The sequence below is a fragment of the Budorcas taxicolor genome, chromosome 10 (genome assembly GCF_023091745.1).
Source record: "Budorcas taxicolor isolate Tak-1 chromosome 10, Takin1.1, whole genome shotgun sequence".
NCBI lineage: Eukaryota > Metazoa > Chordata > Mammalia > Artiodactyla > Bovidae > Budorcas > Budorcas taxicolor.
The window spans coordinates 98554737-98698915 of NC_068919.1; the positions used below are offsets into that span (position 1 = coordinate 98554737).

The window sequence follows — 144179 nt, forward strand, 5'->3', positions numbered from 1 at the left end:
CTTTAGGATGGACTGGTTTGACCTCCTTGCAGTCCAAGGGACTCTCAAGAGTCTTCTCCAACACCACAGTTCAAAACCATCAATTCTTCAGCACAAGGCTTTCTTTATGGTCCACTCTCACATCCATACATGACCACTGGAAAAGCCATAGCTTTGACTAGACGGACCTTTGTGGGCAAAGTAATGTCTCTGCTTTTTAATATGCTGTCTAGGTTGGTCATAAGTTTTCTTCCAAGGAGCAAGCGTCTTTGAATTTCATGGCTGCAGTCACCATCTGCAGTGATTTTGGAGCCAAAAAAATAAAGTCTCTCACTATTTTCACAATTTCCCGATCTATTTGCCGTGAAGTGATGGGAGCAGATGCCATGATCTTAGTTTTTTGAGTGTTGAGTTTCAAGTCAGCTTTTTCACACTCCTCTTTCACTTTCATCAAGAGGCTCTTTAGTTCATTTTCTGCCATAAGGGTGGTGTTATCTGCATATCTGAGGTTATTGATATTTCTCCCGGCAATCTTGATTCCAGCTTGTACTTCATCCAGCCCAGCATTTCTCATGATGTACTCTGCATAGAAGTTAAATAAGCAGGATGACAATATACAGCCTTGATGTACTCCTTTTCCTATTCGGAACCAGTCTGTTGTTCCATGTCCAGTTCTAACTGTTGCTTCTTGACCTGCATATAGACTTCTCAGGAGGCAGGTCAGGTGGTCTGGTATTCCCATCTCTTTCAGACAGAGTTTATTGTGATCCACACAGTCAAAGGCTTTCGCATAGTCAGTAAAGTGGAAATAGATGTTTTTCTGAAACTCTCTTGCTTTCTCTATGATCCAACGGATGTTGGCAATTTGATCTCTGGTTCCTCTGCCTTTTCTAAAACCAGCTTGAATATCTGGAAGTTCATGGTTCATGTATTGCTGAAGCCTGGCTTGGAGAATTTTGAGCATTACTTTGCTAGCGTGTGAGATGAGTGTAATTGTTCGGTACTTTGAACATTCTTTGGCATTGCCTTTCTGTGGGATTGGAATGAAAACTGACCTTTTCCAGTCCTGTGGCCACTGCTGAGTTTTCCAAATTTACTGGCATATTGAGTGCAGCACTTTCACAGCATCATCTTTCAGGATTTGAAACAGCTTCACTGGAATTCCATCACCTCCACTAGCTTTGTTCGTAGTGATGCTTTCTAAGGCCCACTTGACTTCACATTCCAGGATGTCTGGCTCTAGATGAGTGATCAGACCATCATGATTATTTGAGTCGTGAAGATCTTTTTTGTACAGTTATTCTGTGTGTTCTTGCCACGTCTTCTTAATATCTTCTGCTTAGATCCATACCATTTCTGTCCTTTATCGAGCCCGTCTTTGCATGAAATATTCCCTTGGTATCTCTAATTTTCTTGAAGAGATCTCTAGTCTGTCCCATTCTATTGTTTGCCTCTATTTCTTTGCATTGATCACTGAGGAAGGCTTTCTTATGTCTCCTTGCTATTTAGAACTCTGCATTCAGATGGATATATCTTTCCTTTTCTCCTTTGCCTTTAGCGTCTCTTCTTTCCTCAGCTATTTGTAAGGCCTCCTCAGACAGCCATTAAGCCTTTTTGCATTTTTTTTCTTGGGGATGGCCTAGATTCCTGTCTCCTGTAGAATGTCACGAGCCTTGTCCCTAGTTCTTCAGGTACTCTGTCTGTCAGATCTAATCCCTTGAATTTGTCACTTCCATTATATAATGGTAAGGGATTTAATTTAGATCATACCGGAATGGTCGGGTGGTATTCCCTACTTTCTTCAATTTCAGTCTGAATTTGGCAATAAGGAGTTCATGATCTGAGCCACAGTCAGCTCCTGGTCTTGTTTTTGCTAACTGTATAGAGCTTCTCCATCTTTGGCTGCAAAGAATATAATCAATTTGATTTCAGTGTTGACCATCTGGTGATATCCATGTGTAGAGTCTTCTCTTGTGTTGTTAGAAGAGGGTGTATGCTATGACCAGAGCATTCTTTTAACCAGACTCTATTAGCCTTTGCCCTGCTTCATTCTGTACTCCAAGGCCAAATTTACCTGTTATTCCAGATATCTCTTGACTTCCTACTTTTGCATTCCCTTCCCCTATAATGAAAAGGACATCTTTTGGGGGTGTTAGTTCTAGAAGGTCTTCATAGAACCCTTCAACTTCAGCTTCTTCAGCATTACTGGTTGGGGCATAGCTGTGGATTACTGTGATATTGAATGGTTTGCCTTGGAATTGAACAGAGATCATTCTGTCGTTTTTGAGATTGCATCCAAGTACTGCATTTCGGACTCTTTTGTTGACTATGAGGACTACTCCACTTCTAAGGGATTCTTGCCCACAGTAGTAGATGTAATGGTCATCTGACTTAAATTCGTCCATTTCAGTCCATTTTAGTTCACATTTCTAAAATGTCAATGTTTAGTCTTGCCATCTCCTGTTTGATCACTTCCAATTTGCCTTGATTCATGGACCTAACATTCCAGGTTCCTATGCAGTATTGTTCTTTACACCATCGGACTTTAATTCCGTCACCAGTCAAGTCCACCGCTGGGCACTGTTCTCGCTTTGGCTTCATTCTTTCTGGAGCTATTTCTCCGCTCTTCTCCAGTCGCATATTGGGCACCTACTGACCCGGGGAGTTCATCTTCCAGTGTCCTATCTTTTCGTCTTTTCATACTGTTCATGGAGTTCTCAGGGCAAGAATACTGAAGTGTTTGCCATTCCCTTCCCCAGTGGAACTTATGGTTCAGAGGGTAAAGCATCTGCCTGCAATGCAGGAGACCTGAGTTTGATCCCTGGGTCAGGAAGATCCCCTGGAGAAGGAAATGGCAACCCACTCCAGTACTCTTGCTTGGAGAATCTCAAGAACAGAGGAGCCTGGTGGGCTACAGTCCATGGGGTCACAAAGAGTCAGACATGACTGAGCAACTTCACTTTCACTTTCTTTTCTCCAGTGGACCACATTTTGTCAGAACTCTCCACCATGATCCGTCCATCTTGGGTGGTCCTACATGGCATGGCTTATAGTTTCAATGAGTTAGACAAGGCTGTGGTCCATGTGATCAGTTTGATTAGTTTTCTGTGATTGTGGTTTTCATTCTTTCTGCCCTCTGACAGATAAGGATAAGAGGCTACTGGAAGCTTCCTGATGGGAGAGACCACTGTGGGAAAAACCGGGTCTTGTTCTGAAGGGCGGGGCCATGCTCAGTAAATCTTTAATCCAACTTTCTGTTGATGGGCGGGGCTGTGTTCCCTCCCCGTTGTTTGAACTGAGACCAAACTATGGTGGAGGCGATGAAGATAATGGAGACCTCCTTTAACAGGTCACGTGCACGCCCTGGCACACTCAGTGCCCTCAGCCCTGCAGCAGCCACCCCCGACCCCTGCCTCTGCCGGAGAATGCTGGACACTCCCGGGCAAGTCAGGGTCAGTCTCTGGTGGGGGCACTGCTCTCTTCTCCTGGGTCAGGTGGTGCTAGTGGTAGAGAATCTGCCTGCCAATGCAGGGGACGCAAGAGGCATGGGTTTGATCCCTGGGTCCAGAAGATCCCCTGGAGCAGGGAGTGGCATCCCACTCCAATACACTTGCCTGGAAATTCATCAGAGGAGTCTGATGGGCTATAGTCCATGGGGCCACAGAGACAACTGACCATGAACGCACGTTCCGGGGCCCCTTTATTCATATGGCCTCAGCTGCTAGAGACAAGCTAGTTTGTCCCGCTTTGGTGGCGGCACCTCAAGGTAGGCAGGACCTTCGTTCTCTGATCAGGGATCAAAACTGTGCTGGACCACCAGGGAAATCCTCCTAGAGTTTGTCAGGTCTGTGAATGCGTGGGTTTGGATGGAATTACTAAAAGCCGAGGATTCTGCAGTTTTCAGTACAGCAGTTGTATAGCTAGCTACCAGTAAGAAGTACGAAGCATATCTCGACATCAGTCTAACAAAAGAAAACACGTGAATTTTTTGTTTGATGAACTTTTAACAAAACAGTTTCAGGACGATAAATACTTCTATTCGGAGAGGTAATTGTAAATGCTTGCACAGATACTGAAGACCTTCGTACATACCGTACTAGCAATTACTCTGTAATTATTGTTGACTTGTCTCAAGTTGCTTCATGTTCCTAATGCCTTCTAATACATCACCAAAAATTCTACTATTCGAAAGCATGCCAAAGAAAGAAAAAGCTTAAGAACCACCACCACAATCATCTCAAACATAAATAGAGCACCCACGTGTGAATACCGGGCTTGGTTATATGAAGGAGTAATCAAGGAAAATGAACTCACAGTCTGTGCTTTGAACAACTTACGTTCAAGAGAAGAAAACAAGATAAAGCCATAAGGACCTTTAACAACAAGTAAAAAGTGGAACTTCCTTGGTAGTCCAGTGGTTAGGATTTTCTGCTTTTAATAAAAGAGGGTTTGATTCCTGCTTGGGGAGCTACCATGCCACACAACACAGCTAAAAAATGAAATATAAAATAGCGATAAGAATAACAAAATAATTTTTCAAAGAAATATTTTTAAAAATAAAAACAAGTGAATTATAGATACATATTTTAATATAATTAAGTGCCATATCTAAAAAATTACAAAAGAATTATAGGATAAACATACTCATCAAATGAGACTTTCTTAAATTCTACCCTTCATTAACAACTACTACATTTAACAGATGGATGTAGGGAAGATAAAGAAAAGCAGACTTATCATAGGTTGTTCAAAAAAGCAAACTTAGGTGCAAAGTATTAAGTCTTAAGCTAATTTTAATATAGGAGGACATTTCTTAGGTAAATACAGCCAGTTATAGATACATCAGTTTTAGAAACAGTAGATATGATCATGGAAGCTAAGAGAAGATAAAACTGGGACGTATAAAGGACAGGACAGTAATAAAATGGCGTATATATTTTAAAGTTAGAAACTTTACTGGGAAAAATATTTTGGTCAACAAATGCGACACCATGTATAAGTAAAATCTCAACATTGCACCTCCACTTCAAGGATTAGTGATCTTGAAACTGAAGCATTAGAAAGTGTCCGAAATGAAGCATGAAGAGAAAGAACAGTAGAGAAAAGAGAATGGAGCATGTAAGGGCTGTGAGGCAATATCAAATTGTCGGCACACATAAAATTGGAGTCTCATAAGGGAAAAGGGAGAAGGTGATGGCACCCCACTCCAGTACTCTTGCCTGGAAAATCCCATGGACGGAGGATTCTACTATTCAAATAGTAGAATAGTAGAATAGCTTTCGAATAGTAGGATCCCTGGTAGGCTGCAGTCCGTGGGGTCGCTAAGAGTCAGACACGACTGAGTGACTTCACTTTCACCTTTCGCTTTCATGCATTGGAGAAGGAAATGGCGACCCACTCCAGTGATCTTGCCTGGAGAATCCCAGGGACGGGGGAGCCTGGTGGGCTGCCGTCTATGGGGTCGCACAGAGTCGGACATGACTGAAGTGACTTAGCAGCAGCAGAGGGAAAAAAGAGCAAAAACAGGCATGAAGACTCATTTGAAGAAACAATTTTCATAATTAATGAAAAATTACAAACCGTCTACCCAAGAAACTCAGAGAATCTCAAGGGTATTAGAACTTACACACACGCACTCCCGGACACACCACAGACCAACGACTGAAGAGAGCAAAGACAGAGAAAATCTCTGGAAAAAAATGACCTTCAGAAGAACAAGATCCTAGAGTCCACCCCCCAAACCCACCAGAGCTAATAAGTGAATTTAGAAGAGTTCCATAAACAAGGTCAATACCTCAGCATTCTTTTCTGCTAATGGCTATTGTAATTCAATGGAGAAGGCGATGGCACCCCACTCCAGTACTCTTGCCTGGAAAATCCCATGGACGGAGGAGCCTGGTGGGCTGCAGTCCATGGGGTCGCGAAGAGTCGGACACGACTGAGCGACATCACTTTCACTTTTCACTTTCATGCATTGGAGAAGGAAATGGCAACCCACTCCAGTGCTCTTGCCTGGAGAATCCCAGGGACGGGGGAGCCTGGTGGGCTGCCGTCTATGGGGTCGCACAGAGTCGGACTCGACTGAAGTGGCTTAGCAGCAGCAGCAGCATTGCAATTCAGAAAGGGTTTGTTAAACTTCTTTGATGAAACATTAAAAGCAATGTGCAAGCAAATAGTCAACTTTGCAGAGGCATAATTCCTCTAAGACACTATAAAAGTTTTCAGTTCAGTTCAGTTCAGTTCAGTCGCTCAGTCGTGTCCGACTCTGCGACCCCATGAATCGCAGCACGCCAGGCCTCCCTGTCCATTATCAACTCCTGGAGTTCACTCAGATTCACGTCCATCGAGTCCGTGATGCCATCCAGCCATCTCATCCTCAGTCGTCCCCTTCTCCTCCTGCCCCCAATCCCTCCCAGCATCACAGTCTTTTCCAATGAGTCAACTCTTTGCATGAGGTGACCAAAGTACTGGAGTTTCAGCTTTAGCATCATTCCTTGCAAAGAAATCCCAGGGTTGATCTCCTTCAGAATGGACTGGTTGGATCTCCTTGCAGTCCAAGGGACTCTCAAGAGTCTTCTCCAACACCACAGTTCAAAACCATCAGTTCTTTGGTGCTCAGCCTTCTTCACAGTCCAACTCTCACATCCATACATGACCACTGGAAAAGCCATAGCCTTGACTAGATGGAACTTAGTCGGCAAAGTAATATCTCTGCTTTTGAATATGCTATCTAGGTTGGTCATAACTTTCTTCCAAGGAGTAAGCGTCTTTTAATTTCATGGCTGCAGTCACCATCTGCACTGATTTTGGAGCCCCCCAAAATAAAGTCTGACACTGTTTCCACTGTTTCCCCGTCTATTTCCCATGAAGTGATGGGACCAAATGCCATGATCTTCATTTTCTGAATGTTGAGCTTTAAGCCAACTGTTTCACTCTCTACTTTCACTTTCATCAAGAGGCTTTTTAATTCTTCTTCACTTTCTGCCATAAGGGTGGTGTCATCTACATATCTGAGGTGATTGATATTTCTCCCGGCAATCTTGATTCCAGCTTGTGTTTCTTCCAGTCCAGCGTTTCTCATGATGTACTCTGCAAGAAGTTAAATTAGCAGGGTGACAATATACAGCCTTGACGTACTCCTTTTCCTATTTGGAACCAGTCTGTTGTTCCATGTTCAGTTCCAACTGTTGCTTCCTGACCTGCATACAGATTTCTCAAGAGGCAGGTCAGGTGGTCTGGTATTCCCATCTCTTTCAGAATTTTCCACAGTTTATTGTGATCCACACAGTCAAAGGCTTTGGCATAGTTAATAAAGCAGAAATAGATGTTTTTCTGGAACTCTCTTGCTTTTTCCATGATCCAGTGGATGTTGGCAATTTGATCTCTGGTTCCTCTGCCTTTTCTAAAACCAACTTGAAATCTGGATGACAATAATGATGATTTAAAGCAGTATTTCTCATTCTGGGGCCTTTGGATCATGAGAAGCCTGTGAAACTAATACAATTTCAATTATAGAAAGGCAATTGTATACTTTCCAGCACAAGCTAAAATATCAACTCATTTTGAACTAAACCTCACCTTGGATACAATGGTCACTTAATTTCAATCTGAAGTTTTTGTGTCCTTCTGATTTTTAATTTTAACCTTAACATAATTTTAGACAGTTAGAAATGATGAAAGAATTTCTGTACATTTTAATCTTTATCCATATTCCTGATGCCCTGAATATTAGCACTTATATTTTTCCTTACCATTCTCTCTCCCCATATGTGTGTAAGGAAATATGTGTATACACACACAGGTATATATACATGCACATGTGTGTGTGTAAACTCTCTCAGAGTAATTTGCAGACATAATTCCCTTTTTTAGTGTGTATTGTTTTCCAAAATGACATTCTCTTCCATAATTATAGGATAATTATTAAAATCACCAAATAAACATTGATACAATACTATTGTTTAAACTATGAATCTTATTTGAATTTTGCTTGTACAATTAATAGCCTTTATAGGAAAATTTTTAGAATCTGACCCAGGATTCTATTTACATGCTGTATTAAATTTTCAAGTCTCTTTAAATCTGGAAAAAATTTCTGAATCTTTATTTTTGCATCATCTTGACACTGTGAAGAATACAGATCATTTATTTTGCTCCGTTGGTTTTATCTGATGTTTTCTCTTCACTAGATTCAGGTTATACATTTTGGGGAGTAAAACAAAAAACAATGTTGTATCCATCTCAGTACATAGTATGCAGAGGAAAAATGCTAACTATGTGTTCCATTACTGGTTAACTTTGATGGCTTGGTTAAGGTGGTGCCTGCTGGGTTTCTCCTCTTTAAAGTTACAATTAATTAATTCCCAAGATATTAGTATCTTGGGAATACTAAAGAAATTTTAACATAAAATGTTTATTCATAAGCATTGACAAATAAATAGAAAATTAATAACTATAGTTTGGTACATATAATTTCTCAAGGCATGCCTTTGATGAGGGGTGATTGGGGGGATATAAAAAGGTTACACACTATTGCCTTAGAATGTTATTTTAATCTTTGATTAACAAATGCTTGTGGCAATATCTTTAGTCTGTTTATGACGTTTATTAAATTCTGTAGAGCATTCTCTATGAATGCTCAGAATAAAAATCTCATTCATAGTAATCAACTTTGTTCAAAGGACAATCAGCTAATCTGTTACAGGTTGAAAATTATTTTAAAAGGTCACAATGAAGTATTTTGAATACTTGTACATCTTAAAAGACATTCATTCCTGCAAATTAATTTTTGTTGCTGAGAGGTTGGTTTTTTTATCCTTCTGTATTAATTTTTAAAAATCAGGCAACATGCAGGACTGTAAATAAAAATTTGGCTATAAAAAGTAACCATTAAGAATATCTGATCATTTCTGTTGACAAATATTTCAACAGGGTTCACACAGCGGAAGCTGTAGAGTCACAGGAGTTTTAGACGTCGACAGGGTAAACAGGCTCATTGAATTCATCATTCAGTGAGTCCTTTTTTGTTTTTCCCTTTCTTTCCTGAGCAGGCCTGTGAAGAGGAAACTTTTTTATGTTGTTGTTTTTTCTAATTGGAGGATGACAGCTTTACCATGCTGTGTTGGTTTCTGCCATACATCACCAGGAATCCGCGGTGAACGTATGCACACCCGCACCTCCCCGGGCCTCCGTCCCACCCTACACCTCTAGGTTGTCACAGAGCACGCGGCTGAGCTCCCTGCTACAAGGCTGTGAAGAAATTTCAAGTTACAACTTGAACAAGTTTAACAGTTACTCAGAGCATTAGCCTAAAAGCGGGGCTTCCCCAGGCGGCTCAGCTGTAAAGAACGCCACACACCAGCAGCAGCCGAAAGAAATGGGCCCAGACTGGAGCCCAGGGTGTGCAGCAGTGTTGAAGCTGTTGTTCAGTTGCTCAGTCGTGTCTATATTTTGACCCCATGGACTGAAGCCCGCCAAGCTGCTCTGCCCATGGGATTCTCCAGGCAAGAAGACTGCCATGCCCTTCTCCCGGGGATCTTCTGGACCCAGGGATCAAGCCGGTGTCTCGTGCATTGCAGGCGGATTCTTCATCACAGAGCCATCTGGGAAGCCCCGGGTTAAATTTGGGATATAAAAAATGTTGTGTAAGGTAGGACCACAAGTATCCTCTAAAGGAATGTTAAAATTTAGTGAGTAGAAACAGTTTAAGCTGGGCCTAAATTTTGGTAGGTAGATAACTCGTAAAGGAGGAGGAGGACATTCCTGGAACGAGTAAGGCTATTAAAAAGAATAGAGGTGCACATGGGGTGGAGACTGGAAGGGTGATACTAAATTTTTAAATTTATATTGTAAAAGTAGTACATTGATTTTCACTATAAAAATTGAAGATATATTAAGGGCGTGCTCTTTTTCTCCTTGAAAGCTAAGTTTCTAAAAGTGAGATTAAAAAAAATACCAAATAAGTAAAAGTGAGATCAAAGGTTTTTTTTGTATTTCAATCTTTAGATTATTTTCTAAAGAAATTGTCAGAATCCCCAATAAGCCTATAGGGCATGAAAGGGTTTCTTTGTATTCTAACCAACACAACTTTTTTTATCTTTCTAACTTTTCCTAATCTACTGAGTGAAAAATAAGTGCTGCTTTTCATTTTTATTTCTCTGATTAATAGGAGGTGGATTGACTCCAAATATGTTTATACTTTCTCTGCTACAGGTATTTAAAGAAAATGTTATTCTTAGTTTTTTTTTTGTTTTATAGGAGTTTAAAAGGGGTTTTATAGTCAAATAAGCCTATCTTTTCAATGGCAACTTTTGGGTTTGGGGGCATGTTTGGTAAAGATTCCTTCTACCCAAGATTAAAAAAAAGTCTTCCTAACTTTTTTTCTTTTACTTTCGGAGTTTGTTTTAACCAAGAGATCTTTATTTTTGTACACTGGTGAGTTGACTCATTTTTTTCCCCAAACGGAAAGCTAACTATCCCCTACACAATCTGCCGGAAAGGCTATCTTTTCCTTACTGTTTTGAAATACCATGTTGGTCATATGTTAAGCTGTCACATATCTGTAACCATATCTGGCTTCTCTATTCTATTCCATTGATCTCTTTGTGAACCTGTTCAGATACCTCCTTGCTGTGATTACTATAGCTTTACTGTAGGATTTTGATGTCTTGTAAGGCAAATCCCCCCTTACAATTATTCTTTCTCACTTTTAGGGGTGGGAAGATACTCTTCCTGATGATTGTCAGATTCAACTATTCTAGTTATTAAAAAAACACAGAATTTACGGGGTAATTTGAAGAGAACTGAAACATCAGTATCTGATCTTTCAATCTAGGACCAGGGTATTTATTTGTTTCTTTTTTATATGACTTTCAGTAACATTTAGTAGTGTCATTCATGTGGGAGTTAGCGACATCTTGCTAATTAGTATAAGTAGATGTCCAAAATCTAATTATGGGAGACAAAGAAATGATGGTGAAGGTATTAGTGTTTGTCAGCTTTGCTGCTGTAACAAATGATCAAACGTCTCAGTAACTTTCAGCAATCACCTTTCCTTCTGGTTCACGTTGCACGTTGGCAGTTGTGCAGAGCTGTGGCTTGGCTGCGCTTGGCTCAATCCGTCTTTTCATCCTAAAACTCAGGCTGAAGAAGCAGAGGAGAAAAAGCAAGAGACAACCATAAAGGCTCTAGAAGATTCTGTGGTTTTTTTCTGCTCATAATCCATTGACCACAGCAAGTTATGTGGCCAACTCCAATGTCAACGGGACCAGGGCAGTCACGTGGCAGTGGTGGGTAGATGTTTAACCTTCCTGTAGAGGAGCGGATAAATGGATAACCGGGACAGTAATACAGTCTGCCACAGTATCCTCAGGAAAAGGAATTATGTAAGGGAATTCAAAACTCTATAAATGCTTAAAACTTTGGAACGTCCAGAGTAAAGTGGAAAATTTTTTAGAATATGAGGGAGGGAAAAGGGGAACGCCAGGAAGTATAAATATGGGACTTTCACGAGAAGACAAAAATATGTTCCACCGTGCAGGGAAAAGTTAGCTCTCACTGTTCGACCTTCTCAGGTTCCAGCAGGGATTCAGGGATGGGCGGTCAGGCTGGGAATGAGAGTGGGTGTGCCAGGCACACGACTCCTCTGGATTCCCTTTCATTGCCTTTCTCTCCGAATTCCATCTGGGAAGGACGCCATAGGGTAGCACTCTGTTACTGACTCTAACAGGGCCAAGGCCAGGCATTGTGAAGAGATTGGAATAAAGGTACAGAAATTCTTGAGATGACTGTTTTATGTTTGGTTTGATGATAAGATATTATGTTCAGTTAAATAATCTATACTACCAAGACTTAACATTTATCAAGATGCTAATTAATAGTTAGATCTTAAAACTTAAATAGTAAACCAGAACTTGCATTACTCAGTGTAATATTATTGGAAGGAAAGCTATTTATTCAGAAATTTTTTTTTTTTTGAGCCCGTATTATGTCCAAACACTATTCTAGGCACTGAGGATGCAGTCAGCTTTCTACTTTTGGTGCTTGCTTTCTGGGGAAGAGTGGGTAAGGGTAGAGAGAGAGGTAAATATATGCATGCATACATGTAAAATATATCAGGTGGTTACAGACGCTGCAAAGGAAAAAGTGGCAGGGAAATGAGATGGGAATGGCTTTCAGGGAGGACCTCTTTAATAAAGTGATATATCCGTGGGGAATTTTATGAACGGACAGAGTGATGTAGGCGGCTACCTCGAGGCAGAGTGTGGCTCTCAGCAAACACTACCCTAAGCCCAGACAAGCACCAGCAAGGAGGCCCGTGAACCGAGTAAGCAAGTCAGAGGGGCTGAGGTATGGCCAGAGAAGCAGGCAGGAGCTAGGACCTGCAGGACCTTCAGATCTTGGTAGAGAGTTTGGGTGGTGGCGTTAGAGCCTTTCAGAACTTTTTTTTTTTTTTTTAAAGAGCAGTACTCTAGCCAAATCAAAGATACTGCCTTACTCACTGCCCTTCTGCCATGAGTGTGCGTAAGTGTCCTTGCGGCGGACCAAAGTAGCAAGCAGGGATGTAAGAATATAGAGCATATCACACTTTGAAAACCACTGCTTTCAGTTTGCATCTAAACTTTTTATACCAGGGTTCCTTGTATATAAATGCCATATGATAGGTAGATTTTGGTTTGATCAAAATGCCATTATTTTAGCTAAAAAAAGAGACTAGGTTTATTTTTCTTTTTAAAAATAATTTAAAAAGGATCCTCATGACCCCTTCCCAATGAGTAGAAATAAGGCACTCTTTCAGATCATGTTCAATGGAATGAGGATGAGATGGAGCCAGAAGTGGTTGTCACATAAATAGAATTTATACCAATAGAGTTCTAAGCTTACTTCAATTGTTGAAATTAATTTGTTTTCAGACTTCAGAATCTGATTTTCAGAGTACAAGAAGCTTGATGGAAAAAGCAATTGAATGCAATCAGCCTCTCTTTATGGGCTTAGTTTAAAACTGTTTAGGCTGTCGTGTGTGATATGAGTCAGAGACTCGATAAACGTTCCTAAGAACACCTAGAGGCTCTCCTTCAGGGATGTGTAATTGCCTGTGAAATTCAGGCTGAAACAAGCAAATTTAGAATAAAAGGGAACGTTGAACTATTGTATTTTCACATTTCTGAGTCTTTGGCCAAAATACCAGGTGACGACTTCATTGGAGAGTCACGAGAGAGAAGAAAATGGGTCTTGGCTGCTGGTCAGTTATTTGAGGTCAATGTAAGGTAGCTCATGTACAGAAATCGAGAGGCATTTTATTATTTTCAGGGAAGTCACTAGTTTTACAGCGTTTTTCAACTTGGACATTATAATGGTAGTAACAGAGTGTGAAGAGAATACATCCCATCAATTTAGGAAAAATTATTGTTCAAGTATTTGAAATGCCAGTAATATTTGATTGTGACTAACTTTATGGCATAAAATAGCTTTTCTGTGAATAAAGGCTTACATAGGCTTGAACACTTGAGAAAATGTGAAGATTTATAAAGAGAGCTATAGTAATTAAAGCTGTGATATACTTTCTTAAATATTGACCTTCATATCACTAGCCTTGAATAGACAATCCAGAAACAGCATTCATTCTATGCTATAATTTGCAATACAATTAAGGTAGCATTCAAAAATCACTGAATCAGTGTCTAGTAAACTATGGAATACAAAATACACATTTAAAAAAAAAAACACCAAGAGCTTTCCTGCATAACAAAATTTTCTAGAAAGACAGTTATCTGCATTTGGCAAATAATAACTTTGGCTCTGCCCTTCCAATAACCAAATGTATTATGATATTCATGGCATTGACTATAATTTTCTGCACAATCTTAAATAATAGTGGTGCTAGCCTGTCTTGTCCCATATTCTAATGGAGATGTGTCTAAGGGTGTACTGTGGAGTGTGGTTTAAGATAGGATACTCTAACAAGCCAAGGGGACTTCCTGGTGGCTCAGATGGTAAAGAATCTGCCTGTAATGCAGGAGACCTGGGATCTCTGAGTTGGGAAGATCCCCTGGAAAAGGGAACACCAACTCATTCCAGTATTCTTGCCCGGACAAGACCATGGACAGAGGAGCCTGGCAAGCTATAGTCTATGGGACTACAAAGAGTCGGCCACGACTGAGCAACTAACACTTCACTTTTACAACATGCTAAGGGAAAATCCTTATATTGCCAGTTTGTGGTGGTGGTTTGGTTGCTTAGTCATGTCGAACCTTGTCACCTTATGGTGGGTAGACCTCCAGGCTCCTCTATCCAAGTTTACCAAGAGCTATAACTTTCTCTCCCTTCCATGAGAGAGGAGAGTCTTTGCTACATTCCCATAGTTTAGAAAGTGTCTGGTACAGGTGGGCACTCAATAAATGCTTGGTGAGTAAATAAGAAGTTATTAAGAGGATTGAGTTAAGAAGACATGTGATGAGTCTATAAAATTATCTGGAAAAGTTTGAGATCTTAAGAATAATTTATATAACAAGATTGGAATTATACATATATTAAAGTTGTATTAGAAAAATGTAGGTTCCTTCTTTGTGTCATATGAGCCATCGGTTCAGTTTAGTCACTCAGCTGTGACTGACGCTTTGTGACCCCATGGACTGCAGCACACCAGGCTTCCCTGTCCATCACCAACTCCTGGAGCTTGCTCAAACTCGTGTCCATTGAGTCTGTGATGCTATCCAATCATTTCACCCTCTGTCGTCCCCTTCTCCTGCCTTCAATCTTTCCCAGCAACAGGGTCTTTTCCAATGAGTCAGTTCTTTGCATCAGGTGGCCAAAGTATTGGAGTTTCAGCTTCAGCATAAGTCCCTCCAATGAGTATTCAGGATTGATTTCTTTGAGGATTGACTGGTTTGATCTTGCAGTCCAAGGGATCTAGTTTCCTCACCAGCTATTGAACCAGGGTGCCCTGTATTAGTAGTATGGAATCTTAGCCACTGGACTGCCAGGGAAGTTCCCATATGAGCCATAGTAATGTCCTTAACAGCAGGGAAACCTGAGTGAAGGGGATACAGGAACTCTCTGTATTATCTTTGTAACTTTTCCATGAATCTGAATGTATCCTAAGGAAAAATTGAAGGTGGGAGGAGAAGGAGACAACAGAGGATGAGATGGCTGGATGGCATCACCGACTCAATGGACATGATTTTTGAGTAAACTCCAGGAGTTGGTGATGGACAGGGAGGCCTGGTGCACAGCAGTCCATGGGGTCGCAAAGAATCAGGCACGACTGAGTGACTGAACTGAACTGAGTGTTTAGAAAATCTGTCTAATATGAAACAGGGGTTGGGCATCAGTTATATAGAAACCACTTACATTGCACCAGAAAAGTGCCCCGTGAAATATTGAGTCCAACTGCCAATTCCAGCATGCACAGCCCTAAAAACCTGAACCCTAGAAGCAATGGGCTGCTGCTTTGGAACAGGTTACATTTCTAGAAGCACTTCCAGGGAAACAAAAATGGAGTAATTGCAATAAATAACTGGAATAATCACAGTTCTGATAATTAATTGCCTCTAAGATACAGAAATTCAAGAAAGACTGCTTAGTAAAGGAGAAAAAACTACTCACAACCCATTTCTGAGTTTAGAAAGGTGTCATTTTGATATATATGAAAGGTATATATATCTGGATTCAACATAATGTCATTGTGGTACCCTCGTGATTTGAGAAAATTATCATTTATCTTTGCTAAGAACTGTTGTCAGTTTGCTTTTGATCTCTAAAGGAGATTTAGACCTGATCAGAAAGTTCTTCAATATTGACTTACTATTTCTTCTCCTGCCTCACCCACTGTGGTAGGAAGAAGGCAAGGAAAAAAGATCCCCTGGCCCTACATAATGAAGCTAACCTGGATTTAGCTTGGTCTCACGTCTCTTTCCCTAATCATTAAAGATATTTGTCATCTGTGTAAATCTCCAGAGGAAAGTTAGAACTGTATAAAGAAATCACTGTGCACAAGTGAACATTTGACAAACAAGTGCTTGGAGACGGCGTTTCTAAAAGCTCCTTAAAAAAATTTATTTTTTGCTTACATTATTTTGTTTAGTAAAAATATCTGATTTATAAATCCAGAACCCCAAGGCATCTTCAAGTTAACAAATGGTATTAGCAGTTTGTAATGATCCAGATAACAATCCAGCTCCTTAACTCCATGTGACAGCACATTAATAATTTCTCTGAGCCTATCCCAGTTTCTCATCTGTAAAATGAAGAATTTGAGAATATACTGAGAATACATTTGAGAATAAGCAGTTCTCAATGTACCTTTTCATTGGGACACAAGGACTCGGCGAGAAGGACTTAAGAGAAACAGACTGGAGTGTTTGCGGATTTAGGGCTTGGAGTTCTGGTGGGCAGGATGCTGCTGAAGAAAGGTGTCCCCTGTGTTTCTGAAGTCGGAGGGGTAAGTGACAGGGGTATAGGAATGTCTGAAGTGGAAGAGCAGGACGGCTACTGCTGGAAGATCAGCTCCCGGGACTTCTCTGGCACTGGCGGAGGGCGCGCGTTCGGTTGCTAGGCAACCGGGGTCCTCGGGGCGGGCGGAGGACCCCAGTAGAGGTGTCTCAGTCAGTGCCTGCCCGCTTGGGCGCGGTACCGGCCTCGAAACTAACGAAGTAGGTCGCCTTTTCAAAGGTGCACAGTTTCTGGAGCCAAGGCTCGGCGAGCCCCAGAGCCGGGCTCCGCCCGCGGCGCGTTTCCCGGTCCCAGTCCTTGGGCGCGAGGCGGGGCGCCTCTCGGGCCAGGCCCCCGCCGCCGGGCGTTGCTGGGCGGAACCGGACGCCGACGCCCGCGCGCCCCGCCCGCCCCGAGCCCCCCGCGCCCCGCACGGCCGCTCCGGTCCCGGCGCCCCCAGCGCCTCCCGCCAGCCCGAGCGCTGCGCTCGCTGGCCCGCCCCCCCCCGGCCCCCAGCACCCCCCGCCCGCCGGGCCCGCGCCCCGCACCCGCCCTGGCCCCTGGCCCCGGCCCCGGGCCCGCGCCGCCGCCCGCGGGCGCGCCGGGCTCGGACGTGGGGCCGCTGCTCCTGGCCTGGAGCTACTTCAGGCGCAGGAGGTTCCAGCTCTGCGCCGATCTGTGCACGCAGATGCTGGAGAAGTCCCCTTGTGACCAGGTAGCGGCCGGACCCCGCCGGGACTGCGGGTCTTGGCAAGAGGGCTCCGGGGGCTCCCCGGGACCCCGCCGGGTGGGGGCAGCAGGGAGGAGGACGCAGGGCGAGGGTGACCCCGTGGTCAGCACGGACGCGTGGAGCCCAGGTCCTCCGGGACCGCGGCCTCTGGGTCCTGACTGCGGCGACCGCGCCCTCCGCTAACTTCAGCTGCTGAAAGATGCTGAAAAACAGCAGCTAGGAGACCACCCTCAGATGTCGCTGAAAAGATGATGAACTCCGTTAGGTCCTGTATTCTTGCGTATCAGTTCAGTCCAGTCGCTCAGTCGTGTCCGACTCTTTGCGACCCCATGGACTGCAGCACGTCAGGCCTCCCTTGTCCATCACCAACTCCCGGAGTTTACTCACACTCAGGTCCATCGAGTCGGTGATGCGTATATTCTTGCGTAGAGGTGGGCTTTTAAGCTCGCTGCCTGTTACCTCTTAATTTCCAAAACAGTTATGTATAAACTTAAAAATCTGTAACTCGCTGCCCCCCTCCCCAATGAAATAGCTGCCTTTTTTTCTTCTGGATCAAACGTATAATCCTTCCAGTTCCTCTTAAGATGGTTGTCCAGAAGTGGGGAGCTTTGGATTCTGGGCCTTGAGTGCAGCTTGAGGCAAACAATTCAAGTTAGGGGAATGAGAACCTAGGAAGGGAAAAGATACTTTTATTATTAGGAGGGTGGGGTGAGAAAAATAATCCCCCTAAAAGAAGGAAATGATGGCATTGATTGTAGTTTACTCTTAAATAAAGTACAGTGTTAAATAAGTGAGTGAAAACGGTTATATGCCGCTTGTGAGAGGGGCACCGCTGCGGTAGTCAGGTAGTTCTGGAGGAGTCCAAAAAAGGAGAAAAGTGCCTCTAGTAATTGCAAAATGTACGTATGGAGCTCGAGTTCCCCAGCTTTTCCTCTAGTGGTGTTGGCTTGGGGATGTTAGAGAAAAAAGGAAAATTGAAAAGAGTTACATTCACGGAGGTGTGACAGTTGTTGCTCCGCTCTGCCTTAGCTCCTAGCAAGTGGATAGTGGAGAGCCTGTCAGGGAGAATAGTTGGGCCTTCAGATAGACAGCACATCTCCCTTAGAACAATCTTCCTTAGTGGCGATGCTAAACTAGGTTCTGTTTGGGTTAGTTCCTATTGGTTAATAAGACTCTCATTTCCGTAGGCAAGCATTTTTCCGAGTGTGTTTGTTAGCACAGTCGTCCCAGAAATACTGCTAAAAAAAAAAAGATTCCACCCTCAGGTTTGTTTGAGAACCATGACAAAATATGGACCCCTTTACAGTTTGTACAACCAGAGTTTGTTACACACCAGTGATGTACCAGACATTGTTTTTCCGTTGAGTCAGGGTAGTTTCCATTCTGCAGAACAACAGTCCCTGGAGGAAGAAAATTTCCTCATTAAATGCATTTGGCAAACGTATATTCCCTACTTAGAGATTCATACTAAAGGCTCTGAGAATTTCTGCAAAAAGGAACTTAACTTTGCCTGATTTTGATGAATACAATAGTTATGAAACTTAATTGACCACCGATTCCTTTTGTGGCTGTGGGTGAGGGTCAGATCACCCTAGAGAGATGTCACATTGGGAAATGTGTTATAGGCAAAGCAGCAGTGTTTTCTATTAATAGTTAAGACATTGTAATCTTTATAAAAACCATTTTTGTGTTAGTTTTCAGGTGTTAGAGTGAAGTGATTCATATATATATTCATATATATATATATTTTCAGCTTCTTTCCTATTATATAAGTTGTTATAAGATATTGAATATAGTTTCCTGAGCTATATAGAAGGTCTTTGTGGGTTATTCATATATAGCAGTTGGGTATCTGTTACTGCCTAAATCCTAACTTATCCAACTCCCAGCCCACTTTCCCCTTTGGTAACCGTAGTTTGCTTTCTGTGTCTGTCGTCTTAATGGCATAGTCACAGTGACATTCAGTATTGCAATTCAGGCTTCGTTTACGAGTGCTGGGCACTGTGGTTAGGTCTCTAGTGTTGAGTGATCTTTTATAGAGTGCTTGCTACTTGCCAGGGATGAAGTCTATAAATTATGTGTATTTCTTTGCTGAGAATAGCCTTGCAAAGTAGGTAACAAATTGCTAACATTTATTGAGTATCCACTGAGCCTCTGTCGGGCTTGATTCGGAGGGTTTTCTGTTATCTCTAATCCTCAGCTAGTTTAGGAAGTTTTCGCTATTTGCACCATTTTGCCGGTTGAGCCCAGTGAAGCACCAGGTGAAACAATGGTCTGAGGTTACAGAGCCGGTAAGCCTGTTCCCTTTGTCTATACGATGCAGCTTCTTTGGTGCGTATGGAGCCTCATTTTTCAAAAATCTATGTCTCCAGACTTTTTCCTAGTACATTTTCTCATCTACTGTTCCTTTTTCAAGATTTCGGCTAAACGGTAAGGAACTCGACATACCTGGGTACTTGGGTTAAAGGCTCTGAGAAGTCCGGAAGGAAGGTAACCTGCCTAATTTTGATTAAGGCATCATTCCAAAACTTATTTGTCGCCTGGTTTCTTGTTTGGGGTTGAGGTACAAATTTTTCCCGGGGAGTTGTTGTCACTTTGGGAATGCATAGGCAAAATCTTGGCGTTGTTATTGGTGAAGACCCAGCTGTAGAGGAGACCGTGACTCCTTTCCTCGTACCTAGGGAGAACAGGATGAAGAAGTTAAGAACTTCATTTACAATCTCCTGAATTGAGAGCTAAACCAGTAATCACCGGAATCTCTTCACTTGGTCTCTTATGTGGGTCCCTTTAGGCTTTGCTGGCCCTCTTGGAAAATTAAGACTCGTTACCAGGAATGTTTAGTGGTTCTAATTTTGATAATGGCGACGAAGAACAGCAGACACAACCTCATACTGGAAAATACCACTGGTGTCGCCGGTTACCCGTCTGACGTGGTTTACATCATTATGGCAGAAGAGCTTGTTACTTCTTGTTGCTTCTTGCCACTGTCCTGTTTGTTGTAGATTTGAGATAATGCTTCAAAATGTGATGTAAGTGGAAGTGTTAGTCGCTCAGTGGTGTGTGACTCTTTGGGACCCGTGGACTGTAGCCCACCAGTCTCCTCTGCCCGTGGAGTTTCCCAGGCAAGAATACCGGTGTGGGTTGCCATGCCCTCCTTCAGGGGATCGTCCCGACCCAGGGGTCGGACCCAGATCTCCTGCCATTGCTGGCAGATTGTTTACCATCTGAGCCACCGAGAAAGCTTGGTGATACATGATTTTAATATCCTAGGAATGTTTTTTAAAATGTGATTCTTTGCTCCTGGTTTTTTGTTATGAGCAGGGGTTGATGTGTTCAGCTGCTATGAGTGTCGGAGGTGGCCTGGGAGAATCAGTACCAGATTTAGGAGAGATTGAGGACATGCTTTTCCTCTCGAATCCTTTTGTTAGGCCGAGGTGGTTTATTTCTTTATGTTGTCAGAACGGTGAGCAGCTCTTTGCCGGGAGCAGAAGTTTGAAGATGATGTTACCTTACCAACCTGGCCCTCGGATGCCCGGCTTGGGCCTTTGTAGAGTTGGCACGGCTCACTGCTACTGGTTATCCTTGAGCCGGCCTTTCAGTGCTGTGCTCTCTCTGGTGCGCTTTCCTTAGCACCGATTTGTGCGTGTTGTATCCAAATGTTACTTTGTTTTGGAAACATTTTCCAGTATGATTTTCCCCACGCTTAAAGAAGTCGTGCTTTTTTTCCTTAATTAAAAAGAATTTCAATATTTATGTTCGAGTGCTGATGGAATTAATGAAGAGCTTTAGGAAGCTTAAGGAGGTTTTCCTATGATTGAAAGCCCCCAAATTCTTTTTTCCTCTTAGCATGTGAGTCCAGGATGGCAGGTCTGTGTGGGATGGCAAGGCATCTGGCACACGGGTGCCCTCATTACTTATTAATATTTGCTGAATGAGTGCAGCAGTCACATTCACAGGTGCATGGGAGGGTGTTATTTATGTGTGCCAGCTTCCGCTCTGTTTACCAAGATCACCCTAGTTGCCTGATGGCCTCTGCCGCTCCCTGCCCCTATCTTAATTCTCAGCACCATAGGTTCTTTTTATTTTTTTTCCTTAATACTTATTTTTATTTCTTTAATTATTTGGCTGCACCAAGTCTCAGTTGTGGCACATGGGATCTAGTTTCCCGACCAGGGATCGAACCCAGGCCCCCTACATCAGGAGCTTGGAGCCTTAGCCACCAGACCACCAGGAAAGCCCCACTGTAGTTTTCTTTAAATGGATTCACCTTTTCAAATAAGTGTGATTGCATTATGGGGCATTCTTACTTCATTTCTTGTTTCAAGGATGAATTTTTTTTTTAAAAACCAGTTGAGCAGTTTCTTCCTGGATCCTTCCAGGAGGGTATTTCTGGTCGTAATTATCATCACTGGTATTTCTCACCAGTTGTTGTTCCTCTGGAGGAAGTTCAGAGACTGGCAGTCAATGAAGAGCTAACAGAAATACGTGATCAGAGCAGAAGCAGATGGTCCTCAGCCCGCAGTTAGCTGGTTCATCTTCGCATGTCTCTTTAGCCTCATGGGCTTTGTTTGGTTGTTTTTTGAGGTGTCTGTATTTTAGACTATTTTTCCCCTGCAGCTCCTTGAAGTACCGTTTCTATGCCACCCAGCTGATTTCAGTACGAACGAGTGACTCTGAGTGCCTGGACACATGGAAGAGAAAGGAAATGAAACTATTTCTCCTGAGTGCTGAATGGATTCATTTTTGCTCTTGCTTTTTTTTTTCCCCTCCCAGAACAGAAACAGCTTTTGTTTTTTATGTTAATTTTCGCTTTTTAGCCTTGCTTATTTTTCTCCCAGGTGAGGAAAAGCTCTCTAAACGGAATTGCTCTTTGCTAGTCTTCTTACAAGCTGGCCCAGGGAGCTTCATGAAGGTAGCGTCGCGGTCGTGGCACATTGTTGCCCTTGGGAAGTGAAGCCCGCCCCTCAGACTACTTCTACATTTAGTTTTCCTTTAAGAGATAAGGTTCTGGTGTCGTGTCAAAGCCAGTGAGTGCTTTGTACTTTTTATTAGGGCCTTCCAAGTACTCAGTGGTAAAGATTCCACCTGCCAATGCAGGGGACCCGGGCTCGATCCCTGGTTCGGGAAGATCCCCTGGAGGAGGAAATGGCAACCCACTCCAGTATTCCTGCCTGGGAAATCCCATGGACAGAGGCGCCTGGTGGGCTACAGTCCACGGGGTCACAACAAGTTGGACACGACTGAGCGGCTGAGCACGCACACATACTTTCTACTAGGATGTGTGAATTTTAGTTTGAGTCTTGCCAATGTCAGAGTAGCCAGGTTGGCTGGAGAGGTATGATGTGCTATGGACTAGCTTGTTTCCGTAGAGTGAAACGTTTGTGTTGGGGTACAGAAGGCCTGACGGGTAGGTTGAAGATGATAACGTGATGTTTGGCAGTGCGGAAGGGCTCCTGAAAAAGATGGATTCTGAACTGCTTTTCCAGATGCAGAGTGGTAAGGGACAGAGGATAGGGTCCGTAAGCATGAAGGACTAAGGTGCTGACCAGTTAACAAAGGACAACCGATGAATTCGTAAGGGTTTTCCCATTTGACAAAACACAGTAAGAACAATCAGTTCATAGAGAAGTGTTGTCTCTTTTCAGAGTTTTTCCTAAATCGTAACTGGGAAAGTGGTTAAAAGTTGTAAGATATAAAAAAGAGAAATGCAAAATGGCCTTCTGTGCAGCAATACGACCTAGAGGGAATGCTTGCATTTACAGCTCATGTCGGTCGTCCCGATTAGTTGCTTAATCTGATTATTGTTCTTTGTGTTCCATATGTCAGATTCACGGCTTTGAAAAAAAGCAGCCCCGATTTTAGCTCCAGTATCATTCAGCAGTTCATGAAACATACAGGGTTTTCAGGTAGTGTGTGTTTTTTAAAGATAGTATACTTTTCTTAATGGGGTAGATTTCCAGTAAATTTTTAAAGTGCTAGAATCAGTGGCTCTGGGAGTGGGAGGGTGAGCTGTGATTCAGAATGGGGGTAGTTCACACCTTCCTTCCCCACCACCAATCTCTGCTTATAACGAGAGACGTTGCAGCGGAGAGTTGTGACTGTAAATGGTCTGAGTGTGGAGAAAAGGCCGAAAGCCGCTGGCTTAGCTGAACGGTAGGGAAGCAGGGGTCCCCAGTGAGATGTATGATAGTAGTTGTTTGAGACAAGGATCTGGTGCTGCAAGCCAAATAAACATCTTTCTGTGTGATTACCTAATTTATTTCCTCACTGGGGCCATGGAGACTTACAGCCAGACAGTCTTTTGATTCGAGACACTGCAGAGCAGTTCACTTTGCTGAATTTTACAGATTACATTCCCACTTGGCTCCCTGGTCACTAAATCTCGCTAAACCTTCTGAAATCCGTTCATTTCTCTCTCACATTCTTTCCCTTTCTGTTATTGCTAAATTCTGAATGATGACCCTGTGGTTTATGAGCAGAGCTGGTTAGGCTCTTAGCCAGAGTAAGTATTGATGGCAATTAGGAAGTCACATTCAGAACTAGCTGGAGATTTTAATTCCCTAAAGTAATAGCAACAACCTAGGGAAAGCTGTTCCCTCGGGAGGAAGGAAGCCTGCTGCTGTGAACTGAGGTTTATGCTCATCAGTTTGTGCTGGTTCTAGGCAGTGGCCCTCTATTCTCCGTCGTCTTACTCACTCCGAAGGAGATTCAAGGGGAAGTTTTGATTTGACGCGCCATAAATTGGGAGTCAGTTCTGAGTTCTGAAGAAGGAATTAATAGCTGGGTGCGTTCCTGCTCATTAGATACATGTTTTTATAAGGAAATTCTGTGTGGTTGATACTTGTTGAAAGTGCTACCACCTTATACCTCATAAACTAAGACAGTATATGTAAAAGAACTCTGAAAACTATGGAATGGTCTTTAAGGTGCCGGGTTTTATTTTTAAAGCTCTCCTGTAAAGTAGGCACTAGGGCTCTTGAGTTGAGAGGGGGACGGGGTCATGGAAACCTGACTTGTTCAAGGTCCTGCAGCTGAGTGGCCCCCTGGGGGTCAAGCCCAGGTCTTCTGATGCTGACGCTGCTGCTTTCTGCTCATCTGTGCCGATGCCCCTGGGAATAATCCGCTAGACCAAGTGAACCTAACTTGTGGTTCCTCCTGTGCGTGGGTTAATTTAAATCATAAAACTATAATTGACAGAGACCCAAAGGTCCAGGTCTCAGTGATTTAAAAAGAGTTTTGCCCTATCTCTAGATTAAAATATCCTGACTCTTTGCCTGTGTTGTCCTGCCATTCCTGATGGGTCTGCAGACCAGCCTTGGTCGTCCACACCCTACAGCAGTCTGCCTTCCAGCCTTGCTAAGATCTCAGTACAAAGCTAAGTGCATGCTCTTGGCTGAGAGTGTCTAGGCTCAAATATCCCCTGTACACTTTGACCTCTGAGTTTCCTCATCCATCAAATGGCTATGTAAATATGCCTGTCTCAAAGGACTGTTGTGTGGGCTAAGTTCATCAACACGTGTAAGTGAGCTCTTTTTGTCTGTATAGCTAGAGATAGGCAGAAGGAGATGGCAACCCACTCCAGTATTCTTGCCTAGAGACTTCTATGGACAGAGGAGCCTGGTGGGCTGCTGTCCATGGGGTCGCAGAGAGTCGGATGCAACTGAAGCGACTTAGCATGCATGCATGCATTGGAGAAGGAAATGGCAACCCACTCCAGTTTCTTGCCTGGAGAATCCTAGGGATGGAGGAGCCTGGTGGGCTGCCGTCTATGGGGTCGCACAGAATCAGACACAACTGAAGCGACTTAGCAGCAGCAGCAGCAGCTAGAGGTATTTGCAGGCAGGATTCTGCCATTTTTATTTTTCTTAAAGGATTGTTGGTAACCTGGAAAACATCTATGCGGAAAGTGTTCAGTGAAATGGTGATAAAATTATGAATATAGTTCATAGAATATTGGCGCTCAGCGAACTTCCAGAATCATCTCTCTCTCCTCTGATCTCCTTGTCTCTCTCGTTGTGCTTTTCTCTCATCCCTCTAAGTCATCGATAATTGGTTCAGGCTTGAGTATAGCATTTGCCACATTGTACTCTAATCTATTTAATTATGTGCCTTCCCCCATAGAAAGTTTTCAGTGCCTGTCCAGGGAAGCCAGGAGAATGTGGTGGAATTAATGTTTTCTCTGCCTCCCTTGTGGTTCAGCCTCGTCTCCATCTTCAGCCACATCTCCTGGACCAGCTCTGTGCCTTTCCAGCCTCTGATTTTCTTCTCCTTTCGCGCCATTTCCCCAATGTCCTTTACTCGCATAGAAAATCGTCCTTGTGATCCCCAGAGACATAGAGACTGTGGAGGCCTTCATCAGTGAGCAGAGGGCACAGGCTGGGCTGCTGGTGCCAGTTTGGGCCGCTGGAGGAATCTTCGTGCCCTTGACCGAATAGCAGGCATCCCGCATCTATTTCCTCTCTGTGGCCCTTTTTCCTTTAACTTTTCTTTTCCTTGTCAGACGTTGTCTGCAATCACCTCTAGTGAACATTTTTACCCGTTTCTATATGGAACTTATCTTGTACCTCTCCTTCACTTTATCTTTCAATCCTGCCTTGTTATATCCAGCTCATTTTTTATCTCCAAGGTGGACTGGCAAGAACGAGCTCTGGCTTCTTTGTGAGACCTTGAGCAAATTACATGACATCTCTGAATTTGTATCCTTATCTGTAAAATGGATAATAACACTTACCCGCCTCCCTGAGATGGTTGTTGTGGGACTCAAATGAGATAATGGGTCATTTAGACATGTACACCAATAAATAAAAGAACAGAGGGGTTATTTCTTCTGTCATCTCACTGCCTGTATTGGTATCTTTCTCTAAATATGGACTGAGATCTCGGAGATCTGTTCTTTTTCCAGCTCTTTCTTATGCACATTGGCATTCAGTCGAGTTGCTCAGTCGTGTCCGACTCTTTGCGACCACGCCAGGCTTCCCTGTCCTTCACTGTTTCCCGGTGTCTGCTCAAACTCATGTCCATTGAGTCGGTGATGCCATCCAACCATCTCCTCTGTCGTCCCCTTCTCCTCCTGGCTTCAGTCTTCCCCAGCATCAGGGTCTGTTCCAGTGAGTCAGTTCTTCACATCAGGTGTCTAAAGTGTTGGAGTATGAAACAGTGTGAAAGGCTCTGGCGCTGAAAAACTGCAGTTGCTGTGTCTTATAAGCTGCCGTTTTGTGTTTGGTTCAGCTAATTGCCAGTGTTAGTTGCTCAGTCGTGCCGGACTCTGCGACCCCATGGGCTGTAGCCCACCAGGCTCCTCTGTCCATGGAATTCTCCAGGCAAGAATACTGGAGTGGGTTGTCATTTCCTTCTCCAGGGGATCTTCCTGACCCGAGGATCGCACCCAGGTCTCCTGCGTCGCAGGGAGATTCTTTAGCATCTGAACCACCAGGGCCTCACTGGACTCTCCCTTTCTGGCCTAGTCTATCGTTTTCCTTTCATGCTGCTATGGCGTGTCATGCTAAAGAAATTGCTTATCCTTGCCCGGTGACCAGATGGTTTACATATTGCTTCCACACATATTCTTAAATATTTTAGGATATTCTTGTTGGATTTTAGAGCTGTAGAAAGCAAGGATCTTTTTTTTTCCCCTTTCTTCCCTTTTTCTGTTTCTTGGTAACTTTCCTAGTAAAACATGCTGCAGATTGAGTGTTCAGAGGTTGCTGACTATAAACATGTGAGTGTAGACCTTTTATAAATAAATTTGTTATGAATCTGTTTGTTTTTTTTAAACCAGTGGACTTCCATTTAATTTGGGATAGGAAAAAACCCGAGTTTATCAGCACCTAGCACCGATATATATTACATAGTCTATTTACAAACATTTCTCAGAGGACATTACAGTCAGAATTAATTTTTTATCTTCAGCCACTAATCCCATTATGTTTATGCAGAGCAGAAGGGTTTATAGTATGTGGATTTTCCTCCTCCCCAAGTGATTAAAGTCTGAATGTTTTAACCACCACCAACTTATTTTTGAATATAAAAAAAAATTTCCTTGGTATAGTTGTAAAATTATTTTTAATTCCTGAGATGCTGCAATTTCATAAATACATAGATTTCTTCTCTGTGCTCTAAGTGAGGTTAGAGTAATTAGAATTTTCTGATAATAGAAAATTTAGCACTCTTCCCTGAATACTAGTCATACAGAAGTCTTGAGTGCACTTTTGGGGAAGGATTAGAGTTAATGTTTGGGTTTTTATTGAATGATTTTTAGTCTACCTACAAATACTCGGTTAATCATTAAGACTTTTTATTTTAGAAACTGTATTATCCTAAAGATGTTCACTACCTTCTTAATGCTTTCCAGGAACCAGATCCTGCATTGCCAATGTCTCAGGTAAAGGTTTAGCTGCAATCTTTAGTTTAGAGAATAGTTTAATTACTGTTACTTAGTAGTTGCTATAGATTAGTAAATTTGCTACCTATCTAATGTACTGTTATAAATAGCTAAATCTACCAGGCATTCTGTACCTTTGTACATAAATATAAACTATTATATTTCCAATACTTTTGTGTCTATAGGTGTAAAACTAGGGCACTCTACTCGTGAAGACTTGGAGCTTAAATAGAAATAACCAATACTGACCCAGAGGATGAGATACCAAAGAGGGGGCAAGGGGAGCCAGGGGCTTAGAAAGGGAGTCAGAACATCCGCAGAGCCAGGAGTGTGCGGAAAGACTGTGATGGATGGGATTGTCGGTCCTGAGGAAGGAGGAGGCTGACTCTGCTTGGAAAGATCTTGTCTTTAGAGAGAGGTGCCTGCCACCCTGAGGAGGAAAGGAAGACTTGGCCAGATAGCCACATCTCCCGAATCAGCTTTGTTAGAAGGGGAGAGGCAGCCAGAAAGAGCTGCCGACTGGGTGAGATGGTGGGTGGGTTGGAAGGGAACCAAGGAAGAAGAAGTCTGGGTCGGGGGGCGGGGGGGCTCCTGGCCAGTGAAGTTTTTAGCTTAAGGGTTTCTAGTAAGTGGGAATAAGGAGAGGGGATGAGAGAGCTGTAAATCAGAGAACTTAAATATTTCCAGGTGTTTGCCCTGCCAAGCCAGAGAAAACTCTTGTCTTTTAGGCAAATAAACAGGTTGAATCTCATGGGGTTCAAATGTGTAGTCATCAGGCCTTTCTAGAAGAAAGTGGTATACAAAGCACCCTGAAGGAGGCCTGTGTGGTATCAAAGATGGTGAATAGGGTGGTATACAAAGCACCCTGAAGGAGGCCTGTGTGGTATCAAAGATGGTGAATAGGGTGGTATACAGAGCACCCTGAAGGAGGCCTGTGTGGTATGAAAGATGGTGAATAGGGTGGTATACAAAGCACCCTGAAGGAGGCCTGTGTGGTATCAAAGATGGTGAATAGGGTGGTATACAAAGCACCCTGAAGGAGGCCTGTGTGGTATCAAAGATGGTGAATAGGGTGGTATACAGAGCACCCTGAAGGAGGCCTGTGTGGTATGAAAGATGGTGAATAGGGTGGTATACAGAGCACCCTGAAGGAGGCCTGTGTGGTATGAAAGATGGTGAATAGGGTGGTATACAAAGCACCCTGAAGGAGGCCTGTGTGGTATCAAAGATGGTGAATAGGTTAAAATGTAGTACTCTCTTCTTTAGAAGGATGACATTTGTCATTAGAATATTCATTATAGTTTCTGTATTGATAGATGTGCAAAACTATTTTTTTTGCATACTATATGTACAAGTCATAAGAAGGACCTAAAGTGTGATAAGCAGAGTAAGTAACGTGCCTTTTGTTTTCAGTAATTTTGCAAGATTTTGATTAAGATTAAATTAAAACATCAACCATTTGCATTGTTGGTCTGGTTTTAAAACTTGATATGGAATTTGAAAGTTTCAAAGCCAGCACAAGGACTTCGTGAAGGACCTGCATTTGGTATGTCCTGTCCTGTTCCTGTTGACTTAATTGGACCGTGATCTAAAAGAATCAGAAGGGAGCAGGGCTGACTGGATTCTTTTGAGCTCACTATTCAGACTTTGCGCCTTTGCGCTCTCTCAGGTATTAACCACTTCAAAGTAAATGAGGCTTTACAATAACAACTCAACATTTTGTGCCTGAATTTTCATTCTCATGGAGTAGGCAGAGTGTCAATTGTTACTGATTCTCATGATGTCTAAGTGAGGTTAGACAGACCATTCTTTTGGTGCCTTTACTCTAAGAACTGAAAGTGAAAGTGAAGTTGCTCAGTCGTGTCCGACTCTTTGCGACCCCATGGACTGTAGCCTATCAGGCTCCTCCATCCATGGGATTTTCCAGGCAAGAGTGCTGGAGTGGATTACCATTTCCTTCTCCAGGGGATCTTCCCGACCCAGGAATCGAACCCAGGTCTCCCGCATTGCAGGCAGACGCTTTACCATCTGAGCCACCAGGGAAGCCCCCTTTTTCTAAGAATAACTTGGGAGAATTGTTTGTCACCAGCCTTAGGCCTCACATGGCTTTGCGTTCTGTATGAAGAGGAACAGAACAATTTAAACATGTTTTACTCACTCAGTAGAGTTTTACCCTTTCCATTTGTCTATTTTTATCACTAAAATTGGGTTAACCTCCCAGAAGGTAGTACAAGTAAGTCAGTATTTTCCTAATGTTAGCAGGCAGATATTTGCCTCTAGAGTAATGTCCCATAGACTAACTCAGTAGGTGAATGAGTTGGGATTGTGTTTCACAGATAAAAAAGGAAATAATTGATGTGATAATTACTCATTTATCAAGGAGAATCTCTGTTATTCTATGAAAAAACTCCTAAGCATCTATTATTTTATCAGTTTCACAGTACTTCCAATTTATCATCAGTATTCAAAATTCTTTGCATAAACCACATGACCCTGTCATTTATTAACAAGTGTATCTGATACAAACAATTTGCAATTTTATTTAGATTCTAGTGGCAGTGTAGGATTACCAATTTGCTTTGTTATGCATTTTATTTCACTAATTAGTTTTGAACTTAAAAATTTAAACAGGCAGAGGAATTTAGGGTTGTAACGAGGCTTTCCTCCAAAATAAGATGCTTTCATTAAAATTCCAAGAATTGTTCCTGTTGCCCAGAGCAGTTCCTTGAATACAATTTGATGTTTAATCAAGCAGTGATATATATTTTTTTCAAGGGCATTTTTGTCAGGATAGAAATAAAGTTAGGACTATTATATTCTCAAATACTGATAAAATTTAAAATTAAATAATTGTGTAGGATTTTATTGCAGATATTTAAATATCAAGAATTCACATGATTATTTCTACTTAAGAGTGAGATTTTAGAAATTGAAACAAGTATAAGTCTATTTACTTTTTTGAAAAAATGAATTCTTACGGAATTTTAAAAAACAAATCTTCCTTTTTGGCTTCTGAAGCATATATTCATTTGGTGAGGGAGGGAATAGTGGATTTACTTTCCTATCCTGATATAAAAAAAGCTGCCCTTCCTTGGTATTTGAGAGTTTAGTAGGAGGATGGAAGTCAAGAAGCCTGATGGATTGGACTCTGAGCTGACAGGATGGGTATGAAAATGGTTTTACAAAATATGTGCATTGATAATTAATTTATATCCAGCTGTCTAAATGATAACTATACTAATAAAAGCTTGAGTTTTAGAAAGTTAATTTAACTAGGGTTCCAAATCATGTAAGTCCCCTACACACGAGCCTTTGGGTTGTGAACCTGCAGACATGCCATCGGACTCATGTGTTCGGTCGCGTCAGTGTGAGTGACGCTGCGTGAGCGTGAGTGAGGCTGCGTGAGCGTGAGTGACGCCAGCGTGAGTGACGCCAGCGTGAGTGAGGCTGCTCTGCCGTGGCTTCCGCCCGGACGGGCCTCCAGCTCCGCCCTCTCCCACCTGGTCTCCGCCGGCGGTAACCCCGCTTGCCTGTTTACTCGATGCCGGCCGCTGAGTGCCGGCTGCTGTACTACCGTCCTTTCCAAGGTCCTGTACTGTAAGATTAAAGCTGTTTTGCGTTTTTGTGTTTGTTTTTTTACGTGTTATTTGTGTGAAAAGCATCATAAAGCTACATAACAGCACAGTATTCTATAGCCGGTTATGTTAGCTGGGTACCTAGGCCGACTTTGTTGGACGTAGGAACAAATTGGACCTCTGTGCTCTTGGGACTAAACTCGCTCCTACGTAGGGGACTCCCTGTTCTCCTGAAACTTGACTAGCTCCTCCTCCTCAGGGGGGAAGTCCACACCCCTCTCCGGGGCAGACAGGGTCCCGCGTTTGCCCCTGACTCTCCCTCCAGAGAAGGTGATGGCACCCCACTCCAGCACTCTTGCCTGGAAAATCCCGTGGACATAGGAGCCTGGTAGGCTGCAGTCCATGGGGTCGCGAAGAGTCGGACACGACTGAGCGACTTCCCTTTGCCTTCCCTCCCTCCAGCTTCTTCCCAAGCAGCTTCTCCTCAGCCGAGCCCCGCCCTTTAGTTTCTCCAGATTAGCTCCAGAGTGGGGCTTCCTCCTCCTCATATCACCTGGCACTCGCTCTCCTGTCTTCGCCTGGGTGCTGAACTCCTCACCTTTCCCTCCACCCCAAGGCATCCGGTCCCATCACTTCATGGCAAATAGATGGGGAAACAGTGGAAACAGTGGCAGACTTCGTTTTGGGGGCTCCAGAGTCACTGCAGATGGTGACTGTAGCCATGACATTAAAAGATGCTTGCTCCTTGGAATAGAAGTTATGACCAACCTAGACAGCATGTTAAAAAGCAGAGATGTTACTTTGCTAGCAAAGGCCCGTCTAGTCAATGCTGTGGTTTTTCCAGTGGTCATGTATGGATGTGAGAGTTGGACTATAAAGAAAGCTGAGCGTCAAAAGAATTGATGCTTTTGAACTGTGCTGCTGGAGAAGACTCTTGCGAATCCCTTGGACTGCAAGGAGATCCAACCAGTACATCCTAAAGGAAATCAAGCCTGGGTGTTCATTGGAAGGACTGATGTTGAAGCTGAAGCTCCAATATTTTGGCTACCTGATGTGAAGAACAAACTCATTGGAAAAGACCCTGATGCTGGGAAAGACTGAAGGCAGGAGGAGAGGGTGACAACAGAGGATGAGATGGTTGGATGGCATCACTGACTCAATGGACATGAGTTTGAATGAACTCTGGGAGTTGGTGATGGACAGGGAAGCCTGGTGGAGCGATTCATGGGGTCGCGAAGAGTCCGACGTGACTGAACTGAACTGGCAAGGCATTTGGATGCCTTTCTCTGCTATGTTCCAGATTTTTGTTTTTACACCCTCCCTGTAACACTGATGTCAATATCCTCAGATATGCAGATGACACCACCCTTATGGCAGAAAGTGAAGAGGAACTAAAAAGCCTCTTGATGAAAGTGAAAGAGGAGAGTGAAAATGTTGGCTTAAAGCTCAACATTCAGAAAACGAAGATCATGGCATCTGGTCCCATCACTTCATGGCAAATAGATGGGGATACAGTGGAAAGAGTGTCAGACTTTATTGTTTTGGGCTCCAGAGTCACTGCAGATGGTGACTGCAGCCATGAAATTAAAAGATGCTTACTCCTTGGAAGAAAAGTTACGACCAACCTTGCTGGGGTCCAGCCCCGGTGGATCCAGGGTGATTCGAAGGGGAGACGGATAGGCGGGGAAAACTTATGTATTTAGAGATATAAGATTCGATTAGGAAGAAATAGTGTAGTAGGAAAATTAAGTGGAGAAAAGAGGCTGAATAATGTGGTTTACGTGGAAAGCCAATGACGTTCCAGACAAGGAGCTTACACCATCTCCGTTAGGCCACCGGTGTCCGTTTGAATATCGGAGAGTGCCCCGCCTTGGGCTCGCTCTCTTACGGATCTTAGAAGCCAGGACAAGTAAGCAGACATGGCGAGCCTCCACGCCCCAGATGGGAATTCAGCCGAAAAAGGGAGAAAGGAACGACGTGGGGAAGCCCAGCATCGGTGCAAGACTCCAAAAACTATTTTTCAAAATCAGCTTATATACCCCAAGTTGTACATAAAGAAATAATGGAATATGCAGAGTGATGTAGGGGCAGCAGTCCTGACCCTCATTGAGATAAACAAGGCTTTCTTTTTGCATACCCTCCCGTATACAAAAGGTCTCAGGTGGTTTACATTATCTTCTGGCCAAGAGGCCTGTTAACATTTTTATGGATCTCTTCCTGGATAACTGTCTATCAACCAGAAAACTCCTTTTCCCTAGAAGAGTTTTTTCTTTACTCTGCATCACCCTCAAAGTACTAAATAAAGTTCCATTCCTGTAGAACAAAGGTGCAGTGGGTTATAACAAAGAAAGTACTTAACTCAAAGATCTAATGTTGCTAATACCAGGTCTACAACCTGTTTTTCTATATACCAACTATCTCTACAAATAAAAGATGAAAATTTGGCAGCAAGTATTGGCTCAACAAATGAAACCTTTAATCAGTCCTATTCTAATGATTTTGACTTCTCGGAAGCCCCTACATTCCTAGGATGTTTTAAGCTTCCTGCGCCTCCGGTGGTTGGGAGGCCTCAAACAATCACGTGCGCAGCTGTATGAGTCCTTCAGGCAGGCTGAAAAGCCATCAGAGGGGTTTTCAGATTGAAACACCCTTTCAAATGCAGAAGACTAAAGCCTTGAGATGACTTTTTCCAGAGTGTGTCAGGAGAGTGGAAAAGTAAAATACAATAAGGCAGGCATATTCTTATTTTTGGGGGTACATGCTCAGGAAATACCAGGGGGAAAACCTGAGATCTGACTCGACCTTGCCCATCAGATCTCTGCCGCATGACCTTGTCACAGGTGGGATTCCTCATGCTGGCTCCCGGCACAACCTAGATAGCATATTAAAAAGCAGCATATTACTTTGCAGCTATAACAAGATAGCATATTACTTTGCCAACAAAGGTCCGTCTAGTCAAGGCTATGGTTTTTCCAGTGGTCATGTATGGATGTGAGAGTTGAACTATAAAAAAAGCTGAGCACAGAAGAATTGATGCTTTTGAACTGTGGTGTTGGAGAAGACTCTTGAGAGTCCCTTGGACTGCAAGGAGATCAACCCTGGGTGTTCATTGGAAGGACTGATGATGAAGCTGAAACTCCAATACTTTGGCCACCTCATGTGAAGAGTTGACTCATTGGAAAAGACCTTGATGCTGGGAGGGATTGGGGGCAGGAGGTGAAGGGAACAACAGAGGATGAGATGGCTGGGTGGCATCATCGACTCGATGGACATGAGTTTGGGTGTACTCTGGGAGCTGGTGATGGACAGGGAGGCCTGGCATGCTGTGATTCATGGGGTCGCAAAGAGTCGGACATGACTGAGTGACTGACCTGAACTGAACTGTGACACTGAAATTCTTAGAAGCTAGAACTTGGGCTGGGGCTTACCCAGCTCTGTTCTCAGGACCTGGGGTGCAGTGTATGCCCCCTGGGAATGTGAGAAGGAACCAGAGAGGCCCGTGTCTTGCTTTCCTATGTGAACAAAAAGTGCCGCAGTCCTTCCCATCCACCAGAGGGAGTGGAGCAAAGAATACCCTTTTGAAAAAAAGCCTTCAAAAATGCTCAACATCACTCATTATTAGAGAAATGCAAATCAAGACCACAATGAGGTACCACTTCACACCAGTCAGAATGGCTGTGATCCAAAAGTCTGCAAGCAATAAATGCTGGAGAGGGTGTGGAGAAAAGGGAACCCTCCTACACTGTTGATGGGAATGCAAACTAGTACAGCCACTTTGGAGAACAGTGTGGAGATTCCTTAAAAAATTGCAAATAGAACTGCCTTAGGACCCAGCAATCCCACTGCTGGGCATACACACCGAGGAAACCAGAATTGAAAGAGACACGTGTACCCCAATGTTCATCGCAGCACTGTTTATAATAGCCAGGACATGGAAACAACCTAGATGTCCATCAGCAGATGAATGGATAAGAAATCTGTGGTACATATACACAATGGAGTATTACTCAGTCATTAAAAAGCATACATTTGAATCAGTTCTAATGAGATGGATGAAACTGGAGCCTATTATACAGAGTGAAGTAAGCCAGAAAGAAGACCACCAATACAGTATACTAACACATATATATGGAATTTAGAAAGATGGCAATGATGACCCTGTATGCGAGATAGCAAAAGAGACACAGATGTGTAGAGCGGACTTTTGGCCTCTGAGGGAGAGGGAGAGGGTGGGATGATTTGGGAGAATGGCACTGAAACGTGTATACTATCATGTAAGAAACGAATCGCCAGTCTATGTCCGATGCAGGATACAGCATGCTTGGGGCTGGTGCACGGGGATGACCCAGAGAGATGTTACAGGGAGGGAGGTGGGAGGGGGGTTCATGTTTGGGAACGCATGTACACCCGTGGTGGATTCATGTCAATGTATGGCAAAACCAATACAGTATTGTAAAGTAAAATAAAGTAAAAATAAAAACTAAAAGAAAAAAGAAAAAAAGCCTTTTGATACTTGCAGGGCAGCATGAACTGTGAGGACTTAAAGATAAATCAGGATTACTTACTTTCATCCTCAAAGTTAAACTGTAAGTCCAAGCCATTGACAACTTCTGTGACCCCTGCAGACAGCTGTATAGATCTGGCAATTTTTCCTCATCTTTTTTGTGAGTGAAGATCTCAGGTTTCTACCCTTTGGTGACTCTCACAGTTAGATGCAGCTCCAACTGAAACTGACTTTTTCTAACAAACAAATCAGTTCTTTGGACCCATGTTCTGCCCATTCAATTGTGCTGAATTTACACATAACATTTGAAATATTTTATTTTAAGTTATCTGATAAGAATCCAGTAAACCTCAGCCAGAGAAGTACAAGCCCCACATTCCACAATCTAGTCAGATGTAATTTCCCTCGAGGAGCCTAAATATGTTGTGAAATCAGCCTTCTTTGTTTCCATTAAAACGAACGCCTGAGGACTTTCTTTTATTCTTTAAAAATAAAAAAAAAAAGACATTCTAGTTACTTCAGCCCACAAGAGGAGCTCTGCTTTCTAATTCTTGTAAAACTATTTTCCATGTCGCACATTCATCATGTGCCACACGCTCCTTGGCCCTGTCGTTTAATCCAGTAGGTGATACATTCAAGGAAATGAGGATCCATGTTTTAATGTGCTTGTGATTCCTTCTCAGAACCTCTAGCGCAGTGCTATGTGATGAGGTCCTCCATCAGTACAGGCTGGTGACTGAGCTCACCTCGAGACCCTGATAAGCCCTCGGACGCCTTACTGCCTCCGTCTGTGCCTGTCTCTGTCCCTCTGTCCGCCTGCTGCGTGCTTCGCAGCCCGGGTCCTGGGGCGATGAGGACTCACCTCTCTCCTTGCTGCTACCTCCTCTCCACTTTATTTACGTATTTTTTCCTTAAAAAATTGTTCCTCTCCACTTGAGAGTGGGTCCTGTACTGCTGCTTCAAGGGTGCCCTTCTCCCCACGGGCACCAGGCTTTACTGCTCTCTGCTGCTATTGGGGCAGAAAGGCAAACTTTTCTGTTGAAGCAGTTTTAAATGTTTAATTAACGTTTGGGCTTATCCTGGTGGCTCAGACGGGAAAGAATCTGCTCGCAATGCAGGAGACCTGGGTTCGATCCCTGGGTCAGGAAGATCCCCTGGAAGAGGGCACGGCAACCCACTCGAGTATTCTTGCCTGGAGAATCCCATGGACAGAGGAGCCTGGTGGGCTACAGTCCATGGGGGTACCAAAGAGTCGGACACGACTGAGCAACTTTCACTTTTCTATTGAAGCAGAAAGATAAACTTTTCTGTTCAAGACGTTTTAAATGTTTAATAAGGTATTCAGTTGTGCACAGCTTTACATCTAATTTCTCAAGGTAAAGCAAAGCTGGTAAGATATTTTCTAGACTCCTTAATTATCTTTTCCATTTTTTTTTTCTTCCACTCTCTAGCAGGGTTTCTACTGACTAGATCACAAAGCAACTGAGATTGTGTTGATTAGTTACTAAAAAGTGGCAAAAATTGATCTTAGTTCAAGTCAACAGTTTTGAAACAGCTATTGTGTACAAAAACCATAGGTGTTATGGAAAATTCAAAGTGAACAAGGTAAAAAAGCTTGTGTTCTGGGGGAAGGGAGGGCAAACAGATGCCCAGGGAATTACAGTGCTTGTCAAATATGGTACATACATAATAATATAAGTATAAAGAGACTGCTTTATGAGAAAGGTAAGAGGGAAGTAGGTTTAGAGTTCAACCATCAGGAAAGTTTTCGTGAAGGACCTGGCTCTGGAGGAGGAAGACAACACTGTGGTTGTAGCTTTATTCATTTGTTCTGAAGGTACTATTCTAGTAAAACTTTCTATAAAGCTCTTCTTTCACTTATAAAAAGGCGTGTTAGAAGAGCGCTAGGCAGTCACCACACTGTTGTGTCCTAGGTGGTTGATACATATAGGTTGTTTCTTGGTTAATAATGACTCTGTCTTCTTGTATTAGTTTCTAGACATAGCCCTTTAAATCAGTATTATGCACTGTGGTAAATATGCTTGATAAAAATTAGATAATGATAAAGGATGGTTAGCTTTTCAGGCTTTGCAACTCCAGTGTGAGTTGATATGCTTTATCTTATCCACGCTTATTAGGCAGCCTGGATTTTGAAGGCACGAGCACTGACTGAAATGGTGTACGTGGATGAAATTGACGTTGATCAGGAAGGAATCGCAGAAATGACACTGGATGAGAATGCTATTGCTCAGGTTCCCCGTAAGTATTGATTTTTCAGTTAAGTAAATGAAATGCCATTAGGCGGCGGAAAATGCTCTCTCTCTATTTTTTGGGGGGGTAATAAAAATAAGACATTATATACATGAAACATGTATATATGAAAAAATACTACCTCAAGTAAATGGCCTCTATTCTGCCTAAATAGTACAGAAGCACAATTCAGTTATATTATCTCAAAGTATGAGATTGATGTATAACTGTTTTTCAATAGAAATTATACATCTTAAACATGTTTTATAAAAATGCATTCAGTCTGATCTAATATAACAGAAGATTGTTTATCCGAGTCTATAAACACAGGAAAGCATCCGAACAACAGAAGTGTTCTAAGAGGACTTTTAAAAGTTGACCATTTGAAAGCATCACTGTAGTAGCTGAAGATGCTTTGCTGTGATGCATGATGTGAGGTGGTGGAGTGAGTGAGTGGCTTGGCAGAGGACGCCCACCACGACTGTCACAGTGGCCTAGTCCAAGCCTGCAGGTGTGCTGCTGTGAATGGCATTGGGTGATCACCATGACATATGGTGGTCTTGCTGGTAACTTCTTAGTTGTGACAGTGGTCAGTCATTTATACATGTTTGGAAGGTAATAGCTGTTTTAAAGTGTCTCTTTTCCCTATCATTTGGTCTTTTGGAGTTAAAATATCTAAATTCTAGATATTGGGGATAAATGATCTTTTCCTGGGAGAAGAAGTTTGTATGAAAAATAAACTATGAGTATGCTGCTGCTGAGTCGCTTCAGTCGTGTCCGGCTCCATGCGGCCCTGTGGACTTCAGCCCACTAGGCTTCTCTGTCCATGGGCTTCTCCAGGCAAGAATATTGGAGTAGGTTGCTATTTCCTTCTCCGGGGGATCTTCCCAACCCAGGGATGGAAGCTGGGTCTGTTATGGCTTACCTTCTTTGGCAGGTGGGATCTTTACCACGAGCGCCACCTGGGAGTATAGAACTCTGATTTTGATGCGTCAGAGCTTTGGAGCCTGTCTTGTCTTGAGTGTGAATGCTGGCTCTGCTAACAGGTTGACCTGTTTACCTAAGTCTCTAAGCCTTTGCTAAATGGGTTAGTACTATCTACCGTACAGAATTAGTGTGAAGATTAAATGTGATAACAAAAGTAACTTAGGTACTCAATAAATATTAATCAAACACATTTTACTAGGTTCAGTTCTTGTTATTAAGGTCTTTTCCATCAGGCCAGCGCACTTGTGAAAATTGCGTTAGTGGACAGTTTTTACAGATTAATAAATAATATATGAATTGAACTTGCCATCTGATCTCCTAGGCCCTGGAACATCTCTGAAACTCCCTGGGACAAATCAGACAGGAGGGCCCAGCCCCGCTGTCAGGTATGTTAGTACACTCCTGTTTCATTCCCCACCCCCTCCACCGCTGCTGCTAAATACCGACCAGACTGTATGAGAGCCTTCCTTTCTTGATCTTCGTTGGACACGAACGGTTTACAATCTTCGCAGGCCGGTCACTCAAGCTGGAAGACCCATTACGGGTTTCCTGAGGCCCAGCACGCAAAGCGGAAGGCCAGGCACTATGGAGCAGGCCATCAGAACGCCGAGGACCGCCTACACCGCCCGCCCCATCTCCAGCTCGTCCGGGAGATTTGTCAGGCTGGGAACGGTAAGTTCCAGCAGCTGCACCGTAGCCTGGGATGACCAAAGTAATTTATGTAATATTACATCATTTCCCACTCTTTTTATAGTAGGGAATTATATGGAGGATTTTTGAAGGTGATTCTTTTTTACCCGTGTGGGCTTTATGATTTTATGCAGGTTAAATTAAATTCTTGTTTCAGGAGAAAGTTTCAGTTTTTCTTGTTCTGTCGTTTCTCCCCACAGGCCTCCATGCTTACAAGTCCTGATGGACCTTTTATAAATTTATCTAGACTGAATTTAGCAAAATATGCCCAGAAACCTAAATTGGCAAAGGTATGTACTTAAAGTTATTTTATGTTATGAAGTGATGTTCAAAGTGAAAGTGAAAGTTGCTTCGCTCAGTCGTGTCCGACTCTTGGCAACCCCATGGACTATACAGTCCGTAATTCTCCAGGCCAGAATACTGGAGTGGGTAACCTTTCCCTTCTCCAAGGGATCTTCCTAACCCAGAGATTGAACCCAGGTCTCCTGCATTGCGGGTGGATTCTTTATCAGTTGAGCCACAAGGACACCCCAAGAATACCGGAGTGGGTATAGCCTATCCCTTCTCCAGCGGATCTTCCTGGCCCAGGAATCGAACCAGGGTCTCCTGCACTGCAGGTGGATTCTTTACCAACTGAGCTATGAGGGACTTATCATAATAGCATTGCAGGAAATGGATAAAAATTTGTGAAGTAAAAAAGACTCTGACTTGATTGAAATGGAAATGTTTAATTACTCTAATATCTAAACTTTCTTTTAGTATTAAGGAAAGTCAGAAATAAAGCATATATACTATCATAATAGGAAGTTCGTTTTCTCTTAATAAAGAATAGCAACTCATAACAAAGGAAGCAGATACACAGCACCATCTTTGGGTAATGACGTTTAGGGTGTCATCTGTATGTGTGTGTATTTTTCTTTTTTAGCTTGGACTATTCTCAGAAAAATAATTTTCTGTCCTGTAGGATTTTAGAACTGTCAAAAAGAAGATAGAAAAATGTTCTCTTTCTAATTAGTAATTAATCCAGCAACTAAATAAAGATTACTTAAGCCAGACAATGGCAAGCCAACTGACTATTAAATTCTTTTCTAAATTAAAGAGAAAGAATGATAGAAAGAGAGAGAGAAGAGGGAGGGGGAGGAAAAGAAAGAAGGATGTTCCTGACCTTTCCAGTAGAAAAGAATTTGAAGGTGAGCATAGAATAATTCAGAGCCAGGAGCAGTTAGCTTCCAGAAACTGATATAAGCCTAGCTCAGGTTTTTAGCTGTAATTCCATGAATTCTGTGCATGAGTGCTGAGCTTGTTCCTATTATCAGTTCTACTGGTGTTTAACATTTACTAAATGTTAAACATTCACTAAATGTTAAACATTCTAGGGACTTTCCTTGTGGCTCAGCTGGTAAAGAATCCGCCTGAAAAGCGGGAGACCTGGGTTCGATCCCTGGGTTGGGAAGATCCCCTGGAGAAGGGAAAGGCTACCCACTCCAGTGTTCTGCCCTGGAGAATTCCATAGACTGAATAGTCCATGGGGTTGCAAAGAGTTTGACACGACTGAGCGACTTTCACACACAAACATTCTAGGGAAGGCAAAAAAGAACTCTAGTCATACAGACTTGAAACTTAAGTCAGAAAAAGGAATGCTAGCTGGTAAACAGGAAATCAGACGGTGACAATGCCGATGACGTTTTCCTTCGTTCCTTATTTGATAGTGGCCTAGTCAGCTTGATTTAGCAGAGTCATAAAGTTTTGCTTATTTCTTTTACCTTTATGAGGAATATCTGATTGCTTATCTTTTCAGGCCATTTATTAGAGGTGGCTCATTGGCTACTTGATACCATTGCTGTTCTCTAACGAGGGATTGTAATCAACGGAGGCATTTCCCTCAATTAAATTTGGATGCTTCCAGGACAGACCTGGTTTATGTTTTTCAAACTGAACTAGATTTTGCACTTATTTAATGTGCTGCAGAAATAATGCCAAGTTTCTCTGTCTTTGGTCTCCAACTTGCCTCGAGTTAACTTCTCAGGACATGAGCTGTACTCATAACTTTTAAAAAAAATAACTGAACAAATGGAGAATTAGGAATAGATTTTTTAAAAGAGGGCTTTATGTTGATTGATTTATTCTTTTTTTGGTTGCTTCCAAGTGATCTCTGTTAATAACCTTGATATCTTCCGGGGGTAGAAGTGTACACTTTGCAAGTGTAAAATAATGGTGTTTATGGATAAATGTAGTACCACCAAGAGGCAGTCCGGTAGATGCTTATTTATCCAGATGAGTTGGGGGCAGTATTAGAATAATGGTTCTCAGCCTTGCTGCACACAGACATCTGCATATTAGGAAAAACATCTTACCTTGCAGTCAAACTCTACTTTGTTTCAGAAAGAGCTTCCAGATTTTCCCATGTCTGAAGTGTCATTATTAATATCATAATCACTGTATAATACATGCAATTTTATGGCAGTCCTAAGGTTGGTCTTTTCATTTGTTTCTTTCTGATAAAATAGCATGTGTAATATGGAAAAAAAAACCATTGAGCTTTCTAGTTCGTATTCTTGAATTTCGCAGTTCATATTTTTAAAAACAGGCATCAGTTATAAGTAGCCTTGTTTTAAAATGAGTGATTGTAACAAATGTATGGATATACCCTTTACTCATAAATTCCAGGCACTTTAGAGGACTTCGTTATTTTGGTTCAATCCAGCTGCTGTCAAAATAGCCTTTGGGTTTTGCTGTAACAATAGAGCACCTTCATTAAAATAAAATGTAATATATTTTTTGTATTTTTGCTTCACAGGCTCTGTTTGAGTATATCTTTCATCATGAAAATGATGTTAAGACTGTAAGTTTTGAATTTGCACTATTTTTTAATGTAATTTTTCTGATTTGGGGGATTTTGATTTGGAAATGTCCTATTTATTACCTTATAAACAGCTGGAATTATTAAAAATTGGAGAATTACTCATACTTTCAAATCCACTGTTTGTTTCAGTAGGAAAGTTTGTATAACTGTAGAAGTAGTAAGACTTGTGCCTGATCCGTGGAGTAATCGATCTCCATTAAAGGGCAAGGTATGGGTAATTGAGAACGCTGCATAATATGTGTTCGTTAAAGTTTATTTTTTATACTAATAGCATATGGTGGATCCATTTTCTTCTTTGGTTTGTATAGTGATTATAAGTTTACTGACACCTGTATTGGACTTCCCTGGTGGCGTAGTGGTAAAGAATCTGCTTATTAATGCAGTATTTCTGGTTTTTTTTGGTAAAGTTCCCATCTCTCCCCTTCAACATTTTGTGATAGAAAATTTCAAACGTGCAGATAGAATGTATAATGAGAGTATAATGAACCTGCTTCAATCATCACCCAAATTCAACAGTAATCAATAATCAATCATCTTGGTAGCTTTTTAGCAGAGAATTTTAAGGTTACGTGCATATGACTTCTCCGTTTGTGGTAATTTTTACATGCTAATATGCAAGCGAGTAGTAACTTCACAGATTTTGTCAGATCAAATGTAGTTAATTCTACAGTGTCTGATGATAGTATTTTCTGTCATTCTTTTATTCACAGAAAAAGCTTTATACCTATGTATTAAGTATGCAGGGAGACAAAAGCATTTTTCTCAGTTGTGTTTTCTATGTGTCAACCATTATGCCATATAAAAATACATTTTTTTCTGCCTCTGTAAGCCGTGTAATCTAGCTGAGGAAATAAAATTGACACAATGAAACAGTTAGAAAGGTAACTGCCAGGTTGTGATACTATTACCAGATATCAAGGGGAAAAATCAGGGGATGATATTAGTAAAAATCCAGTAAGAATTTTTTTGGAAAGGGAGGGAGAAAATGTAAAAGAAGGGTAAAAACATGAAGAGGATATGGAATGAGAAATAAATAAGCCATATCCTAAACAGTGGGAGCATTTTGAGGCATTGTCAGAAAGAAGTGACAAAATGTGATACTGGATTTGGTGTGGCAGACAAAGGAGAGAGCCAGGTCAGACCTGCCTCCTGAAGATGCTGTAAGAGCGACTGTTTTACTAACAGACAAACATGGGATTGTTAGGGAAGGAGGTTAGATTGTAAAGAAGCTGAATAACTCACTGGAAGGCATTTTCAGTTTGAAATTGTGAAAGCCGATCCAAGTGGAGATGCCACTGCATGTATCAGAAGCTGTTCCCCTAAAATGTAGAGCCCGGGCCAGATATACTGAGTATGGTAGTTATCTGTAAGGAAGTGATGGTGGATGTGGTCACATAGAGAAAAGAGAAACTAAGGCTGGAATGACTGAGAAACCAGGCTGCTGCTGCTGCTGCTAAGTCGCTTCAGTCACGTCCGATTCTGTGCGACCCCATAGACAGCCCACCAGGCTCCCCTGTCCCTGCGATTCTCCAGGAAAGAACACTGGAGTGGGTTACCATTTCCTTCTCCAATGCATGAGAGTGAAAAGTGAAAGTGAAGTCGCTTAGTCGTATCTGATTCCTAGCAACCCCATGGACAGCAGCCTACCAGGCTCCTCTGTCCATGGGATTTGCCAGGCAAGAGTACTGGAGTGGGTTGCCATTGCCTTCACGTTGCTGTAAATAAAAGTAAGTACAGTACATCTCATTTTCACTTAATATAAGGCTGGTCAGAGCATTAAAAGGTGATATATGAAATCACATAGTTATATTGTCATTAAAAAGAAACATTCAAATACCATCCCCTTTTATAAATGAGTAAATGTTTGTAATTACTAGATCATAGATTTCTTGACTTGTTGAAGATTGATTGATTGATTGCAGAGATGTTTATTCTTTCTTCCTACACATTCTGAGCTACCACAGTGTGCCAGGCACTGTTCCAGGCCCTGAGACTACAGGGTGAAGCAAAATCTCTCCTCTTTCGGAAATTACGTTCTGGTTGGGCAAGGAATGGAAACGGGTAGCAAATTTTAAAAATATATAAAATGTCATGGGATAAATAGTATAAAAATAAAGCAGGGAAACCAGGGAAGGGAATAGATAATGACATGGAGGATGATATTATTTTAGATGAGGTAGAAGGCAGCTGCTTCCCTGGTGGCTCAGAGGGTAAAGCATCTGCCTGCAATGTGGGAGACCCAGGTTCGATCCCTGGGTTGGGAAGACCCTCCTGGAGAAGGAAATGGCAACCCACTCCAGTATTATTGCCTGGAAAATCCCATGGATGGAGGAGCCTGCTGCGCTACAGTCCATGGGGTCACAGAGTCGGACATAGCTGAGCGACTTCACTTTCACTTAGAAGGCGGTTGATAAAGTTCACTTCGAAAAGACATTTAAACAGAGGCCTGAAGGAAGGAAGACAAACCAGATGGTTCGGTGGAAGAAGAGCACGTTAAGTCAGAAAGACTGACTGCAGAGGCCCTGGGTATCAGCATTCTTGGATCGTTTAAGGAACATTGAGGAGGCCAGTGTGGCTGGAGTGAAGTGTGAGGGGGGGATTGTAGGCGATGGGTTCAGAAAACTGATAGATCATACGCTGGTTATGGGTCATGATGATGATATCCTTATTAATAGCTTCATCTTGAAGAGGCTCTACATCTTGGCATTTACATAATAGTGAGAAAAGGAGCTACATTGAAAAAACCAATATGTTTTATGGAAAAATATATTTCTGCTTTTGGGTTCTTAATAAGTCTCTCCCTTTCTCTCCCTTTTTGGGGCAATGTTGGCAATATTGACAGAACTGAAGTGGCGTGTGGATTGGTGATTCTGGGATCTTTATTTCCATAAGCTGTTTAATTTCATCATGCTGACGTCGTCACAGCTCTCACAGTAGTGAATGAAAGACTGTTTAAACTTTGGTCGTTGGGGGCACTGTTTCCAACTGTTACTTAGCAGAGTCTCTGGGACACCGAGTTGGACGTATTCACAGGTGTTTTGCTGTCTGGATCTACCACGCTCCCTGTTCATAGGGACTTTTATAAACGTATTTATAACCTTGTAGGTCTTTATTAAAAGCTAGATATTAGATTGATTAGTTTATTCAAAGATCCTAAAATATAAGTATCTAGTCATTTATTTTAAAAAGCTGGCAAAGACTTCAAGGAAATACAGCTCTTCTGTCACCTCTTTAAAATTTAAAAATGTTAATAGCTTTTGATTGTGCATCTTATTACGATGACAGTTTTGTTTGATTCCTAAGCTATTTTCAGCATAAATCAGAAGTAAAGAATGAAATTAATTCCTGAAGGTCTCAACAGCATGGCACCCTTCGAGAACAGCAAAGATGTGTAAGAAGTCGGCACCTGTTCTCAGGGGATGCAGGGTCCATTTGAAATCATAATGGTGGTTTTGTCTAGTGCAGCCTCAGTCATCGAATGAAGAGCGATCATTAACATGTAATTTTTGCCATTTTTATTCTATATCTGTAACTCATATTAATTTCCTTGATTGGCTTAGACAAATATGTGGGCATGTGAGTCCTATATGGGAACCATATCTGAAAGCAAAATCAACAGCCTGTAGTCAGCACTAAATCTAATCTTGGAAAATTAGAATATATAAAAAAATTCAGAATGACATATTTTTATGAAAAATAGAATGTTATATTAAGTCTGAAAGTGAATCTGATCTGTTTGCTTTAACAGGTCTAAAAGATTAAGTTAAAAGGAATATGATTCAGATATTTACAATGTACTCCTGAACTGAGCTGATTGAAACATGGTTTTCTGGTATTTCTAGAGATAATGATAATTGAAATGATGCCTTTTTTCCCCTCATTTTTCACTTCCACTTTTATCTCTGGATTCTTTTTAATTTCCATAGCTTTCAAGTAGAAATGTTGATTTTTCAAGTCCATTAGAACCTCAGCATGTGACACCATTCCTTTATAAATAGTTTGCATATTTAGAAGTCTCCCCTGGAGTGAGGGAAGATGGGGAACACAAGGAAAGTTATTAATTTTGCAGCAGGAGCTTCAAGGAACTCTTTTGGCGTTCATTTCAGATAAGAGTTAATATGAAGAAATGAACAATAATATGGGATACATTCTGAGATTATGGGCGTCCCTGGTGGCTCAGATGGTAAAGAATCTGCCTGCAATGCGGGAAACCTGGGTTCGATTCCTGGGTTGGGAAGACCCCCTGGAGAAGGGAACAGCTATACTCCAGTATTCTGGCCTGGAGAATTCCATGGACAGAGGAGCCTGGCGGGCTACAGTCCATGGGGTCACAAAGAGTCGGATATGACTGAGGGACTTTGATTTCCCTTCTGAGATTATAGAACTGAAAATATAAGAGTTACTGTAACTGAGCTATTGGATATTGTGATGATGTTAACACTGACTAAAGAATAAAAGGTTTTCAATCTTAATAGAAAGGATAGTAAAAAATCAGAATTCTTTTAAAACTAATAACCAAATCTTTACATAAGCTTCAGATTCCTGTGAACTATACATTTGTATAAAGATTGATTTGCTTCCTCTCTGTACAAATGGTTTCTGCTTTTTGGGTATGGAATCCTAATTCTTAATTAGGTATTTTTGTCTGATCTTGAATAATCACTAGAAGGGACAAACTAGCAGACGTTAGAGAGAAAGGGGTAAGCACACATAAAATACGGAAGCAGTTAGCTCTTTCTCAGTCCATTGCAGGCAAAGCCTGACCTTTAGGATTCCCGGAACATAAGGTGATGTCAGAATAATGGAACAATGGTTGTTAAAAGATGGTAGTCACCAATCCAGCTCTTCTTCATGACCCTGTTTTTAAACCTTTTTCTATCTCCATACTTGATCTTTCCCTGTTTCTGGACCTCTGTCTTTAAAGTGGGGCCTGCACTTGGGCCGACTTTACACAGTAAAGGCTTGACTGCCACTAAGTTTGGAAGCATTTTGGTGGGGTAAAAACTTACAATTTTTTAATACCAGTTTTGTACTTTGTATATTAAAGCTGTATTCAGATAGACTGTACATCTGCTTCCCTTTGATCAGTGTTTCCTTCTCATCTGCTGTCAGCCCTCTGGTCTGGAACTGATTATTTAGGGAAAATTGGTGGGGCCATCTGGAGACATGAGCAACTCGAGTTTCTGTCTGATTTCTAATGCATGTTTTGATTGATGCTAATTATATGGTTTATTTCATTATTTATTGTTTCTGCTTATTGTCAGAAGAGAAAATCCTAATTGAAAATGAATTGTTTTTCAAAGGCTTTGGATTTGGCTGCCCTTTCCACGGAACATTCTCAGTACAAGGACTGGTGGTGGAAAGTGCAGATTGGAAAATGTTACTACAGGTAAAATTCAGATTCTTTTCAAAGGCTGAGAAATGGCAACATATTTTAGGGCCTCCAATCCAGTAACTTTTCCTCATGAAGAAGTGAGCAAGGTGTTGCTGGCTTACTTGAGAGAGCATTTGCTTAGCAATCGCGTGATGGCTTCCCGCGAGTGGTAAAGAATCCACCTGCCAGTGCAGGAGACTCGAGAGACATGTGTTCGATACCTGGGTTGGGAAGATCCCCTGGAGTAGGAAATGGCAACTCATTCCAGTATTCTTGCCTGGAAAATTCCATAGACTGAGGAGCCTGGAGGGCTACAGTCCATGGGGCCACAGAAAGTTGGACACGACTGAGTGACTGGCTACACACATATGTGAAGGCACTAAGACACCGTTAGAATAGTGAAATTTTAGATCTGGGAAGGGGAAGCTTTGAGACCATCACACCCTTTTCAGATGAGGAAGCCGAGGCCGGAGAAACTGATTTGTATCAGGAACCAGTTAGTAACAGACCTGGGATTAGGATCGACCTGGTTCTCTGCTCCTCTTAACTCACGTCTTCATTTCTTCTTCGGCCTCACGTCTGTAAAGTGCTTTACAGTGAAGAGAGAACTGGTCCATACATCACCTTATCTCAGTTAAGTCTTACGGCATTTTGGAGGTAGTTGCTATTGGTAGCCCTTTGTGCAGATGAGAAAACGTGAGCCTCAGAAGGACAGAGTGACCTTCCCAACTCCACGTAGCCTGTGAGCAGCAGAACTGGACCTGGAGCTCAGCTTTCTGATGCCAGTTCCTTCACCGTCTGCACAATCTCATAGTGTTTCCCTAGGATCTGACATTCTTACACCAGTTCGCTTAACCTTCAAATACATTTTTAAGCCGGTTGAGAGATCAAAAAAGTTACGATGAGTATTATGTACATTACACAACAGCTGGTAAGCAGGATCTGAAATGATTGCTTAACACTGAAATGCACTTGGAGCATTTGAAAAATAGAAACAAATGAATAGTTATATTTTATAAGGATAAATGTATTTTATTATTCAGAAACAAGGTAGACCAGTGACTGTGAACATCATTCAGTCGTTACCGACTTTTGTTACTGAGCCCTGAGGAAAAGGAAATATAAATAGAATTAAAAGGATGCTTATTTTTCTACTGTTGAACTTAAGACTGTTTTCCACTTAGATATTTCACATAGAACTCTGAAGTATTTTTTCCTACTGTTAGATTGAGGAAGTATTTTCTGCTAAAAGGTAGTTCTGGATCATTATAACGTTAAGCTCTTATGAATATAATTTCTGAGGACAAGCTTGGAATCTTGAGGTTCTAAGCAAAACTCTCAGAAATCTGTAATAATGAAAGAAAAGCAGAACTTGATTCCTTCTTTCCTTCACGTCAGATGGTATTTAAATGAATGTATTTTGTTATGTTAATTATTATTCTCCTCTGTTTCCTTGATTGCTTCTCATCTTTTATGTATTGAGCATTCATTCGTTTGTTCATTCACTCACAGTACCATGTTTAATGAGAAGCTCCTTTAAACGGTTTACAGCTGAATGGAGGAGAGAGAACAGGAATCATTTGCAAATGTGGTTCCCGTTCTGATAGAAGCAAGTGCAGGGCACAGGGCGAGCCCAGAGGAAGAGCCCCTTCCTCTCGGCGACAGCCAGGGAAGGTGCTGGCGGGAGCACCCACGCTCTCTCCGCTCCTGACGGCTGAGTGCTCCTGGCTCTTTCCTGACCAGCTGAGTGCTCCTGGCTCTTCCCGAGCAGTGGCTTTCACAGTTGCCCCCTTACTAGCCACGCCCACTCCAGTGCCCTGCTCCTGGCTTTTCCGGTCATTTGTTTGACTCGCTATGTTAGTTTCTTACCTAGGTTTTCTGCCTCCGTTTTCTTGTCCGGTCAGTCCTTGCTAGTACTGCTGTCAGAGTGACTGCTGCAGATACTCTGTGGCTGATCTCCATTGCCTCCAAAATGAAATCTGTGTTTCACCTGTGGCATCCGCGAGCCTGTCCAAGTCTATAGCTTTGCCCACGTTTCTCAGTTCTCCCATTCTGTCTCGTGTCTTGCTTTTTGGTTAAACCTAACGACTCAGCATTCCCCTAACATGCTGGGGACTTCCCTTCTTGTGTGCTTGTGCCGATAGTTTGCATCCGTCAGAGATGTCCCTTCACCCCACCCCACCCCACCCCACCTCAGTGTCGAAATCCTGCCCGTTCCTTCCTCGCGGCGGGAACTTAGTTTGTCCCTCCTTTGTGCTCTCAGAGTACTTTTTTTCCTCATTGGCCGTAATACAATCAGGTCTCTTTTAAAATATGCTTTGTTTCAATCTTAATTGGTGCCTTCAGTACACGGTTGCTATCTTCATTTTTGCAACTCCTTAACATCATTAAATGCACATGCAGTTGGTCCTTGACAATGTTTATTGAATTAAATTGGAGGAAAAAACCTGGCAGTTGGTGGAGATTATCTTTGGACTCTGACTCTTTGATATTGTCCTATGTTTATGAACTTGACTGATGTTTTCATTATTCCTAGACGTTCTTTATACATGGCGCCCATTCCATTTCCTTTGCACAAGAACCCATGTGGTGGATTCCTTTTTGATAGGATCAGAGGAAATGGTCTCTTAAGGGTAGAGTAATAAAACACATATGACTCATCCTTCTTTCCTTTCTTTGGTTTCCAGGTACTTCAGTAGCTCTGATGGCTTGTTGGTTTTTAAATTTCTTTATTCTTCATTGTTTTTTCTAAAATCTAGTTCTGTTTTCATATTTCTTTATATGTATTTTTATTGTAATCCCTATAAAATTATTTTTTGCAAGAGACAACTTATTAGTTAAAAATATACAAACTAAATAGGTGTTCGTGGAATTCAGTGATTCAACTTCAGCCGTGAGTTTAAGACTTAAATGTCCAGTTGAAACTCTGTATAAGCATGCTGTTCTTTCAGAACCTCAGTGTTCTCTGATAACACTTTATGAACATTCCTTGTAAAAGTTGCAGGGCTTTTGAAGCAGTAGGGGCTTCTACCACATCACACATCTGCTAACTTTAGGCCAGATTGTGGGGTCATTTTAACTTCTTTGTCCCACATTGTCCAGCATCTCTTTGGGTATAGTTATACCAGTGCTTGAGGTTTATGTTAGGAAAAAAGGACACAGCTATTCTTTCAAGTCTTTAAATGAAGATAGCATAATGGACTATATTGTATGCTGTTTTGTCTTTGTTTCATAAATAAAAGCATTATGATAAAGTGCCTAAGTAGCTCTCACATGTCTGGGATGAGTAGTTACGAGAAAGCCCCACAGATCTATTAAGGACAGGCTGAAGTGTGCTTTAGCAGTTGATTTCATGGCTAATCAAATGTTCCCTGGGCAGAAGTGGGTGTTGACATCAGGACAGTTGTATTTAAGCAAGGAACAAATCTCAGATTCATAGACGAGGACAATCAGTATCAGATACAAAAATGGGGAAAGAAAATGTTGTGGAATAATAAAATGGTATAGCTATATTACTCAAGTGGTAGTTAACTGTTTACCTTAAAATTGTTTAGAGTTTAAAAATGGGCTTATGCAGAGTCAAAACAGGTAACTTGAAACAAGTGAAAACTGGAATTAGAACACGTCAAAACTTACGGAGTGCAGCCAAAGCTCATCCTAAGAGAAAAGTTCTGAGCAATAAATGCCTGTTCAAGAAACAAGAAAATTCTCAAATAAGCAACCTAACTTCACACCTCAAGTAACTAGAAAAAGAAGAACAGATAAAGCTCAAAGTTAGTGGAAGGAAGGAAATAACAAAGATCAGAATAGAAATAAATGAAATAGGAACATGAGAAGGATCATGACTATGAGTAAGTGGGATTTATTCCAGGAATGTAAGGATAGTTCAGTATATGCAAATCAGCGTAATATATCACATTAACAAAGTGAAGTATAAAAATCATCTGATTATCTCAATAGATGCAGAGAGAGCATTTGGCAAAGTCCAGCATCCATTTATGATAAAAACTCCTAACAAAGTGGGTGTAGAAGGAATGTACCTCCACACAGTAAAGGCCGTGAATGACAAGCCTGCTGCTGAAGTCACACTCACTGGTGTTGAAAGCTTTTGCTCTGTAAGATGAAGGCTAAGATAAGGATGCCCACTGGCTCCGTTTTTACTCAGCATACTGTTGGAAGTCTTAGCCAGAGGAGTTAGGCAAGAAGAAGAAATAAAAGGCATCCACATCAGAAAAGAAGTAAAACTGTTTCTGTTTATAGTGGATGTGATGCTATATATAGAATATCCTGAAGACTCCACCAAAAAACTGTTGGAAATAGTAAGTGAATTCAGTAAACTTGCAGGATACAAAATCTGTTGCTTTCTATACATTAATAACGAGAGCAGTTCTCCTGGGTTTCCTTACCTTACTGCTCTCCACCCGGGTGCCCTTTCCCAATAAAATCTCTTGCTTTGTCAGCACATGTGTCTCCTTGGACAATTCATTTCTGAGTGTTAGACAAGAGCCCAGTTCGGGCCCTGGAAGGGGTCCGCCTTCCTGCAACAAATGGCGACTCTGGCGGGGACTCTTCTTCGCTGAGACTGACATCCTGACCACTCGGGGTACTCAGGGGCCAGCTTGCCTGCCAATGGACCAGACCCAGCAGCCGCAACTGGGACCCTTTTGTCCCTGGTCTTCTCCTGACGTGGACAACTGGCCAGAGTGCCCCGACTGGTAAGGAACAAGAGACTTTATTGACCTCTCTCCTTAACCCTTCCTATTCCCCGTTTTTCTAGTCCCCCAGTCCTGGATGCAGGAATCTGGTCTAAGGGCCCTTAGCCTGAGCTGAGGATTGGAGACTGATCACCTCCTCGAATTCTGGTTCTGGTCTGGTCTGATTTCTGGTAGGGCCGAGTTCCAGTCCTCCCTTCTCTGGAGGCCCAGGGAAAAGTCTCATAACGCCTGGGTATCTGTAGGTGGCAGGAGACGTCTGTAAGGCCACCCCTTTCGCCCCCCTCTCCCGCCCTCCTTCCCCTTTGAACCTGGCTTCCTTTCCTCCCTTGAAATCTTTGATGTTAGTACTTGGATCTGAAGTTCTGTGTCCCTATAGGAGGTTTTCTGACAGACTGTATTCTTGTATTTAACGGCTTCCCTGGTGGTGCACAGGTTAAAGCGTCTGCCTGCAATGTGAGACCTGGGTTCGATCCCTGGGTTGAGAAGATCCCCTGGAGAAGGAAATGGCAACCCACTCCAGTATTCTTGCCTGGAGAATCCCGTGGATGGAGGAGCTTGGTGGGCTATACAGTCCACGGGTCACAAAGAGTCGGACACGACTGAGCGACTTCACTGTCACTTACATTAATAACGAAAAAGTTAAGAAAACAGGCCCATTTACAATTCCATCAAAAAAAATAAAACACCTAGGAATAAATTTAACCAAAGAGATGAAAATAACCTGTACACCAAAAACTGTAAGATATTAATGAAAGAAACTGATGAAGGCACAAGTAAATTGGAAGATGTTTCACATTCTTGGATTAGAAGAATTATTATTATTAAAATGCCCCTGGTGCCTGAAGCATCTACAGATTCAGTGTGACCACTATCAAAGTTATAGGGGCATTTTTCACAGAAGTGGAGTAAGCAGTTCTAAACCTTGTGTGGAACCACAGCAGACCCCACAGAGCCAAAACAATCCTGAGAAAGAAAAACAAGCTAGAGGCATTACATTCCCTGATTTCAAACCAAATTACAGAGCTATAGGGACCAAAGCATCACTACGAACAAAGCTACTGGAGGTGATGGAATTCCAGCTGAGCTGTTTCAAATCCTGGAAGATGATGCTGTGAAAGTGCTGCACTCAATATGCCAGCAGATTTGGAAAACTCAGCAGTGGCCACAGGACTGGAAAAGGTCAGTTTTCATTCCAGTCCCAAAGAAAGGCAATGCCAAAGAATGCTCAAACTACCGCACAATTGCACTCATCTCACATGCTAGTAAAGTAATGCTCAAAATTCTCCAAGCCAGGCTTCAGCAATACGTGAACCATGAACTTCCTGATGTTCAAGCTGGTTCTAGAAAAGGCAGAGGAACCAGAGATCAAATTGCCAGCATCCACTGGATCATAGAAAAATCAAGAGAAATCCAGAAAAACATCTGCTTTATTGACTATGCCAAAGCCTTTGACTGTGTAGATCACAATAAACTGTGGAAAATTCTGAAGGAGATGGGAATACCAGACCACCTGACCTGCCTTTTGAGAAACCTGCATGCAGGTCAGGAAGCAACAGTTAGAACTGGACATGGAACAACAGACTGGTTCCAAACAGAACAAGGAGTCCGTCAAGGCTGTATATTGTCACCCTGCTTATTTAACTTCTATGCAGAGTACATCATGAGAAACGTTGGGCTAGAAGAAGCACAAGCTGGAATCAAGATTGCTGGGAGAAATATCAATAACCTCAGATACGCAGATGACACCACCCTTATGGGAGAAAGTGAAGAGGAGCTAAAAAGCCTCTTGATGAAAGTAAAACTTCAGTTCAGTAGCTCAGTCGTGTCCGACTCTGCGACCCCATGAATCGCAGCACCCCAGGCCTCCCTGTCCATCACCAACTCCCAGAGTTCACTCAGACTCACGTCCATCAAGTCCATGATGTCATCCAGCCATCTCATCCTCGGTCGTCCCCTTCTACTCCTGCCCCCAATCCCTCCTAGCATCAGTTTTTTCCAATGAGTCAACTCTTTGCATGAGGTGGCCTAAATACTGGAGCTTCACCTTTAGCATCATTCCTTCCAAAGAAATCCCAGGGTTGATCTCCTTCAGAATGGACTGGTTAGATCTCCTTGCAGTCCAAGGGACTCTCAGGAGTCTTCTCCAACACCACAGTTCAAAAGCATCAATTCTTCGGTGCTCAGCCTCCTTCACAGTCCAACTCTCACATCCATACATGACCACTGGGAAAACCATAGCCTTGACTAGGTGGACCTTAGTCAGCAAAGTAATGTCTCTGCTTTTGAATATGCTATCTAGGTTGGTCATAACTTTTCTTCCAAGGAGTAAGCGTCTTTTAATTTCATGGCTGCAGTCACCATCTGCAGTGATTTTGGAGCCAAAAAAAAATAAAGCCTGACACTGTTTCCACTGTTTCCCCATCTATTTCCCATGAAGTGATGGGACCGGATGCCATGATCTTCGTTTTCTGAATGTTGCATTTTAAGCCAACTTTTTCACTCTCCTCTTTCACTTTCATCAAGAGGCTTTTTCGTTCCTCTTCACTTTCTGCCCTAAGGGTGGTGTCATCTGCATATCTGAGGTTATTGGTATTTCTCCCGGCAATCTTGATTCCAGCTTGTGTTTCTTCCAGTCCAGCGTTTCTCATGATGTACTCTGCATAGGAGTTAAATAAGCAGGGTGACAATATACAGCCTTGACGTACTCCTTGTTCTATTTGGAACCAGTCTGTTGTTCCATGTCCAGTTCTAACTGTTGCTTCGTGACCTGCATACAGATTTCTCAAGAGGCAGGTTAAAAGCTCAACATTCAGAAAACGAAGGTCATGGCAACTGGTCCCATCACTTCATGGGAAATGGATGGGGAAACAGTGGAGGCAGTGTCAGACTTTATTTTCTGGGGCTCCAAAGTCACTGCAGATGGTGGCTGCAGCCATGAAATTAAAAGACACTCACTCCTTGGAAGGAAAGTTATGACAGACCTAAACAGTGTATTAAAATGCAGAGACATTACTTTGTCAACAAAGGTCCGTCTAGTCAAGGCTATGGTTTTCCCAGTGGTCATGTATGGATGTGAGAGTTGGACTGTGAAGAAAGCTGAGCGCTGAAGAATTGATGCTTTTGAACTGTGGTGTTGGAGAAGACTCCTGAGAGTCCCTTGGACTGCAAGGAGATCCAACCAGTCCATCTTAAAGGAGATCAGTCCTGGGTGTTCATTGGAAGGACTGATGTTGAAGCTGAAACTCTAATACTTTGGTACTTCATGTGAAGATTTAACCCACGGGAGAAGACCCTGATGCTGGGAGGGATTGAGGGCAGGAGGAGAAGGGGACGACAGAGGATGAAATGGCTGGATGGCATCACTGACTCGATGGACATGAGTTTGGGTAAACTCCGGGAGTTGGTGATGGACATGGAGGCCTGGTATGCTGCAATTCATGGGGTCGCAAAGAGCCGGACACGCCTGAGCAACTGATTAAAACATATATCAAGAACTCATGAAACTTAATAGAAAATAAAATGAGCAGAGGCTCTGAAAAGACCTTTTTCTAAAAAAGACATACAGAGGCCCAACATGAAAAGGTGCTCAACATCACTAATCCTCAGGGAAACGCAAGTCAAAACCACAGTGAGATTATCATCTTACATCTGTTAGAATGACTATTATTGAGAAGATTAGAAATCACAAGTGTTGGTAGGATGTGAGGGAAAGAGAACCCTCGTGAACTGTTGATGAAAATGTAAATTAGTGTAGCCATAGGGAAAACAGTATGGAGGTTCCTGAAAACATTAAAAATGTGCATTAAATTAAAATGTTAAATTAATTAAATTTTAAAATTAGTTTTAAGTTAATTAAAATTTGCTGTACCATGTGCTTCAGCAATCCTTGTTCTGGATATCTGTGTGAATAAATGAAAACACTGACTTGAATAAAAGATATCCTCATCACCGTGTTCACTGCAGCATTCATAGCCAAGATATGGAGACAGTCTAATGCCCGTGAAATCTTGCTGTTTGAGATGGCATGGATGGGCTTGGAGGGCATTATGCTAAGTAAACTAAGTCTCATAGAGAAAGACAAATATCCTATGATCTCCCTTATATGAGGAATCTAAAAAAAAAACGTTAAGAAAGTTCATAGATACAGAGAACAGATTGGTAGTTGCCTGAGGTTGAGACTAGAGGTGGGCAGATTGTGAGAGGGAGTCCAAAGGTTCAGATGCCAGTCATAAAATAAATAAGCTGTGGGGATGTCACCTAGAGCATGGCAGCCACGGTTAATAATGCCGTATTGTGTGTGCGAAATTTTCTAACAAAGTAAGACTTAAAGGTTCTTATCACAAGGAAAAAATTCTGTAACTGTGTATGGTGATGGATGGTAATTAGACTGATTGTGGTGATCATCTGGCAATACATACAAATATCAGATTATTATGTTACATGCCTGAAGTTGATATAATGTTGTATGGCAATTATATTGAGTTGGCCGAAAAGTTCCTTCTGTTTTTTAAATTAAAAATAAAAGACACATTTTTCATTTTCACCAAGAACTTTATTCACCATTTCTGTTCGACTACCTTCTGCCAGTTTTCAGGCATAATTCCATCTTCCCAAAGCTTTTTATCTTTTTGAGCAAAGAACTATTTCAGGTGTCTGTTACAATCTCCCAGGGGACTGAAATTTTTTTCCATTAAGAGCATTTTGTAAAGACCAAAATAAATGGGAATCTGAAGGTGGAATGTCTGGTGAATATGGCAGAGAAATGAGAACTACTCAGCCACGCTGTAACAATTTTTGCCTGGTCATCAAACGTGGTCTTGCACGATCCTGATGGAAGACTGTGTTTTCTGTTGACCAATTGCAGACGCTTTTTGTCGAGTGCTGCTTTTAGTTGGTCTAATTGGGAGCAGTACTTGTTGGAATTAATCATTAGGTTTTCCAGAAACAGCTCATAATAGAGGACTCCTTTCCAATCCCAGCATATCCCAACATACCCACAACATCAGCTTCTGTGGATGAAGACCGGCCTTTGGTGTGGTTGGTGGTGGTGCGTTTCACTTGCCCCACAATCTCTATCATTCCACACAATTGTACAGTATCCACTTTTCATCACCTGCCACAATTTGTCTTAAAAATGGAGCATTTCCCTTATGTGTAAGCAGAGAAACACATCAGAAATCCAGTCAAGAAGATTTTTTTCTGCTCAACTTATGTGGAACCCAAACACCAAAATGGTTAGCATACCACACTGGTATAAATGATTATCAGCACTTGGTTTAGATATTTTGAGCATGTCGGCTATCTCCTGCATGGCATAACATAGATTGTTCTCAATGGATGTCTCAGTTTGATCGCTGTCAACTTCAACAGGTCTATGTGACTGTGGAGCGTGGTCCAGTGAGAAATCTCCAGCACGTAACTTCGCAAACCACTTTCGACTCATTTGATCAGTCACAGTACCTTCTCCATATGCTGCTTTATTTTTTTTTGCATTTCAGTTGCATTTTTTTTAACTCTTTCTTGAGATAATAAAGCATAGTATTCTGAAAATGTTGCTTTTTTCCCCTTCTATCTTCAGTGTTAAAATGACTACACAAAAATTCACCAGTTTTGATGTTTTTTTTAAAATGCACACTGATATGACAGCTGTCACCATACAACCTAACAAAATTGTTTTGAATGAAGTTGGAGACAATTAAGCACTACTAGAGCCATCTTAATGGAAAAAAAACCAAATGAACCTTTTGGCCAACCCAGTACCTCAGTTTTTAAAAACGGGCTTTTATCTCTAAGTAGAAGATGTTTTTCAAGGCAATGTCATCTTCAGCTCTTCCAATAAAATGGAGGCTCTGAGCTTTTCTTGAGGTCATGTGACATGTCAGCTGACACAAGCAATGTGGTTGGTGAGTCACTGACATCCTGCCGTGATTAGGCTTCAGACAGACTCTACACCCCATTTAAGTGTTCAGACAGTGAATAGGGGAAGGCCGGCATCTTTTTCCTAACCTGTATAAATATGCATGTGTGCATACAACATCGCCTTCTTGGTACATGCTTACTCTTAACAGATATAATTTGTCTCTAATTCATATCCTCAGGGTATGAATGAATGCTGGTCGTATTTGTTTTAAATCGAATGTCTAATTTTTAAAATGGTTGTTCTTAGGTTAGGATTGTATCGGGAAGCAGAGAAACAGTTTAAATCAGCCCTGAAGCAGCAGGAAATGGTAGATACATTTCTCTACTTGGCAAAAGTAAGTATTCTTAGATTGAGTGGAATTTGTCTTCTCTGGATAAATGTTTAAATTCCAACCAGCGCATGGGGAGAGTTGCCAGTTTCTTTAAGAACAGTTGGCAAGTTAATGTGTTCGGACTTAACTTTTTTTTTTTTTAATGGTAAGGGAAAAGGTGAGAACATTCGGAGGATAACCATCTCAGGAAAAATCGGTTGCCAGGAAAGTAAGACAGCCTCTTTGAAATATTGCCCTAGATCGGAAGAACATGCTACAGGCTTACTGTCCCCAGGGGTCACAAGCCCCAGAGAGGTGTTTTTCTACAACACATTTGTTTCTCGTGTCAGCAGACTGTAGAGAACAGGATTGTTTTTATGTAGGTCCTTCACTTTTGGGCTCTGCCATTGTAACAAAAACAGTATTTCCCCTTTATTGAGCACCTACTCAGTGTAAGGCATTTTATCAACTCTTTTCCACATATAATTTAATTAAACTTTCTTAGCAACACCGCAAAGCGGATTTTAACATTTCCTTTGTGCTGTTGAGGAAAAGGGGACGTAAGAGGGTAAGAGCAGATTCTCAGCCTCACTTTCCTGTTAAGGGCCAGGATTCAGACCTGGGGACTTCCCCGGTGGCCCAGCAGTGAAGAGTCCACCTGTCATCGCCAGAGACTCAGGAGATGGGGGTTCAGTCCCTGAGTTGGGAAGATCCCCTGGAGATGGAAATGGCAACCCACTCCAGTATTCTTGCCAGGAAAATCCCATGGACAGGGGAGCCTGATGGGCTACAGTCCACGGAGTCACAGAGAGTCAGACACGACTGAGAGACTGAATGACAACAATTCAGCCCAGGACTTTCTGATTCTAGAGCCGCCTGAGTGCCACCCCCAGCCACGACAGAGTGAAGGGCCACCTGGAATTTCCAGTGTTAAATTAGTGACTTCTTTACCCTCACCAAGGCTACTTTAAAAGAAGCATTTGATGACGTGGTGTTTAGGATATCATCTTGTATTAATATATCTTTAAGAATTTCTTAAATTTAAAAAGTGTTGTAAAGGAGGCTGAAAAGAAGAGAAGACAGAAAAGGAAGTGCGTCTGCTGCTGCTCCTGCTAAGTCGCTTCAGTCGTGTCCGACTCTGTGCGGCCCCGTAGATGGCAGCCCACCAGGCTCCCTGTCCCTGGGATTCTCCAGGCAAGAACACTGGAGTGGGTTGCCATTTCCTTCTCCAATACATGAAAGTGGAAAGTAAAAGTGAAGTCGCTCAGTCGTGTCCAACCCCTAGCAACCCCACGGACTGCAGCCCACCAGGCTCCTCGGTCCATGGGATTTTCCAGGCAAGAGCGCTGGAGTGGGTGCCATTGCCTTCTCCAAAGGAAGTGCTACTACTTTCTATATATGGTATTAATGTTAGCATACTAACAGAATCAAAGGGAAGTTCTGCCATATAAACTTACTGTGCTAACTTAGTATGTTTATAGTAGTTTTTAAAAAATGTTTGAAAGTCTAATATCTAAGTGTCTTTATACACTATATGTTAAATTCTAAAAAGGTTTCTAAACATCACAGTAAAGTTTTCTAACAGCTTGAAATTATAATTCAGGTTACAGTATTTGACTATTATCTTCTTAATTGATAATTACTTGCCATGTGGTTAAAAATGTACTTTTTATTTTAACTATTGTTAAATACATGGTTTGATTATTTTTTCATAAATTGATTTGCTTAACTCTGTTGTTGCCTATGTGACTATAGGGTTACAATTTACTTTTCTTTTTTAATATGTGAAGGATTTACTGCTAAGTAGAGACCAAGCAGATTTTAGGAACCACATTATCTCTTATAATTTAAGCTTGTTAATTTAAGAATTATTAAATATTTTATATTACTTCACATATGGAATTATTTATTATATTTTTAAAAGCAATTCAGAAGCATGTAAGGTAGAAATTGAAAAGTTTTCATCCATACCCTTTCCTCTAGTCTCATTGTTTATCAGTAAACACTGCAGGCAGTTTTGTGTGTCTCCATTTGGGCTTCTTCAAAGCACAGTCTAAATGTTAGGAAGAAACGGAGGATCCAAGATCATGAAGGAAAAAAAAATGTCTTAATTTTATGTTTCTGTACATAGAACTGTAGTTATCCTTTTAGAAATCCCTAATAGGTTATGGTTTATCCACGCCGAATGTTCTCATTGCTAATTAAGTGGTGGAAACTGTTAAATGGGAGTGTCGAGTGCTAACCCTCTCAACTGCGTGACCCTCTACCCTACACACGTGTTTCCTTCTACTTCTCAGGGTCCTTCTCCCCACCCACCCCTCCAGAGGCTTCCCCAGCTGCTCCTTCTCAGACTTTCCCATGGGGCATGCCCTCTTTCTCCAGCATCTTCGAAAGCACCCTCACAATTGGTCCTTCATGCCTGCCTGTAGACACACTTATATCTGTTCCATCCTAAAAAAAGATTTTCCCTTGATTCTCTCTTTTTTTTAAAATCAATTTATTTTAATTGGAGGATAATTATTTTACAGCATGTGATAGTTTTTGGCGTACGTCAGCATCCTTTTCTAGTTACTGTCTAGTCTGTGTGACAGTAGTAAGCCCACAATAAGTGTTTGCTGAAGGAATAAATGAATAAATGTGTCACATACAGCATGAGGAGATAAAACTATAGCATCATTATTGGAAATTAATCCTACACATTTCTGAAAAATGTTTACTGTAATATCTAGGAGATAATTTGTTACTAAGCAATAATTTTAAATTTGTCATAACAAATACTGTTATTTTAAGAAGCAGTACTTTTGTTGAAATGTATCCTGGTTTTAGGTTTACATCTCATTGGATCAACCCGTGACTGCTTTAAATCTTTTCAAACAAGGCTTAGACAAGTTTCCAGGAGAGGTAACCCTACTTTGTGGAATTGCCAGGATCTATGAGGTAAGGTTCCTGTCTTTCAAAAAGTTGATATAAGATTGAGGTTATATGCTACTTAAGTAAGTTCATACATAGTCCCTTGGGGTCTTATAAAATGTAACAGTTTGTAAAATTAAGATTGTTGGCCAGTGATTTACCAACAGAGGAAGAGATTTTAGTGTATACATTAAAGAAACTTCAGTGTTTATGATGAAGTATTTCAAACACACAGAAGGCTATAGTGAATGGTACGAGATAGGAATTTGAATCGGTTCTTCCCTTGGCATGGTTGGCTGTCCCAGCACGGTAACTGGCCCTTCTCTCAGGTCTGCAATGTCAAGCAGCAGGTTTTTCTCTGTGTATATGGTAGATATGTTTTGGCTTTTCCATTCTGTTCTGTTGGTCTGCTTGTCTATCCTTATACCAATATTATGCCATCTCAGCTCCTGTAGCTTTATTATGCTTACTGTTTGGGAGGGCGCTTTGTTCATCTTCATTAGGAATGTCTTGGCTGTTTTGGACTTTTGCTTATTCTGATAAATTTTAGAGCCATTTTTTGTCAAATTTCATCAGAAGCCCCATTGAGTTGCTCTCCCTGCTGCCTAGTTAAGGTCGCTCCATAATAATTCTTGGTGTCAGGTTGGGAAAATTCTACCGGCTGTTCTTCACAGTTGGTTGTTCTTGGCCCTTCGCTCTTCCATATTAAAAACCCCGGTCGGCATGTGCTTTGGAACTGCACTGAATGTAAGAATGATGGGGGTGGAGGGTCTGCCTTTCTTCCCATGGGGGATCATGATGTAACTCTCCATTTACTTAGGTCTTTTTGTTGTTGTTGTTGTCTTTCAATGAATATCTTGTAATTATCTTCATGAATGTTTGGTTGAGAGTCCCCAAAACCACTGTGAGGTTCAGTGATTTAGGTCTCAGGACTCGGCACACAGTTGTACTCATAGCCACAATTTTTTGTAGCAAAATCAGTAAAGGGAAAAGGCATGTGGGGCAAAGTTCAGAGGAAACCAGACACAGGCTTTCCAGAGTCCCCCTGCCACCCACCCAGGCCCCTGGTGGAGTCACAGAGGACACATTAGATTCTTCCTGCAAGGTGTGGCAACATGTGTGAAGCACTGTCTGCCAGGGAAGCGCATCAGAGACCTGGTATCCATCACAAAAGAAGGCTGAGCACTGAAGAACTGATGCTTTCAAACTGCGGTGCTGCAGAAGACTTGAGAGTCCCTTGGACCGCAAGGAGATCAAACCAGTCCATCCTAAAGGAAATCAGTCCTGAATATTCACTGGAAGGGCTGATACTGAAGCTCTACCTAGATAGATGCGAAGACTCATTGCAAAAGACCCTGATGCTGGGAAAGATTGAGGGCAGGAGGAGAAAGGGATGACAGAGGATGAGAAGGTAGGATGGCATCACCACCTCAACGGACATGAGTTTGAGCAAGCTCCGGGAGATAGTGAAGAACAGGGAAGCCTGGTGTGCTGCAGTTCTTGGGGTCTCAGAGAGTCGGACACGACTTAGCAACTGAACAACAACGACAATCTGTTGCTGGGGGCCGGCCATAGAGGGCGGCACCGCCTGCCTATCACGCACCAGGACCCCAGACCCCAAGGAGTGAAGCAGGTGTTGATACAGCGCATGTGCTGCACCTTGTACAGTTCAGGTGTAGTGAGCCGCGCTGTCATTTGGGGGAAGTTTCATATAAGTGTAGGGCACTAGCTGGGCTTCCCAGGCGGCGCCAACGGTAAAGAATCCGTGTGCCAATGCAGGGGATGTAAGAGACGCGGGTTCAGTCCCTGGGTCGGGAAGATCCCGTGGAGGAGGGCATGACGACCCAGTCCAGCGTTCTTGCCCGGAAGATCCCATGGACTGAGGAGCCTGTTGGGCTGTAGTCCATAGGGTTGCAAAGAGTCAGACACGATTGAAGCGACTTAGCACTCACGCACGCACACACACAAGCCAAGTTCTAAGTTACTCACCAAGGGCGAGCCTTTCACAGGCCTTTCTAAGAGTAGCAGTCCCAGGCTTACTATGTTAACTCTTTTCTGCACAGATATATTTGTAGGTAAAATTGTGAATGAACTGCTTTTTTTTTCTCTTGTGTTTCGTATGGTCATTTCTGGTGAGTTGGAATGTATTACTTTATGTTGATTTGATACTAAAACTTGGCTAAATAGTCTTTTTAATAACATCATAGATTCTCTTAGATTTTCTAAGTAAAACTATCATCATCTGTGAATGTACACAGTTTTATCTCTTAATTTCAATGATTTTACTTAAAAAAACCTTACTGTTTAGGACTTCCAATACAGTATTGAACAGAAGCATCTTTGTTCTCTTTTAAATTCCTTGAAATGCTGGGTATGATGTTTTAAAATTATTTTGTTAGAAAAAAGAATGGAAAGTATTAATAGTTGCCATACCTTGGTAGTAGTGTGTGAATGGTTTTGTTTTCCAGATTTTCTGTAATCAACGTGTGTTACTTGTAATATGAAAACAACAACCCTTAAATTGTTTAGAAATAGCTTTTCCTTGTGAAATGTAACTTTGATAAGCATATAAATAGAAACCTTTGACCATTGTCTAAAAAAGCAATGCAGAGTTCCAAAGAATAGCAAGAAGAGATAAGAAAGCCTTCTTCAGCGATCAATGCAAAGAAATAGAAGAAAAGAACAGAATGGGGAAGACTAGAGATCTCTTCAAGAAAATTAGAGGTACCAAGGGAACATTTCATGCAAAGATGGGCTCGATAAAGGACAGAAATGATATGGACCTAACAGAAGCACAAGATATTAAGAAGAGGTGGCAAGAATACACAGAAGAACTGTACAAAAAAGATCTTCATGACCCAGAAAATCATGATGATATGATCACTCATCTAAAGCCAGACATCCTGGAATGTGAAGTCAAGTGGGCCTTAGAAAGCATCACTATGAACAAAGCTAGTGGAGGTGATGGAATTCCAGTTGAGCTATTTCAAATCCTAAAAGATGATGCTGTGAAAGTGCTGCACTCAATATGCCAGTAAATTTGGAAAACTCAGCAGTGGCCACAGGACTGGAAAAGGTCAGTTTGCATTCCAATCCCAAAGAAAGGCAATGCCAAAGAATGCTCAAACTACCGCACAATTGCACTCATCTCACACGCTAGTAAAGTAATGCTCAAAATTCTCCAAGCCAGGCTTCAGCAATATGTGAACCATGAACTTCCAGATGTTCAAGCTGGTTTTAGAAAAGGCAGAGGAACCAGAGATCAAATTGCCAACCTCTGCAGGATCATGGAAAAAGCAAGAGAGTTCCAGAAAAACATCTATTTCTGCTTTATTGACTATGCCAAAGCCTTTGACTGTGTAGATCACAATAAACTGTGGAAAATTCTGAAAGAGATGGGAATACCAGACCACCTGACCTGCCTCTTGAGAAACCTGTATACAGGTCAGGAAGCAACAGTTAGAACTGGACATGGAACAACAGGCCGATTCCAAATAGGAAAAGGAGTACGTCAAGGCTGTATATTGTCACCCTGCTTATTTAACTTCTATGCAGAGTACATCATGAGAAACGCTGGGCTAGGTGAAGTACAAGCTGGAATCAAGATTGCTGGGAGAAATATCAATAACCTCAGATATGCAGATGACACCACCCTTAGGGCAGAAAGTGAAGAGGAACTAAAAAGCCTCTTGATGAAAGTGAAAGAGGAGAGTGAAAAAGTTGGCTTAAAGCTCAACATTCAGAAAACGAAGATCATGGCATCCGGTTCCATCACTTCATGGGAAATAGATGGGGAAACAGTGGAAACAGTGTCAAGCTTTATTTTTTTTGGCTCCAAAATCACTGCAGATGGTGACTGCAGCCATGAAATTAAAAGACGCTTACTCCTTGGAAGGAAAGTTATGACCAACCTAGATAGTAAATTCAAAAGCAGAGACATTACTTTGTCAACAAAGGTCCGTCTAGTCAAGGCTATGGTTTTTCTAGTAGTCATGTATGGATGTGAGAGTTGGACTGTGAAGAAAGCTGAGTGCCAAAGAATTGATGCTTTTGAACTGTGGTGTTGGAGAAAACTCATGAGAGTCCCTTGGACTGCAAGGAGATCCAACCAGTCCATTCCAATATATGGCAAAACCAATACAGTATTGTAAAGTAAAATAAAGTAAAAATAAAAATTAAAAAAAATAAATAAAGGAGATCAGCCCTGGCTGTTCTTTGGAAGGAATGATGCTAAAGCTGAAACTCCAATACTTTGGCCACCTCATGCGAAGAGTTGACTCATTGGAAAAGACTCTGATGCTGGGAGGGATTGGGGGCAGGAGGAGAAGGGGACGACCGAGGATGAGATGGCTGGATGGCATCACCGACTTGATGGACGTGAGTTTGAGTGAACTCTGGGAGTAGGTGATGGACAGGGAGGCCTGGCGTGCTGCGATTCATGGGGTCGCAGAGTCGGACATGACTGAGCAACTGAACTGAACTGAACTGAAAAAAGCAGTATCAGTATCTCTCTATCTTTAGTTGTATGACCTTAAATTGAACATGAACAAAATTTTGACTAAGAAGCTTAGGAAGGAAATAAAATAGAATCCATTTTGAAAGCTGTGAAATTCGTAGTGGTGACTGTCTTGATGTGGTTGGAATTGTTTGTGCCTTTTTTTCCTTTTGCCCTTCTCAGGTGGGAGCTGCTGTTATGAGGAACTGGTGGGAAGGATTCCTTCCTCGCTCCCATTACAGTGATTGTTGCTGTGGCTGGGACAGGGAGCGGGTCTGGAGGGGATTCTTTAATCAGCTACCTTCTTCTTTCCCCTGCTCTGGGTCTGGCCAGGACTTGGAGGAGCACATTCTTTTGTAAGGGTAACAGGGGAAGGCTTTGTGAGAAAAAGTAGAATCTGAATTTTTACTCAAAGGAAGAAAGAAGTGAAAAGAGAGCATCCTAGTTTTGAGGACGACGTCGTGTACAAATCGGGTGTCCGAGGGCTGAGCACAGACTTGGAACAGCCGGATGCAGCATTTCCCCTTGAATTTACATGGTTAATTTCACTTATGGCAAAGTTTGCCTTACGAAGATTTCCACTGTGTTCCTTTTCTCTTTATGTGACAGTGGATTGAGGGTTAATTAGTAAAGTTTGGTTCTCAGCCTTGGAGCTTACACAGCATCTGCCTTTGGGGATTTTCGTATGTATGTCATACTTTTCTCTGGAGGGATTCTTTTCCTTTATGTTCCTTTTTTTAATCACTTTCATTTTGATCTTGTTTCTTTTAAATGAACATGTTTTGCTGCCTGTTATTTATTGCTTGTTCTGTACAGAATCTTGTTTTAAATGATGTTATCCTTGCTAAATTTATATGGTTGTGGTTTTACTTTTTCTTGGGGCCTTTTGTTTATTCATTTGAAAGGCAGGCTTTTATTTGAACTATTCTGTGGTAAAAGGTTCAAATAAAGGCCTGTATTGCTTCCCTCGTGGCTCAGACGGTAAAGAATCCGCCTGCAATGCGGGAGACCTGGGTTTGATCCCCTGGAGGAGGGCATGGCAACCCACTCCAGTATTATTGCCTGGAGAATTCAATGGACAGAGGAGCCTGGCGGGTTACAGTCCAAGGAGTCGCGAAGAGTTGGACACGACTGAGTGGCTAAGCACAGCACGCTGCACATGTTAAAAGGTGTTTGAAACTGAATAATTACCCTAGGAAATGTTGTTCTCGTGGTCCTTGAACTTTACTTTGTGTAGAAATGACTTTGGGAGTGTTTGAGAGTGAGGTCCATCTTCCTCCTCCTGACTCACATGTCCTGGAAAGTGGGATACAGGCTTTTGTCTGCTGAGCAAGCTCACAAGGTGATTCTGATATATAACAGAATTTGAGAATCATAGCAAAATTCACTTCCCTAAGTTATTTACAGTTTTGTTTTAAATAAAACCCAGTGTTGATATTCTGTTCAGTTCAGTTGCTCAGTCATGTCTGACTCTTTGTGACCCCATGGACTGCAGCATGCCAGGCCTCCCTGTCCATCACCAACTCCCAGAGTTTACTCAAACTCATGTCCATCGAGTCGGTGATGCCATCCAACCATCTCATCCTCTGTTGTCCCCTTCTCCTCCCACCTTCAATCTTTCCCAGCATCAGGGTCTTTTCAAATGAGTCAGTTCTTTAACTCAGATGATATTCAATGGATTAGTTCAAAAAATAACCACTAATAACTACTGTAATAATCACTTAAATGATAGTTGAAGTGATATTTGTATGTTTGAAGATACTATTTTAAATCTACATTCATAAAATTTATTCTTGAGCTACTATAAATAGTTCTAATGCTGGAATAGATTAAAGAAAGCACAGAAATAGAATCTGTGTGTATTCATACATAGGAAAATTTATGTGATAAAGACTGTCTCTTAAACCAACTGGATTATTGGATTGTTTAATAACTTCACAATAGAGCTGGATGAGTAATGATCTCTTAGACTGAAAGAACACATTGCTGGGACTTCCCTGGTGATCCCGTGGCTAAGACTCCATGCTCCCAATGCAGGGGGCCTGCGTTTGATCCCTGGTCAGGGAACTGGATCCCACATGCCTCCACTGAAGAGCTCAGATGCCACAACCAAAGACTGCATGCCACAAGGAAGATCTGGGGCAGCCAAATGAATAAATACTGAAAAAAAAAAAAAGGAACCCATTGCTACCAGGTGACTTGAAGATTTAAAACCATGAATGTTCCAGAAGAAAATACAGATGAGTTATTTATATAAACTTGAATTGGGGAAGACCTTTCTAAACACAATACTAATTTAGAAAGCCATAACAGAAAAAATTGATCAATATGAGAACATAAAGGCTAAATTTTCTATACTGTAAAATCAAAAATACAAATAAAAGCAAACCCTAACAAAACAGGTAAAAATATCAAACAGGGAACATATTTGCCAAACCTGGGACAGGGGAAAAAAGCTACTTTTACTGTCTTCACTTTATATGTTGCTCAACAATTGCTGGGTTTCAGGTGGTCTATAGATTAATGGGAGAATTAGATACTGACACGTAAATGTGCAAATCCACGCTTATAAATTCTCATTTTGGTCAAGAACATAAACATGGAAACCGCAACAGGTATTTCCTCCGAGCACTGGTGGGGGTAAAACCATGGTTTGGCTCTTGTCCTTGCAGCCCACACAGTGACGGTGGCCCCTCTCCGTGCAAGCAGTCGCTCCAGAGCTGAGACAGCAGCCAAACTCCGGCTGCAGTTCAGCAGGACCTCCGCCCTTTCGTCCTGGTGCTGGTTGACACACGTCTACAAGGACTCAAGCAAACCACCTGTGCTTTCCCCCTGAAGGGAATGTTCATGAACGCATGGCCTTCCTGGGTTGTGAGTGGAAGTCTGTGTCAGCACGCGTCCATTGTGTCAGGGAGGAGAAGGCAGGCAGTGCCCAGCGACCCTGGTGCCACAGCTGCGTCTCCAGCTCTCCTGAGCCCGGAGGGCGGTTCCCCATCCAGACTCTCACACACAAACCAACGATAAGAGGACGAGAGCTGGGATAGCAAAACTGACGAAAGGCATGAAGCCTCAGTTCGCAGGAAAAGAAATGTGTAGTGTGTTGAGTGTCTAACCTCAGTGATAATTACGGAAATGAAAACTGAAACCACAGTGTCACTTTTTACTTAAAGATGACTCACGTTTCATGGCATTTAAGATTGTCAAGGGCGTAGAGGAACAAATGTCACGTATGAACATTATTGCTGGGAGCGTATACTGGTACAACCCATTTGGAGGCTATTTGCAGTTACTTATGAGATTTTTAAATGTATATTTGTTTATTTAATATCAATGCATATTTTATAATAACAACTTTGAAAAACTTCATATAAGGTTGTCAAAGACATGCTGTGTGTCTGTTCATTAGCTAAGTTGTGTCCAGCACTTTTGCAGCCCCATCGAATGTAGCCCACCAGGCTCCTCTGTCCATGGGATTTTCCAGGCAAGAATACTGGAGTGGATTGCCATGTCCTTCTCCAGATTTTCCCGACCCAGGGACTGAACCCTCATCTCCTGCGCTGGCAGGCAGGTATTCTTCACCACTAAGCCAGTGGGGAAGCCCCAAAGACATGTTAGTTTCAGTCTAAAATTGCTAGAGATCACATAAATTAAGTCCATGACCATCAATCAAGTATGCAGACATTCTAAGGCATTTTTTAAAAACTGGAGTATAATTGTTTGTAGAAGTGTCTTAATTTCAGGTATGCAAAGTGGAAACAGACCTAAAGACATAGGAGACAAACTTAATGGTTACCAGAGGGAAGAGGGAGTGGTGTGGGCGACAGGTTAGGAGTACAAGGTTAACAGATACTAACTTCTAAGGTAATTTTATGGAACCAAAAGCCTTGAAACAACTGACCACTCGGGCTGGAGTCTTCTTTAAATTGGATGTTACCACCTGTGGCAGACTGAATTTTCTGCCTCCCTACCCGCACACATTCTTATGTTGAAGCCCAACCCCTGTGGAAGATGTCTAGAGGCAGGGCCTTGGGGAGATAATTAAGGTTAGATGAGCTCATGAGGGTGGGCCCTCGTGATGGGATTAGTGCCCCTATAAGGCAAGACACCATTCCTTCCCCGCAAGTAGGTTCATTAGTACCATTTTCTGGATTCCATATATATGCGTTAATATATGAGATTTGTTTTTCTGACTTACTTCACTCTGTATAACAGGCTCCAGGTTTATACACCTCACTAGAAGTGACTCAAACTTGTTCTTTTTTATGCGGAGTAATACTCCATTGTGTGTATATATATACACACACACACATACCGCAGATGTAGAGAATGGACTGTGGACACGGTGGGGAGGGAGAGAGTGGGACGAATTGGGAGGTGGCATCAACATTTATACACTACCATGTGTAAAGTGGTAGCTGGTGAGAGGTTGCTGTATGACACAGGAAGCCCAGCCTGAGGCTCTGTGATGACCTAGAGGGCTGGGATGAGGGGAGGGGCGGAAGGTTTGGGAGGGAGGGGATAGATATATAATTATGGCTGATTCGTGGTGTTGTATGGCCGAAACCAACACAACATTGTAAAAATGTTTTTCGAAAGACCCCAGAAAGCACTTGAGTGCTTTCTCTTTCTCTCTCTCTCTCTCATGCAAGGATGGTGAGAAGGTGACCCCCTGTAGCCAGGAAGACAGTCCTCACTAAAACGCTGTGACGTCAGCTCTGTGGCCTTGAGGGCAGAGGTGTCTGTTGTCTAAGCTGCTCAGTGTGTGGTGTTCAGTTATGGCAGCCTGCATAGATGAGTGCACCACGTTTGGCGCCTATGACACTGGATGAAGCCCTGCGCTGTGGAGTGCTGTTGCTGTCTGAATGTCCTCTTTGGAAAAAAAAACCTGTTCAGGTCTTCTGTCTGTTTTTTAATTGGGTTATTTGTTCTTTGATATTGCGTTATATGAGCTGCTTATGTATTTTGGATACTAACCACTCATGAGTCATGTAATTTGCATATATTTTCACCCATTCATTAGGTTGTTTCCATTCTGTCAATGGTTTTCTTTGCTGTGCAGAAGCTTTTCAGTCTATTTAGGTCCCGTTTGGTTATTTTTGCTTTCTTTCCTTTGCTTTAGGAGACAGACCCAGAAAAACTAGCGTTGTGATACCTGTCAGAGAGTGTCCTGCCTGTGTTTTCTTCCAGGAGTTTTATGGTTTCTGGTCTTACATTTTGGTCTCTAGTCCTTTTTGAGTTGCAGCCAGCAGGGGCTGCTCGTCATCACCGTGTACAGACTCCTCACGTGGTGGCTTCTCTTGTTGTGGAGCACAGGCTCCAGGCACGTGGGCTCAGTAATGGTGACACACGGCTTAGTTGCCCTGAAACACATGGAATCCTCCCAGACCATGGATCGACCCCCTGTCCTCTGTATAAGTAGGCAGAGTCTTAACCGCTGGGCCACCAGTGGTTAAATCCTTGCCTTTATTTTTGAATATAGTGTGAGAAAATTTTCCAACTTCATTCTTTTACATGTAGCGCACTAGTTATTGAAGACACTGTCTTTTCTCCATTGTATATTCTTGCCTCCTTTGTGGTAGATTAATTGACCATAATAAGTGTGTGGTTTTATTTCTGGGCTCTCTGTTCCAATGATCTATTAATATATGTCTCTTTTTGTGCCAGCACCATACTGTTTTGATTATTGTAGCTTTGTAGTGCAGTCTCAAATCAGGAAGCTCGATTCCTCCAGCTCCTTCTTCTTTCTTCATATTGTTTTGACTATTCAGGGTCTTTCTTGTCTCCATATAAATTTTAAAATTATTTGTTCCAGTTCTGTGAAAAATGCCATTGCTATTTTGATAGAGATTGAATCGAATCTGTAGATTGGTGTAGTCATTTTAACTATGTTGATGCTTCGAATCTAAGAATATGCTGTATCTTTCCATCTGTTTGTCTTGTCTTCAGTTTCTTTCATTAGTGTCTTAAAGTTTTCCAAGTGTAGGTCTTTTACCTCCTAAGGTAGGTTTATTCCTAGTATTTTGTTCTTTTTCATGCGATGGTAAATAGGATGTTTCCTTAATTTCTCTTTCTGATAGTTTGTTGTTAATGCATAGAAGTGCAACAGATTTCTATATATACTCTTTTATCCTGAAGTGTTACCAACTTCGTTGATGAGCTCCGGTAGTTTTCTGGTGGTATCTTTAGGAATATCTATTTATAGTATCCTGTCATCTGTAAATAGCGATAGTTTCACTTCTCCCTTTCCAATTTGGATCCCTTTTATTTCTTTTTCTCGTCTGGTTGCTGTGGCTAGGACTTCCAATACTAAGTTGAATAAAAGTGGTGAGAGTGGGCCTCCTTGTCTTATTCCTGATCTTAGAGAAAATGCAGAAATCCTCAACAAAATATTAACTAACTGAATCCAATAATACATTAAAAGGATCATACACCATCATCAAGCGGGATTTATCTCAGGGATGCAAGGATTTTTCAGTATTTGCAGATCAATCAATGTGATAGCCATATTTACAAATTGAAGAATAAAAACCATATCTCAATAGATGCAGAAAAGCTTTTGAGAAAATTCAGCATCCATTTATGATAAGAATTCTCCAGAAAGAGGTCATAGAGGGATCATACCTCAACATAATAAAGTCCACATATGACAGACCCACAGCTGACATCAGACTTAATGATGGAAAGCAGAAGGCCTCCCCTAAGACAGGAAGTGTCCACGTGCTTATCTTCCTACCGGATGTAACCTCCTCGAGGACAGTGCCGCCGTCTTTCTGGGTCCAAGGGGGATTGGTCCCAGGACACCCCCGGGTTATCAAGATCTGTGGGCGCTCCAGTCCCTTATATAATGTGGCAGAGTATTTGCATATAACCTGCCCACGTCTACCTGTATACTTCACTTATTTAAACATTTTTATCTGTCTGTGTTGGGTTAGTTACTTCATGTGGGACCTTTCATTGTGGTGCGTGGGCTCTCTCGTTGCAGCACGTGGGCGTTGTTGCCCCGCAGCCTGTGGTTCCCCCACCGGGAACTGAACCTGCACTCCCTGCATTGCAAGGAGGACCCGTAGCCCCTGGACCCCCGGGAAGTCCCCATGCATATGCTTTAGATCACCTCTAGATAGCTCGTGATGCCGAATGCAATACAAGTGCTGTGTAAATAGCTGGAGATGCACAATAAATGGTATATAAAGAATTTCCAGTGCATCAAATTCAAGTTTTGCTTTTTGGAACTTTCTGGAATTTTTTTTCTAAATAGTTTTGATCTGTGGCTCACCGATCTCATGTATTCGAAACTACTGGGGGTGGGGTGGGGTGGGGAGGTGACTGTAATTTTATCTTTTTGTTCACATTGTGTCCCCAGGACCTAGAACAGAGTCTGGCTGTGGTAGGCTCTTAATAAATACTGAATTGGAAAAAATACTGAACTGAATAAAATAATGTAAACCAGTCTTCATCATAACAATTTCTTATTGAGTATTAATACAGTATTGCTCTTCCCTCTTGATGGAGATTAGGAGATGAACAATATTTCATCAGCCACTGAGTACTACAAAGAGGTCTTGAAACAAGACAATACTCACGTGGAAGCCATTGCGTGCATCGGAAGCAACCACTTCTACTCTGATCAGCCGGAAGTGGCTCTCCGGTTCTACAGGTACACTACGTTCAATTTGTAAAACTGCTTTCCTGTGAAAGAGTGATGCAAAAAGTGATAAGGACAGAACGAAGATGCAGGGAAACAATGTGTGGGCCATGTCTATATGAGACCAAAAATTCAAGCACCTGGATGTTTTATGACTATTGAAGCTATTTCTAAATAATTTGGAAATGCAGAAGTAGTTAGCATCTTGCCAAAACACACCTGGATAAATGCCTACTTTTAACACCATGTCGGTGTATGTGAATTGGCCATTTTGTCATCAAACAATAATAGCAGTTACTAGAAGCTTCCACGTCATGGCCTCCATTAATACCACTGTACCTAGTGTCAAAACCTTAAAGGTAAAATGAGAATGTGATTTGTAAAGAGCAGTGGACCCCAGGCTCTAAAGCTATGAGGAGGACCTTAAAACAGAATCCCACAAATATGTTTGCAAAATCTAAGTAAGTTATTTTCACTGGTTCTTTGAGCACATACTTATTTTATCCTATAGATGGTTCCTGAGATTAATTTTTAAATTATGATTTCCTCTTTAGCCCTTGGGTAATAAACAGGGAGATAACTGGCAGCTGATAAGAGTTCTTTCTAAGTACATGTTGGAGCACAAAAGGCAATAATGTGAGTGCCAGCCTGCGCTCACACAGCTGTCTCTACTCCCCTACCCCCGGAGCGGGTCCTCAGGGCAGCTGGGGTGATTTTCATATGCTTGTCTGAACTCTCTCATCCTTCGGGATTAATGATGAATAGAAGCAAAATAGGGCTGTTGAGCTGCAGCGTGAAAGCTAAATGGGGAACATCGGGATCCCCCGACAGTCTTGTCTTCCTGAGTAGAAGCTCACTGGTGGTCACTGGATGTAGCTGAACCACACAGCACAACCAGAATCCAACTCAGCTGAAACCTCGGGAGGCTAAACAAAGGCCTTGAACTCGGTTAGAAGGACTCAGAAGTTTCCCTTCCGAGCCCCAAAGTTGCATGAGGCCAAAGTGTGTAGGGGTTTTACTTTATGTGACTATTTATTTATTATTTTGATACTCTAGCAAAGCTGTGTAGGCGTTTTACTTTATGTGACTATTTATTTATTATTTTGATACTCTAGCAAAGCTTTTGGGGGGAAAAAAAAGTTAGATAAGTTATTTCTGACTTTGCCTCTGGATACATTTGTCATGGCTGGAACCATTACAAAAGGCATGCTTTTGAATTCGCTTTAAACTCTTTTTCATTTACTATAATACTTTCTGTTCTTTGGAGGGTATTAAAAACATATAAAATGAATTCACTTCTAACTTTGTAAAAAATATGTCAATATCTGTAAAGTTGATCTGACACCAGAGTGTGTGTGTTCTTTTCAAAAAGGCGACTCCTCCAGATGGGTGTTTACAACTGCCAGCTTTTCAACAACCTGGGGCTATGTTGCTTCTTCGCCCAGCAGTACGACATGACTCTGACCTCATTTGAACGTGCCCTTTCTCTGGCTGAAAATGAGGAAGAGGTAGCTGACATCTGGTACAACTTGGGACACGTCGCTGTGGTACGTTGTTTCCCTGGTAGAGTTTCTGTTCTAGAAAAGGTAGGCACGTGTTAGTCTTGAAGAAATTTTCACGTACTGGAAATCCAGGTTTGGTTACAGTCCTTGTACCAATTTATAGAGATTGCTGGGAGTCATCCAAACTCGTTGTACATCGCCAGGTTAATCCCCTTACGTACAAGTCACAGCCGACTCCTGTGTCGGGACGTGTTGTTTTCTCTGCGGTGGCAGGAGAGATGTGTATGGGGTGAGGCGGTCAGAGGGGCGGGAGGAAGTGGCCGGATTTGTGTGTGCAAGTCTGTGCTCTTCTCTTACAGGGAATAGGGGACACGAACCTGGCCCACCAGTGCTTCCGGCTGGCTCTGGTGAGCAACAACCACCACGCAGAGGCCTACAACAACCTGGCCGTGCTGGAGATGCGGAGGGGCCACGTGGAGCAGGTCAGCCAGCCCCGTGGGCCGCAGACAGCCTGCTTGCTTCCCAGAGCAGCGGCCACGTGCAGCCATTTTCACACATGACAGTTTCAAAATGAGCTCTGGGGTCTGACTGCCCGGGGTTTGAGTCCCAGTATTGGCAGTGTGACCTTGGACAAGTCACTTAACCTTTCAATGTCCAAAATAGAACACTCGAGTTTATTAGGGCAAAACTGCACCTCCCCAGTCTGTCCTGTGGTCGTGAACCGTTCCACCGTTCACAGCCCACCAGCCGCCACCCTACTGCTCAGGCCCGCATCCTAGGACCACCCCCTACACATCCTAGGACCCGCTCCCACCCCCCCAGAAACTTCTCTTTTCCAGCTGCCCCTTCCCCGCCACCCCCTGCCTCCAGTGAACCCCATCCATGCCACGCACACATCCTCCACTCTCTGCCCCCCGCCCCCTCCTCCAGGCCGCTGTTGTCTCCCGCCTGGATGAGCACAAGAGTCTCCCAGGTGTGGTCTTTGTTTCCACTCCGTCAGCAAGGAAGTGCACCCTGTAATGTATTTTCCTCAGGACAGCCTTAGGGTATGTTTTTAAAACAAGATTATTTTGCTTAGCATCCTCCAAAGGCTCCTCCCTGCAATTCGGAATATGTGAACAGTTTGAACTTCAAACCTTAGCCTTCAGGGCCCCGCACTGTCTGGCCTCCAGGGCCCCCCTCAGACCACGCTTTGCCACCAGTCCTTCTCCCCAGCCGTCAGACATGTGAGCTGCTGGCTGCTGGGCGGGCCCGTTCCTACTGAGGGGCCTCTGGACTAGACTACTTTCAGATACGACAGGGACCCTTTTTATCATTCGGGTCTTCGCTTAATTACCACCTCTTCAGAAAGACCCACTTGACCGTCAATCTAAAGGAGCCCTCACTATCGTCTCCTGGTGTTTTCTCCTTCCCAGTCCTTGGCGTTTTATCAGACCTTTTCAGTCTGTGTGTGTAGAATGCAGAATGCTAGCTGTGTGAAAGCAGGGACCTTCTCTGTCTTCTAACTGCTGCATTTTCAACATCAGAACCATTGCCCAACACTGGGGAGGTGCTTAGTGTGGGTAGAATGGGCGGATGATAAAATCGTCATCACAGCAGCTGACCTGGAGGGGTTCTTGTGAAGGTGAGCCGCTTGTGCACGTAAAGTGCTTGGAATAGTAAAGTCACATGATAGATGCTTACTACGTTCTATTTGTTATCATTTACCTAATGGGAAGTTTAAAAGCTAAATACACTCATACCATATTAATGACAATGAAGATAAATCGCTGTTCCATTCCCTGTATTAGAGATGATGAAGCAGACTAGAGGAGGTCACGAGGTCACAGACCCTGTGCGCAGCACGCCAGGACGGTAAAGCCTGGCCTCCGAAGCGTGTTGCTAAACCTGAGAAAACAAGCAAAGAGACCTCAGTGGATGCTGCCTTTGCTTCACAACATTTTCCCAAAGCGAGTAAAGTGGCTGTGTACTTTGTAAACAAAAGCTAACTGCTCTGAAGTGGGAATTTGTTCCGTCGTGGAACGTTGTATCCATTTGAAGCAGGCGCTTTTTATGATTTTCTCTGTTTCCATGTTGGTGGTTTTCTTTCCCTCCTACTTATTGTTGTTTCTATAGTATGCAGTTGATTTGAAATGTTTCGGTGAAAGGTCTCACTATTATTGAAAATTATACTTCACTTCCCCTGGAGAAGGACATGGCAACCCACTCCAGTATTCTTGCCTGGAAAATCCCATGGGCAGAGGAGCCTGGCGGGCTGTGGTCTGTGGGGTCGCGAAGAGTCGGACCCGACTGAGCACACACACACATGCTTCAATTGAAAAACTAGCAAATCACAAAATTAATACCTACCATCTCATATAAGCTGTTATTTTCCTTTAAAAAAAAGGTTTAAGAATTTGTCCTCGGGGCCATACGTTGAAGCTGAGCTCCACGTTGAAAGGCTCTTTTGGCCGCTTAGGAGTGCTGAGTTTGTGGTCTTGACAGTGAGTGTACAGGCTGCTCATGTCACTCCGTGGCCTCTGCAGCAAGTGGTCCCGTGAGCCTGCAGGCGACAAAACATGGTGTGAGGTTTGTCTTTCGAGTGCTTTAGCGAGCGGAAAGCTTGTCATTTTCGGTTGCCTTCAGTTGTCATTTTCAGGTCAGCAGTATAGTAAGTGCTTGCTTGTTGCTGTCCAGCACAGAACGTGGTGATCGGAATTTGCGGTGGTTTTTGATGGCTTTGGTTGTTGCCTTAGAGAAGGTAGTTGGAAGCCCACTAAATCAATCAACAGCGACAAAAACTAGATCGATAAGACTTTTTTTTTTTAGCATTGAGAGGACTATAGTTTGAGTTGTACATCATATTGAAATATAAACTATAAGAACAGTGGTTCTCACATAACTTTTCAATTCTGTTCTTTTCTCCATATTTTGAAGCATTTTATTTTAAATATAATTTTGACAAGATATAAGTAGTTAATTGTATATCTGTAAATTGTATTTCATAGAAATTCATCCGTGTTTATTACAGAATCATGTTTTTTAAAGTCCTTCCCTGGGTAAAGTATTCTTCTACCAAAAAAAAGTATCACCAGTATAGTGCTAATATATACTCATATGCCTTTGGTCTCTCCTTTTTTTCTTTTCTAAACAGGCAAAAGCACTGTTACAAACTGCATCATCTTTAGCACCCCATATGTACGAACCACATTTTAATTTTGCAACAATTTCTGATAAGGTATTTGCTTTCTTTATCAATTTATCATCTGACCTATTTGTTTTCTTCTTGTGTGTGTGTGTGTGTTTTCTTCCTTGGTTTTAAAAATTGTACAGATAAATGAGGACATTCTAACCATAACTTCATGAGAGAAATGGTTTTTTAAACACTTGATTATTTACACATATGTCTTCATTTTAAGGGAATGTTTAATACACTTTAAGTATATTTATCACTGAATATTAGCTAAGCTTAATACCATTATGGATTGCAGAAGAATTATTTTATGTTTTAAAAGATGACATTTAATCATTGAAAAACTGCTCATTAACTTCTGGTTTGGGGAGGATTTAGTAATTAGTGTTTTTTTATAGGGAAATCCTGTATATCATTTATCGATCATATAGTCACCAAGTCTAGCATGATGCTATAAAATTAGGGATGTTAGTGAAAGCTGTTTCAGCAATGAACAATATAGGAAAGAAGCAACTGTTGATACTGTGTTATAAGTCAATTAACATCTAAGAGCTAAAAGAAATTGTGTGTCCTTTTACAATAAGAAGGAAAAGTCATCCAATAACTTTTACTTGCAAGACTTCCTTTAACATGGAAGATGAGTTTTGAGGATAAGGAAATGGCTAAAAATGTTTGCTGATGTAAAGACTACTTCTTTATAGACCCAGAAAGTTATAAAAATCATTTTTCATAACATGAATGTGAGCTCATTCATTCTCTTGTGTTTTGAAAATGAAACATGCTGTTTTTTATAAATTGTCATTTTCGAGCACTTGTTAAGTGCTTGTCACTGTTCTGGGCACTCTCCACACCTCTAATTCTCTCAACAACCCCGCAGTGTGGGTAACCCTTACCTTCCCTGTGCATTTTTTCATACAACTGATGTTCCACTTGTTGAACTTGTATGAACAGCTGCTACATACGAGGCGCTGCTGTAGGCACAGAAGATGTTAGTAGTGAATAAATCAGGCAGAAACTTCTGCCTCGTGCAGCTTGCATTCTAACAGCAGCCAAGGCTTTGGAACTTAGACGACTTCTCTGGAGCTCCACGGCAGTGGCAGATTCAGAATTCATACCCAGCGCCCACGTGTTTCCCACTGCTCCCAATGTTTCCCACTGCTCCCAGTGTTTCCCACTGGACATCCCTGATGGCTCAGACGGGAAAGAATCTGCCTGCAGTGCAGGAGACCCTGGTTCGATCCTGGGGTCAGGAAGATCCCCTGGAGGAGGGAATGGCTACCCACTCCAGTATTCTTGCCTGGAAAATTCCATGGACAGAGGAGCCTGGCAGGTTACAGTCCATGGGGTCGCAAAGACTCAGACACAACTGAGCAACTAAGCACGCATGCACTTGCTGCCAGTTAGTTAAACCACAAAGAAGCCTTGATTACTTTTTTTCAGGAGTGTTATTAAATTTTAATGATATTTAATGCAAATGGAATATTTCTGTTAGCAAAAGTCTACACTTCCATAAGAGAAAATACTATGTTAAAAAGAAATGCTATGATTTAAAAAAGAAAAGTTTTCAGTTCATATGTGTGTTACAGAAACACTACCAGAAGTGAATGGTCTGTATTTGTGTGTGTGTGTGCACACACTGCAAAGCTCTCTCCTGTTGGAAGTGTATACATGAATCAGGGTACATTCAGATGGATTCAGATACTGTATGTGTTTTCCTTTGGGACTGGATTGTAACAAAAAGTTTATTGAAAATCAAAGATACCCTTAATGAATTTTAAAAACTGGATATCTTCCCAACATTACTGTTAGCAACCTTTTAAAAGTACCCAGAGCATGTTGTTATATCTTAAATACAATAGTTTTTACTTAAGTTTCCTGTCTTAAGAGATATTACCCTAACCAAAACGTATCATTGTCTGTGGTAAATTACAGACTGAACTGAGTTGGCTGTTTTAGCATGCAGACGTCAGTTTATTTTTATGAGACTATCAGTGACAGGAAAAGAAAACAGGTTTATGAGTTCATAGCTAGACAACTGTAATGGAGCAGGAATTATTTACATGGTTGGTTATTTTGCTTATACTTTTTCAAGACTGAATTGTAATCTAGGTGAAAAAATTTTTATATTGAAGTAACATAGTCAAGAAGTTTGCCTTGGGTTTTTACGTTTTGCAGATACTATGTTTTTTTTTTTTTTAATTCATTTCTTATTTTTTCTGGTTCTCATTCTGTGGTCTTATTCTGGTCTGCTGTTCCTTACAGATTGGAGATCTACAGAGGAGTTATGCTGCTGCTAAGAAGTCTGAAGCAGCATTTCCAGATCACGTGGACACTCAACACTTAATTAAGCAGTTAAAGCAGCAATTTGCTATGCTCTGATTTTTCCTCAGTTAAATATATTCATATATATATATGTATTTAGGGAAAAAGTAGTATTGTATATATATTTGTAATACAAACCTGTGCTTGATATTAGTGAAGGTGACGTGTAGCGGGATTTTAAACCAGAATGTTTAAAACTGTATAATAATAACTTTTTAAGATAATATCATAAAAGATAAGGTTTAATCGTTTGTAAGCAGATCATGAATTCTCCCGTATATGGTAGATGTTTGTTTACAATGTTTACAAAACATTTTCATGAATTTCTTCAAATTCTTAAAAATATACATTGTTAATGTCCTTTAGTTGGCCATTAGCTAGCATGTAGCTTAAGAGGTGTGAAATCTGCCTTTAAAGTTGCACTTTTATGGCTAAAACTTATATACTTACCCTTGGTACAGACTTTAGAAATTAAACGTTATATTTCAAACTATTTTTTATGAAATGCTTTGTGAGACATTCTACATTTTCTTATATATTATGCTTTAAATAAATGTGTATAAAACACCATCCTTCTGTTGCTTTTCATGAGTTTTTGTTTCAGTCATCTCAGATGAAACAAGTTTTCCAGAAGTCCAGAAATGAAGTCTTAGAAATGAAGTCATTATCCTAATTTTATTTTAAATGATGTACTGTCAATTTTGCTTTTTCCTAAGAAGCTGTTTATGGGATATCATGTTGTCAGTCTAAGAATATCAGGATTAGAAGTGGAGTCATAAGCCACAAGTCCCGCATGGTCAGCCCCGAGAAGGTTAGGGAGGATCCAGTACCATGAGTGCAAGTCTCTCTCTCCAGTGTTTCCTGGACCGCTCATTGATGGCTTCTCACAAGGAAGTGTGTTCAAGGGGCGGGACCGCTTACCATCCTGCTTTGGGCTTTGGGATCTGTCCATGGTACTTCTCATTGTTTTAACTTTGTGAAAACTGTTTCACGGGTATTTGTTTCTGTTCCGTTGATATAAATTGTACTGCTTAGCTGATGGAACACAAAAGGTGTGAATGCAGAGAATAAGATTGTTAGAGGCTGGAAGTAACTTCAGAGAATGTGTCGATAAATCTCACTGCGGGGAGGAGGCCAGGCCCCGCGTCACACCTGACCCTGCCCTTCAGGCTGGAACCTCCCCTGGTTCTCCATGAGAGGCCACCTGCCAGGGTCCAGCCCCGGTTGGATCCAGAGATATCCAAAGCATGACGGCGTTGGCAACTTGAGAGAGATAGATAAAGAGGTAAGGAAAGAATTCTGCAGTTAAGAAAACAGAGGAGAGAAAGAGGCTGATTCCTTTGTTTATGCAGAAAGCCAATAAAGCCCTATAGCATGGGACTTGCACTGTTCACTTAGGCCACAGGCGCCCTCTCAATCGCGGAAGGTGTCCCGCCTTGGGCACCCTCTCAAGTGAGTCTTAGAAGCCCAGGCAGAGAAGTGAGCTCAGAGGGCCCCTGCTCTCCAGGGAGTCAGCCTGAAAAGGAAAGAGAGAGAACGAAAGAAAGAATGACACGGGGAGACCCAACTTCGGTGAGCAAGGCCCGCAGCTTTATTTTCAAAAGGAGCTTTTATACCTTAAGTTGTACATAGAGAATAATGGAAGATGCAGAGTCATGCAGGGTCAGCAGCCCTGACCCTTATCAAGACCAGGCTTTCTTTCTGCATGCCTATCTGTACATACAGGTCTTTGGTGATTTACATCATCTTCTGGCCAGGAGACCTGCTAACATTTTACGACTCTTTCTTCTGATAAAGTTTAGTTAACCAGAAAGCTTATTTTCTCTAAAAGTTTTTTCTAAAGTCAGGCGCCATTCTCCAAAAGCACTAGATAAAAGTTGCATTCCTATAGGGCAAAGGTGCAGTGAGCTATAACAGGGAAAGAATTTATTAACTCAAGGTTTAGTGTTGTTAATATCAAGGCCACTACTTATATTTCTATATATCAACTATGTTAATTAATGCACACAATATGAAAACTTGGCAGCAAACATTGGCTCAACAATGAGACCCTTCACCAGTATCATTCTAATAATTTTAACTCCTCGAAAGGCTTTATTTAAGCTTCCTGTGCCTCTTGCAGTTGGGAGGCTATAAACAATCACAAGCATAGTTGTAAAAGTCCAGATAAACCTGTCAGGCAAGTTAGAGAGCCATCAGAGGGGTTTGAATTGAAACACTCCTATTATTCCCAGGAGATTTATTAACTAGAGCTCTAAGCTGATTTTCTTCAGAGAAAGGTGGTCGGGGATAGCGCCCCCGTTGGTGTCAGAGGAGTTGGTGAAAGGCATAATATAGTAAACAGTAGACAGATTCTAGTTTTGAGGTAGATGTTCGAGCAGGTCCAGGGGGTCCCTCGAGTCCTGTTCCACCTTGCTCGTCAGGTCTCTTCGACATGACCTTGTCATGGGTGGGATCAGCCCAGCGGGTCCCTTGAGTCCTGAAGCCTTGCTTGTCAGGTCTCCTTTGCATGACTTTGTCATGGGTGGGATCTCCCGTGCTGGCTCCCGGGAACTACCGCTTGTTGGGTTTGCAAGAAATTCCTCAAGCACTGTCAAATTTCCTAGCACTGTATTCAGTATTTAGGTTCAAATTTTATATTGTGAATTGTTTTCTTAGTTAATTTAAAATAAGAATTAGTAACAGTGGCTAGCATTTACTGAGGATGTTGTGTGTACCGAGCACTGCTCAAGCCCTGGGTAAGGAATGATATTTCATCCCCATTGCAGTCCTGTGAAACGCTGTTATTCCCATTTTTCTTGTGAGAAATATGAAGCACAGAGCAATCAAATAGCTTGCCCAAGTTGTCAAGCTCAGTAAGTGGCAGAGCTGGGATTCAAATGCACATTTACTCTAGTGGTTAATAACATACCCAGGAGCCAGGTGCACATTATTTGTAAAGAAATGGGTATAAGGCAGACCACAGACTTGCGTGTGGCCTCTGAGTACGTGTTTTTTAACTACTGTATCAAATCTCTTAGTGTCTCTTCTCTAAATAAAGCTATCATTTAAAATGAATGTTATATGCATTAGTAAAATTGAATAATAAGGGGATATTAACCACTGTGATGAACAGTATTGCATAGGAACCTGGAATGTTAGGTCCATGAATCAAGGTAAATTGGACGTTATCAAGCAGGAGATGGTGAGAATAAACATTGACATCTTAGGAAGCAGTGAACTAAAATGGACAGGAATGGGCAAATTTAATTCAGATGACCATTATACCTACTACTGTGGGCAAGAATCCCATAGAAGAAACGGAGTAGCCGTCATAATCAGCAGAAGAGTTCAAAATGCAGTAATTGGGTGCAACCTTAAAGATGACAAGATGATCCTGGTTCATTTCCAAGGCAAGTCATTCAGCATCACAGCAACCCAAGTCTATGTCCCTACCACCGATGCCAAAGAAACTGGAGTTGATCAGTTCTGTGAAAACCTAAAAGACCTCCTGGAACTAACACCAAAAATAGATGTTCTATTCATCACTGGGGACTGGAATGCAAAAGTAGGAAGTCAAGAGATACCTGGAGTAACAAGCAAGTTTGGCCTTGGAGAATAAAATGAAGTGGAGCAAAGGCTGACTGAATCTTCCAAGAGAACGCATTAGTCATAGAAAATAACCTTTTTTAACAACATAAGACTTCACACACGGACATCACCAAATGGCCAATACTGAAATCAATTTGATTACATTCTTTGTAGCCAAAGATTGAGAAGCTGTTTACAGTCAGCAAAAAACAAGATCTGGAACCGACTGGCTCAGATCATCAGCCTCTCATAGCAAAATTCAGGCTTAAACTAAAGAAACAGGGGGAAAACCACCAGGCCAGCCAGGTATGACTTAAGTCTATGAATAGGCAGTGAAGGTAATGAATAGATTCAAGGAATTAGAACTTGTAAACAGTGTGCCTGAAGATCTATGGAGCGGGGTCTGTGATATTGTACAGGAGGCAGCAAACCATCCCAGAGAAAAAAGAAAAGCAGGAAGGTGATGTGGTTATCTGAGGAGGCCTTACAGACAGCTAAGGAAAGAAGAGAACCCAAAAAAAACAAGGGAGAAAGGGAAAGATACATCCAACTAAATGCAGATTTCCAAAGGACAGCAGGGAGATACAAGAAGGTCTTCTTCAATGACCAGTGTGTAAAACTAGAAGAAGACATCAGAGGGGAAAGACTAGAGATGTCTTCAGGAAAATTGGAGATACCAAGGCGACATTTTGCCCAAAGATGAGCACAATAAAGGACATAAAATGTAGAGACCTAGTAAACACTGAAGAGATCAAGAAGAGATGGAGAGAATCCACGGAAGAACTGTATGAAAACATCCAGATGAGCTGATGACTGTGAGGGTGCGGTCAGCCACCCAGAGCCAGACATTCTGGAGAGCAAAGTCTAGTGGACCCTAGGAAGCACTGCTGTTCAAGTGAGTGGATGCGGTGGAATTCCAGGAGAACTATTCAAAATCCTAAAGGATGATGCCGTCAAGGTGTTGCATTCAATATGTGAGCAAATTTGGAAGACCTAGGAGTGGCCTCAGGACTGCAAAAGGTTAATCCTCATCCCAGTTCCCAAGAACAGTAGTACTAAAGAATGTGCTAACCATCAGACAGTTGCACTCATCTCCCATGCTAGTAAGGTCACGCTTAAAATCTTGCATGCTAGACTTTAGCATTACGTGAACTGAGAACTTCCAGATATCCAAGCTGGAGTTAGAAAAGAGGAAACAGAGATTGAATTGCCAGCATTCACTGGATCACAGAGAAAGCTAGGGAATTCCAGAAAGACATCTACTTCTGTTTCATTGACTATGTCAAAGCCTTTGAGTGTGTGGATCATAATAAACTGTGGAAAGCTGTTAAAGAGGTGGGAATACCAGACCATCTACATGTCTCTTGAGAAACCTGTATGCAGGCCAAGAAGCAACAGTTAGAACCCTGTATAGAACAAATGATTGGTTCAAGACTGAGAAAGGAGTACGACAGGGCCGTCTGCTGTCAGCCCGTTTGTTTAACCTATACACTGAGCACGTCATGAGAAATGCCGGGCTGGATGAGTTACAAGCTGGAATCGACAGCTGGCAGAAACATCGACAGCCTCAGATATGCAAATGATACCGCTCTAATGGCAGAAAGTGAAGAGGAACTAAAGCGTCTCCTGATGAGCGTGAAGGAGGAGAGTGAAAGAGCAGGCTTAAAACTAAGTATTAAAAAATCTAAGATCATGGCATCCAGCACCATTACTGCATGGCAAACGGGGGAAATGTGGAAGTAGTGACAGATTCCCTCTTCTCCAGCTCCAGAATCGCTGCAGATGCTGACTGCAGCCCTGAAATCGAAGACAATTGCTTCTTGGCAGGAAAGCTATGACAAACCTAGACAGTGTGTTGAAAAGCAGAGACATTACTCGGTGATGAAAGTCTGTATAGTCAAGGCATGGTCTTCCCGGTGGTCACATCCATTTGTGAGAGCTGGACTGTAGAGAAGGCAGAGCACCAAAGAATTGATGCCTTTGAATTGTGGTGCCGGAGAAGACTCCTGAGAGTCCCTTGGACAGCAAGGAGATCAAACCAGTCAGTCTTAAGGGAGATCAACCCTGAATACTCAATGGAAGGACTCACGCTGAAGCTGAAACTCCAGTATATAAGTTTTTGGATGGGAACAGCTGACTCATTGGAAAAGTCCCTGATGCTGGGAAAAACTGAGGGCAGAAGAAGAAGGCGTCAAAGGATGAGGTGGCTGGATGGCCTCATTGACGCAATGGACATGAACTTGGGCAAACTTTGGGAGATGGTGAGGGACTGGGAGGCCTGGCATGCTGCAGTCCATGGGGTCACAAAGAGACACGACTGGGTGACTGAACAACAAATTAACACAGCAAAAAATGAACGCGTCAGTATTCCTGAAGTGATACAGAGAGATTTTTTTGTCTTGAATTAATGTTAATTCAATGTGAACACCAGTGCAAAGAATGACTCAGGATGGCTAAGGGCAGAATGATGACATAACACTGCATCAGGGGTTACATACATCTTTGTAACAAAATTACCTCTGGGCTGCATAACTTCTGGCTTCCATGCCAACACTGCTATATAAGGAAGGTTAACAACTGTCCTCTACCATGATGAAAAACGTGTCCAATCCATGTATAAATTGTTCAGCCAAAATTAACATTATTGAGCTTCCAGCTGATGAAAATGAGATATGGCAAGAAGACTGCCTGCACAATGGCTGAACGTTACGAGTCCTCCCTTCTCAGTGGGTCCCATCTGAACCAGTCCCTGTGGCCCTGCGGCTCTGTTACGTTTCTAACTGGTGTTCGCCAGGATCAGAGCACCCATCGGGATATAATTTATGGCCTAGAGATAGGAAAATTAATAAAGATAGCTCATTACTTTTAATGTACCACCAACTATTTATTAAAATGAGGGATTTCTATTAAGAGCTTTCAACTGGGATTGATTTTAAGCATTCATAAAAACAGCCAAGATTTTAGAACTGATGCAAGAGGACTCAACCTTGGGAAAAAATGAGTGCAGATATTAGGGGAAATGCCACTCCTACATAGTTTTAAATTCTAGGGAACAGGTGGATTGAAATGGTCCATGGAGATGTTCCAGAGTTCCAGAATGGTTGCCTAGGCTCAGCTATCAGGGGTAAAGTTTACCAGTTTGAAAATAACTGCAGTTTTATATCCTTCCATGTTGATGGGATTAGTCCTATTTTTGGCTGACTAAAAATTTAACATTTTTGAGAGATGCTGCCATTTTACTTCCTTGATATTAAAGGCCAACTCTTGAGATTAAAGAATAAGGATTAAAGATGAAATTATAATCGTTAAAAACTCAGTTGATAAAGAATCTGCCTGCAATGCAGGAGACCTTGGTTTGATTCCTAGATAGGGAAGATCACTGAAAAGGGATAGGCTACCCACTCCAGTATTCTTGGGCTTCCCTGGTGACTCAGCTGGAGTCTTATTTCTTACAGTGTGGACTATGTTTCTTATAATGTGATAAAATGTGAATAAAGGACTATATTTCTTGTAACATGATCCTTTCCCTTACCTGAATCCTGACTGATGAGGAGGATAATTGATAAGGAGGAACTGATTGGTATAATGTAAATAGCACTAGTGACAAAGAACCTGCCTGCCAAGGCAGCAGACAGAAGAGACTCGGGCTTGATTCCTGGGTCAGAAAGATCCCCTGGAGGAGGCATGGGAACCCACCCCAGGATTCTGGCCTGGAGAATCCCGTGGACAGAGGAGCCTGGTGGGCTGCAGTCCACAGGGTCACAAACAGCTGGACACAACTGAGGTGACTTCGCAGAGAACACAGCACAGATTTGCAGAAAGCAACCGTGCTATCTTAGCGAAGAGAAAGTCACGCTTAGATGTTGGGAAGAACAATCTTTCCTGTTTTATTTTTTTTAATTTTTATTTTTACTTTATTTTACTTTAAAATACTGTATTGGTTTTGCCATACATCAACACGAATCCGCCACGGGTGTACATGAGTTCCCAATCCTGAACCCCCCTCCCACCTCCCACCCCATATCATCTCTCTGGATCATCCCTGTGCACCAGCCCCCAAGCATCCTGTATCCTGTATCGAACACAGACTGGCGATTCGTTTCTTACATGATAGTATACATGTTTCAATGCCATTCTCCCAAATCATCCCACCCTCTCCCTCTCCCGCAGAGTCCAAAAGTCTGCTCTACACATCTGTGTCTCTTTGGCTGTCTCGCATACAGGGTTATCATTACCATCTTTCTAAATTCCATATATATGTGTTAGTATACTGTATTGGTGTTTTTCTTTCTGGCTTACTTCACTCTGTATAATCGGCTCCAGTTTCATCCATCTCATGAGAACTGATTCAAATGTATTCTTTTTAATGGCTGAGTAATACTCCATTGTGTATATGTACCACAGCTTTCTTATCCATTCATCTGCTGATGGACATCTAGGTTGTTTCCATGTCCTGGCTATTATAAACAGTGCTGCGATGAACATTGGGGTACATGTGTCTCTTTCAATTCTGGTTTCCTTGGAGAAGATAGACCCTCTTCCAGTGTTTGAAACTCAAGTTTCAAATGCTGGGTGCCAGCATTTTCTTTCTACTGAAATGTTTCTCTCATTCCCTGTTTAAAAAAAGAAACACCAGTGCCTTTAAGCCCTCCCCTTTACAGCACTACCTTCCTCCCTCTGTCAGAACGTCTTCAAAGGGCAGATGATGCTTGTTGCCCACTTCCTCATCATCCCTGTGTTTCCTGACCCTCTTCAGTCTGGCTTCAACTCCCACCCCTACTAAGCAGCTCTCGCTGAGGTCACTAATGACTCTCATTAGCAAGTCCAGAGTTTTTTTTTTTCTTTTACAATTATTTATTTTCTATTGGAGTGTAATTGCTCTACAATTTCGTGTCCATTTCTGCTCTGCAACATGAATCAGCTGCATGGATACATATATCCCCTCCCTCCTGCATCTCCCTCCCACCTCACGGCCCCCACCCGTCCCACCTAAGTCATCACAGAGCGACTAGCTGAGCTCCTGTGCTACACAGCAGCTCCCCACCAGCTTTCTATTTTACACATGGTTGCTGTGATTGTTCAGTCACTTAGTCACGTCTGAATCTCTGAGACCCCATGGACTGCAGCATGCCAGGCTTCCCTGTCCTTCCCAGTCCAGGCTTCTCAGTCCTTCAGTATCTCCCGGAGTTTACTCAAATTCATGTCCATTGAGTCGGTGATGCTAACCATCTCATCCTCTGCCACCCTCATCTCCTTTTGCCTTCAATCTTTCCCAGCATCAGGGTCTTTTCCAATGAGTCAGCTCTTCACATCAGGCAGCCAAAGAATTGGTACTTTCGCAACAGTCCTTCCAATGGATATTCTGGGTTGATTTCCTTTAGGACGGACTGGTTGCATCTCCTTGGGGATTCTTGTGGCTTGTGAAGTTGCCCAGTTGTGTCCGACTCTTTGTAACCCATGGACTGTAGCTCACCAGGCTCCTCTGTCCATGGAATTTTCCAAGCAAGAGTACTGGAGTGGGTTGCCATTTCCTTCTCCAAAGGATCTTCCCAACCCTGGGATCGAACCTGGGTGTCCCACATTGCAGGCAGACGCTTTACCATCTGAGCCACCAGGAAGCTTTGGGGATTCTGATGTCCCCTAAATTTTGACTGATTTGATCTCAATTTGCACATGGTGGAGTATATATGTCAATCCTAGACAAGTACTGAGAGCAAATGGACAAATCCCTGCATGAAGGGTCAGTAGGATTTTAGCGGTCAGAGAGGAGAGAGAGGCTGTGGCAAGACATCCCAGGCAGGGCCTTGGGGGCCGTGAGAACATGAACTTGGCTGGATGGGAGCTGGGCAGTAGCATCCTGGTCATGAGACCTGGGTTTGGAGGCTCAGGAAGGACCAGCATGTAGAAGGCTTTGAATCGCAAGTTAAGGAGTTTAAGTTTCACCTGAAGGTTGAAAAGTAAGCAGGTATTTTGTAGGGATTGATCTGGGGACAATGTTTAGGATCAGTTGGAGAACATAGAGTTGAATGTAGATTTTATTTATTTATTTTGGACATAGGTTTTTAACCAAGTTTTCCAGGAAGAGTGTGAAAATGAATATATTTACACTAGGTAATAGATACAACTTTCTCAGCTGCCCCACATATGCAGCCAATCAGACAGTTCACGCCACACTTCTGCTTGGTTTCATCCTTTCCTCTTTCCCATCTGTGCCCCAGAGCAGAAAAGATGGCCTAGTCACAGCTCGTGCAAAGAACACTGCCTATCACAGATGGTGCTTCATTAATTACACATTTCAGCAAATAGCTTTCTTGACAAGATTTCTGTCTTTTCACCAAAGTGGGTCTATGAGTTAAGTGACATTTTTGTACTTCATGAAATAGGAATTTGGAGGAAAGAAAAATATGAATGCTGAGTACAGTTTTCTCCACTATGATCTCTGTTTCAGCCAGTGTCTGTGGCGAGGCTGCGGGGACTCTGGTGTCCCCTACAGTTTGAGAACCGCCTTGCTACATGGTTTCTAAGAGCATTTTCACCACCAAACTCCTCAAAAGCTGCAAACTATGGAAGAGCCCTCAAGAAGAAATGTGTGTGCTGCTTGCCCAGTCGTGTCCGACTCTTGTGACCCCATGGACGGTAGCCCGCCAGGCTGCTCTGTCCATGGGATGCTCCAGGCCAGAATACTGGAGTGGGTCATCATGCCCTCCTCCAGGGGACCTTTCTGACCCAGCAATCGAACCCACGTGTCTCTTGCATTGCAGGCAGGTTCTTTACCGCTGAGCCACTGGGGAAGCCTCAAGATGAAACAGATAACCTGAGTAGCCTGTATCTACGGAAGAGCCTACCTGTTAATACAACTTGAATAGTAGCCCCGTCTCTACGGAAGAGCCTACCTGTTAATACAACTTGAATACTAGCCCTGTATCTACGGAAGAGCCTACCTGTTAATACAACTTGAATACTAGCCCTGTATCTATGGAAGAACCTACCTGTTAATACAACTTGAATAGTAGCCCCGTATCTACGGAAGAGCCTACCTGTTAATACAACTTGAATAGTAGCCCCGTATCTACGGAAGAGCCTACCTGTTAATACAGCTTGAATACAGTGCCAGTGGGGGGGTGTCCCAGATCCCTTGAGGGAGGGCTTTAAATTGAAGGATTCAGGCCATCTTTTGAGACCCTCATGAAATGCCTGTGAACAGAGGTGGAGAGAAAGGACATCCAAATAATAAGTGATCATATTACTGCTGTTAGTATATATTAAGTGCCTGCTGCTTGTAATCTTTGCAACTCTACACAATTATGATTTCCATTTTCCTGGTGACAGCCTCAGAAAGGTTACATCATTGTCCAAGGTTACTAGATAGTAAAAAAGCATAGCTGGGAATCACAGCGTCTGGACATGCTGTCTTCCTTCAACCAGTTAAGAACAGGCAAGCTAGCAAAAGTAGAAGACGAAGTGGTAGCTCTCGACGAGTTTGAGAAATGAGATGGGACGGAAACACATGGGCCACAAACAATGAGGTATCGCCTATCAGAATGGGTCCTGATGTTCCCACAGGTTCTATGGGTCATGATCTTGTCTGATCCTTTCAGCAACCCTATGCGGCTAGCGACCCAGCAGTTCATATCTCCATCCTCTAAATGAGAAAAACAAAATTCCGAGAGAGAAACTGATCCATCTACAGTCACACAGCTGCCAAGAGACACATTAAGGGACTTAACAACAGGTCTTCGAATCCCTTCTACACCATATATTTCCACTTTCCCAACCACGCAGCCTTTGAATAGCAGAGAGGAACTGAAAGACAAAATTGCATGCGTTAAACTTTCCAGGCAAAGGAGAGCTGTATTTAGAAACAGCTCAGATAGTTCTAAGCATGGCTTTAGATATGTCACACTGAGTAAGCATGGACGATGTCCACCACTTCTGAGAGAAGCAGCGGAAGATTCCAAACGGCTCTGACAGAGGTGGGTTGTGTTCCCAGCCCCGCATTCAGACCTGTGCAAGCTTACAGTGGGCTTCCTGTGGTTTTAGAATCCCTGCTAAGGCTTCGATCAGAAAAAAATGTCTGAAGAGCTTAGACTGGAGAGCACCTGTGTTGCTAGCACTGAGCTGTGTTCCGATCCTGATATCCCAACACAAGTCTTCTCGGTTTCCTATCCACGAAGCCCACTGGCAAGCAGCCTTTCCAGATGTCACGGCGACTCTCAATAGGAGGAGGAGGGGAGGTGACCGGGCTGAGAAAATCCGAGTCCAGGTCACCACCCAGGAGGTCCGTCGCAAGCAGGACATTAGCAACTGGAGTCTCCCTTTGAAATAGTGGAAGCAGAGATGATCATACTAAGTGAAGTAAATCAGACCAACACCGTACGACACTGCTCATATGTGGGCTCTAAAAAGGAGATGCAGATGGCCTTCTTTACGAGACAGAACGGGACTCACAGAGGCAGGAACGAATGCAGCTACCGAAGGGAAAGTGGAGGGGAAGGGATAAGCTAGGAGTTTGGGATTAACGGATATACACTACTACACACAAAAGAGACAAACAGGCTGAGAGGCCAGCAGGGAGACTGTCTGTGGAATTCAGAAGGCGATTCCAGGGAACATGGCCCAGCACGTATCATATACTGCAAATGATCACGTCTGTGCCCTGGGAACTGTTTTTCAGGGTTGGGGCCCAGAGTTTGAAGGGTGTCTGTTGGAAGATATTCCCCAACCTACCATCAACAAGCGTCACATCCTCAGCTCTGTCCAGCTTCGGGTTACAGTTTGGATTGTTGCACTGCATATAAAGGGGAAGGGTGCTGAGAGCAAGAGGGGTGGTGCGTGCATGGCATGGGATGCTGAGAACGAGGGGGCAGTGGGCGGGGGGGTGCGGGAGGAACAAGCGAGGTGTCTGTGCTGCCTTTCTCTCAAGTTTGCTGCAAACATAAAATTGCTTTAAAAAGTAAAGTCATGAAAAAATAAACAGGGACCTCCTGCATATTCAATATCTTGTCATGACCTATAATGTAAAAGGAGTTGAAAATATATATATTTATAGGTGGCTCAGACAGTAAAGAATCTGCCTGCAATGCGGGACACCTAGGTTCGGTTCCTGGGTCGGGAAGATCCCCTGGAGGAGGGCGTAGCCAGCCACTCCAGTGTTCTTGCCTGGAGAATCCGCATGGACAGAGGAGCCTGGCGGGCTACAGTCCATGGGGTGGCACAGAGTCGGACACGACTGAGTGACTACAGCACAGCCTAGCTTATATCTATACATCCACACTTGAGTATATAGATAAATAACCGAATCACTTTGCTGTACACCTGAGACATTGTAAATCAACCATATTTCAATTAAAAAAAAAAGTCACCTGGATTTTGCCATTAACCCTAAAGCAAATCCGTATTTGTTTTAAGATAAAAATAATACATTCCTCACTTCTTCACATAAAGCAGCTGTTCAGGGCAAAGGTCTGTAATTTGGCCTGCATTCTCCCCAGCAGTTGCCGTTGTTACTCTATCCTCCTATCTCTAGTTTTGTGTAGAAGAACCACGCGACTGAAGTCTGCCTTGTTTAATGCCTTGCCCTCCCCACCTCTCCCTCTGGCTCGCCCAGCCTGCTTCCCATTCTCAGGGCTCAGGATTCTGTCCTGTCCTGCTCAGCTGCATCTCCTGTTCTGGACCTTTATGTCCCTTCACCCAAATCTGCCCAGTTCTATCTTGCCAACAAAGGTCCGTCTAGTCAAGGCTATGGTTTTTCCAGTAGTCGTGTTTGGATGTGAGAGTTGGACTATAAAGAAAGCTGAGTGCCGAAGAATTAATGCTTTTGAACTGAGGTGTTGGAGAAGACTCTTGAGAGTCCCTTGGACTGCAAGGAGATCCAACCAGTCCATCCTAAAGGAGATCAGTCCTGGGTGTTCCTTGGAAGGACTGATGCTAAAGCTGAAACTCCAATACTTCGGCCACTTGATGCAAAGAACTGACTCATTAGAAAAGACCCTGATGCTGGGATAGATTGAAGGCAGGAGGAGAAGGGGATGACAGAGGATGAGATGGTTGGATGGCATCACTGACGTGATGCACATGAGTTTGGGTAAGCTCCAGGAGTTGGTGATGGACAGGGAGGCCTGGCGTGCTGTAGTCCGTGGGGTGCAGAGTTGGACACGACTGAGCGACTGAACTGAACTGAGCTGAAGTTTCTGTCTAATGTGAACACTTTTATGTGTTTCCTCCTCCTAAGGAAAATACTGTGGTTTCCCATGGGATTTCAGGCATCATGGCAGACTTCCATGAGCTATCTGGGGCCCAGAAGAACTCCATGGCATCCCTCAGCTCACAGGCTGAAAGCAGCTGTTTTAGTGAAGAGCAAGCCTGACTCTGTATCGGATGTTTCTTTTACTTTAACCTTTGTATTCTGTTGCTTTTCTGCAAGTTCATCACTAAAAGGATGTTGCCTATAGCTTGAGGTACAAGTAATGGCCCAACTCTGGGAACGCTGCCTCCCATGCGTGAGAGTTAAGCTAAAATACATTTGTTTAGCTCACAAGAAAATCCTGACCAGGGTGTTTGAATGGCTGTGAAGAGCTGCAAGAAAGAAGAAGCTAACACATCCCCTCTGGAGTCCAGCCAGAACCAGGAAGGATTTGCAATAGCTTATCGTCCTTTGTAGTTACCTCCTCACCTCGCACTTTCTTTGGTCTAGAACAGAAGCTAGCCTCCCAACCTGGGCCAGATGGTTCTTTGGGACACCAGTCCAGCATCTTCTCCATCTGCTTGCTCCTCCTTGCCCCAGCAACTCGTCTCCCGTTCAGTGAGCGGTACAAGCCTGGATAACTAAGCACAGCCAACTCAGCGGGATACTGCTCTTCCAAATCCCAAAGCTGTGAAAGTAGCTGGTGAAGTTAGAGCAGAAAGCCAGGAGGCATTAGAATCTAGGCATTTACATAGACTTCTGGGGTTTCACCACGGTATTGCTTAGGGCTATCCTCTGTGGGGTCTAATTTTCAAATCTGACGAAGGGGTATGACAACAGGGACAGAAGGAGTCAAAGGACCAGCCCACACCATGCTGGTCTCCAGAATCCCAGGAGAACAGGACGTGGTGGCTGCACTTGGTCTATCCTTCGGGTAAGGCACGGCTCACTGGGGTTGGAATCTGTTTCTAGCACGTCCTGTTAAAATGCTCAGGACCTACTCTCCCCTGAGTAAAAGTGTTAATTACAGTTTCAAAGCTGTAAACGCAGCACAGTGTTTTTGGAAGGCAGTGGGAGGGTGAGTAAGTGTTTGGAGACACTTTCTGTGCTGGCTTCGCTCACACACCCATTTCTGCCCACATGGTGCCATAAAGATTATACCTTTGGGGTGCTGTGGGGTAGTTTCTTTGTGCATTCGTGTGTGTGTGTGGGGGTGGGGTGGGTGGGTGTATATAGTGGAGGACATCATATTCTTTTTTTTTTTTATTGCAAGTTAATCTCATCCTGAGAGTTATGCTGTAGGTGCCATTTGGGAAATCAGAATTTTCTATTTGCTTTTAATACAGAGATAATCTTTGCGGTCATGGGACCTCTCATTAGTGGCATCAGTCAGCCACATGAAAGAGGCGTGTCTGTTCTGTATCCAAAGACACTATTAAAACAGCATGATCTTGCCCCCACCCCCAACTGCTTCAGCTCGGGGGACCAGAGTAGCAAATTCACTGTCTGGCTCTCTCAAACGGTGATGTGAACTGAAAAGGCAGAGAAGAGTTAGGGTTGCCCTTGAGGAGAGTCAGAGAATATTCCCTTTAGCTTCTCTCTACTGGTCTGGAAGCCTCATAATCTCTTTCTGTGTCTTTAGTAGTTATTCTTAGTATTGAGACTTACTCAATTTAAGTCTGTTTTAAATTTAATATTTCCACCCTTTCCCTGCATAATTCAAAATTCTTTTATCTTACATGGCAACATATTACGAGTATTAGGTTGGCCAAAAAGCTCACTGGGGATTTTCCGAAGCTGTATAAGAAAACCTGAATGAACTTTTTGGAACCCACCCCCCAAATTTGAATCTCACTGTGTATCTCTGTCTCTTTCTCTATCTCTTAAAAGAGTCATTTGTTACTATCATTGTTAATGCTTGCCCAGATATACCTATGTGATGATGACCAGTTTCTTTGTTCACAGTTCTTGTGATTTGTGGCATATAAATTTTCAGGGAGACTTACCTTACAGTTGGTATGTGTTCCATGAGCAGAAAAATATCTATTCTCTAGATAGGAGATAATCAGACTTTTTCTCTAATATACAAATCATTTTTTATATTAAACATTTATCTTACTTTATTATTCAATGTATCTCTGTTCACACTGCCTTTTTTATCTATTAAATTTGTCATATTTTTACAAAATTATTTTAATTGAGGATATTTACAATATTGTGGACTTTTTACAATATTGTGATGGTTTTGGCCATCCACCAACATGAATCAGGCACAGGTATCCCTGTGTCTCCTGCACCCTGACCCCCCTTCTGCCCCTCCCCACCCCATCCCTCTGGGCTGTCCCAGAGCACGGGCTTTGGGTGCCCTGCTTCACGCACCAAGCTCGCACTGCTCATCTGCTCTACATACGGTAATATACAGGTTTCAATGCTGGTCTCTCAAATCATCGCGCCCTCGCCTTCTCCCACTCAGTCCGAAAGTCTGTTCTTCACATCTGCGTCTCCTTTGCAGCCCTGCATATAGGATCATTGGTACCATCTTTCTAACTCATATATATATATATATATACACACATATACATATACAATATTTGTCTTTCTCTTCCTGACTTACTTCACTCTGTATAATAGGCTCCAGGTTCACCCACCTCATTAGAACTGACTCAAATGTGCTCCTTTTTATAGCTGAATAATATTCCCTGTGTATATGTACCATAATTTCCTTATCCATTCATCTGCCGATGGACATCTAGGTTGCTTCCATGTCTTAGCTATTGTAAACTGTGCTGCAGTGAACACTGAGGTACACGTGTCTCTTTCAGTTCTGGTTTCCTTGGGGGGGAGGGGGGTTGTGTGCCCAGCAGGGGGCTTCCCCAGAGGCTTAGATGGTAAAGCATCTGCCTGCAATGTGGGAGACTGGGGTTCGATCCCTGGGTTGGGAAGATCCCTTGGAGGACGAAATGGCAACCCACTCTGTATTCTTGCCTGGAGAATCTCATGGATGGAGGAGCCCGGTAGGCTACAGCCCATGGGGTCGCAAAGAGTCAGACGTGACTGAGCGACTTCCCTTTTCTATGCCCAGCAGTGGGATTGTTGGGTTGTATGGCAGTTCTGTTCCCGGATTTTTAAGGAATCTCCACACTGTTGTCCACAGCAGCTGCACCAGTTTGCATTCCCACCAACAGGGTAAGAGGGTTACCTGTTCTGCACACCCTCTCCAGCATTTACTGTTTGTAGACTTTTTGATGAGGGCCATTCTGACCGGGGTGAGATGATACCTCATTGTGGTTTTGATTTGCATTTCTCTCATAGTGAGTGATGGAGAGCATCTTTCCATGTGTTTATTATTTGTCAGATTCTTGACAGCATCGTATCTGGTAACCCCCATAGTATCTAAACCCCCTGTCTCATGGGGTTCAGATCTGGGTCTTCAGTAAGATTATATCTGTCTACACCCCATGTATCTAGCTCAGTGCTTGTCTGCTGAGCCAGTGTGGGCTTGACCTCTTTCCTCCTCTTTCTTCTCCTTTCACAGTGATCTAAGATTTTGATGCCGATGGTACCACGTACAAGATGCAGAGCAATATTGTCTCACCTTAATGTGATTTTATCTGGGGAATCCCACAGTGCTGGAAGCGAGAAGTCCAAAGCCAAGTTCTCAGCAGGGCCATGCTCTCTCTGATGGCCTCTTCCTGAGTTGTTAGCTGCTCTTGGCATTCCTCGGCTTGAGCCCGCATCATCCTAGTCTCTGCCTTCATCATCACATAGCCTCCTTCCCTAGGGGTCTATATGTGCCCTCTTCTCTTACAAGGGCACCTGTTATTGGATTTAGGGCCTACTCTGATACAGTATGGCCTCATCTTAACTTATTGCACCTGTAAGGACCCTATTTCCAAATTTCTGAGGTTCTGGATGGACATAAATATTTGGAGGACACTATTTAACCCATCAGAAGGAAGGTCTTTTGAACCTCAAGCATTGTGGGAAATAAATGTCTGTTCTTTATGTCACTCAGTGTATGGTATGTTATTATAGCAGCTCAAGATGACTAAAACAGCCTTGTAAGCCCAGTCGCTCAGTCATGCAACCCCATGGACTGAGCCCACCAGGGTCCTCTGCCCATGAGATTCTCCAGGCAGGAATACTGGAGTGGGCAGCCGTTCCCTTCCAGGGCATCTTCCAGACCCAGGGATCAAGTCCAGGTCTCCCACATTGTAGGCAGATTCTTTACCATCTGAGCCACAAGGGAAGCCTTCTTATCCTAAAAAATATATATAATATATAATATAATATATTTATAATGTATATAATATAATATAATATAAATATATAATAATATAAATTATATATAATATAATATAAATATAATTGTATATAATTTATAAATAATTATAATAATATATAAATTATAAATTTAATATAAATTATATATAATATATATTTTATTATAAGCTTGTTTTTCTATTATTTCAAACAACTTTCTTCATTTGACTTCATTCTCTAAGGCAAAACAAAAGGAAAAAAAACAAAATGTAGTTTGAAAAATAAAAGTCAAGTCCAAATACTAAAAAGCAAAGAAATGACAAACAAATAAAACCTGAATGACAAAGATAATTGAACCCTAGTGAACCTGTTTCATTGTAATTGGCATAATAAAGCTCTAGTAAATTCAGTGTGGGCAGTTCTGAACATTTGTGGATGCAAATAACAGGAACAGAGACTCTTAGATTATTTCAACCGGAAATTCCATGACTTTTTAAAATTAATTTTTTTGGATGATAATTGCTTTACAATGTTGTCTTGCTTTCCGCTGTACAACAGCACGCATCGGCCATAAGTATAGATATATCCCCTTACTCTTGAGCCTTCTTCCCACCCCTGTCCCATCCCTCTGTGTCATCACGGCGCCCCAAGCTGAGCTTCCTGCACTATATACAACTGCTGCTGCTGCTGCTGCTAAGCCGCTTCAGTCGTCTCCGACTCTGTGTGACCCCATAGACAGCAGCTCAGCAGGCTCCCCCGTCCCTGGGGTTCTCCAGGCAAGAACACTGCGGTGGGGTGCCATTGCCTTCTCTGATATACAACTCCACATTGGCTATTAATTCTTCACATGGAAATGCATGTATGTCAGTGCTCAGCTCATCCCACCCTGCTGTTCCCACATGTCTGTTCCCTACACCTGTATCTCTATTCCTGCCCTGCAAATAGGTTCATCAGTTCCATTAAAATTCCAAGATTCTTTTTTTTTTTCTGTTTGAAATCCTTCATTTTATCTGTAAATTATAACTGACCCATAAGGTTATTCTTTTTCAGGGGATAATTAGCCACAGATTTAGTTCCATTCCAACAATTAATTCAATTCCATCCATTTCTCTGTAGCCCAATATAACCATACATGTAAAGATTTTACATCTTCCACAGAAAAATGTATAGGCATATCCCCGTAAGGCAAAGTAGCAAACGTTTTCATAAAATCTATATTACTTCTTATTACAGCTGCCCTGGAGACTTGGAGATATAAAAACCCATTTCTTATGCAATCTTAACATCAAGTTAGGAGATTGAACTTTCAAATGAGAATGCATGTCTTTGCCCAAAAATCATTATTGCAAGATTTCTGAAAAAATAATGTCTATTTTCATATGAACTAGACTAGAATTAACTTTTTTTTTGCCTGCTTGTGCATATGTTTGATATTCAGGGGTTAGTGGTTTCATATTAGCTATTTGTTCATAAGTATTCTAACCATCCCTGCACAAAGAAAATATACATGAGGAAACTGAGGTTCTGTAACTAACCCAAGGGCACATCCTTAAATAACAGACCCTACTGCAGCCACGGGTTTCCCTGGTGGCTCGGGGTAAAGAATCTGCCTGCCAAGCAGGAGATGTGAGTTCTATCCCTGGGTAAGGAAAATCCCCTCGAGAAGGAAATGGCAACCCACTCCAGGATTCTTGCCTGGAGAATCCCGTGGACAGAGGAGCCTGCTTCCACGAGGTCACAGAGAGTCGGACACGAGTTAGTGACTAGCAACAATGACTACTGCAGGCACCCTTTTCTGCCCTCAGGTCACCTGGCACTCACTGGCATGCCACGTGTGCTGACGGAGGCTAGCCCACCTCACAGGGCAGCTTTGGAAGTACCGTGCCTCTCACAGTGTGCTGCAAAGACTATAGGGAAAAAAATCTGTTTGGGGAGAGGGTGCTTTTTAAAAACACAAATTCCTGGGCCCTATATCCATCTTTCCTGAATCAGATTCTGGGGAATAAACGGTCCTAGGAATAAACATTTTAGACATGCTCTGTAGCTGATGTTTAGACTTACGAAGCGGTAGGACTGTTTTTAGAAGGGACATTGACTCACAGCCGAGTTATCACCATAGCAACCGAAGAACCCATGACCTGAACCATATTCCACATGCTTTCGTGTTTACTGTCTTCTACGCTAAATGATAGATCAGAGAGAAAGGAAGCCACCAAGATCTGGCCAGCAACTCATCATTTATTCATTAACAGAGCTCCAGGTCCAGAAAGCTGCCTGACATGACAACTTCTCTCTCTTGGTTACGGTCCCCTCCAGACAGTCAAGTGACAGGGTCATGGATCCCCTTCAACAGAGAGAGATGTGCTTGCCCCAGGGTGCCCTCTTCAGAGACACCCCATCATTCTGCCAGCCTTGCCAACGTGCGACATGGGGGGTCACCCCCAAGGGAACCGCTGTGTGCTAATTCTATCCCAACCCCTCAGCTCACAAGCACTCATGAATCAGATGGCATCAGAGAGAAGTAAAAGGCACTCAGAATAGTTTAGGAGAAGGAATGGGCCTTTTAGAACTCCAGAATCAAAGCATGAGAAAGGAGGGGGGGAAAAAGAGAGAGAGAGAGAATATGAGTGTTCCAACGTGCATTTTTTGAGGTTGTCTGCAGCTCACTCCTGAGAAAGCAGCTTGGAATAGAGCTCAGGTGATGGGCCTCTGGTTGCCATGGCAATTCCTCAGCTGCGTGCAGCTCCTGATGCGTTGCTGATTTCCCTACAGAAGTGCACGCGAGGTCAGCAGAGGACGACGCGGAGGGCCTGCCCCAGACTCCTGGGGACAGAGTTGGTCTCTGCCTGTCACATGATCCCAATGTCTTTAAAATTCACTCCATGCCTTAAAATATTAGTGCTTGCTTTGACGTGAAGTAAAATGAGGCAGTCTGGAGCTTTGGCATGTAGAAATAGAGTTTTATTTCGACATAACTCAACTTAGCTATGATTATCCTTTATCCCAGTGGGGTGGTGGGAAAACTTAATGTCTTCTGGGACCACTTCGCTTTCTTAGGGTTGTATGAAGGTTAGGGGTGGGGGGCTTGGTTCCCTGTTGTCAGGCGTGGGGAGGGGACGTCTGGGCATGCAGGTGGTCACTGAGACTGGGTTCCTTTCTGTCCTACCTCTCTCTGCTGCTCTGCTGACTCTCGAGTGGCTGACTCTCTGAGAGGCCATTTGTGGTCCTTTCTGCACGGATACAGCACCTAGGCATCCCGCTCAGGGGCCCGTAAAAGGCAAGACACAGACTTCACTTTCTGGAGCTCACCAGACTCTTCGCTCTCATCACTCTTCCAGGCCCCTCAAATATTTTTCTAGTACGTGGGCGGGAGATCTCCTTCTCCCTTTCGAGTAATTTCCAAATGTTTTGTCTACACCCTACCCTTTCTATTACCAAAGGCTTGGAGTTTTAGAAACTCAGGAAGACTGCCTCTATTTTCTGCCCAGCTGAATTTCTCCCTTGAGACATTTATTCATTTATGGAGCACCTCTTCTGCTCAATTCGTGTCTGACTCTTTGCAACCCCATGGACCACAGCCCTCCAGGCTCCTCTGCCCATGGGATTCTCCAGGCAAGAATACTGGCGTGGGTTGCCATGCCCTTCTCCAGGGGATCTTCCTGACCCAGGGGTGGACCCCTCATCTCCTGCATTGGCAGGCGGATTCTCTACCACTGAGCCACCTTACTGAGCATCCACTACGTTACATTAAATACTGTTCTAGGCTATGAGGATATAGTCGTGGAAAAAATATGCAAAATACTTGTGAGTGTGGGGCTTATTATGTTCAAGAAGGGGAGACAGACAATAATAAGTAAATGTGGACTTTCCTGGCGGTCCCGTGGGAAAGAATCTGCCTGCCAACGCAGAGGACACCAGTTTTACCCCTGGTCGGGGAGGATCCCGCATGCCTCGGGGCGACTAAGCAAGTACACCAGAGCTACTGAGCCTGCGCAGCGTAGAGCCCAGGCTCCGGGTAGAGACTACTCCCTGCTCGCCGCACCCAGAGAACGCCCTCGTGCAGCCGTGCAGATCCCAACACAGCCAAAACCAAGTGAAAAAAAAAAAAAAAACCACAACAAATGACCTGACTTGGGCTTAAAAAGAATCTCTCTTAAAAAGAAGAGACCATAGAGGCTAAGACTGCAAACAAGGAGTTGTTAGAAAACCATTACAAGACCCAAGGTGTGAGATGGACCAGCAAGTCACAAGAAATGGTCAGAAATGGGGTCTGACGTCTTTCACCTCTACCTTCTCCTGCTTTTTTGTCGTATTCACCGTTTCTCCTTTTCCTCCACTGCTTGAGGCAGCTGTCAAACCCATGTTTTACGTATAACATGTGATCGGTTTTCCAGGAGCTCTTCTTCCTAACAAGCAGAACCCCTTTCAGGGATGGTGCCGGCCAGCATGTGGGCCACTGCCCCTCCCGGTAACGCGAGTCGTTGTGAAAGATGCTGTCTGGTAACCTGATGTGGCAAATGGCCTCACACCTTGATTCACATAATCTAAAGCTTTTTAAATCCTGAAACAATATTTACCAATTAAGTACCCCCAACCTGCCCTTTTTTAAAAAAAAAGAAAAAGGAATTCAATTTCTGTGTTCTGTAGCAATTCATGTCTTCTAACAGCTATATAACAGCCTAACTTTTTATCTCTGGGGGCCTTCTGTGACTTTTTAAAAATTAATTCTATTTATTATTTTTTGGCTGCCCTGGGTCTTCGCTGCTTGCGCGGGTTTTCTCTAGTCACAGCCGGCGGGGCTGCCCCCTAGCTGCAGGCTGCAGGCTCCTTGCTCCGGCGGTATCTCTCGCTGCAGAGCATGCGCTCTTGAACCCGGGCTCAGTAGTTACGATGGACAGGCTCAGTTGCCCCGCAGCATGTGGAATCTTGCCAGACCCTGGATTGAACGTGTCTCCTGTGTTGGCAGGCAGATTCTTAACCACTGGCCCACCACGGAAGTCCCACGTATGACCTTTGAATTACATCTCAGCTATTTCTTGTGCACCTATCAGTATCCGTTGCCCACAACTATTAATACTTGGATATTATTGCTCTGGTTTAACCTACAGGAATATAGGCAGTATCAGAGCAGGATGGGCTGGCATCTGACTACCATTTCAGGGGCTGCTTTCTGTTAACATTCATTCTGAATACCGGAATTCCTGCTCAGGAGCCTTCTAAAGTCTAGCTGCAAATCACATATCCATGGAAGAAAGCTTACCTGCTTACTGCCACTGCTCCGAGCTCTTCAGGTAACAGTCAAATATCCTGGGTTTTGTTTTGTTTGTTTTTTGTCTTATTTTGTGAATCTCTTTATTAGGTGCTGGAACAGTCAGTGTTCCTGGCTGCATGTAATTGAAATGGCGGTTTGATCGCCAAGTCATGTCCAACTCCTTGTGATCCTGTGGACTGTGGCCCACCAGGCTCCTCTGTCCATGGGATTCTCCAGGGAATATAATTGAAATAACACAAGTTAACTTGAGTGGACAGTGAATGTATCAGAAGGAGGTGAGATCACAGAAAGGGAGAGAAGCCCAGAGAACCAGGCTCCAAGGGCAGGCAGGAGCCTGGCAGGAAAAGGGAGGGTGAAGGCCAGTGCAATGGACAGAAAGTTTGTGTCCTCCCCAGATTCATATGCTGAGCTCTAACCCCAGTGTGATGGTGTTTGGAGATGGGGTTTTGGGGGATAATTCATTTATGAGAATGGAGTCTTCATGGATCAGATTAGTTCTATAAAAGAGGCCACAGAGAGCTCTCCAGCCCCTGTTCTGCCATGGAATGTTGCAACCAGAAGTCAGCAGTCTGCAGTCTGGAAGAAGGGTCTCACCAGAATCCAACCATTAAAAAAAAATTTCAACAGCCAGTCTGTCACCAACTCCTTTGTTGTTGTTGAGTTGCTCAGTCGTGTCCGAGTCTCTGTGACCCCATGGACTGCAGCATGCCAGGCCTCCCTGTCCCTCATGGACTCCAGGAGCTTGCTCAAACTCATGTCCATTGAGTTGGTGATGCCATCCAACCATCTCATCCTCTGTCGACCCCTTCTCCTCCCGCCTTCAATCTTTCCCAGCATCAGGGTCTTTTCCAATGAGTTGGCTCTTCACATCAGGTGGCCAAAGTATTGGAGTTTCAGCTTCGGCATCAGTCTTTCCAATGAATATTTAGAACTGATTTCCTTTAGGATTGACTGGTTTGATCTCCTTGCTGTTCAAGGCGCTCTCAAGAGTCTTCTCAGCACCACAGTTTAAAAGCATCAACTCTTCAGTGCTCAGCCTTCTTTATGGCCCAACTCTCACATCTGTACATGACTACTGGAAAAGCCACAGCTTCGACTATACAGACCTTTGCTGGCAGAGTGATGTCTCTGCTTCTTAATATGCCGTCTAGGTTTTAAGATGTCTCTTGGAATGTATTAGCGTATATATGTGGCATCTAGAAAAAAGGTATAGATGAACCTATTTGCAGGGCAGGAATGGAGATACAGACATAAAGAATGGACGTGTGGACCCAAGATTGAGAGGGAAGCAGGGGTGGGATGAATTAAGAGATTAGGATGGACATACACACACTCCCATGTGTAAAATAGAAAGCCCACAGGGGCCTGTCTCCTGGCGTCTGCTCAAACTCATGTACACTGAGTCGGTGATGCCATCCAACCACCTCATCCTTTGTCACCCCCCTTCTCCTCTTGTCCTCAGTCTTTCCCAGCATCCGGGGCTTTTCCTGGTGCTGGGAAAGAGTAGTGCTCAGCTCGGTGTTCTGTATGACCTAGAGGGGTGGCTGGGAGGGAGGTCCAAGAGGGAGGGGATACGTGTATACACACTGCTGATCTGCCTCGGTGTATGGCAGGAACTGGGCCTCCCCAGGGGCTCAGCGGTAAAGGATCTGTCTGCAAAGCAGGAGACACCAGTGCAGTCCCTGAGTTGGGGAAGAGCCCCTGGAGGAGGGCATGGCAACCCACTCCAGTATTCTTGCCTGGAGAATTTTACAGAAAGAGGAGGCTGGCAGGCTGCCGTCCATAGGGTTACATGACTGGCGCCACTGAACACACACACACACAGGCCCAGCAGAAACTAACAAAACTTTTTAAGGCAACTATAATACTCCAGTTAAAAAAAGAGATTAATATGGTAAGCAAAATCTCTTGGCTCCTTATTTCTCCTCGTGAATGACACTGTCTTGGTTTAGAGCCTAGGATACAGTGTCTGGAATTTGTTCAGCTCCTCATTCGGCTCCTTGACTCCAGCTTCTCCTGCTCCAATGCCTCTCACATAGTGTTTCTCAAACCCGTATAGTGGCGCAGCTTTTTAAAGGCGCTTCTAACACATCTAGGGCGAGGTCTCCAGTCTGAGGGCAAGCCCCCTCTGCTTCTATTGTCCTGATCTCCACGGGTTAGTCCCGGTTCAGTAGGCCGCCTTCTCCTTGAGTCAGAACCCAGCGATCCCGCCTGGTTCCCCATGGCACTCAGCTCCCGCTCCTCCGAAAGGCCCGCGGACCCCCTTGCCCTCTGCCTGCCTGCCTTCGGCCTCTCGTGCAGAGTGTCAAGCTGTTTTATTCCTCAGTGCTCGTTATGTTCGCCCTTCTATGCTCTCAGAATAGAATACCTGTCCCTGGCTTCCTTCTTTGCAAACGTTTGCTGACCTTTAAGATTGAACTCACTCATTCCGTCCATAACTATTAAGCACCTAATGTGTGCCACCCGGCGTCCAAGGAGCTGGTCAGACAAGATTCCTGCTGGTGTTTCAGAGGCAGAAGACAGTTAACTGGCAACAAATACCTGAATAACTGCCAATAACAGTGAACACTCTCAAAGAAACAGAGCAGAGGGAGGGGGCGGCCCTTTACCCTGGTGCAGAGCAGGCTCTCTTGGAGGAAGTGCCGTGTGATCTGAGATCTAAATGGGAGCAGGAACTAGCCACACAAAGGTCAGGGGAGAAGGTCACTGCGGGCAGAGGGAGCAGCGAGTGCCAAGGCCCCGAGGCGGGGAAAGGCAGCGCGTTAGCGGAGCGGAGAGACGCCTGGAGGGGAGGGACGGCAGTGAATGAAGGGGAGAGCCCCGCGTCATACTGTTTTTTATAAGCTTTGGAAAGGAGTTTAGGTTTTTTGCTTCCCACATTGAAACTTCCCTGGCTTTCTGTCACTACTTTTTTTTTTTTTTAATGTTTTCTTATTTATTGTTTGGCTGCACTGGCTCTTTGCTGTGTCGCGGGAGCTTTCGTTGTGACACACAGATTCTTTAATTGTGGTGTGGGGCCTTCGCTGGCTGCAGAATGTGGACTTGGCTGTTCTGTGGCAGGTGGGATCTTCGTTCCGCCATCAGGGGTGGAACCCACTTCCCCTGCACCGCAAGGCAGATGCTTAACCACTGGACCACCAGGGCAGTCCCCACTGAGTCTTTAAGCACTGTGACTTGCTCCTCAGGGACTGTGACACTGCGGAAGCGGAGCTTGTGACACTGCAGAGGCGGGGCTTGTGACACTGTGGAGGCGGAGCTTGTGACACTGCAGAGGCGGGGCTTGTGACACTGCAGAGGCGGGGCTTGTGACACTGTGGAGGCGGAGCTTGTGGCACTGTGGAGGCGGGGCTTGTGACTCTGCAGAGGCGGAGCTTGTGACACTGTGGAGGCGGAGCTTGTGACACTGTGGAGGCGGGGCTTGTCACCGGGCACTGTCATCTCAAATTCCCTTGTGGCCCTTCGGTCATTGTTTCCTGTATTCTTAGAAAATGAAATAAACCCGGTTTCTTTGTTGAAAATGGCAGCAGATTAAGGAAAAATATAAATGAAAAGTCAGTGAGGATCTGCCCAGGAACCCTGTGGTTCTCAGTGAACACATTATCCATATTTCCAAATTTGGGAAGGTCAAAGATCTGCAGATACTGTCTTCCCGACTGTAAAAGGCCTACTCTACTGTGACTTACCATCCTTAATATCATCCAATTGGCTATTTTTTCAACTAAGTAATTAGCTCCTTTGGGCTTCCCAGGTGGCTCAGTGGTAAAGAATCCACCTGCCAATGCAGGAGCCCCAGGAGATGGGAGTTTGATCCTTGGGTCGGGAAGATACCCTGGAGGAGTAAATGGCAACCCACTCCAGTATTCTTGCTGGGATAATCCCATGGACACAGGAGCCTGGTGGGCTGCAGTCCATGGGGTCGTGAAGAGTCGGACACGACTGAGCGACCGAACACGCTTGCAGGCTACTAGCGCCTTCCGAGGTAAATTCTGTGTATGAAATGGACTTTCCACACAAATAAACTTCCACACAGTACCAAACACATTTTTGTTTTCATGAAATGGTGGGTGCTTGTAAAGTTTCTAATTAAGTCTACTTTGAAGGCTTTTGTTTACACTGACAGAGAGATTGTGTAAAGAAGGTGTGTAATAGCCAATTATCAGGGTTTATGACCATCTACAGGCTTTCCTGGCGGCTCAGATGGTAAAGAACCCGCCTGCAGTGCAGGACACCAAGGTTCTATTCCCTGGCCAGGAAGATCCCCTGGAGGACAGCATGCCAACCCACTCCAGTATTCTTGCCTGGAGAATCCCACGGACAGAGGAGCCTGGTGGGCTACAGTCCATGGGGTCACAAAGAGTTGGACATGACTGAGCTAATAACACACATATACTACACACACACACGCGCACACACATGCGCGTGTGCGCACACCTGACCATCCACATTGTGGGAGGACTAACCCATGATATAAATCTCTCCCCACCAATTTACATAGAAGCCAGCCTGTCTTTCTCAGCCTCCCTCGAAGCTAGGGTACAGCCTGGGGTCCTGACTTCTACAATCATTCACCCACATAACACTTGACATTGGAAGAAAGCAATTGAGTAATCAGTTGCTTCCCAGAATCCAGTTTTCGGAGAACAGGGGGGGCGAGGTGTCCACCTATTTAAAGCAGAGGGAGATGGATGTCCCTGGTGGTCCAGTGGTTAAGACTCGACACTTTCACTGCAGGGGCTTGATCCCTGGTCAGGAACTAAGATCCTGCATGCTATGGGGTATGGCCATAAAATAAAATTAAAAACAAAAACCAAAACAACCAGAGGGAGAGGGCTGTCACCCAGAACCTGGGCTCAGCAGAGGACCGTGGATCTGTATCCCCTGACCATCTTTTCCAGAGCTGCCCAGCAGTGTGACTCACACTTTCATAAACTTTCAGTCTGACTCTGGCCCTCCCAGGAATTTCTGTAAGTGACTTCATATCCTTTAATGCCTTCCTTTTTCTGTGTAAACTGATAGGATGCCTTCTATTTTTCTCAACTGAGAACTCTGACTGATGCAGGCAGGGTAGAGGAAGCAGGGACATGTTCAGTGAAGTGTTAGTGTTGCAAATGAATTAGGAATTAAAAACAAAACCTCTGTAAGTTATGATTTAAGTCAATGGGGGGGATGATGGCTGATTTATCAAAATCCAATTTGCTCACACACTCTTGGAGAGCAGAGCTATCAAAATAATATTGCTGTTAAGCATAAGTCAGGTTATTTGGCAACTAGAACCTTGTAAAGACATTTGGGCTGTAAAATACCCCAGGAGGATGCTGCGTAAGCATGTAAAATAAAGCTTTTAAAACCTCTCACTTACACGTATAGTGGCACACTGCTTGATGGTATTATATTCTGTCCCAGTGTGAGCTGTCTCCTTTTCACCCTCAGAGCCCCAAGCGTGTGTAATGCCGTGGAGTGTTTCTACATTGAATTCCTGGCGACTGAAGGGGACATTTTGAAATACTTGGCAGAAATGGTATTCTTGTATAGTAAGTCTCCTACATATGAGTGAGTTCTGTTCTGAGAGCATGTTCGTGAGTCCTAAAATACACAAACTTCACCATTTTTTGGAAAACAGCAAAATCTAGACACAACGATGTAACATGCACAAAGTTCAGCATCCAATTGAAAATTAGTCACCGATATCATAGGTCATCCCTTATATGTGGAATCTAAAAAGAAACGATACAAATGAACTTGCTTACAAAAACAGAAAGAGACTCACAGACTTAAGAGAACGAACTGAAGGTTGCCGACGCGAGGGACCGTCAGGGAGTCTGGGAAGGTCATGCACACGCTGCTGTGTTCAAAATGGAAACCGATAAGCACCTGCTGCACAGCGCGCGGAGCTCCACCCAGTGTTATGTGCCAGCCTGGATGGGAGGGGGGTTTGGAGGAGAGTGGGTACATGTATATGTATGGCTGAGTCCCTTCGCTGTTCATCTGAAACTATCTCAATATCGCTAATCAGCTATATCCTAATACAAAATAAAAAGTTTAAAGTTTGAAAAAAGAAAAACTAGTCAACACATTCACAACGAGGAAAAGGTGAGCCACACCCAGGAGAAAAACCAATCAAGTGGAACAGGCCCAGATGTTTTGACAAAGGTAATAGAATTAGCAGATAATGACTTTACAAAAGAGCAGTTATAAACACAAGTCCCCTACGTAGAAATGAGTTCCGTCTTGAGCTCATTTGTCAGTCCAGTTTTGTTCAATCCAACAATTCAGCCTAGGTCCTGACCACAATCGGCTGTAGAGTACTGGACTGTAATGGGTTAATAATACTTTCCACCTTTTAAAAAGTTTAACATACTTTTCTGTTGTTTTACATGAAAAAACAAGCTCAAAAATAACCATTTTTAATCTTACAGTACAGAACCTTGAAAAGGCCGGTAGCGCGGTACCGCAGCGGGCACGCGGGGGCTGGCGCCGAGTGAACAGGCGGGAAGAGGGACTGGCTGGAGGAGCGGGCGGGTGGGAGACGGCGGAGCTGAAGGGTGGTCCGCGATGGGGAACGGTGCGTGCGGTGTCACTCACGCCTGCGCGGATGACGCAGGTTCTGCTTCCTTGCTGGCTTCGGTTCTGTCTACCCTCTTGAAAAAGATGACCCAGTGACGTCTGCGTAGTGGCTCTGTTTCGCTTGTCGTAGATGACACGGTAGCAGCCGATCGCATTCTAAACTGCCGCTGCGCTCTTCGTTACTGTTCTACGTTCGGGTCCTGGGCCTCAAAAACTCTCAGTGCCTCCCCGAATAAAGAACATCCCCTTGGAAACAGTTTCAGAAGGGTAGGTGTTAGCGCTTCTCCAAATGTTTGGTAGAATTCACCTTAGAAGCCGACTGAGCTGGACTTTCGTTTGCTGGGAGTTTTTAAACCACCGTTTCCAGTTTAGGACTTGCGATGGGTCTGTTCATATTTTCTATCTCTTCCTGGTTCAGAGCTGGGAGAACGTACCTTTCTAAGAATTTGTCCGTTTCTTCCAGGTTGTCTGTTTTATTGGCATAGAGTCTTTTATGATCCTTTGTATTTCTGTGGTGTCAGTTGTAACTTCTCCTTTTTCATTTCTAACTTTATTGATTTAAGCCCTCTCCCTTTCTTTCTTGATGAGTCTGGCTAAAGGGCTATCAATTTTGTTTATCTTTTCAAAGAACCAGCTTTTAGTTGCATTGATTTTTCTATTGCTTCTTTAGACTCTATTCCATTTATTTCTGCTCTGATCTTTGTGATTTCTTTCCTCCTACCAACTTCTGCCTCTGCCTTTCCTTCTTTCCCTAGTTGTGTTAGGTGTGAGGTTACGTTGTTTATTTCGGATTTTTCTTGTTTGTAAGATTGTCACGATGATCCCTGCCTTGTCAACCTTATTGAATTGCAATAGGATTTAAACAAGATAATTAAAAGATTTTAAAAACCAAGAACCATTAAAGAAATGGATGATACATATTTTTTAACACTATGTAGTTTATTTATTTTTAAAAAATTGGTTAACTTTAATTGGAAGCTAATTACTTTACAACATAGTGATGGTTTTTGCCATACATCGACCTGAGTCAGCCACGGTGCACATGCGTCCTCCCCTCCTGAAATAGATGATACTTATTTTTACCAGTCAGGGTTATCAGTCAGAAGTCAGAAAACCCCTCTAGGTCTTTAGATGGAGAGAAATTTTACAGAGGAATTAGGTCACAAGATGTTTGGGAGGGCTGGGGGAGCAGAAAGCAGTAGGCATGATGCTCTCTTGAGTCCAAAAATGCAGAAATCTGCTGCTGCCCCCGAAGGGGTGCCCGTGTTCCTGGCGTTCCTGCTGGGTAGCCACCAGCAGGGCCACCAAAGGCATGGCAGCTACCTCCCTCTCTCCTCCTCACCTTGGTGAGTCCTTCTTGCCAGTCAGTGGAAATGAAAGGAATTTTTCTGCTTTTGCTGAGGAGAGCTTACGAAGGTGGTTAAGGACCACAGATGAGGTGTTTTTGCTTTAAATTAATTTTTATTGGAGTACTGTTGCTTTACAGTGTTGTGCTGGTCTCTGCTGTCCAGCAGAGTGGATCGGCAACACGCACGCATCTTTTTTGGATTTCCGTCGGCTTTAGGTCAGAGCACTGAGCAGGGTTCTGTGAGCAATACAGTAGGCCCTCGTTAGTTCCCTGCTTTATACATCGTAGTCCATACATGCCAACCCCAGTCTCCCAACTCACCCCACCCCTGCCGTTTCCCTCTTGATGTCCATACGTTTGCTCTCTGCGTTGACCACAGATGATGTTCAATCCAAGCACAATGTTTAATCCAGGTTCTCTCCTCTGTACCAGGGCTCTATTACAAAAGCAGTGTCCCTCTGGCTCCTGCTCCTTCCGTAGTTATGGGTCTTTTACTCGCTCTAAAGTACCCTCCTGGGTCTTCTGGAGTGTTTCCGAGTGCTGCTAAATATCATCTTTCAGCCGATGGGGTCTTCTCTGGGGCTCTGCTTCACAGTACCTGCCCTGGGGGGTTCTGAGGCTGGTCCTCCCGTGGCCTTCCTATTGGCTCTGCTGCTAAAGGGTCTGGCACCCTTGAAAGCTCAAGGGCCGCCGTGCATGGCTGTGCCTGCCACTCAGGCTGCCGCCGCCATCGGCTTCAGGAGCTCCCGGTTCCACCACAACGCGGCGCTGCAGGGGACGGCATCAGCTGCGGGAGCTCTGCCCTAGCAAGGTGCCACCGCCACCGTCTGCTGAAGCTGGTGCCGGGTCACCACCCAACACTGCCGGTCATCGGTTCCATCCTCCACACACACTGCGGCTGTCACAGCAGCAAGCTCCCACCCACACCACACTCTGCCTCTTTATTCTGGAGGTAGCCGTGTTTGTTGCCCCGAACTTATTGCCACATATGACCCCATTCCCATACAATGGGGTCGCACAGAGTCGGACACGACTGAAGCGACTTAGCAGCAGCAGCAGCAGCAGCACTCCTTTAGTATTCTGGGTTTTTAAAAATTAAATGTAATCTCTCTTTTTATTGAAGTAGTCCATGATTTATTTCCTGGTCGAGCAGCAGGGCATATGGGATGTTAGTTCCCCAACAAGGGATCGAGCTCGCACCCCCTCCAGTGGAAGGGCAGTCTTAACCACTGAGGGAAGTCCCGGTACTCTTTGCTTCTGAAGTTCACTACTCCTCTTTGCCTAAGGACTGGCCCACTGCACAGAACACAATGCCCATTCACTCGCTCATTCCTTTGGGCAGCAAATGCTTACTGAGGCCTGGCATTGCCAGCCCCACTCTAGGCTCAAGAGATAAAGCAGCCAATAAGACACACGGAATTTCGGCCCTTGTTGAGCTCATAGTCAGGCTGGAGGGTGACAATAAAGGCCGACCTCAGACAGTAATCTTATAATGTTATCAGGGGCTATGAATGTCATATCAGAATAGGGAAGACAATGATGTGTGTGTGTGTGTGTGTGTGTGTGTGTGTGTGTGTGTGTGTGTGTGTGTGATATTTCAGCAGTGGCTAGGGAAGACCTCCATGTAAGGTGACTTTTGAGCTCTGCCTTTGCTATGGACTGACTGAATATCTGCATCCCACGTGCCCACCCAGTTCATATGTTGAAGCTCTAGGCCCCAGTGAGACGGTATTTGGAGGCGGGACTTTTGGGAAGTGATTAGATCATGAGGACTGAGCCCTCATAAGTGGGATTAGTGCCCTTATAAAGGAGATGCCAGAGAGAGAATCTCTCTCTCAGCCATGTGTTGTTGATGTTCAGTTGCTAAGCCGTGTCCAGCTCTCTGTGACCCCATGGACTGCAGCACTTCAGACTTTCCTGTCCTTCACTGTCTCCCGGAGATTGCTCAAACTCATTTCTATTGAGTCAGTGATGCCATCAAACAATCGCGTCCTCTGTCATCCCCTTCTCCTTTTGCCCTCAATCTTTCCCTGCATCAGGGTCTTTTCTAACGAGTCAGTTCTTTGCATCAGGTGGCCAAAATATTGGAGCTTCAGCTTCAGCACAAATCCTTCCAATGAACATTCAGCGTTGATTTCCTTTAGGTTGGACTGGTTGGATCTCCTTGCAGTCCAAGAGACTCTCAAGAGTCTTCTCCAACACCACAGTTCAAAAGCATCAGTTCTTTGGTGTTCAGCCTTCATTATGGTTCAACTCTCACATCTGCACATGACTACTGGAAAAGCCACAGCTTTGACTATATGGACCTTTGCTGGCAAAGTGATGTCTCTGCCTTTTAATACGTCCTCAACCGTATGAGGACACAGCAAAAATGGCAGCAGTCTGCAAATCAGGAAGGGACTGTGTCAGACACTGAGTCTGCATCTTGATCTTGGACTTCCCAGACTCTGGAATCAAGAGAAATGAATGTCTGCTATTTAAGCCACCCAGTCCATGGTAGTTTTATCACAGCTGCCTGAGCTGCCTGAGACAGCTATTAACTGACCGTTGCCAGTGATGCTGTTTCTGTCCGCATGGAATCATCTCAGTGACCCTTTAGCAGCCAGTCCTCGGGTTGCTGCTGACACAATACCCCTTTGGTCAAATAGAATATTAGACACGCACAACCACAGCTCCAATAATTAGTGTATTCTGATCATCTCCTATGTGCCAGACACTGTTCTCTGCTTTGCATATGTGATCTAACTTAATCCCTATCTTAGTTCTCTGTGGAAAGTACTAATATTTCTCTTTCATGATAGGAAAATGGAGACAGAGACGGAGTTCCTAGTTGACATGCTATGTCCGGATCAACTTTAAGTGGACCACCTTATAAAGACATTTTCCCCTCTGTAGCACTAATGCCTCCTTACAAGCACGCTGATTCACCTGAGTTGGCTGTCTTAGTTAATTAGGCTATTAGAAACCAAACTGCACTGTGAAAAAGTGCAGCCTCCATTCAGGTGCCGACTCATTGAAAAATTGGCCCTTCTAGGCTGTAATCATGAGAGAAAGAGCCCATAATTGATCCAAACAGAATAAAGGAGCAGGAGAATGATTCGAGGGCCAAGGGGCCTGGGAAGGGTCATCCATGGGTCGTACCCTTTTCAGAGGGGCTTCTTATTTTTTAATTCTCTTGTACCCTTTTGATTTGCTTTTTTATTTTTGGCTGTGCTGGGTTTCTGTTCCTGTGCACGGGCTTTCTCTGGTTGCGGCGAGCTGGGGCTTCTCTTTGCTGTGGTACACGGGCTTTTCAGAGGCGCTTCTTTCCCTTGTCTCCTAACATCTCAGCCAGGGGTAGCCCCTAGTCCTCGGGAGCTGCCTCCAGCCTTGTGGTCCCTTCACTGAAGCTCCGGGGTGCAGGGGGTTAGGGAAGAAGTCACATCCAGCGCTGGTGTGAGTGGGTGAGCCTGGGGCTGCTGAAACTGTAGGATGAATCACAGTGGGCGTTTCCCTACTCTCCGTCTCTGCATCCAGAACTTCAAGCCAAAGCAAAGGAGGCTGCCCTGAACGTCAAGGTCAGCCTTCAGAGGAAACAGCGAAGTGTAGAACAACAGGAGCAGAAGCGGCAGTCTGTTACAAGGCGTTTCCCCCTGTAATCCTGCGGAGCTGGTAACCTCAGTCCCTGATGTCCTTTCTCTAAAAGAAAGAAAATACAGCTGAAGCAAAGCGGGCCGGGGGCTGCGACACCCGGAGCTTCTGTTGAGGCCCCCAAACGACTTTCACATCGCACTCAATTCCCCACCCCACCCCCCCAGTTCTGAGCAGAGGTGCTTGTCGCCTAGTTCTTGGTGTTCCCCACTTCCAGCATGTTCTGTGATGGTTATGACCCACCGAGGACAGCTGTAAGACCCAAAAAGGAAGCCCAGTTTTCCTTTCTCACCTCTGCCCATTTTTGGTTTTCGGTTTAAGATCCAGAGAAGAAATGAATTCAACTGGTTTGAATTTAATTCACCAAACGCAAAGAACACTTGCAGGCAGGTGAGCGTCTGGTACCTCCTATCTGTAGGGGTGGGGTGCGTGGGGGTGTCGGGTCACGTCTCACTGTCTCCCTGGTGTCTGTCCAGACTGGGATCTCTCTGTCTTAAACCAGGAAGTGGTGTCTTTGAGCCACTTGGTGTCATCTGAGCTGAGTCGTCTTTGGCTGCTTCTCGTATGCATTGTAGGGTAGGGTCTCCCTCAGAGAAGTGGGGCAAGCTTCCCAGGTCTGATTCCACAGTAGGCAACATAGAGAAAGATGCATCTGGGGCTTCAAAATAAGACTCTTCCAAATGAGTCCTAAATTATATTGGGAACCAGACGATCTCCCCATAATCTCCACACCCAGCCATGAGCCAGGAAATGTTTAACAACTGGCTCTCTGGGGGCAGGGTGCCAACTGCTGTGGTGTCGATAGTCCCCTGTGGCCAGCTGCAAGCTTTCCAGTGTAAGGTCACTGAGTGCAAAGTCGAGAAAAGATGGTGGTTATTGGCTCCTGTGAGTCACTGTGCCCTCAGCACACCATCAGTGTTCCACGGTCGACGACGGGAGGGCAAGAGGACTTCAACTCTCAACTCTAATTAAAGCCGTGGTGAGACCCAGAGAAGTGGTATGGGGACACACACCTTGAGAAGATGGGCAGAGATCAGTTTCTCTGCATGAAAAAAAAAAAAAGCAGAGACATTGGGGAAGGTCTCTGTAGTGCGTGGCCAGGAAGAGAAAGACTTAAGAAGTATATGGGATATTTGGGCAGTGTTAGGGGTGGGAGGCAGATAAAATCCTATTTGCCATTTACAACTTGTATAATTGAAAAGTGAAAAGGAAATTAAGATTAAAAGTGCTCTTTGCTATGTAACATAAGCATCCCTTTACCATCCTTTAAGAAACCTTCAGTAAAATCTTCAGATTAATTCTTCACTTATAGTTATCTGAGTAGTTGTGCTTTGGGAAGACAGAATGAAGTGCTTGGCTCCTCTGATGCCGCTGTAGAACAGATTGCCTATTTATGGGACAGTAGCCATGCCTGGAGAATCCCAGGGACGGGGGAGCCTGGTGGGCTGCTGTCTATGGGGTCGCACAGAGTCGGACACGACTGAAGCGACTTAGCAGCAGCAGCAGCAACCACGTCTAAGTCCATCTAATAAGGATCTCTTACATTTTCTCAAATAATCACTAGACGGTAAGTTCCACGAGAGCAAGAATTTGGTCATTTTGCTCACCTGGGTATCATCGTCTGGCCTCTGGAACGTGCTCACTGTGTACTGAGTGTTGTGAACGGCTCTCTAGCATCTCTGTGATGCTCTAACACAGCAAAGGGCAATAGGACTCTCGGCAGTGATGGACATGTCCTCTGTGCTGTTCAATATGGGCGCCATCGGCCACGGGTGGCTACTGACCCCTTGAAATATTGCTACTGCAATTAACTGGATTTGAAATTAATTTAAAGTTAAGTCAAAATGGCCACACATGGCCAGTGGCTATCATAACGGGCAGCACAGCAAATAGCCTGTGACTCAAGTTGCCGTCTACGGACCAGCAGCTTTGGCGTGACTGGGGAGCTTGTGGGAAATTCAGAATCTCAGGCTCCACCCCTGAACCAGAGAATCAGAATCTGTTTTCCATTCCCATAGATGTGTGTGTGCATGCTAAGTCATTTTAGTCGTGTCCGACTCTGTGTGATGCTATGGACTGTAGTCCGCCAGGCTCCTCTGTCCGTGGGATTCTCTAGGCAAGAATATTGGAGTGGGTTGCCATGCCCTCCTCCAGGGGGTCTTCCTGACCAGGGACAGAACTCGCGTCTCTTAGGTCTCCTGCACTGGCAGGCGGGTTCTTTACCCCTAGCGCTGCCTGGGAAGCGCTATATCTGTGTACATGCATCCTTGTCTGAGAAAGTGAAAGTCACTCAGTCATGTCTGACCCTTTGAGACCCCATGACACCAGACAGTCCATGGAATTCTCTCGGCCAGAATATGGCAGTGGGTAGCCTTTCCCTTCTCCAGGAAGCTCTGCTCTAAAATGAGCATTTTCACAAGACTTGACTTCATTTGATTCTCACAGAAAGTCTGGATTGTGGTTGTCACTCTCCCTGTTTTATAGATGACATAGTCAAACCTCTGAAAGGTTATGTGATTTGCTCAAAACCACAAAATGGAACAGAGAACCTGGGTTCCAAGCCCAGCATTTCTTCTCTTTTGTTCTCTGTACTGTTGGGATGGAAGCGGCAAGTGAGCTTCAGGCAAGCTTAGGACCGCTGCTTCTTCCAGTACCGTTCTTAAGTGGTGTAAGATTGCAGCACTTTACTGCTGGAAATGTGAGCTCAAGAGTAGGTGATAGTGGAGAGGGGCTGTGGAAGGACATGGACTCAGAAGGGAGGGGAGGGAATTCGCTCTCAGCTTCTAGTCTCTCCCTCAGGCCGGTTGAGTGAGGAGGAGCTAAGACATGGTGAGGTGCAATGCCAGGCTGGCTTTTAAGCAGAAAAAGTAGCCCTTTTGTTGTTCAGGATTTATTTCTATATACAAAGCCAGCTGCAACTGTCTGTTTTTCTTTTGTTTGTTATTTCATCATGTGAAAAGGTTGGAGAGATTTTTTTTTTTTTTTTAACAATCTGCAGATTAACTATTGATTGGTTTGTTTAAACTTTCCAAAGGAAATCTTTAAGAGTAAGGGCAAGGGGACTCCCTCCAGGATGGCTGAAGGTGAGATAAAAAGATGGAGAGAAATTAACAGTGGTTTCAAATACGAACCCCTAATCAAAAGAAGCTCACAAGGACCGAGATGCTAAATTATGACTTGTTTTGTTGTCTAGCAGGCGCTCATGGAAGCATCTCTCTGTAAGAAGCTTCAGGTTCATATTAAATAAATACAGACATGTAATTAAAGGTGGTACCTGAGTGTCCTCAGTGAAGTTAAGAAGTCTGGTCTGCAGACTGTGCGTGCCGGCCAGTCACTGAACTGTCACTGCGGTCGCTTTCCTCTTCAGATCAATTCAGTTCCCATCCTACACTGTTTCACTGGCCTCATCTCTGTAGATCTCACAGCCTCAAGGGAGGGGCCACGTTACAAAAAGTGGCTAAAATTAAACGTGTGTACTCCTGGCTAGCTAACCAGTAGTGAGAAAGAAGAACAGGAACAAATAAGTAAACAAATGAACAGAAGTAAAATATTAATGGTTCAGGATTGTCAACCATGCCTTGAAATGATAAGCATCACCTCCTCCCGGCCCATCCACAACATGACCTGATTCGTCTCTGTTTCTTGGGTTGGAGGATGGTTACTCCTTCACACAGACTCCTGAGCCAGGAGCCCTGACATCACTGTGGATTCCTCTCTGGAGGATTCTTGACTCATCTCTCTCTCGCTCACCCTTCACATGTAATTGATCATCAGTTCTCATGAACTGATGCCCCTGCTCTTGCCTCTGGAGCTTTGAAGTAAGTCCATGATATCATTTCTATTCTTAGTCACGGGTCACATCTTTATCATGTTACCTGGAATTCTGCCTCCTAACCACTCCCTCCCAACTCTGCCTTTAGAATGGCTACCCTGAAAAAGGTCAGTTTTCATTCCAATTCCAAAGAAAGGCAGTGCAAAAGAATGTTCAAACTACCACACAATTGCACTCATCTCACATGCTAGTAAAGTAATGCTCAAAATTCTCCAAGCCAGGCTTCAGCAATACGTGAACCGTGAACTCCCTGATGTTCAAGCTGGTTTTAGAAAAGGCAGAGGAACCAGAGATCAAATTGCCAACATCCGCTGGATCATGGAAAAAGCAAGAGAGTTCCAGAAAAACATCTATTTCTGCTTTATTGACTATGCCAAAGCCTTTGACTGTGTGGATCACAATAAACTGTGGAAAATTCTGAAAGAGATGGGACTACCAGACCACTTAACCTGCCTCTTGAGAAATCTGTATGCAGGTCATGAAGCAACAGTTAGAACTGGACATTGAGCAACAGATTGGTTCCAAATAGGAAAAGGAGTACGTCAAGGCTGTATATTGTCACCCTGCTTATTTAACTTCTATGCAGAGTACATCATGAGAAATGCTGGGCTGGAAGAAGCACAAGCTGGAATCAAGATTGCCAGGAGAAATATCAATCACCTCAGATATGCAGATGACACCACCCTTATGGCAGAAAGTGAAGAGGAACTAAAGAGCCTCTTGATGAAAGTGAAAATGGAGAGTGAAAAAGTTGGCTTCAAGCTCAACATCCAGAAAACGAAGATCATGGCATCCGGTCCCATCACTTCATGGGAAATAGATGGGGAAACAGTGGAAACAGTGTCAGGCTTTATTTTTTGGGGCTCCAAAATCACTGCAGATGGTGATTGCAACCATGAAATTAAAAGGATGCTTACTCCTTGGAAGAAAAGTTATGACCAACCTAGATAGTATATTCAAAAGCAGAGACATTACTTTGCTGACTAAGGTCCGTCTAGTCAAGGCTATGGTTTTTCCAGTGGTCATGTATGGATGTGAGAGTTGGACTGTGAAGAAGGCTGAGTGCCGAAGAATTGATGCTTTTGAACTGTGGTATTGGAGAAGACTCTTGAGAGTCCCTTGGACTGCAAGGAGATCCAACCAGTCCATTCTGAAGGAGATCAGCTCTGGGATTTCTTTGGAAGGAATGATGCTAAAGCTGAAGCTCCAGGACTTTGGCCACCTCATGCAAAGAGTTGACTCATTGGAAAAGACTGTGATGCTGGGAGGGATTGGGGGCAGGAGGAGAAGGGGACGACCGAGGATGAGATGGCTGGATGGCATCAAGGACTCGATGGACGTGAATCTGAGTGAACTCAGGGAGTTGGTGATGGACAGGGAGGCCTGGCGTGCTGCGATTCACGGGGTTGCAAAGAGTCGAACACGACTGAGCGACTGAACTGAACTGACCCACTCCAGTGTTCTTGCCTGGAGAATGCCATGGCCAGAGGGGCCTGGAGGGCTATGGTCTGTGGAGTCGCAAAGAGTCAGACACCACCCAGCGACTAACACTTTCACTTATCAGTCTAGTATTTCTGCAGAAAGAGAAAGCAAATTCCCAAGGATAAGTCAACAATAATCTCTATTTCCATCATCCAGAACCGTCATATGTGCATCGAGTCTTCTCTAAAATTATGTCGCAGTTCTAGATAACATTCCCTTTATTCACGAACTCCTGTTTGCAGCCTTCTTTTCCGCTTGTCCAGAGGCAGTCACCCTAGTAAGTTTGGTGTATATGGTAGACTGTATTATTTTTTCCATAATAATTTGTTGCCGCCTCATCTTGTGTTTTTCTTGGAGGTGGGACACAACCCATCACAGGCCAACAGAGCCTGGCCAGCCTGCAGCCCTCGTGCAATGTGAGTGAGAGTAAACATTCGTTATTGTAACCCACTAAGATACTGGGGTTATTTGTTATGCAGCAAAAAACATGACATCCAAAATACTTATGCAGGTGAACGTTTACGTCTCTTGCTGTACGCACATGTGTATCCACAGCCATGTGTGGCTCTGTTCGGTACGTGTTCCAAGTTTACACAGATGGTTGCATTCGAGATATATTTTTCTATATCTTGCTTTTTACACTCAAGATCTGTTTTGGATAGTTCTCCATGTGGGTGTGTACCGATCTAGATTATTCGCTTTAACAACTGTCAGAGAAATGTTTCTAAACCACAGGTCTGGAGCTGCCACTTCTTTGCCTGCAAGGGCGGACAGCTGACAGTAGTCACCATAGCGCGGGGAGCAGCTGGACTATAAACCTGCGTGGAAAGCAAACAGGTGATACATCACAGCAACTACGCGTGCAGTGGGGTCCATGCTTCGTGCTTTCCACAGCTCAGGGGGCCTCTTTCCAGACAGAAGCTTAGAGAGGAAGGTGAGGAAGGCAGGCCAGGGCCCCTGCTCTTGCCTCTGGTCTTAGAACCACGACTGGCATTCGTCATCTCTCTGCCACCCATCCCAGCTTCCTCTCGCCGTCCGCCAGCACCCCAGCTGCTCTGATGGCTTGTCTAGTGGTTTGACTCAGATTTGCATCCCGAGGGGTCTGTGTCCCTGATCACCTTGCCCTTTGTAGGTTGGACTTGCTGCACTCGTGTATTTACTGTCCAAATGGTACAGGTGGCTAGAGGCGCTCCTGTGGGTCACCTTGGCCCCAAACACATTCCTCCTGGTCCCCGTGGCATGGCAGCAACCCAAGTTCCTTTTTACACTGAAAAAGGAAGCGAAACCCAGGAGGCTAATTCTAAAACATTTCCTGACTCCACCCTCAGATGACTAGTCCATTGATTTGATTTCCTTTCCATTAATCAAACTAGGCTTATTTTAAAATTTTGATTATGATTGCGTTATCAGTTCAGTTCACTTCAGTCACTCAGCTGTGTCCAACTCTTTGCAACCCCATGGACTGCAGCACTCCAGGCCTCCCTGTCCATCACCAACTCCTGGAGTTTACTCAAACTAACGTCCATTGAGTTGGTTATGCCATCCAACCATCTCATCCTCTGTCATCCCCTTCTCCTCCTGCCTTCAACCTTTCCCAGCATCAGAGTCTCTTACAATGAGTCATCTCTTCACATCAGGTGACCAAAGTATTGGAGTTTCAGCCTCATCATCAGCCCTTCCAAGGAACACCCAGGACTGATCTCCTTTAGGATGGACTGGTTGGATCTCTTTGCAGTCCAAGGGGCTCTCAAGAGTCTTCCCCAACACCACAGTTCAAAAGCATCAATTCTTTGGTGCTCGGCTTTCTGTTTAGTCCAACTTTCACATCCATACATGACTTCTGGAAAAATCATAGCCTTGACTAGATGGACCTTTGATGGCAAGGTAACGTCTCTGCTTTTTAATATGCTGTCTAGGGTGGTCATAACTTTTTTTCCAAGGAGCAAGCATCTTTGAATTTCATGGCTGCAATCACCATTTGCAGTGATTTTGGAGCCCAGAAAAATAAAGTCTGCCACTGTTTCCGTTGTTTCCCCATCTATTTGCGATGAAGTGATGGGACTGGATGCCATAATCTTCGTTTTCTGAATGTTGAGCTTTAAGCCAACTTTTTCACTCTTTCTCTTTCACTGTCATCAAGAGGCTCTTTAGTTCTTCTTTGCTTTCTGCCATGAGGGTGGTGTTTCATATGTGTATAAAAATATAAGTGTTTATATGCATACGTGCATCTATATGTATCAGGGGCTATAGAAAAATAAAAAGGATACCACAAAAATCACCCACAATACCAACATCCAGAGGGAAATATTGCTATCTTTTGATATTTTTCTTTGTAGTTTCTTTCTCTATATATTTCTTTGATTTTTCTAAAATGAAAACTATAGGTATGCATATATAAATTACTATCCTGCCTCTTTAAATAAATTGAATAGTATATCATAACTATTTCCCAACCCTTTTGTCTTTACACTGTATTCAAAAAAGGGCAAAAGAATCAGACTGATTGTGATTACTTCTCAATAGCATTCTCAAAGTAATTTTTATGATAAGAACTGGCTGACTTTGAAGAATTAGAACAAAACAATTTCTCTTAGAAGGCAAAAAGCAGCATGCATAATATACAGCATATTTATTAGTGACTACCAAGATAATAAATGTATTATATTAGTTAACTCAACAGTTATATTATGAGCTCAGTATATGTTTTTAAGAATTTTTTTTTAATGTGGACCGTTTTTTAAGTCATTGAATTTGTTACACGATTGCTTCTGTTTTATATTTTGGAGTTTGGTCATGAGGGCTGTGGGATCTCAGCTCCCTGACCAGGCATCAAACCCATGCCCCCTGCTTTGGGAGGCAAAGCCTTAACCCCCGGACCACCAGGGGAGTCCCTGAGCTCAGCGTGTATTACGGGCCACACACCTAGAACCCTGAACCAAAGTTCAAATCTAGACATCCTGCCCTCAAGCCCCACACTCATATCTACGAAAAGCGGTTAAGACAAGTTTGTGGGGGGAGACAAAAGCCCAGGAGACAGGAGGAAGTCCAGCTGAGCAGGGGAATCATGAAGACGGGGCCGGGCCGGAGCGCCCGTCGGGCTGGGCAGCTGCCTCCAGAGGGCTCCGCTGAGGTCCCGGGACCTCTGACCTGCAGGTGAGTGGGAGAGGATGTGCAGCACCTCAGCCCAGGACCTGGAGCCCCAGGGAAACTCAGGGAGGCACCCCTGGCTCAGGTAGGAGAGAGCCCCAGGTACAAGAGACGCAGAGAAAGGAGGTGGTTGGGGAAAGAGAGAGATGGGGGCTAGAAGTCAGGCAGTGGGGATCCCCTTTCCTTCTCCTCCCCACCCGCCTCCCACTCTGGGTTACCCTGCCTCATTGTAACAAGGGGCAGGAGGCTTGTTTAAAAAAAAAAAGAAAAGGAGATTTAAACAGCCATACATAACAGGAGCGACTAAACACACTCACCAAAAGACGTGTGCCAAAAAGTTCCTAGCAGTCCTGTTCAAAGGGCCCCAAGCTGGAAACTGCAAATGTCCATGCAGCAGGATGCATGGATAAAGTGTGGCATAACCACGCTGTGGAACACTACACAGCAGTGAGAAAGGCAAACCAAACTGCACACAGCAATCAGGCGGCCGAATCTCACAAACTCGGTGTCGAGGGGAAAAAGACACAGGACCATACATTCAGTAAGATTCCAGTCATGCAAATTATCAAAACAGTCCAAGCTCTTCTGTGCCCCTGGAAGTAAGGTGGGGGTAGTGACCAGCAGGGTCACGACGGGGCTTCTAATCTTTATATTTTAAATTTGGGGTGCACGTTGTGTTTGTGCATTCTGCTTATTTCATCTAAAACTCAAACACAGGCTTATTAGATTAAAAAAATAAGAAAAGAAGAAGGAGAAAAAAAAAAATGACCAAGAGCGGCAATGGCAATAGGCTAACCCAAATCATTATGATGGAAACTTTTAATTTCACACAACTTCCATCTATAGGGAAAAAATAGTACACTTTCGGCATGTATCTCTATACAGTTATCCCCCCTCCCCCCCCACCTCCAAAGCATCCTAGCCCAGTGATCATAAGAGAATCAGCAAAGAAGTTTCAGGCTCTCAAATAATTCATGATTGTTCCGGCCTACTTCGGAAGATTCACAGCTCTGGGCTGCAGGGCATGGTTCCAACGAGCTTTGAAGTCCTATTGCATTATTTCTATGTAATGCAAATTGACAAGGTCTCTAAATTAGGCAACTAACTAGAAAATGAGCTCTGAAAGCCTGCTTTATTAGCAGCCAGGGACCCGGTCTGAAAGATTTATCTGTTTGTGGTCAGGGCAGGGGCGGAGAGAACGTGTTCTACACAGAGACTCGGGGAGACAGGAGAGGGGGAGAGCAAATGGAGAAGCCAGCGGGTAGGTCTGGAGGTTGCCCATTTTTCTGGGCTTTATTTGGCAAATATTTATAGAGCCCTTTCTTTGCGCCAAGCACCAACTGCGCACTCTGTGAACAAAGACTCGTTTAACCCTTACAACAAACGGGTGAGGTGGGTGCTCTTAGCACCGTCCTGGTTTTTAAGTCGAGGAAGCCGAAGCACAGGGAGGTTAAACGACAATCAGAAGAGCACACAGCTGCCAGGCGGCAGAGCCAGAGTCCACGTCCAGCCACGCTGCTTATCCCGAGAACGGCGCACGGCTTGAGGGTGACGACTCTGCCTCTCCTCGCCGGCGCCCCGGTCGGCAGACCTGCGGCTGGGCCCGCTGCCTGCGCGCTGTGCTTCCGAGATGGCTCAGAAGGCTCGCCCTCCGGTCACCCGCGCTCCAGCGCGGCTTCACGCGCTCTACCGTCGATGCCTAAACTCCCACCATTTACGTGCTCTGCGAGCGGGGCTTCCCTGCTGGCTCAGATGGTAAGAAATCTGCCTGCAGTGCAGGAGGCCCGGGTTCAAGCCCTGGGTCGGGAAGATCCCCTGGAGAGGGGAAATGGCAGCCCGCTCCAGTATTCTTGCCAAGAATGTCAAGGACAGAGGAGCCCGGCGGGCTACGGCCCATGGGGTCACAAAGAGTCAGACACGACAGAGCAATGTTCACTTTCTGCCTCCTCCGTGCTCCATATAAAACTGCAGATGCCCTTGCAGGACGCCTGTGAGCCAAGATCTGACTGAAGCTTCCCCGTTTTCTGAGAAGGGGCGAGCTGAGAGCGCTGAGGGCCAGCGGGCTGAGAGGACACCCAAGCCAGGTGGGGTCTGAGTGCCAGATTGACTGACCTCACTCTTCCGCCTCGGTGCAGCAGGTCTGTGGCTGTCCAGGGCACATCTCTTTATCCATCCATCCCTTTCCCACGTTTGATCCTTGCTCTAAGTGGTGTGCGGGGTATAATGGCTTTATAACCCTCAGTACCCCTTTAGGTGTTATTCATGTTTTAATTCACAGAACTCTTCTCATGTGATCCTACAGGGTCACTCTTATTATCCCCAAGTATCACGGAAGAAAGCTGGGTTCAGAACGTTTCTGAACTTCCCAGGGTCACTGGGTCTATGTTTAGCAGGAATCAGGACCAGACCTGCAATTCATCCCAGTGGAGTAGCTGAGGGAAAAAAAGGGGAATTACTCAACAGGTACTTTTGTTTGTTTATTTATTTGTTTTTATTGTCATAAAGTACGAAGAACATGCCTAACAACAGGCGGCTCAGGTGGTAAAGAATCTGCTTGCAATGCAGGAGACGTGGGTTCAATCCCTGGGTTGGGAAGATCCCCTGGAGAAGGGAATGGTGACGCACTGCGGTGTTCTGGCCTGTGAATTCCCGGACAGAGGAGCCTGGCGGACTACAGTCCACGGAATGGCAGAGCTGGACACGACTGAGCGACTGACACACAGGCCCAGAGCATAGAATGTACCGTCTTAATAATTTCTTAAAAAACACGTATTGTTTATTCTCTGTTTTATATTTTATTTTATATATTTATTTTTTGGCCACACCTCACCACACATGGAACTTTCTTGACCAGGAATTGAACTTGTAGCCCCCGACCTTAACCCCCTTCTCGTGCAGTGGAAGCCGGAGTCTTAACCACTGGACTGCCAGGGAAGTCCCTTAATGACTTCTGAGTGTCCGGTTCAGTAGTCTTAGGTACCTTGACACTGCTGTGCAAGCCAACTCAATTCTTTTTAGCTTAAAAAATGGAAATTCTGTGCCCACTGAGCAGCAACTCCCCATTCCCTTCCTCTGCATCCCCTGAAAGCCCCACGCCACTGTCTGTCTCTGGATTGGGCGCCTCTAGGACTTCGGGTAAGTGGGGTCACAGTGTGTGTGTCTCCATCGCTGCCTTCTCTCACTCAGCACAGTGTCCTTTCTCAGGGTTCATCCGTGCCGTAGCATGGGACAGGATGTCTTTCCCTTTTAAGGCTGAATGGTGCTCTGTCGTATGTAGGGATCATATTTTGCTTCTTCTGTTTGTTGGTGAGCACTTGGGTTGCTTTCAGTTCAGTTCAGTTGCTCAGTTGTGTCCGACTCTTTGTGACCCCATGAATCGCAGCACACCAGGCCTCCCTGTCCATCACCAACTCCCAGAGTTCACCCAAACTCATGTCCATCGAGTCAGTGATGCCATCCTGCCATCTCATCCTCTCTCGTCCCCTTTTCCTCCTGCCCTCAATCCTTCCCAGCATCAGGGTCTTTTCCAATGAGTCAACTCTTCGCATCAGGTGGCCAAAGTATTGGAGTTTCAGCCTCAGCATCAGTCCTTCCAATGAACACCCAGGACTGATCTCTTTTAGGATGGACTGGTTGGATCTCCTTGCAGTCCAAGGAACTCTCAAGAGTCTTCTCCAACACCACAGTTCAAAAGCATCAATTCTTTGGCATTCAGCCTTCCTCACAGTCCAACTCTCACATCCATACATGACCACTGGAAAAACCACATCCTTGACTAGACGGACCTTTGTTGACAAAGTAATGTCTCTGCTTTTTATTTATTTATTTTTTTTATCTCTGCTTTTTAGTATGCTGACAGACCTTTGTTGGCAAAGTAATATCTCTGCTTTTGAATATGCTATCTAGGTTGGTCATAACTTTTCTTCCAAGGAGTAAGTGGCTTTTAATTTCATGGCTGCAATCACCATCTGCAGTGATTTTGGAGCTCCAAAACATAAAGTCTGACACTGTGTCCACTGTTTCCTCATATATTTCCCATGAAGTGACAGGACTGGATGCCATGATCTTTGTTTTCTGAATGTTGAGCTTTAAGCCAACTTTTTCACTCTCCTCTCTCACTTTCATCAAGAAGCTCTTTAGTTCCTCTTCACTTTCTGCCATAAGGGTGATGTCATCTGCATATCTGAGGTGATTGATATTTCTCCCGGAAATCTTGATTCCAGCTTGTACTTCTTCCAGCCCAGCGTTTCTCATGATGTACTCTGCATGCAAGTTAAATAAGCAGGGTGACAATATACAGCCTTGACGTACTCCTTTTCCTATTTGGAACCAGTCTCTTGTTTCATGTCCAGTTCTAACTGTTGCTTCCTGACCTGCATATAGGTTTCTCAAGAGGCAGATCAGGTGGTCTGGTATTCCCATCTCTTTCAGAATTTTCCACAGTTTACTGTGATCCACACAGTCAAAGGAAAAGCTTTACCTGTTGGCAATTTCGAGTAGCATTGCTATGAACATGGGTGAAGAAATATCTGAGTCCCTGCTCTCTATTCTTTTGGATCAACAAGTGTTTTTAAAATCAAGTATGAACATGAAGATTATTAAGCCTGTGAAGAGACCTTACAGAAAGTGTTGTGAAAGCCGAGGTCTGGTGATAAGAGTGTGAGCGAGCGTTTGGGGGTCAGGCTATGGGACCCAAGGAGGTGTGGTCAGAGCAAGGCTCCTTCCTTGTGTGCGTGCTGGTGACCCCATCCTCCACCCCAGCCCGGGACTTTATCCTCCAGGACTGGCTAGTGCCTCTCTCACAGTTCAGCGCCCTCTGTTCTGAGTGACTTGTCCATCTGAAGATCTGGTCAGGACCCCAGATGCCGCCCCGGACACCTTGGCTGCAGTCTAGTCCAGAGGACCAATCCTTGATCGCCTGTTTCGAGTCCCAAGTGGCTGATCCATTGCATCCAGCCTGGTCCCCAGACACGGTCCACTGTTGGGTGTGACGTTTACTGAGGTGGCAGTCCCTCAGTGAAACCACCACAGAGCTCAGGGTCCAGATTAGCGGTACCCAAGGGCCACCATCCAAGTGAACGTTGTAGTAGGACAGAACGTTGGAAACGACTAGCCCTTAAATGGCAAGAGGAAGAGAAAGAAAAGAAGGCTTTCACCTAGCCCTGTACTATCTGTAACGGGCATGCTTTAAGACTCCCGTTAGGCCCATCTGATCTCAAACACAAACTGTCTCATTGTGGACGTGAGCCAGCGTCACATTTTCCATTCCTATCTTGGCCGCTTAGCCTGGCAGGGAGAAATTCGCCTTTTTCACCATCACAGACTTAATAGAGAGGCTTGGAGTCAAGGAGCAGGCTGGCACCGTGGGGAGGGAGAGGGCTGAGCGTGGACGGCTCACCAGCATGTGCAAAAAACCCCAAGCACCCATCCTCCCAAGAGCCAGGGGTGCTGGGACTTTATAAACCCTCTACTCATTTGCCTGGATGCATGAATGTGGTCTCCTTTGGGTGTGGGCTCGTAGAAGGCAGGAATCACAGCCATTTGTCCTTTTCATCTTGGGCAGACTTTTTCATCTTATCTCATGACAAGACCCAAGCTTTGTGGCATCTCTGTAGCACCTCAGCATGGCAAATGGCCCCAGAAAGGACAGTCTATAAGGGGTTTCCGTTTTGGTTCAGAAGTCCCAAGTGATCCGTTTTGGTGGGCGTTTTGATCAAGGGCTGGTCTTTGATGTACAAGGGCTGCAGAATTGAGGCTGACGTTCACACTTCCTTCCCCTGCAGCTCTTCTAACACCTCGAAAGTGAATCATCAAGACCCCCCTCTGCAGGCAAAGGAGAGCCTGCAAGGGGGACAAGGAACCAAGGGAGAATTGTCTGGTTACGGATCAAAGGAGTGAAGGTCCAAGGCTCCATCCCTCCTCAGAGGATCGGGCCTTGGGTCCTCAGCCCATCTCTTTGTCTGACTGTTCCTTTATGTAGTGGAAACAGTTTTCTGGAAGCCGCAGCTATAACAATGGGCTGGAGAAGCGCTGCTCCGGGTGCCATCTGTGCCACACGGGTAGCCATGCCCGCCCCTCCATGAAGTCACGGCGGGTGTTTTCCAGGTTTCCCCCGCCCCACCCCAGTGTGTGTAACTCCCATTAGTCTTCTAATGTAATACTTGGAGGTGGCTGATCTGTCATGTCCAGAATGTGTGTTTATCACTATCTCTTCTTGAGCAAAACAAAATAACACGCAGGTCAAAGGGAGACAGAACCTCTGCGGAAAGTGAGATTTAAATAAAAATCGGAAATAGATACTTTGAGAAAGGGCACTTTATTTTTAGGAAAGAAAAGGAATTAGGAGAAGGTAATGGTTGCCATGGCGACGGCAGGGCGCTGCGTATGTTCTATAGGCCTGGCTTTAGACATGAAGTGGGGAACAAAACGGATTCCCTGGTGACTTTCTGAGAAAAATACAGACAGAAATAAAAAGGCTGCCCAGAAACAGTGTCTTACATTAGTTCAACTGCCATTTCACTGCGATTTAATAGGCTCTTTACTCCAAAGCCCTGTATTAATGTCAAAACCCATTTTTAATGTTTGGCACAAAATCCATGTTAAAGGAGAGTCTTCATTTCATTTTCCTTCCCCGTTTCTAATTGTGCTGTAAAAATTGAACTGAGAGGAGCAGGCCCAGGAGCATGGCTTGGAAAGCCAGGATTCTTAATTTAAACAAGGAGGCGGTGTTGGCAGCACTTGCAAGCCTTTGCGCTCACCCTGGAAGGACAAAGCGAGTTCATTGCTAACGTTTCACGTCTGGAGGTCACACACAAAAATTAAATGTTCTGTCTTCGCTTACGAACTTTGGCGACCTGAGCTTCCCGGATCTTCTTTTTCACGTGGTAAAAACCACCCACGGTTCTCTCGCGTCTCCACCACGTCCCCTTCCGCTAATGCCTTTTCTAACACTGCCCTGTCTCTCTGGACGTTGGGTGGAATCCCCACCTAGTCACAGTCGAAGTCCTTCCTCCAGTGCTTCTCAAGCTGTAGCGCACTCAGAATTACCCAGAGGACTTGCTGAAATGCAATCTGCTGGATCCTACGCCCAGAGTTTCTGCTTCCAAGGGTTTCAGGTGGGCCAAGACTGCATTTCTGAAAAGTTCCCAAGGGACGGTCTTGCTCCTAGTCTAGGGACCACACTTTGAGAACCACTGCCCTAGATGAACAGTTCCTACATTTTTGTTAGCCAAGACCCCTTTTCTTTTTTTTCTTTTTACTTAAAAGTTGAAATGTAGTTCATTTACAATGTTGTATTAGTTTCAGGTGTATAGTGAAGTGATTCACTTTTACATATACTTATAAATGTATTCTTCTCCATTATAGGTTATCACATGATACTGAATATAGTTCCTATGCTTTACAGGAGGTAATCTTTTATCTACTTTATATTTAGTACTGCATATCTGTTACTCCTGAACTAATTCATCCCTCCCCCCAGTTCCCTTTTGGTAATCACAAGATTGTTTTCTATGTTTATAAGTCTATTTCTATTTTGTAAATGTTGCATTGTTTTAGATTCCACAAATAAAGGATATCATATATCTGTCTGACTTGCTTCACTCTTTATGACAGTTCTGGGCCCATCCTTGTTGCTGCAAATGGCATTATTTCATTCTTTTTATGGCTGAGTAATATTCCACTGTATATAAGTACCATATCTTCTTTTTTAAAAAAATATTTTTTCTTTTTTTATATTCAAGCTGGTTTTTTTTTATTTTTTAATTTTTATTTTATGATAGTATACATGTTTCAGTGCCATTCCCCCAAACCGTCCCACCCTCGCCCTCTCCCACAGAGTCCAAAAGACTATTCTATACATCTGTGTCTCCTTTGCTGTCTCGCATACAGGGTTATTGTTACCATCTTTCTAAATTCCATATATATGCGTTAGTATACTGTATTGGTGTTTTTCTTTCTGGCTTACTTCACTCTGTATAATAGGCTCCAGTTTCATCCACCTTATTAAAACTGATTCAAATGTATTCTTTTTAATGGCTGAGTAATACTCCATTTTATGTCTTTATTTTTTTTAAATCGGGGTATAAGGCAATGGCACCCCACTCCAGTACTCTTGCCTGAAAAATCCCATGGACGGAGGAGCCTGGTGGGCTGCAGTCCATGGGGTCTCAAAGAATCGGACACGACTGAGCGATTTCACTTTCCCTTTCATGCATTGGGGAAGGAAATGGCAACCCACTCCTAGAGAATCCCAGGGATGGGGAGCCTGGTGGGCTGCCGTCTATGGGGTCACAGAGTCGGACACGACTGAAGCGACTCAGCAGCAGCAGCAGCCGGGCTTCTTCGGTGGCTCAGATGGAAAAGAATCCGCCTGCAGTGCAGGAGACCAGGTTCAATCTCTGGCTTGACAAGATCCCCTGAAGAAGAAAATGGTAACCCACGCCAGTATTCTTGACTGGAGAATCCCCATGGACAGAAGAGCCTGGTGGGCTACAGTCCGTGGGATCACAAAGAGCTGGGCGTGACTGAGCAGCTCACACTTTCCCATGCTTTCTCACTTCACGATGTTGTCTTGGTTTCTGCTGTGCAGCTGAAGTGAATCAGCTATATGTGTACATGGACCCCCTCTGTTTTGGATTTCCTTCCATTTAGGTCACCACAGAGCTCTAAGTAGAGTTCCTTGCTCTATAAATCAGGTTCTCATTAGTAATCTATTTTATAAATATTCAGCTCAGTTCAGTCGCTCAGTCGTGTCTGACTCTCTGCGATCCCATGGACTGGAGCACGCCAGGCCTCCCTGTCCATCACCAACTCCCGGAGTACACCCAAACTCGTGTCCATTGAGTCGGTGATGCCATCCAGCCATCTCATCCTCTGTTGGCCCCTTCTCCTCCCGCCTTCAATCTTCCCCAGCATCAGGGTCTTTTCCAGTGAGTCAGCTCTTCACATTAGGTGGCCAAAGTATTGTAGTTTCAGCTTCAGCATCAGTCCTTCCAATGAATATTGATGTCCTTTAGGATGGACCAGTTGGATCTCCTTGCAGTCCAAGGGACTCTCAAGAGTCTTCTCCAACACCACAGTTCAAAAAGCATCAATTCTTCAGTGCTCAGCTTTCTTTATAGTCCAACTCTCACATCAATACATGACCACTGGAAAAACCACAGCCTTGACAAGACAGACCTTTGCTTGCAAAGTAATGCCTCTGCTTTTGAATATACTATCTAGGTTGGTCATAGCTTTTCTTCCAAAGAGCGAGCATCTTTTAATTTCATGGCCGCAGTCACCATCTGCAGTGTTTTTGGAGCCCCCCAAAATAAAGCCTGCCACTGTTTCCACTGTTTCCCCATCTCTTTGCCATGAAGTGATGGGACCAGATGTCATGATCTTAGTTTTTTGAATGTTGAGCTTTAAGCCAACTTTCCCACTCTCCTCTTTCACGTTCATCATGAGGCTCTTGAGTTCCTCTTCACTTTCCACCATAAGGCTTGTGTCATCCACCCTTATATTTGGGGGAAAAAGAAACAATGCCCTGGCTGTAAAGGACGTGGCCCGACTTCTTGGCCTAGACCAGGTGAGAAATGAGAAAGGAATGAAGAAAGAATGGGGACCTTAGTGTGAACTCAGTAGGAGGAGGTATCCCTGCCCATGACCCCCATCCCTGTGACCCCAAAACCTTAGTGGAGTCAACTAAGCCCACACTATGCATGGTGTGAGTTGACAGGGTGAGCATGGGTATGTGTCTATGTAAATGGCAATACAGCCTCAGAATAAAGTGGAGTTACGAGGCCGTGTGGGAAACAGAGGGTGTGGTCACCATGGGAACCAAAGCCCCCGAGGTCTGCAGATACCTCAGCGAAGGCTTTGGACTTTCGCACACTATGGTCTTGGGAGACCTGAGCCGGGCTTCTCCTAATCTCAGAGGAGCAGCGAGGCTCCAGCTGACCTCTGGCTGTCGTAAATACAAAAAGTGCCGCCTGTGCTGCGGCTGGAAGGTTTGTATCCCCCCAGATTTTTATGCTGAAATCCTATCCCCTAAGGTGATGATTCAAAATTGAGAAAGAAGTATGTCAAGGCTGCATATTGTCACCCAGCTTATTTAACTTATATGCAGGGTACATCATGCAAAATGCCAGGCTGGTTGAAGCACAAGCTGGAATCAAGATTGCCAGGAGAATATCAATTACCTCAGATATGCAGACGACACCACCCTTATGGGAGAAAGTGAAGAGGAATGAAAGAGTCTCTTGATGACGGTGAAAGAGGAGAGTGAAAAAGTTGGCTTAAAGATCAGCATTCAGAAAACTAAGATCATGGCATCCGGTCCCATCACTTCATGGGAAATAGATGGGGAAACAGTGGAAACAGTGGCAGACTTCATTTTTTTGGGCTCCTAAATCACTGCAGATGGTGACTGCAGCCATGAAATTCAAAGATGCTTGCTCTTTGGAAGAAAAGTTATGACCAACCTAGACAGCATATTAAAAAGCAGAGACATTACTTTGCTGACAAAGGTCCGTCTAGTCAAGGCTATGGTTTTTCCAGTGGTCATGTATGGATGTGAGAGTTGGACTGTGAAGAAAGCTGAGCACCAAAGAATTGATGCTTTTGAACTGTGGTGTTGGAGAAGACTCTTGAGAGTCCCTTGGACTGCAAGGAGATCCAACCAGTCCATTCTAAAGGAGACCAGTCCTGGGTGTTCATTGGAAGGACTGATGCTGAAGCTGAAGCTCCAGTACTTTGACCACCTGATGCAAAGAACCAATTCATTGGAAAAGACCCTGATGCTGGGAAAGATTGAAGGTAGGAGGAGAAGGGGATGACAGAGGATGAGATGGTTGGATGGCATCAGCGACTCGATGGACATGAGTTTAAGCAAACTCTGGGAGACAGTGAAGGACAGAGAAGTCTGGTGTGCTGCAGTCCATGGGTCTGCAGTCTGTGCTGGCGTCGCAAAGAGTCAGACATGACTTAGCAACTGAACAACAACAATGCAAGGGTTTGAGAAGCTGGGGCTTTTGGAAGGTGATGAGGTCATGAAGGCAGAGCCCTCCTGAATGGAATTAGCACTCTCACAAAAGAGCCCCAGGGAGATTGCTTGGCCGTTCATGTGAAATTACAGGGAAAAAGATAGCTGTCTAGGGAGCCAGGCTCTCACCAGACACAGACGTCTGCCCACACCATGATCTTAGACGTCCCAGCCTCCAGAACTTGAGACATACCCATTTGTTACTTATCAACCACCCAGTCTATGTTATTTTGTTATGGCACCTTAAAATACTAAGACATGCTGAGTAAAAATGTATAATTCATTTTGCCTATTTTAAAAAATTTATTTATTTTTAATTGGAGGATAATTGCTTTATAATATCATGTTGGTTTCTGCCATACATCAACAAGAATCGGCCACAGGGACACATGTGTCCCCTCCCTCTCGAACCTCCCTCCCACCTCCCACTCCATCCCACCCCTCTAGGTTGTTACAGAGCCCAGTTTGAGTCCCCTGAGTCATGCATCAAATTGCCATTCATTTTGCCTATTTTTAATCATCAAAGACACGAATGTGTCTGGCAAAGAATCTGAGGTCCTGTTCAGCATGAGTTAACACCGAGGCTGACTTAATTCCAGACAAAGCAACAGCACTTGACCTTTCAGACCGTCTGTGCAGGCTTTTACAGGGCCAGCTCTTTGTTGGTCTTTTTTCTGAAATCCAACGATAGCTCCTGGGACCTCATTATTTCCTTTGAAGGCCTTTGGAGATCTGGGGACTCCTGCGAATGTCTCCCGGGCTGGTGTGAGGTCTTACACGGAGGGTCCTGTGACGATGGGTCCTTGGAGCCCCATGTAGGAGACCTGGTGGAGGAACCGTCAAAATGACCATTTTACTTGATGGTTCTGTTAAGTTTTGTTGTTACTGAGTGCACACAATTACACATATGAAAGCTTTATGCGAGATGGTAAAATGTTGTTTAAATATCTTTCCAGTGGGCACCTACTGTGTGTCCAATGCTTATGGGCACTTTTTAGTTGAGTATTTTCAGCAACCCTGAAAGAAAAGCATTTTATCCCTCTTTTACAGAAAGACACCAGGCTGAGAAAGATTTAATGAATTTCCAAAGATCATTCAGCTGATAAATGGTAGAGCTAGGATTTGAAGCCGGATTGGTCCAACTCCAAATTCCCTGTGGTTTTCTTACAATACAAAAATTAATTAATTCAGTAATTAGGCTGCATTAGGTCCCGTGGCAGGGTGTGGACTCTGCAGCCATGGCTTATGGACTCCAGAGCGTGCAGGCTTAGTTGCTTGGATCTTACTTTCCCACCAGGGACCGAATCCCCACCTACACCTTGCGAGGTGGGTTCCTAACCACTGGGCTTCTAAGAAAGTCCCCCTGCCATTTTCTTATAACCACCCCGCCGCTCCCTGCTTTTCAGACAAACGGGGATGTCTTTCTTATTTCTACACCGTCTGAATGTGACAAGCAACAGTCTGATCCGCTTATATTGTTCAGTGTTTAAAGCCTGCTTCTCACCACCAGCCCCCCAAAGAAGCACAAAGAATTTGCGCTACAATTCCTTTGAATGGTACGTAACATTCCCCAGCTTAAACTCTAAAAGAGGTCTTCTATGAAATGCTGGTATTTGAAAATGGCTGTTTGCCCCAGGCCTCTGTAATTTTTTTCGGCAATCAGTTCCAACATCATTTGGAAAGTAAGAAAGCTCCACTTGGCTCCCAGTGAATTTAATCTCTCCATTTCCCTCCGGTTTTTTGGACACGCTAGAATGAAATTCAGATGAGATGCTGGGATAATACCCTTCTTCTGCGTGCCTCGCTCACAGCTGGGTTTCATTTATGTGCCCATAAACCAGCTCCTCTTGGGCCCACGGTAGTGACTAGGAATTGCGAAACCGAGCTAAACCAAAAATAGCAGCCAAACCGTCCCGGTTCTGCTGGGCTCTGAAGCTGGGAAAGCTTGAAGGCAAAAGGAAAAATGCACATCCAGGAGGCAGTGGGGGACAGAGGGGCCTTTGGCCACAGGGTCGCAGAGTCGGACACAACAAAGTGACTGAAAACAATAACTAGTGTATAGATGCTTAGACCTTGATCATCAGGAAGATTTGGAAATATTCCAATGGCCACTCACCTGGTGCCTTGCCAACAGCCTCCCCCTACCCCACTCTCCACTTCAGGGTCATTGTCCACGGCCGCCAAAGAGATCTTTCTAGAATGCGAATCTGAGCGAGTCTCGATAAGGGCTTTAAGGACCATATCCCTGCTGACTTTCCCATCTGGGCACCAGCAGGTCTTCCTGCCCCCACGTGTCTTGGAGAGGCTGCACTGAGCCCTGTCACTCCCCTGCTTAGATCCTGCACCCCTGGGCATGCAGGCAGAAATCCCCGTTCCTCACCTTGGTTGGTCCTGGAGAGTGTCTGTGACTTGCCCCTTGCTGTTGCCAAATGTCATCCCTCTTGCTTGTCTCTGTCCCTCTTTCTACCAGCCAGCCTGGCTTCTGCACTGCTCCAAGCCCACCCAGGGCTTTTGCACCTCCTGTTCCCTGGACCTGGAGTACTCTCGCCTGGAGAGCTACATGGCTCCTTCCTTCAGCCCCTTCAGGCTATGGGCCCAGTGTCGGAAAGGCCTTCCCAGGCCTCGCTTCAGAAAGAGCAATGCTGGCACCCCTTTCTTTTACCTTGATTTTGTGATTCTTTTCATTACACCTGAAGTTATGCATATTCGTTGCTTCTTTTTTCTTACCGCTCTCTCCTGCACAAAAATGCAGAGTCCACGAGGGCAGTATCTCTTGATTGTAGACCGCTAGTGCCCCATAGAAGGCACCATGCCTACTAAGTGTAAAATGAATTAATCTCCTCCCACACTGCCCTCAGCATCGTGCATTCTAGTAAGTCCACAGCACTTACAACCCCCAAATGTGTCAGGAGATTTCATACCACTGGACTTCAAAATGCTCTTTAGGGAATTCCCTGGTGGTCCAGCGGTTAGGACTCAGCACTGTCACTACCGACGTGCTTAGCTAAGTTGTGTCTGACTCTCTGCAATCCCCTGGACTACAGCTCATCAGGCTCCTCTGCCCATGGAATTTCCCAGGCAAGAATACTGGAGTGGGTTGCCATTTTCTTCTCCAGGGGATCTTTACAACCCAGGGATTGAATCTGATTCTCTTGCGTCTCCTGTGTTGGCAGGCAGATTCTTTACCACTATCACCACCTGGGAAGCCTTGTCTTTCTCTATCTGACATTTCATTTAGCCTAATGCCCTCAAGGTCCATCTGTTACTGAAAATGTTTCTATTTATAGTTGAATAATGTTTCACTGTATATATATATGTGCGTGCACACACACTCACATATATATATGAGATGTTTTCTTTATCCATTGATGGGTACTTAAGTTTTTTCCATATTGTGGCTATTGTAAATAATCTGCAGTGAACACGGGAGTGTAGATATCTTTCCATACAGTGACTTAGTTTCCTTTGGATACAGACTATGCGTTAGTTCTTCCTTCTATCAGAGTCATGCTTATCCTTAACAGCTCTGAGTCACTAGATGGAATTTGGTAATTTATTCCTTTGGTGTCATTCTGCATCCAAGTTGACTGGTTGCTAAATATCTAACCACCCCAGCCTTTAATCACTTTTTTCTCGGCCTTAATATCATTAGAACACATCTCTAAGGGTTTTAACTAAATTATATGGTGGCCGACATCTGAAATAAAAATATTTCCCTAGTGGTAAACTGATCATTGATTCTACTAAATTAGATGGTGTTTTATCCTGGAAGAAAATTGTTTTCTTTTCAAGGCTAGGCCATCACGGTAGTAAGAGCAATTGCTGTGGAAGTTCTCATCTGCCCCCTGGGGCACCATGAAGGAAGACGCTGCAAATGAAGGGAGCTTTAATGCAATTTTGTTTAGCACTTGCCTACACCTAGTGTTTTCAGAAGTATGGACTCTGTCTTCCCTTTCATTTTCTTGAATAACCTTATCACATCTCTGAAGAACACATATAAATCAATTACTTTCCAAGTGTCCTGCTTCTGCAGAGATGGGTCATATTTATGAAAGCAGTTTCATAGATAAAAGGCTTTCTCTATGACGTGCCAGGAAATAAGGCCACAATACATTGCCGGGAGAGGCTTCCAGAAACCAACAGCACCTGAGTCCCATGAAAAGCTTTGAGTCCAAGAATGAGGTTGGCCCTTACGCTTGGCCACTGTTTACAGCCCATGTTCTGTATTATTGCTCAAGAGGAATTATTTTGGTAATCTGAAACTCCTCAAAGCTTCCTGCTTTAGCAAGATTCTCCAGTTGCTTTGGAAGTATGTGAAGTTTGCAAAAACCCAAATTTCATTAGCATTGAGAATTTGCATTGAGAACTTCCCCTCTGAATTCCACAATCCCATAAAAATTCTGTGAGTGTTATAGTCTGTATGTAACCCAGAGTCTAGAATTACTCTTTTACCCAGAGTCTAGAAGGCTTTAAGAAGAATAGATAGTCCAGAGAAGAAGCTCATGAAGATGGTGAGTAAATGATGACACGCCTCTTCAAGAGCCACAGCCCTCTCCCCCCACCCCTTGTGGTTTAGGCCCCTCCGTACAGGCAGAGGGTGGGCCTTGGTTAGATGAGGCCTGTCATATAATTCCATCCCCTCTACCAGTATTTAGCTTCAGTTCAGTTCAGTTCAGTTCAGTTCAGTCGCTCAGTCGTATCTGACTCTTTGCGACCCCATGAATTGCAGCATGCCAGGCCTCCCTGTCTGTCACCAACTCATGGAGTTCACTCAGACTCACGCCCATCGAGTCAGTGATGCCATCCAGCCATCTCATCCTCTGTCGTCCCCTTCTCCTCCTGCCCCCAATCCCTCCCAGCATCAGAGTCTTTTCCAATGAGTCAACTCTTCGCATGAGGTGGCCAAAGTATTGGAGTTTCAGCTTTAGCATCATTCCTTCTAAAGAAATCCCAGGGCTGATCTCCTTCAGAATGGACTGGTTGGATCTCCTTGCAGTACAAGGGACTCTCAAGTTCTTCTCCAACACCACAGTTCAAAAGCATCAGTTCCTCAGGGCTCAGCTTTCTTCACAGTCCAACTCTCACATCCATACATGACTACTGGAAAAACCATAGCCTTGACTAGATGGACCTTAGTTGGTGAAGTAATGTCTCTGCTTTTGAATATACTATCTAGATTGGTCATAACTTTCCTTCCAAGGAGTAAGCGTCTTTTAATTTCATGGCTGCAGTCACCATCTGCAGTGATTTTGGAGCCCCCAAAATAAAGTCTGACACTGTTTCCACTGTTTCCCCATCTATTTGCCATGAAGTGATGGGACTGGATGCCATGATCTTCGTTTTCTGGATGTTGAGCTTTAAGTCAACTTTTTCACTCTCCTCTTTTACTTTTATCAAGAGGCTTTTTAGCTCCTCTTCACTTTCTGCCCTAAGGGTGGTGTCATCTGCATATTGGAGGTTATTGATATTTCTCCTAGCAATTTTGATTCCAGCTTGTGTTTCTTCTAGTCCAGCGTTTCTCATGATGTACTCTGCATGTAAGTTAAATAAGCAAGGTGACAATATACAGCCTTGACGTACTCCTTTTCCTATTTGGAACCAGTCTGTTGTTCCATGTCCAGTAAGCATGTCACTACTCAGTTGCAGCCACTAAAATATGAGAAGGTTTCTCTTGATACTAAAAAAAGAAGAGGCCTTCTCCCTCATCTGTGGAAGTTGCTGTGTGAGGAGCAGCTTGAAGCTGCTGCAGACACTGTGGCCAAGAAGAGACAAAGGTGAAGATAAAAATCATTATGCTGAGGCTGCCCTGCTCAGCAGAACAGAAAGACAGAATGTATCCAGCTCCTTTAAAAAAAATCTTTTTAAAAAAATTTATTTATTTGCCTGCACTGGGTCTTGGTTGCAGGACATGACATTTTGTAAAATTAATCAATGTTTTATTTTGGGGGGACACTAGGTCTCTGCTGCTGTGCACAGGCTTTCTCTGCTTATGGTGAGTTGGGGGCGACTCTCTCCTTGTGGTCCGTGGGCTTCTCCTTGTGGTGGCTTCTCTCATTGTTGAAGCCACAGGCTCTAGGTTCTTGGGTTTCAGTAGCTGAAGGCGTGCAGGCTCAGTAGCTGTGAAACAGCAGCTTAGCTGCTCCGTGGCCTGTGGGATCTTCCCAGACCAGGGATCGAGCCTGTGTCTCCTGCCTTGGCAGGTGGATTCTTATCCACTCCACCACCAGCAAGTCCAGCACCTGGGTTTTTTGACCTTTGTTGCAGCACACAGGATCTTTAGTTACAGCAAATTCTCAGTTGCAGTATGTGGGATCTAGTACTCTGATCAGGGATCGGATCCAGGCTCCCTCGATTGGGAGCATCGAGTCTTAGCCACTGGACCACCAGCGAAGTCCCTGTATCCAGTTTCTTGATGAGCCTTGTTGACTCACTAAACAAACCATTCCTCATATTGTCTTTCCTCCAGACATCTTATTATGTGAACTGATCAATCCCTTTATTATTTTAGTGGCTGGTTCCCAACCTTGTTTTTATGTCAAGCAAGACGTCTTTTTAAAAGGTCTTCAGTTGATCTGCATGGACAGCCAGGATTGAGTGCCCTCTGTTTAAAATATTTTGAGTTGGGTCTTCTGTTACTTGTGGGCAATACAATTGCAACCAATGACCTGAGGCAGTCTGCCTGGGTCTTGAGGAGGATGGGTTTGCTGGGTGTGGCCACTGTGGTCCTCGATAGGGAGGACTTTATCTCCTTCCCTGACAGCTCAGCTGGTAAAAAATCTGCAATGCAGGAGACCTCAGCTGGATTCGTAGGTCGGGAAGATCCGCTCGAGAAGGGATAGGCTACCCACTCATGTTGTTGGCCTTCCCTGATGTCTCAGCTGGTAAAGAATCTGCCTGCAATGCAGGAGACCTGGGTTCGATCCTTGGGTTGGGAAGATCCCCTCAGTTCAGTTCAGTTTAGTTCAGTCGCTCAGTTGTGTCCGACTCTTTGCGACCCCATGAACTGCAGCACGCCAGGCCTCCCTGTCCATCACCATCTCCTGGAGTTCACTCAGACTCACGTCCATCGAGTCCATGATGCCATCCAACCATCTCATCCTCGGTCATCCCCTTCTACTCCTGCCCCCAATCCCTCCCAGCATCAGAGTTTTTTCCAATGAGTCAACTCTTCGCATGAGGTGGCCAAAGTACTGGAATTTCAGCTTTAGCATCATTCCTTCCAAAGCAATCTCAGGGCTGATCTCCTTCAGAATGGACTGGTTGGATCTCCTTGTAGTCTAAGGGACTCTCAAGAGTCTTCTCCAACACCACAGTTCAAAAGCATCAATTCTTCGGTGCTCAGCCTTCTTCACAGTCCAACTCTCACATCCATACATGACCACAGGAAAAACCATAGCCTTGCCTAGACAGACCTTAGTCGGCAAAGTAATGTCTCTGCTTTTGAATATGCTATCTAGGTTGGTCATAACTTTCCTTCCAAGGAGTAAGCATCTTTTAATTTCATGGCTGCAGTCACCATCTGCAGTGATTCTGGAGCCCCCAAAAATAAAGTCTGACACTGTTTCCACTGTTTCCCCATCTATAAGATCCCCTGGAGGGGGGAAAGGCTACCCGCTCCAGTATTCTATCCTGGAGAATCCCATGGACTGTGTAGTCCACAGGGTCGCAAAGAGTCAGACACAGCTGAGCAAACTTCACTTTCAGTTTTCACTCAGCTCCTTCCAGAGCTCAGTCGATACAGGTTTGGTTCACATGCCATGCTTTCTATCTTTGTGACGGGACAAGTCTCCACTCCTGAGAAGGGACACGCTGTTGTGTGGTGTGGAAAGACGCTTTGTGAAGAGCAGAGAGATTGACAGACACACGGAGACTCCGGTCCTGGGAGTTCACCCGGGGAGTAACTGTGTGACACGAAGCAACACATCCGGTTGTAAGCCGCTGTGCCTGATCCCTCTTCCCTGGTGTAGGTCAGTCTGTTTCTGTTAAGGGCTTTCAACTGATCGAACGCAGCCACCCACAGTAAAGAGGGCAATCTATGTTAGTCAACGTCTAGTGACTTAAACGTTAATTTATCTAAAAGAAAAATCTTCACAGAAACTTCTAGAGTAATGTCCGACCAAGTATCAGGCCCAGTAAAGTTGACACATAAAACCATCCTTCACACTTTCCTCTTGTTCGTCACCTGGAGTCACCCGCATTGAGGTCTGACTGCTCTCCCAGCCCGCCTGTTGGATCCCTTCCCATTCTCCCTGATAGGATTCATTAGGATGGGTGTTCTAGTGAATTTCTTACACAGCTGATCCTGTTTTGGCATCTACTTCTCAAAATACGTTCATTACTCTATCCCCGGTGCCTGGCCTATAGTACATGCTCAATAAATGTTTGCTAAGTGAATGAATGAATCCCACGAATGTGAGAGCAGTTTGGCTGGGACATATGACACCCCATGACCACTAGGTCGACTCATCGGATAAAAGGGCCGGAGGAGCCTGTCCCCTTCCTCCCTCTCATTTCCGTCACATCTTTTTCAAAGTCTTAAGATGGAAGAAAATGATCTGCCTAGACAGGAGAGACCCGTGCTCCAGTCAAGAAGGCAGGAATGACTACACTCCCTTCCCCTAAGGCCTCTAGGCTTTCAAAGACTCTTTTTCTCTTTGAAATCCCAGAATAAGAATATGAACCAGGTGATTTATCGGTTGACCACCTGGCCGTGGCCTGGGTCTGCTGGCATCCCTGACTCCTGGGTGGAGAGAGGGGATTTTCACACCTTGTTAGCAACCGTCTGTGCCTCCCCAGGCAGCACCGTGTCCAGGGAGCCATCAGGCTGTGGCTAGGTGATCAGCTGACAAGTCGCCCATATTTAAATTACACGTGTATTTCAAAGAAAAAAGAGTCTTTGAAAGTTAGTCGTTGTTCAGTCACTAAGAAGTGCCAGCTCTTTGAGACCCCATGGGCCGCAACACGCCAGGCTCCCCTGTCCATCACTGTCAACCGGAGTTTGCTAAACTCATGTCCAACCGTCCAACCATCTCATCCTCTGTTGCCCCCCTCTCTTCCTGCCCTCAATCCTTCCCAGCATCAGGTTCTGGAAAAGAGTCAGCTCTTCTCATCAG

At 43.9% G+C, this 144179-nt stretch overlaps 1 protein-coding gene across 1 annotated transcript; it reads left to right on the forward strand.

Annotated features, from left to right (window-relative positions):
• Positions 1-16438: 16438 nt before the first annotated feature.
• On the forward strand, positions 16439-80884 carry TTC8 (tetratricopeptide repeat domain 8). Its single transcript, XM_052647393.1, has 16 exons — positions 16439-16512; positions 16648-17122; positions 27489-27518; positions 37736-37856; positions 39157-39220; positions 39347-39506; positions 39725-39814; positions 42322-42366; positions 47691-47776; positions 58643-58730; positions 61533-61643; positions 73626-73765; positions 75126-75300; positions 75615-75737; positions 78389-78472; positions 80690-80884. The coding sequence occupies exons 1-16, from the start codon at positions 16439-16441 to the stop codon at positions 80804-80806; spliced, it is 1983 nt and encodes a 660-aa protein (XP_052503353.1). The 3' UTR covers positions 80807-80884.
• The last annotated feature ends 63295 nt before the right edge of the window (positions 80885-144179 follow it).

What these genes read in the sequence shown, in the direction of transcription:
- TTC8 (XM_052647393.1), top strand. Translation starts at nt 16,439, where the DNA reads ATGTCTGAAGTGGAAGAGCAGGACGGCTACTGCTGGAAGATCAGCTCC. An exon ending in AGAAACCTAAATTGGCAAAG is followed by an intron (nt 39,815 to 42,321) that starts GTATGTACTTAA and finishes TTTGCTTCACAG; the next exon opens with GCTCTGTTTGAGTATATCTT. An exon ending in GTGGCTCTCCGGTTCTACAG is followed by an intron (nt 73,766 to 75,125) that starts GTACACTACGTT and finishes CTTTTCAAAAAG; the next exon opens with GCGACTCCTCCAGATGGGTG.